Source organism: Eleutherodactylus coqui, chromosome 3 (genome assembly GCF_035609145.1).
Source record: "Eleutherodactylus coqui strain aEleCoq1 chromosome 3, aEleCoq1.hap1, whole genome shotgun sequence".
NCBI lineage: Eukaryota > Metazoa > Chordata > Amphibia > Anura > Eleutherodactylidae > Eleutherodactylus > Eleutherodactylus coqui.
The window spans coordinates 199,738,497-199,853,591 of record NC_089839.1 but is presented as its reverse complement, the minus strand read 5'-3'; the positions used below and the strand labels follow the sequence as shown (position 1 = coordinate 199,853,591).

The following is a 115,095-nucleotide window of genomic DNA, read 5'->3' as shown; positions in this document are numbered from 1 at the left end:
GCGCACCTTTCCGAGCAAGTATGACAAGTGTGGGTAGCTTTTCAGAAAGCGCTGAACCACCAAATTAAAGACATGGGCCAGGCATGGCACGTGCGTGAATCTACCGAGCTGCAGAGCCGCCACCAGGTTACGGCCGTTGTCACACACGACCATGCCCGGTTGGAGGCTCAGCGGCGAAAGCCAGCGGTCGGTCTGATCTGTCAGACCCTGCAGCAGTTCGTGGGCCGTGGGCCTCTTCTCTCCTAAGCTGAGTAGTTTCAGCACGGCCTGCTGACGCTTGGCCACCGCTGTGCTGCCACGCCGCGCGACAGCGACTGCTGGCGACGTGCTGCTGCTGCTGACACATCTTGATTGCGAGACAGAGATTGCATTGGAGGAGGAGGGTGGTTTAGTGGAGGAAGCATACACCGCCGCAGATACCAGCACCGAGCTGGGGCCTGCAATTCTGGGGGTGGGTAGGACGTGAGCGGTCCCAGGCTCTGACTCGGTCCCAGCCTCCACTAAATTAACCCAATGTGCCGTCAGTGAGATATAGTGGCCCTGCCCGCTTGTGCTTGTCCACGTGTCCGTTGTTAAGTGGACCTTGGCAGTAACCGCGTTGGTGAGGGCGCGTACAATGTTGCGGGAGACGTGGTCGTGCAGGGCTGGGATGGCACATCGGGAAAAGTAGTGGCAACTGGGAACCGAGTAGCGCGGGGCCGCCGCCGCCATCATGCTTTTGAAAGCCTCCGTTTCCACAAGCCTATACGGCAGCATCTCCAGGCTGATCATTTTGGCAATGTGCACGTTTAACGCTTGAGCATGCGGGTGCGTGGCGGCGTACTTGCGCTTGCGCTCAAACAGTGGCGCTAGCGACGTCTGGACACTGCGCTGAGAGACATTGCTGGATGGGGCCAAGGACAGCAGAGGTGAGGGTGTGGGTGCAGGCCAGGAGACGGTAGTGCCTGTGTCCTCAGAGGGGGGTTGGATCTCAGTGGCAGGTTGAGGCACAGGGGGAGAGGCAGTGGTGCAAACCGGAGGCGGTGAACGGCCTTCGTCCCACCTTGTGGGGTGCTTGGCCATCATATGCCTGCGCATGCTGGTGGTGGTGGCTCCCCAGCTGATCTTGGCGCGACAAAGGTTGCACACCACTGTTCGTCGGTCGTCAGGCGTCTCTGTGAAAAACTGCCACACCTAGAGCACCTTGGCCTCTGCAGGGTGGCATGGCGCGAGGGGGCGCTTTGGGAAACAGTTGGTGGATTATTCGGTCTGGCCCTGCCTCTACCCCTGCCCACCGCACTGGCTCGGCCTGTGCCCACACCCTGACTTGGGCCTCCGCGTCCTCGCCCGCGTCCACGTCCTCTAGGCCTACCCTTACCCCTCAGCATGCTGTATTACCAGTAGTGCAGAAACAGAATGCTGTAATTAAATGTGCCACGTATTGGCCTGTGGTTGGAGGCTGACTTCGCTTACGGAACGCACAGCAGAGCCAGGAAAGAATTTTGCGCAAGCCTGCTGTAACACTCAGCTGGCTGCGTATGAATTAGGACAACTACCCCCAGCAGAGACCCAGTACACTGAGGACGGTCACAGGCAACCCAAATAGATTTTTTTTCCCAAATGTTTTTGGAAAGGCCCACTGCCTATATACACTGTATATAGCTTCTGTCCCTGCGTCACCACTACTGGCCCTGGACTATGTAAAATTACCGCAGACTGTTGCACTGTGGACAGGAATACAGCGGTGATGTAACAGCCAACACAGAGCCAGGAAATAATTTTGCGCAAGCCTGCTGTAACACTTAGCTGGCTGCGTATGAATTAGGACAACTACCCCCAGCAGAGACGCAGTACACTAAGGACGGTCACAGGCAGCCCAAATAGATTTTTTTCCCCAAATGTTTTTGGAAAGGCCCACTGCCTATATACACTGTATATAGCTTCTGTCCCTGCGTCACCACTACTGGCCCTGGACTATGTAAAATTACTGCAGACTGTTGCACTGTGGACAGGAATACAGCGGTGATGTAACAGCCAACACAGAGCCAGGAAAGAATTTTGCGCAAGCCTGCTGTAACACTTAGCTGGCTGCGTATGAATTAGGACAACTACCCCCAGCAGAGACCCAGTACACTGAGGACGGTCACAGGCAGCCCAAATAGATTTTTTTTCCCAAATGTTTTTGGAAAGGCCCACTGCCTATATACACTAAATATGTCTTCTGTCCCTGCCTCACCACTACTGGCCCTGGACTATGTAAAATTACTGCAGGGCGCAATGCTCTGCACGGCCGATATACAAAAAAAAAAAAAATTTGCAACACTGCAAAAAGCAGCCTCCACACTACTGCACACGGTTAGATGTGGCCCTAAGAATGACCGTTGGGGTTCTTGAAGTCTAAAATACTCCTAACACTCTCCCTATAGCAGCTCCAGCATCAGCAGCACTTTCCCTAAGCTATGTCAGAACGCATCTGTGGCGAGCCGCGGGAGGGGCCGATTTATATACTCGGGTGACACCTGATCTCCCCAGCCACTCACTGCAGGGGGGTGGTATAGGGCTTGAACATCGCAGGGGGAAGTTGTAATGCCTTCCCTGTCTTTCTATTGGCCAGAAAAGCGCCCTAACGTCTCAGAGATGAAAGTGAAAGTAACTCGAACATCGCGTGGTGCTCGTTTCGAATAACAAGCATCTCGAACACGCTAATACTCGAACGAGCATCAAGCTCGGACGAGTACGTTCGCTCATCTCTACTCTTTCTATATCTTCTCAGTATCTAAAGTCCTGAAATGAGAGGAAAGTAGCTTCATGCAAAAACAGAAATACAGGCAGCGTAAGAGTCAGTTCAAAGTACATAAAGATCATTTCATATGCGCTCCTTTTTTACACCTATTAAACCCCCTATGCTGTTTAAAGCCTTATTTAGACACATCGATTATTGCTCAAAAGATGTCTTTTGAGCGATAATCATTGTGTGCATTTACAGCGCAAAGTGATCGCTCAAACGTTGAGCGATCACTTTGCGCTCCGAGCGGGGTATGCAGTGGACAAGCAGGGCCGCTTGTCTTCTGTATCCAGCTGTTCTCTGCTCATAGCGCCCAGCTGGTATACAGCTGAGCGCTCCAAGCTGAGTATGCAGAAGACAAGCGGGGCCGCTCCGAGCGGGGTATGCAGAGCACAGCTGGACTGCTGTGTTCTTCATACCTTACCTGTGTTCAGGGAGCGGGATACAGCTGAAACAATAGTATCATCTGTATCCCGCTGTGAACTCCAGATAAGGCTGATCGATCTCTTTCAGCATGCTGAAAGAGAACAATCAGCGATTCATTAACGAAACTGCACGATGTCAGTGTAGTTAGACTAAACCATTTTTGCTCAAAAGACGGCTTTGAGCGATTTTCGAGCGAGAATTGTTGTCTAAATCAGCCTTAAAAGATCTTAAAATGGGCATTTACATAGTCACTTTGTTAACCATCCAGGGCTGAGCATACCTCTAAAATCAAAGGGTTGGTCTGCCAGAACGTCCATGGAAGCCTGTGTGCCTCACCCAAACACCGTCCTACTCTGTGCTTATGTCAGCATCGCCACAGTCTATGTCTTCTGCATGTGCTGCAAGCAATGAAATCAGCACATGTGCAGCTCATCTGTCTTTTTTCCTGCGCAGATTCATGAAATCAACTGTGCATTCGCCAATCACGTTACACACGTTGATAGCATTAGATGCTGACCGGGGCGACTATTTAGAGGGAACAGTTTAATTACTGAATTAGCATCATAACCTTGTTCACTTTTATTCTTTCGTTTATAAATAAACATTGTATATTTTTGTTACTCCATCTGCTGAATCATATCTTGTATCTGCTTCACAACACCATCTACTGCTACACACACACTGATGGAAGAAAAGTGCTCGGAGCTGCAGGAAGACCGTCCACGGTCCTTTTCAGTGCCAACACTAACCTGGGTTAGGGTTCCTTCACACCTGTGTTGGGGATACTGCTCTCCTGCTCCGTTCAGGAAAGGGACTGAACAGTTCTGTCTCTGGACGGAACCAAACAGCACTGTACAGACCTCCTTGACTATAATGGGGTCCGACCACTTTCCGCCCAGCTGCTCGGATTTTGGATGGAAGGAAGAGAGCTGCATGCAGCACTTTCTCTTCCAGTATTTGCAGTCGGGTCTGTGACAGAACGTCTGGCTGGAGGTTTCGATGCAGATGTGAAACCACCCTTAATATCCTATTTGGAACTGAAAACATTTTTGTTGATACTTTGTTATTACTTTTTTTGTTTGGCTGGAACCATCTGCTTTATCATCTACTCACATAACTTAGTGAATTTACCAACAGAACCAGATTTCCAGAGAAATTTAGCAAATCTTCACTCGTCTCTTTAATTTTAATCAGATATCCAACTTTCAGATGGTTTGAATTTATTTTGTCTCAACTTGATCCAAGCTATAGTGCAGTGAGCGGCATGATGAGCTTGTTTGTATCTGAGTATTAGGCCAAGATGTTTTTGATTATATGAAGCTGTCACTTTCACAGCCTACGGCTTTATTCCCACAAGCGCATATACTGCACATTTTCACGCCCGAGTGTACATACGCTACCCATATGATGCATTGGTTCGCAATGCATTTGCTTACATGGGCGATTATACAGTACGTAAATACACCTGTGGCGTGAAAAATACATTTACGCGGCCAGCGCATATGCGCTCAGCCAAAACATAGTTCTGGAACTATGTTTTGGCCAATATACGCCGGTGGGTCCTATAGACTCCTATGGGAGCAGGAAAAGAGAAGGGAGGGGGAGGCATTTTTGCAACGTTGCAAAAAGCTTACAGATGTCTCTATATAGGCACTGGAAGGCATCACAAGGATTTTGGCAGAGTGATAGTTTCTGGGGTGCGGCATATTTTTTCGCTAAAAACGACGCTCGCAGTCGTGTTTAAAGGACAAGAAAATGCTGGCCGTGATCACGGAAAAACACCCATTCAGGGGCTTATACGGAGCAGGCGTGAAAAAGTAAAAATGCCGTTGCCGTATATCCGCTCGTGGGAAAGAGCTCTTCTTCACATCTGATCACAGCAGGGCTAGTAGAAGGAGTATTTTTTTAGCCCCTTAATGATCACCTATATGTCTTTTGACCACAGTCATTAAGGGACTCTATACTACAGTGCTGTCTTTTGACGTCACCTGCATGAGAAGCCTCACACAGGTCTTCCTTGCCAGGGGGAGCGGGTGCTCAGCTGTCGGATGACAGCCTGGCACTTGCTCTATCACCAGGAACCAAAGAAAGCCCGGATTCCTTGTGTTTAACCTTTTAAACGCCACAGTCAGTGCAACTGTGGCATGCAAAAGGCTGACAGAGGGAAGGGGGCTCCCTCCGTTATCCATCAGACCCCCACAATGTGATCGCGGGATCCCATTGTGTTGCTATGGCACCTGAACGCTTGACTATAGCCTTCAGGTCTGCCAGCTATTTACTATAGCCTTCAGGTCTGCCAGCTATAGTGGCCTTTTAGACTCAGCCTCTGGCTGAGCCTCATGGACTCTCTTATGCTCTGCTATATTGAAGTATAGTAGTGTATTAGAAGAATGACAAAAAATAGGGTGGTAGTCAACTCCCCTGGATGGATAAAAAGTCCAAAAAGGATTGTAAAAGTAGTAAACAATGTTTCAGCCGCTCTGTTCCTTTCACTCATACATCAACAGTATTGAACCCTGAAGGTCGTTTCCTGATACTAACTGGAGTAATCCAAGATGTCCCAGTAACTATTGTTGCGTATTATACCCCAAACTCTACACAAATTCATTTCCTTACAAAATTAATTGAAACTGTGGAGTCTAACAAGAGTGGTACTGTCATTTTATGCAGGGACTCCAATTGTCTCCTAGACCCGAGCCTGGACAGAAACGCCAACTCCTTAATGTCAAAACCCACTAATGCTTTATGGTCCATTAATGACTCCCTTTTAGCACTCCCTGAAATAGTGTCCTTAATAACACCACAACTCGAGGAGTATTTTGCTCTAAATAGCCCTTCCGTTTCTTCCCTTATATCCCTTTGGGAAGCCCATAAGGTTGTACCCCAAGGCATCCTTATCCAAATATTGTCTCAGAGAAAAAAGAACGCCTACAGAGACAATTAGAATTAGAACAAATAGTTTTACAGTCAGAAGAAACTGTCAAAAATCATCCATTCCGTGAGAATTTGAGAGTACTATCTCAAGCCAGGACAGAGCTGGATTTATGCATTACGGACATAGTTAAGAAAAAACTATGATGGTCCCGCCAGCAATATTAGATATTAAACAAACCAACAAGACCTCTAGCTCATAGACTCCGAGCCAACCCAATAGTGAGCCCTTTCTTCAAAATCCACAAAAAACATGGCACAGTAACGGCAAACCCCTTGAAAGTAATATTGGAATTCAGGCAGTTTTTGGACAAACTATACTCCCAGCCACATTACACATCTCCAGAGCTGTGAGCTTTGAGACATCACACTTCCGTTTATACCTGATGCATTTTTGGATCACCTGGCAGCAAAAATCACTCCAGAAGAGGTCAACGCTGCAATAAAAACAATGTAAGTTAACAAGCACTGGTCCGGATGGCCTCTCCACCACCTACTGTAAAAAATTCTCTCCAACTCTGCACACGCATCTGGCAAATTATTTTAATGTGATATGAGATAGTCAACAAGCGGGACAGACATCTTTTATGGCAGCTATCTCAATGGCCCCCAAGCACGAGAGGTACCTACTGGGTATCACGTACCACTCTATATAGACATAGACTACGGAGAAGTTTGTAAGTTCCTATTAAAATATTATCAGGTAGCCCACAGAGCAGGGAAAAAGTAAGTGAACCTCTGTGTTAATGACTTCTCAAAGAGCTAATTGGCAAAAGGAGTTTTAATAAAAAAAATAAGATTGGAAGTATAGGTATAACAGGTGCTTTACCCATTAGATAAAGGCACACAAAGTGTGCTTACTGACAACTCTATTCTTTTAAAGAAACATTGGTTAATATGAACTATGCCTCACTGCAAACAACTTTTAGAAGACCTCAGAAGATATATAGAAACATGTAACAATGGAAGAAGCTAGACACTAAGGAGCTGGATGCACATTAATAAACAGTTAAATTACAAACAGGGAGAATTCAGCATTGTTCTACTCTACCAAAGTGCGAGCATTCAGGCAATCCTGAAAGATGTGAGAAAGAACCCAAGGGGAACAGCAAAATACCTACAGAAGACTATATGGACTGCAAAATTCTTTGTTCATGTGTCTACTATTAGAAGAACACTGAACAGGAATGGTTTTCACGAAATGACACAATGAAGGGAGATGCTGCTGTCCAAAAATAACATTGCGGCCTATCTCAAGTTTGACCAAGACCACCTGGATACTCCACTGTGCTTCAGGGAAAATGTTATATAAACAGATGGAACAAAAATTGAACCTTTTAGGACAAATGCGCAATGCTATGCTTGGAGGAAGAAGAACTCTGCACACCATCACCAAAATCGCATTCAACTGTAAAGTCTGCTGGAGGGGAATTGTGGTTTCGCCTACTTTGCTCCTAAGGGCTTGGATTTCTTCTGATTGTAACACCCCAATGCGCTTACAGTTGGTATGGCCGTAGGCCTTTTGTTGTCACAGTGACGCCACACTCTATTTGGACACTCCGGATTATGATCACGCAGAAATAATAGAGACCAGTCTAGTATAGTTTAGTAAACTGAGAGTGAGCAGTTTTACTAACTTTGGTATCGGTAAACAACAGGTTAACTTTACAACATCTGTGAAGGGCTTTATCTCAGGTGAACAAGGATGCAATACAAGACAGGCAAGATACAGTAAGATTAATTTGATAATTCACTCTCTCTTTAATATTTAACTTAAGATTGATTGATTAGACAATTTTCCCCACTAGTGAAGTAGATGAACAGGTTTGAGTTTGATTTAACTTTAGGTGTTCTTGTGAAGCAGAGAGACTAGTGACAATATGCTGATCCTGGCTTTGATTTCACCAGGTATGATGCACCTCTGAAAGGGTCTTCTGGAACTCTGCTGTAGAATCACAAATGAGTGAGTGCACCACATTCGACCTTGGATGGGAATAACTCGCTAAACACTCCTCCTCGCCAACTACGGAAATTGCACCCTCTCCTCACACGCACCTGGCTGAGTCTGTTAACTGCTCTGCGTCACTTCCTTTTATCACCTCTCTTACTACCAGCCCACTTGCATAGGGACTTGTATGCTTGTTTTCTAGCCCTTGGCGCTCTGCACTAGTGAGATTAAACCTGTCTGTCAGCCAATGAGAGGCCAGCTGACGTCAGTGATGAGCTCCAGTCTAGAGCAGAAGGGGAGACACAGTCTTTCCCACAGAGGGCACCTTCTGTATCCAGGTACGGCATAAAGACAGGTGAGACAGGACAAGTGTGCTGCTAGTGTTCTGTAGTACTTTCTGGGCCACTACATGATCATTGAGGGAACAATGGATTCTATAGGGGAGCAGAACATTTTACAGAAGCATGTAAAGGCAGCCATCCATGGCCTCAATCTGAAGAGAGTTTGGGTGATGGAACAAGACAATAAGCCAAAGCACACAAGCAATCAACTAAAGACTGTTGGAAAAAAGGTGATTTTTACTTCATAATTGCCAAATAAGAGTCCTTACCTCGAGTGGTCTATATCACCAAAATGTTTGTATTAATTAAAACCAGATAGAGAAACATAATACATTTTTCTAATCTGTTTTAATTTTCTGATTGTAGAAATTTTTTCCCACTGTCTGTACATGACTATGTGGGCGGCCACCTTGCCTGAGCTGCATTTTACAGCATGTAGAGCATTTAGAAGATATGCTTTACAGCAGCTTCATGGACCATTTACACAATGGACAGGAGTGGACCCATTGAGTTGTATGGGAGACTGTTCTAGAAAAACTATGTGATCTATGTCATTTTGCAGGCAAGGGAGTTAATAGTTACAGCTGATCACCTATTGTGAATGGTGCATCCTGTATTATCTACACATAGGTGTTACCTCTCAGTGTAATCCTGCCTGTGAGGTTAATTAAGTGACTGCTACAATACTTCGACAGATCAGGAAGTGACAGACTATTATTAGGCTGTCTGGTTGTGTAGTGGCCCAGAGTTAACGGGGCCCCTCCATAAGTATGAATGTGTTTGTCTTGTGTATTTGTATTGTCAGTGTCTTCTATGTGCATGGATTTTTAATGCGTATTGCACCACTGCAGCACTGAGTGGGTTACTGTCTGGGTTATGTCTGGAAAATGTATCTTGTTGTATGTCATGTGACCATGTATATATATATATATATATATATATATATATATATATATATATATATATATATGTATGCATGCATGGTACTGGTGGTAGTCTTTGGTCTTTTAGGTCTTCTTGCAAAGGTTGTTCTGCTGAGAGAGCCTAGAAGTGGAAGCAAGGAACTTTTATCGAGTAGGAGAGGCTGTGCCCTCTATTGTGAGGAGCCCCAGGATGGAAGAGGCTAAGCGATTGCCTTGTGTGTGTGCCCTGGGCCCAATCCACCCAGGCCTTCCTGCTATTGACCTGGAGGACTGAGAGAGTGAGAGGAACCGCCAGCGCTGAGTGCCCTTTTCTAAACGTGAGTGTTGACTGGTAGAGAGCTGGAGAGAGAGAAGAGAGTGAGCGGGGACAGAACCCCACAGATGACTTGGACTGTGGACTCGTCTGTCATTCTGTGATTCCTCCCTGTCATACCACTAATTTGTTTGCACCAGTGTCCTGATGGTTTGTGTAAATTGTTTGGGCTGTTAATCGGCACAAGTAAACTAGCTTAACCAACTGTTCCCGGTTTTGCTCTGAAACGTTATCCCTGTGTGTGTCCTCTTTACTAACAACATCTGGATCAACCACAGAGGATGGAATGGTGGCATCACAAATGACCAAAGGACCTTAAGGCAAACTGCTACTTGGAAGCTGCAGTGGTAGGCGGGTACAGAGAAAAGACTGGGAGGCCCTAAAAACCACCCACCCCTCTGACCCTACCTATTTGCCTTGCCCTGGCTAAACCCAGGGGGACATCTGGGCGGCGGTCCCTATACTGTCTAGGGATAACCTGATACTGTAGGGGAAATAGGAGCACAAAAACTAAGGAAGAAACTACCAAGGAGAAACACAAAAGGCTCAATAAAACTACAGCAAGGGAAGGCAAGGGTTAAAGCACAAGGACTTGGAAGACCAGAGAGACCTAGTTAACCTCACTAGATGCAAACAAACACTGGCAATGGACCTAGCCAGCTGCTGCCTCTTATCCCTAGCAAAAGGGGCAGAGCCAATGACATGCTGGTGGGTGGAGGAAGAAGACCCACCCACTCACATCAGAAAAGGCTCCCAGCGCCACGCGGCTGCCCTAAGGGAACAGGCGCCGGACCCGGAAGGAAGAACGCTGTGCCTGGACCCCCGCAGCTGGACAGGCGTGCTGCCGAGACCCGACCGCACTGCTGGTGAGTTTCCTCCTAACATGCAGTTGGTGTGCAAAAAAGCAGGATTTATATAATACGTCATTTTTTGATGACATATTCCCTTTAATCCTGTAACATGAGCTGAAGAGGGCTGTGCACACAAGACATCCCAGAAATATGGATGGACTGAAACACATTTGCAGGGAGGAATGGTCAAAATTCCTTCTTAACATTGTGCAAATCTTATTCGCTACTACAGAACACCTTTGGTGGAGGAGATTGCTACTGAAGGAGATCTACCGTTATTTAGTTCAAGGGTTTACTTTTTTTTCACCCTGCACTGCGGAAGTTTATTAACTGTGGTCAGTAAAAGACATGAATGATATAGGCCTTCTGCACACGGGCGGATTTTCATTGCAAATTCCGCAGCGGGATTCCGCCTCCGGATTCTGCAGCAAATCCAGCCCATATCATGCTATAAGAAAACTCGATTTCTTGGCCACGAGCAGAAATTGATTTAGATTTTCCGCTTGAGGGGGAGAAATCACAGCATGCTGCAATTTTGTGCAGGCTACGTCCCGCAGCCATTCTGCAATCATCATTGCAGAATGGTCGAGGGAGCCGTGTCATCGCCATAGCGATGACGCAGCGTCCTCTGTACTGCACATGTGCCATCCGGTGCTGCACATTCACAGCAGAGGAAGATGTCGGAGAGGTAAGCTTGGGTCAGTGGCCAGGCACCGTGTCAAACTCTGCTGTGAGAATCCTGAATGCGGGGTCCGACCCGTCCGTGTGCAGACAGCTTTAGCGTTTTGTGTTATGTGTTTGTCTAAAATTCTGACTTAGTTAACAAACAGACTGCATTTTATTAGTAATCAATGCCAAAAAACAGGGTTCATTTACTTTATTTTGGCACTGTATAGCATGGTTGCACAATTGTGATTGATACCAGACATACCGGTAACATGACAAGTTGTCAGCTTTGCTGCCAAACGGTGGACAACTAATAATTTCTGGAGAATTTTGGAGAACATTTTGGTGTGTATCTAAGATATGTATCCTTAAAGGGGTTGTCCCGCGCCGAAACGGGTTTTTTTTTTTTTTTTAACCCCCCCCCCGTTCGGCGTGAGACAACCCCGATGCAGGGGTTAAAAAAACAACCCGCACAGCGCTTACCTGAATCCCGGCGGTCCGGCGTCTTCATACTTACCTGCTGAAGATGGCCGCCGGGATCCTCTGTCTCCGTGGACCGCAGGGCTTCTGTGCGGTCCATTGCCGATTCCAGCCTCCTGATTGGCTGGAATCGGCACGTGACGGGGCGGAGCTACACGGAGCCGGCATTCTACACGAGCGGCCCCATAGAAGACTGCAGAAGACCCGGACTGCGCAAGCGCGGCTAATTTGGCCATCGGAGGGCGAAAATTAGTCGGCTCCATGGGAACGAGGACGCTAGCAACGGAGCAGGTAAGTATAAAACTTTTTATAACTTCTGTATGGCTCATAATTAATGCACAATGTACATTACAAAGTGCATTATTATGGCCATACAGAAGTGTATAGACCCACTTGCTGCCGCGGGACAACCCCTTTAAGACAATCGGATAAGGCCTCATGTCCACGGACAGGTCGGGTTCTGTGGGCGGGAGCCCTGTCGCAGGATCCCACCCTTCCCGCGGCATAAGGACTTTACTTACCAGTCCGGATCCTCTGCTTGGCGTGCGGGTCGTCCGTCTTCTCCTCCGTGGATGTTACTGCCCCTTTGTGCTACCAAAAGAGACAAATAATAGTACAATTAGTGCTGTTACAGTGGATGGCAATAGTTATGGAGGAAAAACAAATATAAAGATATTGGCTTATCAATAAAATGTAATCTAACAGAATGCAATAAGATATAATTCACAGTAAAGGCCCATTTAGACACAAGGTTATCGCTCAAAAATCTTTTCAGCGATTTTTGAGCGATAATCGTTGTGTGCGTACAGCGTAAAGTGATCGCTCAAACGATCATCTTGCTCTCCAAGCGGAGGATGCTGAGGACAAGCAGGGTGGCCCCGCTTGTCTTCTACATCCAGCAGTTTTCTGGATGGCTTCACTTATTCTCTGCATCCAGCTGTTTTCTGCACGGAGGGCCCGGCTGTTATACAGCCTAGTGCTCCAAGCAGGGTAAGGAGAACGCAGCTGGACAGCTGTGTTCTTCATACTCAGCCTGTCTTCAGGGAGCAGGATACAGCTAAAACAATAGTATCAGGTGTTTCGCTCTGTGAATCCCTTATAACTGATCGCTGATCTTTCAGCATGCTTAACGAAAACTGCACAATGTCAGTGCAGTTAGTCACAACGATTATCGCTCAGAAGATGGCTTTGAGCGACTTTTGAGCGATAATCGTTGTGTCTGAATCGGCCTTAAAAGACGATTACATCTGGGGGGTGTAAGAGGGGCGGGAGGCTGAGACATGTAAGGATAGAGGAAGTAGCGGAGAGCTGGTATGTATCCGATAGGCAGGGATGCAGTCCTAAGCTCTTGCTCATGTCCTGAAGGTTGCCGGTTCAATCCCTGCTTGGGTCAAGGCTTACATTCTTCCAAGGTGGGTCAAATGAATACCCAGCTTGCTGGGTGTAAAAGATTACTGGAGAAGTGCAAACCACCCCGCAAAAACACTGCTCAGAAAACGTCACAATGTGACGTCACCCTAGGAGTCACAAAAGAAACTAGGAATCAGCAGCACTCACCACTCACCACCAATTTGGCAGAGTACAAATACAAAGGATGCTCGCCTGAATGGAACCAGATCCTAGGTTCCCAGCATAAGTCCAGCACTGGGGACCTTGATAAAGACCCACCATAGGGTTGAAACATCGTTGTGATGTGCCATGGGGAATAAAGGACTTTTACCTTTCTAAAACTTTGCACCTGTAGATGCTGCCTTTCCTCATTCTGTCACCGTAGGAGTTGGTCATGACTTGGTGCTTGCTTACCGGAACGGGGAGACCCTAAGGCTGCGATAGCATGGAAGAGATGCAGTACTACAATGGTGTTCTGGGACGGGGATTTACATGAGGGCCGATATGCCAATATTTTTTATTTTTACTCCATCACTATTGCCATCTACAGTAACAACGCTAATTTTAATATTGCTTGTCTTTTTTAGTTCATGTCATTATCTATGCAGATCTATGTCAGCTATTGTTCTTATATACCCCCCTCCATCACATTTCCCGGGCTTTACTTCAATTTGCTAGCAAGAAAAGGACCGTGGCAGCAGGCAACGATGCAGTTTAAATAAAAAGCTTTTTTATTCCTCCAAGCACCATACGACGTTTAGATCAGGTAACTGATCTTTATCAACTCGATAAAGATCAGTTACCTGATTGAAACGTCGTATGGTGCTTGGAGGAATAAAAAAGCTTTTTATTTAAACTGCATCATTGCCTGCTGCCACGGTCCTTCTTTTCTTGCTGTGCTGTTTGGGGTCAAGCGATCCGGATCCCTTCTGTGGCTTGCACATGGACATTCCCACCCTGTGGGTTTGATGGAGTAGTGCTGCCTTGCATTCTATCATATTTATTTCAATTTGCTGATGTACCTTGATTTCATTGTATTTATTGGTTATTTGAATTCAAACTGTGGATCTGCCGAATTATATGGCACCACCATTTTGAGACCCAGTCATGTCCCGCTATTTTGCATTGCGTACTGCATTCTATGACCTATATGTCTGAATTATTTGTTGTCTCTATAGATTAAGATTTTTGTTTATTTCTGAATATATGGTGTAACTGAATACTTACTTTTATATTTTTTGTATTTTTTGTTTTACCTCCCCTTACATCTTTTTACCTTTTGATACACACTGTCTATATTGTAACAACTTAACCCACTGTTTTATATGTTAGTACTCCTAGCAGTTGGATATTTTATCCCATTGCCTCACAACTTTCCAGTGAAAAGTTGTTGCTACATACCATTTTTTTCTATCTGTGTAACATAATAAGTTGCCAGCTTTGCTGCAAAATACGTGGGCGGCTAACGACTTCTGGAGAATTTTGGAGAACATTTGGGAATGTATATAAGTTCTTTGAGAAGATCTGGTAATAGTTGTATCTGTGTCTTCGGGATGTATCATCACTCCGAGATGTTTCTTGTCCTTTGTGCTGTCTGCAGTCTACTTCAGGCTTTCTCCGATGCCGGTGAGTACATTTCATCTGACTTCAGGATGACAATTTATAGGAATATGGTTCCATGTGATGGTGTATTATAGCTCTAGTAGAATGTGCATCTACTTGTTGGAGGAGATTGATTTGTACATAGTGCATAGAATGCACCACATTTATTGTGTTTTACATCATTTGTAGCCTCCTTATATGTCTTATGAATTCTGCTAAATTCTCCTAGTACATATACTAAAAGTGTAAAGCCCATATGTACCCAACAGAAGCCCAAAGAGTCCGTTCAGGAATGTATAATTAAACCTCTATATTCATGGTAGAAGAAACTATAGCTTACTGAACTTTCATATACAGACAATCTATCTTCCTATTATACTTCCGTTATTAGAATTCTTCCCTTTAAAAAATAGGAGCAATGCAATAACTAAATAGACCAAATCATACAAGATGATTGTAGATAAATGGTTCAGAGGGTGCGGAGATTTACTAATGCTATTGTACCGTTTTTCTGGTATAATTGTGTTGAACATATGGGCTCATTCACATGGTTATGTGTGTCCTGCATTTTTTAATGCATTTTAAATATGCAGTACACAGCAAATATGCATCCATCCATCTATCCATAGGCGTACATATAGGGGTTGCTGTGGTCGTGATTGCGACCCGGCCCCTAGAGCCCCCGGGGGCCCGGGTAGCCTCCTTTCCACACACTGACCACATTACTTTCACTAATGTCTCTGCGCGGGCCGGCAGCTTCTTCTGAACATCGGCACTTCCTCCTTATGATCTCAGTGCAGAACCAGATAGGGATGGAGTCTGAGCGGAGGTCCGGGAGGAAGCGCCGGTGTGCAGGAGAAGCTGACGGCCAGCGCAGAGACATTAGTGAAAGTAACTGCGGTCAGTGAGCGGGATCTGTGTGATAGGGGGCGGGGGAGGGTGGAGAGAATGAGGGGGGACCCTGTGTGATGGGGGGAAAGGGGGGGAGAGAACAAGGGGGGACCCTGCGTAATGGGGGGGGGGAGAGAACGAGGGGGACCCTGTGTGATGGGGGGAGGGGGGAAAAACGGGTGGGGACCCTGTGTGAGGGAGGGGGGAGAGAACAAGGGGGGACCCTGTGTGATAGAGGAGAGGGGGGAGAGCGAGGGGGGAACCCTGTGTGATGGGGGGGAGAGTTTGAGGGGGACCCTGTGTGATGGGGGAGGGGGGAGAGAATGGGTGGGGACTCTGTGTGATGGAGGGGGAGAGAACGAGGGGGGACCCAGTGTGATGGGGGGAGAACGAGGGGGACCCTGTGTGATGGGGGGAGGGGGGAGAGAATGGGGGGGAGCCCTGTGTGAGGAAGGGGGGGAGAGAACGAGGGGGGACCCTGTGTGATGCGGGGAGAATGAGGGGGACTCTGTGTGATGGGGAGGAGGGAGAGAATGAGAGGGACCCTGTGTGATGGGGGGGAGAGAACGAGGGGGACCCTGTGTGATGGAGGGGAGAGAACGAGGGGACCCTGTGTGATGGGGGGGGGAATGAGGGGGACCCTGTGTGATGGGGGGAGAGAACGAGTGGAACCCTGTGTGATAGGGGGGAGAGAACAAGGGGGACCCTGTGTGATGGTGGGAGAGAACGAGGGGGACCCTGTGTGATGGGGGGAGAACAAGGGGGGCCCTATGTGATGGGGGGCAGAGAACAAGGGGGACCCTATGTGATGGGGGGAGAACAAGGGGGACCCTATGTGATGGGTGGGAGAGAACAAGGGGGACCCTGTGTGATGGGGGAGAGAACGAGGAGGACCCTGTGTGATGGGGGTGGGAGAGAACGAGGGGGACCCTGTGTGATGGGGGGAGAACGAGGGGGACCCTGTGTGATGGGGATGGGAGAGAACAAGGCGGACCCTGTGTTATGGGGGAGAGAACGAGGGGGACCCTGTGTGATGGGGGTGGGAGAGAACGAGGGGGACCCTGTGTGATGGGGGGAGAACGAGGGGGACCCTGTGTGATGGGGATGGGAGAGAACGAGGGGGACCCTGTGTGATAGGGGGGAGGGAACGAGGGGGACCCTGTGTGATGGGGGGGAGAACGAGGGGGATCCTGTGTGATGGGGGAGAATGAGGGGGATCCTGTGTGATGGGGGGGAAAGAACGAGGGGGATCCTGCATGATGGGAGAGAACGAGGGGGATCCTGTGTGATGGGGGAACGGGAGAACGAACGGGACCCTGTGTGATGGGGGGAAAAGAGGGGGACTGTGTGTGATGGGGGAGAACGAGGGGGATCCTGTGTGATGGGGGGAGAATGAGGGGGATCCTGTGTGATGGGGGGAAAGAACGAGGGAGATCCTGCATGATGGGAGAGAACGAGGGGGATCCTGTGTGATGGGGGAACGGGAGAACGAAAGGGACCCTGTGTGATGGGGGGAAAAGAGGGGGACTGTGTGTGATGGGGGGAGAATGAGGGGGACCCTGTGTGATCGGGGAGAACGCAGGGGATCCTGTGTGATGGGGGGGGGAATGAGGGGGATCCTGTGTGATGGGGGAGGGGGGAAAGATGACCCTGTGTGATGGGGAGGAGAACAAGGGGGATCCTGTGTGATGGGGAGTGGGGGGAAGGCGAACGAGGGGCATCCTGTGTGATGGGGAGTGGGGGGGTCAACAGCAATTTTTTTGGCTGGCTGGGAGGGAGAGAGAGAGAGAGAGAGAGAGAGAGAGAGAGGGAGAGAGAGGGAGGGAGAGAGAGAGAGGGGGAGAGAGAGAACACACACAAACCAAAAAAAAAAAAAGCTTGGCACCCAGCGCATCCCATACAAAAAATGCTCGAGTCTCCCATTGTAGTCAATGGGGTCATTACTCGAGTAGAGCTCTCGAATTTTACAAAAAGCTTGACTCGAATAATGAGGACCCGAGCATTTGGGTGCTCGCTCATCTCTACTAATGATCCATTGATGGGTCATTTAAAAAAAGCAGTAATGTAGCTAAAAGTGATGTACAAGGAGTAGCCGTAAAATGGAGTGGGGGTTGGAGGGGTCTGGAAGGGGGCCCCAAGCTAAACTTTTGCACCCGGGCCCATGAGCCTCTAGCTACGCCCCTGCATCTATCTATCTAATTTTTCTCATATCTGTATGCATATAAAATATGCAGTACACAGCAAATATGCATAGCCTATACTGAAGCGTATTACACTTGTAATACCCATCAAAATAGGATATGCTGCGTTTTTATTTATGTACATAATATTCCCACGTGAGCCCTATGGAAAACCTGTACCTGTCAGAGCACAGAATCCTAGATGGCACCCGCTCCCTGTGCTGGCGCCACTCAGTCTACCAAGTGCTGGCTGTGTCCTCCGGGGAAAGCAGAGAGCTGGTCATTCTCCGTCTGGACATTGTGACAGGCTACATAAAATGACATAGAAATAAGATAGATAGATAGATAGATGTAAGATAGATAGACATGAGATAGATAGATGTAAGATAGATAGACATGAGATAGATAGACAGATAGATTAGATAGATAGATAGATAGATAGATAGATAGATAGATAGATAGATAGATAGATAGGTAGATAGATAGATCAGACTTTTATGGACGAGGGGACCACAACGAGCGATGCTTTGCTTGCTTTAATCGGTTCTGCAGTATGATGTAATGCTATAGCATTACATCATACTGCAATCTGACAGGCAGTCTATCAAGCCACCCCATGGAAACGGCTTGATAGGCAGGCTGCTGAGACAACCCTAGGGCCTTTCAGAAGGCCCCCGGCTGCCATTACACTCACACATCTCCCTGCGATCTCATCGTGGAGGGGAGGGGGCGTACGGGACCCCTGAACATCATTAGGGGGATTTAGATGCCGCTGTCAGAACTGACAGCGGCATTTAAAGGGTTAATAGTGTCGATCAGCCACATGGCTGATTGCAGCTATTGCCCATGGTTGTCAACTGTAATAAACAGCTGACGCCCACACTGTATGAAGAGAGGTCGCCCCACAATCTCTCTTCATACATACCCTGACGGTCCATGACGTAAATGTACGTCCTGGAGCGAGAATTGGTTAATAATCAATCATTGGGGGACCGCAGCACCATAGTCCTTTCATACAGCCCTATGGAAAACCCGTGTTTCTGCCTTAAAGCTTCCTGACCTTCAAGTAATACTAAATTCAACTAAGTTATGAAAATTTTCTAACTTCACTGAATTCTCCAATAGTCATGCACCCATTAAGGGTTGTTGCACATGTTATATTGCAAATTACAACTGATGCATCGAAACTGCACCAAACCCCACTGTATGAAATTTGGACCGCACACTGCAGCCCCCAGTGACATTTCCCTGCTCTCGGCTATCTTTGCTAGCTGGTAGTGGACAGCCGGAGCGATCTTGTGCCCGCTCCACCTTCATTCACTGAGTGATAATCACTGGGACTAACTGCATATTTCACAGACTGAAAGTAGGGTGGTTAGGGTGCCTGTGTAGGGCTGGCAGAGCTGTGCCACCACCTGCAAGTTGTTGAACAGAGTGGTGTGGAGGTGCTTGCTGGAGCTCAGAGTCCTAGATGGCACCCACTCCCTGTGCTAGCACAGCTCAGTCTGCCAAGTGCTGGCTGTATCCTCCGGGGAAAGTAGAGAGCTGGTCCTTCTCTGTCTGGACATTGTGACAGGCTACATAAAATGACATAGATAGATAGATAGATAGATAGATAGATAGATAGATAGATAGATAGATAGATAGATAGACAGATATGAGATAGACAGATATGAGATAGATAGATATGAGATAGATAGATAGATAGATAGATAGATAGATAGATATGAGATAGATAGATATGAGATAGATAGATATGAGATAGATAGATATGAGATAGATAGATATGAGATAGAGAGATAGAGAGATAGAGAGATAGATAGATAGATGATAGGGGATAGATAGATATGAGATAGATATGATATAGATAGATATGGATAAATAGATATGGATAGATAGATAGATAGATAACCTGCCTTTTATCATTTATAACTGTATTCATAGATTTTCTTTTCCCTTTTTTTCCACAAGGACAAACACAAAGAACATTTGTAACTGCTTTCTTGACAAACTATATCAAAAGCCCGAATGCAACTTTCCAGCTATATCTTGTGACCTGTGATAAAGCGGCTACAGTCACGGTGACGGTGTCTCAGCCATTCTTCAACAAGACGGTTCATGTTGACAAGGACAGTAGTAGCCTGGTGACCCTGGACTACACATATATGATGGATGAGACGGATGTCACTTCCAAGGTGATATTAGTGACATCAGATGTGGCCATATCTGTATTTGCATTTAGCACTAGGGAACGCACTGCTGATGCCATTTCCTGTCTACCACAAGAAGACCTGGGTAAGGAATACTATATAATTACTCCTGAGGGAACTGGAGTCAGCAGACAATTTGCAGTGGTCAATGGATTTGAAGATGAAGTCCAAGTTCACATAACAGTCTCCGGATCCATCACATATAAGGGGAAACCCTACAAAACTGGAGACTCATTCACATTATTGCTGGGAAAACAACAAGTCATTCAGTTTCAAAGTTCTGATGACCTCACAGGAACCAAAATCTCATCTTCAGCCCCGGTGGCCATACTTGCTGGTCATACATGTTTTGTAGGATATGGCTCAACTTGTGACACGCTTATGGAACAGCTCCATCCTGTGGAGAACTGGGGAGAAGTTTTTGCTGTGTTCCCATTCTTTATTCATACCAAAGATGTCATTAGATTAATTGCAGGAAGTCCTGATACACTTGTGACTATTAACAGCCCAAAAGGTGCCACCCAGCATAGTCTACAGGAAGGCGGCCATGTCCGAATCACTGTAGACAATATCCTGCTCATTAATGCCAACAAACCTGTTATGGTCTCATATTTACTCCAAGAATCTAGCTCAGCTGGTATACAATATAGTTATGATCCCTTCATCACCACCGTTCCACCATCATTACTGGGAAGGAGATATTACAAGTTTGTGACACAGTCTCTCTATGATAACTTTATCCTCATTGTTTCTCAAGCATCTTCAGACTCAAAGTTCTACCTGGATGGAAAACCACTAAGTTCTTATCCAACAACTATGAAAGAATTCAATGGATTTAGAGGTTGGCAAGTCTCATTGGGTAAAACTGAGGGGCAGCATGAGATATACCACGAGACTTCCACATTCACACTTTATGTTTTTGGCACTGAAGCTTCTACCTCCTATGGATATTCAGTGGGGAAGAGTGCACCATGTCCAGGTGAGAGACATTTTATACTATAAGGGTATAAAAACTGTATTATTCAAAGCAGCATATTGTCAACAGGAAAAGGTTACCTGGTCGCGTTAAACTAATATGAGGAGACAGTGATGTACATACTATAGAAAAGTAGGTGATCTAGAGCAAAGATAAAAATGGGCTACCAGAAGAGCTAGTTTCTCCCCAACATGCCCATCCATGATGTCTGGGCCAACTTGCCACCCTCATGTTCCTTGAACATGTAATTCTTTTTTATCATCAGACTCAAATTTTTTAGATTGAACAAATTTTTGAATATAAAATGATATATGAATGTCTGAAGTTATCTTCACTATTTTCCCTCTAGCGACTAGGAGAACACATCAGTATTCATAAATAGGATTCTAGGATTTCAATATTGATGACTTATCATTAGGATTGGTCATAAAAGAGGTTGTCCCACAATAACATTTTTTAAGCAGCTAGCCTTAATCTAACACAAGAAAAGAAGCAATACTTATCTCTCTTTCCCCCAGTAAGCAGCATGACGGCTCCCGCTGCTCTCCCGGGCTTTCCATTCTTCTAACATCAGCATTCACACCCTGGGTGCCATGATGCCAGGAATTCAGCACAGTGATAATTCAGCCTCTTATTAGCTACAATGGTCACCTGACTTCCCCTGCTTACCAAAATGGGGGACGGAAGGTAGGGGAGTGAGTATAATTTCTCCTTTTCTTTTAGATCATAGACAGCTGTTTGTTTAATTTTTTATTTTTTTTATAGTGAGACAACTCCTTTAATCCCCTAATGACGTGGTCTTTTTTCTCCATTTTCATTTTTTCCTCCCCCTAATTAAAATTGGAACTCCTTTATTTATCCATCAACGTTGCTGTATGAGGGCTTGTATTTTGCGGGACGAGTTGTATTTTTCAGTGGTAGTATTTATTGTACCATATATTGTACTGAAAAACTTTAAAAAAACTCTAAGTAGAGTAAAATGGAAAAAAAGGACATTACGCCACCTTTCCGTGTGTCTTGTTTCTACGGCGCACAAACTGTGCAACACTACAATACCAAATTGTATAGTTTTTTTTTGCTGTACTACTTTTATTTTTTTTAAAGACAGTTAATTTTTTAAAATTATTTTCTGCCGCCATCTTCTGCATGCAATAACTTTTTAATTTTTTCGCTGACGTAGTTGTGCGGGGGCTCTTTTTTTGCAAGATATCCTATAGTTTACGTTGGTACAATTTCAGAATACATATGACTTATTGATTGCTTTTTATTGCATTTTTTTCTGGGAGACAGGGTGGCCAAAAAAGTGCATTTCTGGCGGTCTTTTTTTTCCCTTCAAATGACGTTCACCATGCGGGTTAAATAATGCGCTACTTTAATAGATCAGACTTTTATGGACGCGGCAATATCAAATATTTTTGTTTTTTATTATAGATATGGCAAAAGGGGAGTGATTTAAACTTTTATGACTTTTTTTTTTACAATTAGTAACATTTTAGTGATCTTATTTTTACTTTTTTTTAGCCCCCCTAGGGGACCACAACTAGCGATGCTTTGATTGCTTTGATCGGTTCTGCTATATGATGTAATGCCAGAAGGCCCCCTGCTGCCATGACACTCACATGTCTCCCTGTGATCTCATCGTGGGGGGGCCATACGGGACCCCTGAACATCATTAGGGGGATTTAGATGCTGCTGTCAGAACTGACATCAGCATTTAAAGGGTTAATAGTGTCGATTAGCCACGTGGCTGATTGCAGCTATTGCCCTCTATTGTCAGCTGTAATAAACCAGCTGATGCCAACGCTGCCTGATGCCCATGTCACCTGCGATCTCTCTTCATACATACCCTAACGCTCCATGACATAAAAGTACGTACTGGAGCGGGAAGGGGTTAATAATCAATCATGGGGGGACGGCAGCACCATAGTCTTTTCATACAGTTGAACAGCCAGGCTTGCAGGTATATTAATGGTGATCCCGTGGATAAATCATCAATATTGGAGTTTTTTAACCCTCCTTAAAGTGAAAAGGGTTCTGCATGGGCCGGAAGTATATGTTGCTGGCCCTTCCATAAATGTCATAAATGCTTGAGTTTATAAATAGGAGTGTTGGAGTGTTAGCCTGGGTCTTCCATTCTGGGTTCCTGCGAGAGAATGCCAGCCACATGGGGGTACCTTCAATTCCCATGTGGTGAAGAATGGAAGAAGAGAAGCAGTTTTTCTGAAGATCTATATGCCAGTAACCGTGAAGGAGTGAGAGCTAGAGAAAAGAGAGAGAGCTTGAGAGTGAGTGTGGAGAGACAAGGCCGAGATCACCATGCAGACGTACTATAACAAAGAGTGTCTGTGGAGTTCCCCTACCCTTATCCTCCTCTGGAGATGTTTCCCGTCCAGGAGCATTAACTGTCAGTTTACTTGGTCTGCAAGGCCGGTGTCATCTTGTGTTTTCCTCACTGACCTTCAGTGTACTGTTTTGCCTGCATGGCTGTCTTTCATAAATTGTGCCTTGTACTAAGTTTATATTAAGTAAAGTTTTGCCATGCCCTGATTGAGCCGCAGAGTTGTATAATGTACCTCAGGTCCCTGGGAACATTTATTTACCACTAAGGGTCATTCCAATGGGTAACGGAACGGTGGCGTCACCGGTGACAACCTTACTACCTGTTCGCATGTTTATTTGTCATTCCTCTCCTGGAGGTGTCCGGAAGAGGCCCAGCACTGCCCTGGCCGAGGCTACATGTGTACCTCTGGGAGGGAGCCTGGTAAGTGCTGCCGTCACAAACATCCACCTTACCCTCCCAGCTCCTCAACGTATGCCCTGTGTCTGGAGTCAGCCTACAGGATGCTGCAGCAGCCTACTTCTCTTTGGCATCACAAACAGGATAGAATCCTCTGTGCCGCACCAGTTTGCCTGCGATAACGCCGAAGTACAAATAAGAAGAAACTTGAGTGAAATTGTGAAGACGTTTGGTGCTTTACAAGTGTCTGCGCCAAATGTTCCCACCAAAATCATTCAAAATAGCGCCCAACAGCCATCTCTCTTGTCTCTCTCTCCTATTCCTGCCAAGACTTTACCACCAAACGTTTGGCGCCAAAAAGCTTGTGCCCTGGCTAGATGCAAAGTCGGGGGGGGGGGACTACCCCCACCAAAAGTACCTGGCACCAACTACAAGTCAGCCCCCAAGGGGAGGAGTTATCTGCGGCTGCAAACTCCGTTAGCCAGAACACGTGCAACCTTTGCCCTGCCAATATGGATGCAGTATGAAGGCATCTACAGCTACACCCAATTGGAGATGCTTCTGCCGGAGCGTCTCCCAGAAGACAGCCCCACTACTGGGAAGAAAACCCACAGCTTCTGCTTTTGCCCAGCAACTCTCCCACCTCTTCACCACCTGATGCGACCACCGGAGAGGCAGAGGAACCCACTCGCCTCCTGTATACCTTCAGGCGGAAAAACGTCACTGCCCAAGCGGAGTAACCACCTTGGATTCTCATCCACCACCGCATTGCCGTGGTGATAGAGTATCTTAGGGAACTCGTAAGAAGTTTTGTGATTGAGTTTGAGGATCACAATTTTTCCTTTCTCTTTGCCGGAAGCTGCCAAGTTGTACCTTACCCGCCTCTGTGGCAACCTCAACGGGGACCTGCCACATATCCCATTCTAATTCAGGACACTTCTTCAGAGAGAGATTCCATGCAGGCTTCTCCTTCTACTACCAGTTACACTGTGTCCGAGTGTGATGAAGAGGTAGGCCAGCTTCTACAGAGCAGCTCTTCGGGGAGTTCAGTGGTGGAAGTTCCTGTGAGTAACAGACCGTCGTCTGCCATCACAGTCACTGACTCTGAGAGGGATGAGATACAGGACCTGGTGATTGCCACCCAGCTTCGGCCCCACAATCATTTTTTCATTTAAAGATAGACTCTCTTGTTTTTGTCCTGTTAACCCCTTTTACAAGAGAAGCACTCCAAAATGATTCCCCTTTTTCATAGCCCACTTATGTTTTTCATGGATCGCTACCTTGTTGTGGAATCCAATGTTCTAAAGATCAACACACTATAGGAACCTGGAATGTAAGATCAATGAACCAGGGCAATTTGGGCGAGGTTATTGGTGAGATGTCAAGATTAAATATAGACATTCTGGGTGTCAGTAGATTGAAGTTGACTGGAATGGGCCACTTCACAACAGATGACCACCAGATCTACTAATGTGGACAAGAGGACCACAGAAAAATTGGAGTAGCCTTCATAATTAATAATAAAGTGGCTAAAGTTGTGCTTGGATTCAATCCAAAAAATGATAGAATGATCTCAATCTGGGTTCAGGGTAAGCCACTTAGCATTACAGAGATCCAAATATATGCCCCAACCACAGCTGCTGAAGAAGCAGAAGTAGATCAGTTCTATGAGGATCTGCAGCACCTACTGGATAATCGACCAAAAAGAGACATTATTTTCATTATAGGAGATTGAAATGCTAAGGTGGGTAGTCACATGACACCTGAGATTACAGGCAAGCATGGTCTGGGACAACAAAATGAAGCGGGACATAGGCTGATAGAATTTTGCCAGGACAACTCACTGTGCATAACAAACACTCTCTTTCAACAACCTAAAAGATGGCTTTATACATGGACTTCACCAGATGGTCAACATTGAAATCCAATTGACTATATCCTTTGCAGACAAAGGTGGTGGACATCCATTCAGTCAGTGAAAAAAAGACCTGGAACTTACTGTAGCTAGATCACGAACTCCTTGTTGCACAGTTTAGAATCAGACTAAAGAAAATAAGGAAGATACAAAGATCAGTTAGCTGTGATCTCAGTAATATTCCTAATGAATATGTAGTGGAGGTGAGGAATAGATTTAGGGGACTAGATTTAACAGATAGGGTCCCAGAATAATTTTGAACAGAAGTTCGCAACATTGTTCAGGAGGCGACAGCAAAAAATGTCCCAAAGAAAAAGAAAACCAAGAAGGCAAGATGGTTGTCTGCTGAGACACTGGAAGTAGCCCAAAAAAGAAGGAAAGCAAAAGGAAACAGTGATAGGCGGAGATATGCCCAATTAAATGCACAATTCCAGAGGTTAGCCAGAAGGGATAAGGAACTATTTCTAAATAAGCAATCATTGGAAGTGGAAGAAGACAATAGAATAGAAAGGACAAAAGACCTCTTCCAGAAAATTAGAAACATAGGAGGTAAAATTCAGGCAACAAGGGCCATGATCAAAAACAAAGATGGCAGGGAGCGTGGCCTGGATGGCTCTAATGGCAGACGTCTGCTAGTTAGCTCTGCTATCTAACACACCAAAAGCAACCTACAGCAACACCAGAGGGTCGCAAAGCTTACCCTGGAGGTGTCAGAAGGTGTCCTGCACAGAATGCTGACAAGGAGGAGACAGTCAAAGATGGGTACCAAGCGCTTAACAGACTTCTTCCTAGCGCACAGCACTGCAGGAGCGCCAACAGAGGAGGACATGGCCGACAGAGCAGATCATGGTGAGCAGCCGGAGGCGGTGGGAGGGGGGGACCCAGCACTAAAGAGCAGTGAAAAGAGAGCTTCCCCTAGCCCATTGCCTCCTCGGCAAGCCCCGCAGACAAAATCCTCTCACATTGCAGCACAGGATATGTCTCACACGGAGCAAGAGGAACAGATAGGGAGGAAGGCATCCAAGCCCAGGGCAAAGAAGAGAGGGGGGGGGGCCTCGGGCAGCCTGTCACCATCTTCTCCCACACAGTCACAAGCAAGTGCAGAGAGTGGGAATACAGTCTCCCCCAGAGTGAGCCCTGAAAAAAGAAAACCCAGAAGAGAGGAACATCTGCAGTATTCTTCATTGCATTACAATCTAGACGATGGAGAAATTGTAGACCCTATTCTGAATATAGAATGTTCCAGCCAGGCGGCATCCGAGTTCTTCATAAGGGACATGGTGCTAGCATTAAGAGGCTCCCTAAAAAATGACCTATCTGAGCTCAACAACAGAGTCGGCTCTGCTATATCAGACCTAGGAGACAGTGTGGACCATTTGGAGAACAAAACAAGTGAAATTACTAGCTCACAGAATGAGCTTATAGACGCTCATTATAAACTGGAAGAGGATTTTGAAAATCTAAAACACAAAATGGCGGACATGGAGGACTGCAATAGGCGTAATAACGTCAAGTTTAGAGGAATCTCAGAATCAGTTAAACTAGAAGATTTAAACAAATATGTTAGAGATCTCATCAAAACTCTCCTGCCTGATTCCAAACCCGAGGAGCATATTCTGGACAGAATTCATAGGCTCCCTAAACCTAGGAATATCCCTGAAAAAGCTCCCAGGGATGTGATAGCTAGAGTGCATTTCTATTTTATTAAAAACAAGCTCATGAAAATCTATACAAACCTCAAGGAATTACCCCACCCTTTTGAAGATATCAAACTTTTTTTCGACTTCTCACAAATCACAATGCTAGTTCGCAAGAAATTATTTCCCAGTAGCGATAATTCTGAGAGAACACAAAATCCTTTACGGATGGGGATTCCCAACTAAGCTCCTTATCAACAAAGAGGCAACTTTCAACGTCAACTCACCGGAAGAAGGTATAGGGTTGCTGAAAAAATGGAACCTCCCCATTCCAAAGGAGGGAGGCCCCCTTGAAGTCGACAAAGATTAGTCCTACAAACAGGCTTCCAGAGCAAATAAGAAACCTTCTACTCTCTGTTGATGGTTTATGCGGAGAAACCTCCACTTCCACACGCGGTCCTCAGATCAGCTTATTAGATACCATCCATTAGATGGCTGAACTGTGTTCACCCCCGACCAAGACCTTTTAATGGGCTTTTACCGTCTTCATACTCTGAAAAGTTCCCATTCTACCATGTTTACCCAAGTCTCTCCTGCGTTGTGTGAGACTCACTAGTTTTTTCTTCCCACAAGCATTCCTATCTCATCTTTATTTTTTCAAACCAGGATCCTCCTCCTGATTTTGTTTAATAGCACCATGACTTGGTACCAGATTAATCCGGTGGCCGGCAGGGCGGTGGTCGAGAACATCTCACTGGTCTTACAAGCATTTCCCCAACACTTTAAATGGAGCTAAGACTGTTGTCTTTAAATGTGAGAGGGCTTAATTCCCCATTCAAAAGATCGTCACTGTGGAGGGAGGCACTCTCCTCCAAAGTGGACATACTATGCATACAGGAAACTCATTTTGCCCGAGACAAAACTCCCACTTTTTCCCACCCTAGGTTCTCTACAATATTCTCAGCTACCGCTGTTAAGACAAAAGCAGGTGTATCAATTGCTATAAGAGACTCTGTAAATTTTCAGCTTCTGGAGCAGATAGTGGATGATGGGGGTAGATATTTAATTTTGATTTGTAAAATTTTCTCGTGACCCTAGCCAATATCTATGTGCCTAACCTAGGGCAACTTAGGTTAGGGTAACTTAGGTTTATGAACAGAGGCATGAGAAAAATAATAAAGGTACAGCAAGGTAATCTAATTTTGTGCGGGGACTTTAACATAATAATGGACGGAGACATGGACATCAGTTCCTTGGGTAGGGGGAGAGGCCCGACCCTTTCCAACTGGACCCACCAAGCAGAGCTATTCGACACATTTAGATGTTTGAATGTTAACTCTAGAGAATATGCATTCTATTCACCCCATCACAGGTCGTTTTCTAGGATCAACATGTTCTTGGGAGATCTCCCAAAAATAGGCATAACATCCTGGTCTGGTCTTCTGCTGTGTTCAGCTCTCCGGCGCGAGCATGCCGCAGCGGCTCCATTGAACACAGCAGAAGACCGCACAGCGCAAGCACGTCTAAATGGAAGGAGAAGACAGCGTTAGACGTAACCATGGAGACAAGGACGCCAGCACCGGAGGGGGTAAGTGTATAACTTCTGTATGACTCATATTTAATGCACGATGTATATTACAAAGTGCATTAATATGGCCATACAGAAGTGCTTAACCCCACTTGCTGCCGCGAGACAACCCCTTTAATTACAAATCAATATAGGAGACATCTGTTTCAATCCATATCCACGCTAGCCATTAAAGCGTGTGTAGATGGTGGGCGGATAGTCGAATAGTTCCGCTTACGTCATCCTTCGGGTGCTGGGACGCGCCTGCGTTCCACCAGGAGCTCAACTTCACAGTCTACAAGGAGGTCTACGTGCTACGTCATCGCGCTGTGTCCAAAGACGCGCGGTAGAAAGAGGTCATCACGCTCCCAAAGGAACGCACGTTGCGTGTCATTGCACTGTGACCATAGACGCGCGGTAAGCATATGTCATAACGTACCCAGTGGAACGCACACTGCGTGTCAGCTCCCGAGTTCCAGGAGCTTGTTCATAAGATAACACTATACTACATCAAGGTGGACATTTCCCATCCATATCGTATCCTAGCCGGCATCCATAAAGTAAAAACAAATACTGATCTACTAGAGCTGAGAAAGACCCCACTTCCTCCACTAAATGCGTTCTATATATAGGTAATAGATATAATCAATCAGGTTATTAAAACACCAAACATTAAATTCATTATAAAACTAATATTGTCATATAAATGTATACTTATATAAATATAGATACCTACATAATGCATATATATTATAAATAAATAAAATCGATATTTCTATGGACATCTCCAAGATATATACAGCCAATAGATGATTAAAATTCTGCATGTATAAATAGATTTTTATAAATAGACAAAAGCATATGAAACATATAAAATCCCGGTATTGCCTTATGATATTTTCTCTAGGGTTTCGTTTAGACCATCAGGATTTAATGAATCCATACAAAAAATCCAGAACATCTCCCGCTCCCGAAGGCGGGTGAACGATCTGGAAGAGATGGATTCTAGTGGTGTTACAATCAATTTTGTAAAATCTTTATCGTGTGCTTCTTTAAAGTGACGGGACACACTGTGTTTAATCAATCCAGAGGCTATATTATGCCGATGTTGATTTATCCGCGTTCTCAAGGTCCTAGTGGTCCGACCAATATACTGGAGTCCGCAAGGACATTCCAATAGATAGATTACCCATGCTGATTCACAATTCAGAGGTTGCTTTAAGTTCACTAATTTGTGTTAACGTTTCACGAAGACTTCTTTTTTACCATTAGGAATAGATAGACAACATTTACAGCGGCTTTTATTACACCTAAAGGCACCACCACAGTGTTCACTAAATTTGCGTCGTCTCTTTTTTTTATTTAAAAGTTTTTTCAATGGATCCGATGGTGCAATCATATTCTGGAGTGTCTTGTTCCTCCGATAAATAATCCTAGGGGTGTTCGGAAGTTCTTTGAATAAGAATGGGTCCTTTTTAGTAATTCCCAATTCTTTTTGATAATTCTTTCTATAAATTTATGTTGTGTGTTATATTTTGTCAGAAATAAAAGTTTTTTTATTAAAATCTTTGTTCCTATTATCCATAACGTTACCTATCTCATTCGTCTTGCTTATAAGCAATAACTGTAAAAACCCGTTTTATCGAAAAGGGTTACCCTTGCCTTTAATCGAATCTGCTTATAATAAAGTTTTATCGGAGACAAGACCCCCTTATATGTTTTGAAAGACGAATGAGATAGGTAACGTTATGGATAATAGGAACAAAGATTTTAATTAAAAAAACTTTTATTTCTGACAAAATATAACACACAACATAAATTAATAGAAAGAATTATCAAAAAGAATTGGGAATTACTAAAAAGGACCCATTCTTATTCAAAGAACTTCCGAACACCCCTAGGATTATTTATCGGAGGAACAAGACACTCCAGAATATGATTGCACCATCGGATCCATTGAAAAAACTTTTAAATCAAAAAATTTAGTGAACACTGTGGTGGTGCCTTTAGGTGTAATAAAAGTCGCTGTAAATGTTGTCTATCTATTCCTAATGGTAAAAAAGAAGTCTTCGTGAAACGTTAACACAAATTAGTGAACTTAAAGCAACCTCTGAATTGTGAATCAGCATGGGTAATCTATCTATTGGAATGTCCTTGCGGACTCCAGTATATTGGTCGGACCACTAGGACCTTGAGAACGCGGATAAATCAACATCGGCATAATATAGCCTCTGGATTGATTAAACACAGTGTGTCCCGTCACTTTAAAGAAGCACACGATAAAGATTTTACAAAATTGATTGTAACACCACTAGAATCCATCTCTTCCAGATCGTTCACCCGCCTTCGGGAGCGGGAGATGTTCTGAATTTTTTGTATGGATTCATTAAATCCTAATGGTCTAAACGAAACCCTAGAGAAAATATCATAAGGCAATACCGGGATTTTATATGTTTCATATGCTTTTGTCTATTTATAAAAATCTATTTATACATGCAGAATTTTAATCATCTATTGGCTGTATATATCTTGGAGATGTCCATAGAAATATCGATTTTATTTATTTATAGATTTATTTATAATATATATGCATTATGTAGGTATCTATATTTATATAAGTATTAGAGATGAGCGAGCGTACTCGGCCATGCCCCTTTTTTGCCCGAGCACCGCGATTTTCGAGTACTTCCGTACTCGGGCGAAAAGATTCGGGGGTGCCGTGGGTGAGTTGGGGGTTGCAGCGGGGAGTGGGGGGGAGGGGGAGAGAGAGAGGGCTCCCCCCTGTTCCCCGCTGCTACCCCCCCGCGCCGGCACGCCTCCCCACGCCCCCCGAATCTTTTCACCCGAGTACGGAAGTACTCGAAAATCGCGGTGCTCGATCGAGTAATTACTCGAAACGGGTACGTTTGCTCATCTCTAATAAGTATACATTTATATGACAATATTAGTTTTATAATGAATTTAATGTTTGGTGTTTTAATAACCTGATTGATTATATCTATTACCTATATATAGAACGCATTTAGTAGAGGAAGTGGGGTCTTTCTCAGCTCTAGTAGATCAGTATTTGTTTTTACTTTATGGATGCCGGCTAGGATACGATATGGATGGGAAATGTCCACCTTGATGTAGTATAGTGTTATCTTATGAACAAGCTTCTGGAACTCGGGAGCTGACACGCAGCGTGCGTTCCACTGAGTGCGTTATGACATATGCTTACGCGCGTCTATGGACACAGCGCAATGACACGCAATGTGCGTTCCTTTGGGAGCGTGAGGACCTCATTCTACCGCGCGTCTTTGGACACAGCGCGATGACGTAGCACGTAGACCTCCTTGTAGACTGTGAAGTTGAGCTCCTGGTGGAACGCAGGCGCATCCCAGCACCTGAAGGATGCCGTAAGCGGAACTATTCGACTATCCGCCCACCATCTACACACGCTTTAATGGCGGCTAGCGTGGATATGGATTGAAACAGATGTCTCCTATATTGATTTGTAATTAAGGTATGTGTTTAGGTATATATAGTAGAATTGGTATAATGACTGTATGCTTGATAAAGGCGTCAGATGATGCAGAAACGCGTTGCATAACCTATCAGTAGAGGTACTATAACCCTGTTTTTTATTGTTATGTTTAATTTTGTATGGGATTAAAAACTTGGCTAATTAACACCACCTGCTGTGGAAGCTGATTACCTATATGCTTTTGAGGTCCCTCGACGGAGCGCAGCCAGGAAAAGACTTTTTTATTTTTTACTTTGTTCGATCTACTTTATGGAATACACACAAACCGGTGATTAGAGGGGTGCTGATACAGCAAGGCCATATTCACAAAAGGGAAAGAGACAAAAACACTCAAGGCAAACTCAAAGAATTAGAAAATGATCTTACTACTTCACCATCTACTCTCAAACACAATGCCCTCTTAGAAGCAAGACTTAAAGTTCGGGACATTCCTATTACCGAACATGAAAAGAACCTGAAAAACCTAAAATCCGCATATTATACTAGCAACAATAAATTTACCCGCTTGATGGCAAATAGAGTAAAGCAAAAAAGAATTAAAGCTAAAATTCCCTATGTAATAGACCCAAGCTCAGGTTGCAAGACCTCTAACCCAATAGAAATAGCTGAAATTTTTAGAAAATTCTATGACTCCCTATACAACTTTAAAAGGGACCCCTCCCTCATACAGCCCACTGAGAGTGAGGTGAATCAATTTCTCTCAACAATTCAACTACCAAAGTTAAAACCATATCAATTAGATAAATTAAATAGCCCTATTTCACTTCAGGAGATTTTACAGGTTATCAACACTTCCAAGAAAGATAAGGCCCCTGGCCCAGATGGCTTCTCCAATGAATATTTCAAAATCTATAAGTCTCAACTAGCAACTCACATGAGACAGCCTTTTAATGAGGCAATGGCAAAGGGACACCTACTCCCGGAAATGCTCCAAGTTAATATAGTCCCAATACCCAAGGCTGATAAGAACTCCTCCTCCCCGGGCAACTTTAGACCGATCTCGCTATTAAATAGTGACACTAAATTTTATGCAAAAATCCTGGTGTTGCGTCTTCCAGAAATCACTCCGGATCTCATCCATAGTGATGAGACAGGCTTTGTCAAATGGGGACAAACATCGGACGCCACCAGGAGGTTGTTGAATGTGATGGGGAGGTGTAGGCCTCGCGAACGCCTTGTCTGCTCCTCACTTTGGATGCGGAGAAGGCATTCGACAGGATCCCCTGGGGCTATGCCTTCTCAGTACTGAAGAGGCTGGGTTTTGAGGGACCAATTCTGGGAGCAATTCAAGCATTCTATGGAGCCCCCTCTGCCAGAGTCCTGATGGAGTAATCTCTGATTCATTTGAGATAACAAATGGGACCAGACTGGGGTGCCCTCTATCCCCCACCCTGTTTGTACTAACCCCTGGCAGAGGCAATCTACATGGAAAGTGATATTAGAGGGGTTTTGCTGTCATCTAGACAACATAAGATCAGTCTCTTTGCAGATGACATAATTCTAATGTTAACCTCTCCACTAAATTCCCTCAGAAGGGCATCATCTGTCTTGAATAATTTCCGCAAAATCTCTTATTATAAGATTAACCCAACAAAGTCAAAAATATTACCCTTAAATATCCCTGATAAACTCCAAACTCAGATTAAAAAAGCGTTCCCATATGGATGGGACTTACTAGGTACTAAATATTTGGGTATAACTATCACCTCCCCCTTAAAAAACACAATGCAAATTAACTTGAACTCCCTAACGGACGAAATACAAGTAAACCTTAACAATTTCAACAAAATGGAACTCTTTTGGTTGGGAAAAATTGTTGTATATAAAATGATGATACTCCCAAAAATCGTATATAGATTTTGAACACTTGCGATTAAATGTCCCAAAAAATTAATCCAAGGTCTTCAGAATCAATTAATGTCCTTTATATGGGGGAATAAAAGACCCAGAGTAGCCGCGTCTATTTTGTTCAGTCCTAGAAGACAGGGGGGAATGGGAGTTCCCAACTTAGAAGCATATATTTTAAGGCAATTATAATAAAATAACTTAGATCTTGGTGCGTGCCGAATCAGGGGATTAGTTGGCCTAACATAGAACAGAGTGTCTTGGGGAAAAAGACTCTCCGCAATCTTCTACTTGTTTCTATTTTGGACCCCAACATAGCTACACCTAAATTTCCTACAATTGAAACAGCAAATAAAACCTGGCAACAAGTATTCCAAGTGTCCATAGATCATTCTCCTAGAAGAAAAATCTCCCCCCCCCCCCCCCAGTAGATATACTAGAATTTTGGTCAGACAACTCAACAATGCAAAACTGGAAAAGATGAGGGAACAACCTAATCTCAGATTTGGCTGAAGGTACAAAAATGAAACCCTTCGGCTCCTTGCAGAAAGAATTAAAGGGGTTGTCCCGCGACAGCAAGTGGGGTTGTGCACTTCTGTATGGACATATTAATGCACTTTGTAATATACATCGTGCATTAAATATTGGCCATACAGAAGTTATACACTTACCCCCTCTGGCACTGGCGTCCCCGTCCCCATGGCAACGATGAAGCCTCCTCTCTGGTCGCACGAACAGTCGGGCTTGCGCACTGAAGGATTCCTCTTCTGTCTCCCTCTGGGCTCACGAATTGCGTCCTGGCTCCTCCCTCTTCTCAGCGTCATTGTAGCCTCGCTTCCATCACGTGGTGCCGATCAGCCAATGAAGTGGCTGTAATCGGCAGTGGAACGCAAGGCTGGAGAAGAAAATCCACGGTGCACCATGGGAGAAGACCCGCGGTGCACCGTGGGAGAAGACCAGCAGCGCCATCTTTGAAAGAAGAAAAGAAGAAGCTGCAGAACGGGGATCCAGGTAAGCGAATTTAAAAATAAAAAAAAATAACAAAGGGATGCTTTTTAACTCTGCACAATGTGGGGGTACGTTTAAAAAAAAATTTTGATTTTGCCGCAGGACAACCCCTTTAAGACCCCGGATGGAGAGTTTTTCTTGTACTCTCAAATCAATAGTTCATGGGCCAAGGTATTCAGCCTAAAGATTTCTTTACCCTCATCTTACAACCTAAAACTCAAAAACCTGTATGAAATATTTTGGGGTACGGGAGATTACAATTAATTACAAATATCTATAAAAAAAAGCCCATTTACTGAACTGGGAAAAAGATTTGGGCCAATCTTTCACACCTGCTCAATGGAAGATTGCCCATTCATGGGCCAGTAAAGCCTGTTCCTGTGCTACCCTTATGGAAGTCCATAGCAAAGTCATCACCAGGTAGTATAGATCCCTGGTGAGACTACCAGACTTCTTTCCAGATTCCTCTGATAGATGCTGGAGAGGTTGCGGGGGACGCGGCTCATTGCTCCATATCTTTTGAGATTGCCCACTGATTCAAATGGTTTGGCGGGAGTTCTTTTCTCTATCGAAATAGGGGTCACCTTCTTACCTGAATTGGCCATTCTTCTTATCGGAATTCATGGAATTCCCCCTAAATTTAGGAAATTGGTTACACATGGTCTTCTAACCATTAAACTTCTTATAACAAGGAATTGGAAATCAAATGTTGTCCCCTCACTAACAGATATAACTCAGACACTCTCAGACCACTGTATGAAAAATTATTTGCATATAGAAATGACAAAGTCAAACAATTTATGGAAACTTGGGAACCATGGCAGACGCACTTCCGGTTGGATCTCTCCTGACGTCTCTGGTGACCATCTCACCTTACAGGATATTTAGTCATTTGGTGCGCAAACATGGATAGGATCCTTATAGTTTATAGTTTATACTTAAGGTTTTTTTTTTTTCTCTAAGCTCCCCCCCCCCCTTTTCCACCCCTTCCCTAATTCTCCCCCCTCCATTATTATTTGTCAAACTATTTGTTACAAGTATTTGATTTTAAAAATTTCTGATAAAACAATGCTCACAAATGTATGAATGTTTGTATATCGATAACACCAGGATATGAAAAAAAATATATACTGTTAAATCTAATTGAATGTTCAAGGGATGCATTGTTATTACTCTATGATGTTTATGCAAATAAACTCAACAAAATTTTTGAACAATAAAAACAAAGATGGCAAGGAGCTAACAGACGCGGAAGAGATCCATAGAAGGTGGCGAGAATATACGGAAGATCTGTATAAGAAGGATATTAATATCAAGCATAGCTATGATGGTGTGGCGAGTGAATTAGAACCAGACATCCTGAGAAGTGAGGTTGAATGGGCCTTAAGAAGCATTCTAAATAACAAGGCAGCATGTGACGACAGTATCCTAGTTGAATTGTTTAAAATCTTGAAAGATGATACTGTCAAGGTAATGCATGCCATATGCCAGCAAATATGGAAAACACAAGAATGGCCATCAGATTGGAAAAAATCAACTTATATCCCCATACCAAAAAATGGAAACACTAAAGAATGCTCTAACTATCGCACAGTGGCTCTTATCTCACATGTAGGTAAAGTAATCCTCAAGATCCGGTAAGGTAGACTCCAGTAATTCATGGAGCAAGAGTTGCCAGATGTACAAGCTGGGTTCAGAAAAGGCTGAGGAACTAGAGACCAAATTGCCAATATCCGCTGGATAATGGAGGCAGACAGGGAAGTTCAGGAAAGCATCTATTCCTGTTTTATTGATTATTCTAAAGCCTTTGACTGTGTGGATCATAATAAATTATGGTAAGTTCCTGGTGGTATGAGGATACTATGTCACCTTGTATGCCTCCTGAGGAATCCGTATACCGACCAAGTAGCAATGGTAAGAACAGACCATGGAAAAACAGATTAGTTTAAGATTGGGAAAGGAGTACAGCAAGGTTGTATTCTCTCACCACACCCATTCAGCTTGTATGCAGAAAACATCATGCGACGAGTGGGATTGATGAATCCAAGGCTGGAGTTAAAAATCGCTGGAAGAATCATTAACAATCTTAGATATGCAGGTGATACAACTTTGATGTCTGAAAGCGAAAAGGAGCTGAGGAGCCTTATTACCAAGCTGAAAGAAGAAAGTGCAAAAGCTGGGTTGCAGTTAAACATAAAAAAAAACAAGATTATGGCAACCAGATTGATTGACAACTGGCAAGTAGAGGGAGAAAACATGGAGGCAGTGACAAACTTCATATTTCTAGGTGCAAAGATTACTGCAGACGCAGCCAGAAAATCAGAAGACATTTACTTCTTGGGAAGAGAGCAATGACTAATCTCAATAAAATAGTTAAGAGCAGAGACATCACACTGACAACGAAGGTCCATATAGTTGAAGCAATGGTATTCCCCATAGTAACCTATGAATGTGAGAGCTGGACAATGAGGAAGGCTGAGCAAAGGAAAATAGGCGCTTTTGAACTGTGGTGTTGGAGGAAAATTCTGAGTGCCTTGGACCGCAAGAAGATAATAATTCTTTATTTGTATAGCGCCAACTTATTCCGCAGTGCTTAAGATCAAAACAGTCCATATTCCAGGAAATAAAGCCAGACGGCTCACTGGAGGGAATGATATTAAAGGCAAAATTGAAGTACTTTGGCCACATAATGAGAAGACAGGATACCTTGGAGGAGATGCTGATGTAGGGGAAAGTGGAAGGCAAAAAGAAGAGGGGCAGACCAAGGGCAAGATAGATGGATGTTATCCTTCAGGTGACTGAATGGACATTGGTGGAGTTGGGGGTGGCGATAGCCGACAGGAAGCTCTGGCGTGTGCTGGTCCACGAGTCGGAATCGACTGAACCAATAAACAACAGAACAATGTTTTTCACATTGAAAAGTTATTATTATGCAACATTCAAGTCATGTGCAAGAGAGAGTTATTTAAACATGCTTAGATTCTCGCTCTCATGTAATTCATATGCTAAATTTTTATAGTAATATATTCCCCTTTAAAGTAAATATGCTAATTTAAAAAATTCCCTGTTAGTGAAACTGTATGCATAATTAATTTGTATGACCGGAGGTTTTGTGTTCACCCTGTCGTGTGTCAGTGTCAGTCCACCGTTCTAGTCTGTCTCAGTAGGCGGGGCATCCCTTTTACCATTTTTCTTTTTAGTCACAGTCAGGGGATATTGACTTAAGCTATCACCTGTTCCGTAGACTAATACTTTTTAGAGAGAGTGACGGTCATTCCACTCGTCTCTTATTTTTCCTGCCAGTCACCCTTCTCTATTTTGTGGTTTAGCAACAGTGTGTTTCAGTCCTTTTACAGCAGAAGGGATGTTTATTCCACTTGCCTCATTCCTTTTGTTTTTGGGGATAAGAGTTATGTATGTGCCCCATAGCTATACTAGTGAATCCTGAATTCTGTTCAGCCTAGTAGAAACTTTTACAAATGTACTTGCAAGTCATATTTCTTACATGCCTTCATAAATAAAGGCTATAATCAGAAAGTGACATTTTCAGGTAGTCATAGAACACCAAGAATGTATTTATCCTACACAAAGGTAACTGTGGGGTAGGAGCTGTGTTTTTAGGTTTCGCCTTGCACATCATGTGAATGTGCAGAGGCCTAAAAGTGAAATGAGAGTAGAACACTGAAGATAGTCTGAATCCAGATATTACACTCTGCTTTGGAGGTGTCGGGGTCGGCTTATTTTAAGTAGGTGGGAACTGCAGTGGCCAGACGTCTATGCTGCTGACTAGAGATGAGCGAACGTACTCGTCCGAGCTTGATGCTCGGGCGAATATTAGGGTCTTCGGGATGTTCGTTATTCGTAACGAACACCACACGATGTTCGGATGTTCGGGTTACTTTAACTTTCTTCCCTGAGAAATCATTTCTATATGCGCTCAATGGGGCCGGCGGCAGCAGCGCCAACCCCATTGAGAACATATAGAAGACAAATCCTTCTTCTCTGCCACAGCTGTAACAGCTGTGACAGAGAAGAACGATGTTTGCCCATTGAATTCAATGGAACCGGCAATACAGCCGACTCCACTGAATGCAATGGGCTGCCGGCGATCGCGGGATGAATTGTCGGAAAGGGGTTAAATATATAAGCAGGAGAGCTGCCCCTGAGCCAATCAGAGGCAGCCCTCACTCACCCATTCATGAATTCATGAATGGGTGTGAGTGAGGGCTGGCCTCTGATTGGTCAGGCTGTGACCATTCAGAGGCATCTTATTCAGCAGGCGGGGATTTTAAATCCCCGGCTGCTGAATACTACTCACAGCTGTTCAGAGCAGTTCAGGAGAACTGCAGCCTGCCGCGCTGAACTCCGTCTGTCGGCACCAGGTGAGTATATATATATTTTTTATTTTTACACATTTCTGGATGAATTGCAGGAAAGGGCTTATATATTTAACCCCTTTCCGACAATTCATCCCGCGATCGCCGGCAGCCCATTGCATTCAGTGGAGTCGGCTGTATTGACGGCTCCATTGAATTCAATGGGCTAACATCGTTCTTCTCTGCCACAGCTGTTACAGCTGTGGCAGAGGAGAACTTGCTGTGTCGTTCCCATCATTTTCTTGAATTGCCAAGATTTTCACACATGAAAACCTTAGCGAGCATCGGCGAAATACAAAAATGTTCCGGTCGCCCATTGACTTCAATGGGGTTCGTTATTCGAAACGAACACCCGAACATCGCGGGAAGTTCGTTTCGAATAACGCGAACCCGAACATTTTGGTGTTCGCTCATCTTTACTGCTGACCCCTATATAAATGTCATACATGTAATGTCTTTTGTGGGTGAACTGTGCAAATTGTCTAGTCATTCTGTTATATGTATTGCACAGCTGCAGCAAATGAGGAGTTGAATGTTTGCATGAGACTGGGAGATTCTTGCAATGTATCAATATTTGTCTAGTCACGTAATTTGCTTGAGTTTATAAATGGGTGTGTGAGTCTGGGTCTTCCATTCTGGGTTCCTGTGAGAGAGTGCCAGCCACATAGGGGTACCTATAACTCCCATGTGGTGAAGAATGGAAGAAGAGGATATGCCAGTAACCGTGGAGGAGTGAGAGCTGGAGAAAAGTGAGAGAGCTTGAAAGTGAATGTGGAGAGACAAGGCCGAGATCCCCATGCAAAGGTACTATAACCAAGAGTGTCTGTGGAGTTCCCCTACCCTTATCCTCCTCTGGAGATTTTTCCTGTCCAGGAGCGGTACTTGTCAGTTCACTTGGTCTGCAAAGCCGGTGTCATCCTGTGTTTTCCTCACTGACCTTCAGTCTACTGTTTGGCCTGCACTGCCGTCTTTTATAAATTGTGCCTTGTACTAAGTTTATGTCAAGTAAAGTTTTGCCAGACCCTGACCGTTCCCAGGGACCAGATGTGCGTTACACAAGTCTGCAGCTAATTTATTTACCACCGAGTGTCAGACTGGTGGGTAACGGAACGGTGGCATCACCTGTGGCAACCATTACCTGTTCGCATGTTTATTGGCCATCCCTCTACTAGGGGTGTCTGAAAGAGGCCCAGCGCTGCCCTGGCCGAGCCTGTGTGCATCCCTGTGGGAGGGAGCCTGGTAAGTGCCGCCGTGACAAGCATCCACCTTACCCTCCAAGCTCCTCAACGTATGCCCTGTGTCCAGGGTCACCCGACGAGATGCTGCAGTTCCATTTTAGCATAATTCCTTTTTGGAAGAAAGATCCCCTGGTAATGAGTTGATCACAGGTATCCTGCTGCTAGGATCCCAGCTATCAACTATAATATATGAAAGAATCTGGCAACAAGTTTTCAATTTTACTGCAGTGCCGCCACAGGATAAATTAAGAACTGCACAATGTCCATTAAAATCAGTGGGTTGCTTGGAGTTCTTCAGAGTGCAAGACACTCTTTGTAGCTAATTTCTGAATAATAGATGAGGGTGTTGAACTATAGGCTTGTATGTGAAAATACATTTTCCAAACCAAACTCCAGAGACTATGATGGCCGACATAAGAGGGGCCAGTATTATGTATCATGTCACCACCAGAAGTGTGGGTGGTGACAAGATACAGGCTGCTTGACAGCCTGGGGATGACACCAGTTTTTAATTGGCTGCAGGGCTGCCTCCCCCTGCTCAGGCTCAGGTCCTGCGACTCCCTAAGAGCGGCTTTCCCGGCGGCACAGCATCTTCTTCTTATCTGGGGGCGACAGCTGCTTGAGAGAGCGGCGGCTGTGGACACTGAGAGAGCAGTGGCACAACATCAGGGACTGTACAGCACAGTGCTGATTGAGCGTGAGGAAGGAGAACAGGGAGGGTGTGGGGAAGGCTGAAGTGGTGTGGGGACACTGCATTAAGACTGCCCGATGCCACGCTACTGCCTCTCTCTCACTGTCCGCCGCTGCTTTCTGGTCCCACGTGCTGCCAGTGCAGGGAGGCTAGCAGGGAAGCCGCAGTCGCCGCCGGATAAGAAGAAGCTACTGTGTCGCTAGGGAAGCAGCTGATAGTCAGTGCAAGGACCTGAGAGCCTGAGCAGGGGGAGGCAGCCCTGCAACCAATTAAAAACTGGTGGCATGGCCAGGCTGTCCAGCAGCCTGTATCTTGTCACCACTCACACTTCCGGTGGTGACAAGATACAATAATACCAGAGGGAACAGGGATTCAGAGTTGTATATGAGACTAACAAACCTCCACTCCTCATACAACCTATTAGTAACATCATTCTTTATGGTAAGTAATGTTCTTATATATGTTTCATCTTATGCATTTATTTTAGAACCAACACAGGAGCCTGAATGTTCAATCCGTTGCCTTCCGGATGTTGCTGAATATATTTTACCACACAGCTTAGTATCCGATGCTGACTTAGATGCACTCAATATTCACCTGAAAGATCCTCTGTGCCAAGCAAAAAAGGAGAAGGATCATTATCTCATCAGAATACCATATACCAGATGTGGCTCCAACGTCCTGGTGGGTTTTATAATGAAAAGCTGTACCAATCTGCATGGCGCTAGATGCTTCCTATTCGAGTCGTAGAGGTCAAATAACACTTGAGAAGCATTCATACCAAGAGAATACACAATCCTCATCTGTTACATATTTTTCTTTGGCTGATATAATCACAAAATTAAGCATTAATTTCAGCATTGAAGAGGTTAAATGGCTATAATTGGAAGTTATCTCAAAATGTATAGATCTCTTTGTTCACTCTGAGGGTGCGTTCACACGAACGTATATCGGCTCGGTTTTCACGCCGAGCCGATATACGTTGTCCTCGTGTGCAGAGGGGGGAGGATGGAAGAGCCTCAGAGCAGGAACTGAGCTCCCGCCCCCTCTCTGCCTCCTCTCCGCCCCTCTCCTCTATTTGCAATGAGAGGAGGCGGGATGGGGGCAGGGCTCAGGTCTGCAAATTAGCCCCGCCCCCTCCATTGCAAATAGTGCAGAGGGGCGGAGAGGAGGCAGAGAGGGGGCGGGAGCTCAGTTCCTGCCTCTGGCTCTTCCATCCCCCACCCCCTGCACACGAGAACAACGTATATCGGCTCGGCGTGAAAACCGAGCCGATATACGTTCGTGTGAACGCACCCTGAGTCTGTAAGTCCAGTGGGTGGTCCTACTGTATAACTGACAGCTGACAGTGGTTAAGACTCCACCCCCTGGACTTATAGACCCAGAATGAACAGGAATTACATCAGTATATATCAAGTTCTACTGCATGTTCCATAAATAATTATATATATTTAATTGGGTAAAAAATTGGCTCAATGATAGAAAGCAGAGGGTGGTAATAAATGGCTCATACTCTGATTGGGCCACCGTCGCTAGTGGGGTGCCACAGGGTTCAGTATTGGGCCCCATTATGTTCAATATATTTATCAACGACCTGATAGAGGGGCTGCACAGCAAAATTTCAATATTTGCAGATGACACAAAATTATACAATATAATTAATGCAATGGAGGACAATGTGCGCCTACAAACGGACCTAGATAAGCTGGGGGCTTGGGCAGAAAAATGACAAATGAAGTTCAATGTTGATAAATGTAAGGTTATGCACATGGGCAGCAAAAATGGATGTTACCAATATACACTTAAAGGGGTTGTCCCGCGCCGAAACGTTTTTGTTTTTTTTTCATAGACCCCCCGTTCAGCGCGGGACAAACCCAAGGGACGTGATAAAAGAAAAAAAAAATTTACTTACCCGAATCCCGTCTCTGCAGCTTCTTTCTTCTTTGCAGCCAAGATGGCCGCCGGGATCTTCACCCACGATGCACCGCGGGTCTTCTCCCATGGTGCACCGTGGGCTCTGTGCGGTCCATTGCCGATTCCAGCCTTCTGATTGGCTGGAATCGGCACACGTGACGGGGCGGAGCTATGTGATGGCGCGTAGAAGGGGGCGGGGCCAGAACGCCGCTCGTGCCGAGACCGAAGAGAAGGGAGAAGACCCTTCTGCGCAAGCACGTCTAATCGGGAGATTAGATGCTGAAATTAGACGGCACCATGGCGATGGGGACGCCAGCAACGGAGCAGGTAAGTGAATAACTTCTGTATGGCTCATATTTAATGCACGATGTATATTACAAAGTGCATTAATATGGCCATACAGAAGTGTATAACCCCACTAGCTATCGCGGGACAACCCCTTTAATGGGGCACTGCTAGGGAAAAGTGATATGGAAAAAGACCTGGGGGTACTAGTGGATTGTAGACTAAACTGGAGTAACCAATGCCAATCAGCTGCTGCAAAGGCAAATAAAGTTTTGGGATGCATTAAAAGAGGTATAGGGGCGAAGGACGAGAATATTATCCTTCCATTATATAAGGCACTTGTCAGGCCTCACATGGAATACTGTGTACAGTTCTGGTCACCGGTGCTCAGGAAAGATGTTACGGTATTAGAGGGGGTTCAAAGAAGAGCGACTAAGCTAGTACACGGAATGACGGGACTAGAATACCCAGAGAGGCTATCAAAATTGGGACTATTTACTCTAGAAAAAAGAAGGTTAAGAGGCGACCAAATAACCATGTATAAGTACATGAGGGGACAATACAAGGATCTCTCCCAGGATCTGTTTATACCCAGGAATACGACGGTAACAAGAGAGCATCTGCTACGCTTAGAAGAATGCAGGTTTCATCACCAACATAGAAAAGGGTTCTTTACTGTTAGAGCAGTTAGACTGTGGAACTCTCTGCCTGAGGACGTAGCTATGGCAAAATCTATAGAGGAGTTTAAAAGGGAACTTGATGTCTTTCTGGAGAGGAAGGATATTATAGGCTATAAATCTAAGGTTATTCGTTAATCCTGGTATATAGGCAGGTAGGAACTATTAGGGGTTGATCCAGGGAACAGTCTGATTGCCATTAGGGAGTCGGGAAGGAATTTTTTCCCCAAAAGGGCTAATTGGCTTCTGCTCTTGGGGTTTTTTGCCTTCCTCTGGATCAACAACACAGGAGGATAAACAGGCTGGACTAGATGGACATTGTCTTCATTCAGCCTTACGAACTATGTTACTATATCAATCTGCTTAGCTTCTTCTGCTCTATCACATGCTTCTGATGACGATCATGACTAGTGAAACGAGTTTACATTAAGCTCATAAAAAACAGATTACTTAATTGTAGATTACCTAAATATGAAGGACATAAATTCTGACATTTTTACCCTGTTATTCGCTGTTCTCTCATATATTATCCACTATTTGTTCTTTGCAGTACGAGGATGGGAAAACCTTCTATGCTAACACCATCTACGGGACTATCCCTGACACTGATATCCATCGTATTGAGATCCCAGTGAGATGTGAAATAGAGAGTAATAAGACCCTGGAATTGATTATTAACCCTAAAGTGAATGATGTGATCTGTAAAAGTTATTATAATATCTCAATGAAACTCTACCAGAGCGACAGCTTCACAGAGCCGATTACACTGTATCCTCATGAGGTCGATCTACACAGCAATCTACATGTGGAGCTTGAGGTGGAGTCAGATGAGAAGCTACAGATATTCGTAGAAAGCTTCATTGCTTCCCCTTCATTAGAAGACACAAAGAAGAAATACAAAGTCATCAGCCAAGGGTGAGAAACCAGTGATTCTTACATTCTGTCATTTTACAGATACAGTGGAGCTGCATCCCGGTCACGGTGACTTTCTGTAATTGTCTGCTAGCTCACATTGCACTTGTCACTCTTCTGCTTTCTCCTGTAAGTACACTTATGCTGAGGATGGTGGTGATAAGTAGAGAGTTACATTAAACCCTTAGTGACCAGCTCATAGTGTATTTACATTCTGACCTGCTGGGCTTAATACCCAGAGGACATAAAAACATGCTTTCTCTGGGAATGACAGCCGTGCAGGCTCTGAACGTGACAGCTCCATGCCGACAGCCGACAGCATGGAGCTGTTATCCCAGGCCGCAGAACCCCACTCCCAGTCATGCGATCGCCGGTATCCACTGGATACCGGCGGTCGCGTTACAGTCAATGGCCAGTAAAAAATAAATAAATTTTCAGCTTCCCTTACGGATCTAATCCATAAGGGGAGATGAGAATATTCACCCCCGTCCTCCGCAGTGTCGGCCGTCTTCCTAGTCCTCCCTGGACCTGCTGCCAGTGTCTGCGCATGCGAGCCCGACGCATTACGTCATGCGAATATGGCTGGGAGGCCCTGGAAATTTAAAAACTCCCTGCTCCCGGCTAGTATGAGTAGCCGAGATCAGGGAGCTGTCACATGCGTTCCCGGTCACATGATTGCTGCTATCCAATGGATAACAGCGATCATGTAAAAGTTTTAAAAAGTTTTAAAAAGTGTAAAAAAAAAAAAAAGAGGAAAAAAGTTTGTTTCATCTCCCCTCACGGATCATATCCATAAGGGAAGATGAAATTAGGTACCTAAGGCCCCTGGATTTATTAGCAGACTTTACCCCGGCTTCTGTGCACGCGTCCGTCGCCAAAATGGCGGACGCATGCTCAAAAGCCACAGATAGCTGGAGAAATTAAAAATCTCCCCGCACCTGGCTACTAAATGTAACCAAGAGTCTGGAGATTTCATGGGGGGGGCCACAGTACGCGGCTTCCAGTCACGTAATCGCCATTATCCAATGGATAACGGCGATCACGTAAAAATAAAAAAAAAAACTAAAGTTTCACCTCCCGTCGCAGATCCGATCCATGAGGGGAGGTGAATTTGCTTAACCAAGGCCACCGGCGATGTCCCCTGACAGGATCCTTATCCGTGGACCTTTTCCCAGCTTTGGCGCATGCGTCCATCACCAAAATGGCGGACACAAGCGCAGAAGCTGTGGAGGGCAAGAGGAAATTTAAAATCTCCTTGCTCCTGGTTACTAAAGGTAGCCAAAAGCTTGGAGATGTCACGGGGAGCCGTCGTGAGTGTTCCTCGGTCACGTGATCACCATTATCCATGGACAATGGCAATCACATAAAATTTAAAAGACAGTTAAAGTTTGACGCTCCGTTCAGTTTGGGCCCATTGAGCATCCAGACAGAAGATTAGGGTCACAATGGGTATGTTTCTGAACACTGGACAAATAGGGGTATCCATTTTGGGGTTAATGCTTTCATTCCTATGTATACTGTACAAAAAACTATTTTTAAAATGACACAATTGCCAAAAAAACAAAAATCGTAATTTTTTCCTTCTGCTTTGCTTCGATTCATTCAAAAACGGTGGGGTCAAAATACGCAGTACACCGCTAGATGAATTCGTTAAGGGGTCTGGTTTTCAAAATGGGGTCATTTGTGGGGGTTGTCTGTCGTTTTGACCGCTCAAGGATTCTACAAGTGGGCAATGGGGCCTAAAATGCCTTCAAGCAAAATGTCTGATCTGAAAGCCACTGGCTGCTCCTTTCGGTTTGGGCCCTGTTGTTCACTCGGACAGACGATTAGGGCCACAATAGGTATATTTCTGAACACAAGACAAACAGGGGTATCCATTTTGGGCTGCAAATCCCCACTTTCATGTGCACTATAGAAAAAAATCCTGCGTTTAAAATTACATATTTGCAAAAATATGAAATTTTATTTTTTCTTGTCTAAATTCTATTAATTCCTGAAAAGAAACTGGGGGGTCAAAATACTCATGACCCCCCTCAGTAAATACATTAAGGGGTCTAATTTTCAAAATGGGGTCATTTATGGGGGTATCTATCATCTGAGTCCACAATCTTGGCTTGGTGTAGGAAAATAAAGTATTCCTCAAAATGTTAATAATTCAATGTTAAATCTGTACGTCTCCTAAGTGGTTAAAAAGAAAACGAAAGTTTTTCCAATGTGTGCCCAAAATAGAGTAAATAGATGGAAATATAGATCTAATCAAAAATTTCTATATTATGTTTGCACGTATTTGAGATATTGCAGTTGGAAATGACGATTTTTTTCAAAATTTTCCCAATTTTGGTGCTTTTAATAAATATACACAAATTCTATCGGTTTATTTTTTCAGCCTAAATGAAGTACAACATGTGGCGAAAAAACATGTCAAAATCACTTGGATATGCAAAAGCTTTACGATGTTTTTCCATGTTAAAGTGACACATGTCAAATTTCCAAAATTTGGCCTGGTCATTAAGGCGCAAACAGGCTTGGTCACTAAGGGGTTAAAGGGAAGGTCTCATAAATATAACTTTTGTCTGTATTTTTATTGAGGACATACGGATGTCATACAAGCCCCTGAAATGAGACAGAAGGGTTAGAGAGATGATGACTATTCTCACAGCATCTGTATTGTACAAGCCTTTTAGAATGATACTTCAATATGGGAAATATAATAGAAATGCCTTTGTTCTATTCTCAGGTGCCAGGTAGACTCCACCCTACGAGTTCACCCGGTGACAGATCGGCGCCTGCAGCGCTTCAGTTTTCATGCATTTAAGTTTGAGAATTTCCATGATGTTTACCTCTCCTGTAACGTCATCATCTGTCACAACTCAACCTCCCCGAATCGCTGCACTCAAGGATGTATCTCCTCAAGACAGAGACGTGATGTCCGCACCTCGAAGGAACAAGTAGACAGCGCCAGATTATCTCAGGGGCCCCTTGTGTTTGTATCTGGTAAGTAGATGTGATACTTTGGTATTAATATTATGAGAATTTAAATGATGGAGAAGAAGTAATTACAATAAGTCAGAAATATGTGATATGTAGTCAGTTTTGGGATCTAGAATTTTTGTAAAATCACAGAAAGTGATGAACAGATGAAAAAAAATCACAGAAAATGCTCATATACTTACTGACATACTGATAGAGGGGGGCAGGCATATACGCTACTTATCCCCCAAGATGCAGACAGCCAGACTGCTAAACGGAGGAGCAAGTAACACATGTGAAGAAGAATGATGAGCAGCCACACACAAACCCTCCTTATATCGAGGGGGCGGCTACTTAATGTCTTCCTGCACAAAAGAGTAAATACAGGGTGTCGGGCCACATGGTATGTGTAGTGCACCATGCAGGCTTACAAGCTATTAATGTGCAACCCCAGCCTTCCTGTTTGGGGATAAGTGGTGTATGTACTTGCCCTCTTGTATAAGTATATCAGTAAGTAAATGGCGATTTCCCTAAAATGTAGAAATGTACACATTTGTTAGTCTTTGGCCGTGTCACTGAATATTTTACTCACACGTCCAGAACTATCCTTACATGCAATTGATAAAATAAGCTAGACAATACCAAAATAATAGCTATATAGAGTGCCGTTATAATGCTGCTATGGTGCAGTATAATAGTATTGTACAGTGAAAAAATAACAATAATACCACCGTATGGTGCTTAAATAATAGTAACATACAGCTCCTCAATGATAGTGAATGCACTATTTAAATAATACTGAACCTCAAATTTCACTCAAAAGCAATCTTTTCAGTGATAATTGTTATGTATAAATGTGCCAATCTTTCACTTTTCTGCCAAATGATAATTTTCAGTTCGGCATAAAATCCATCGTTCGGCAGGAGAGCTGATAAGAAGGACCGCACGCTGTGCTCTGCCCATGGAGCGCTGATTACATTGTGTCAGCTGTCAGTCCCATGGCAGAACAAAGGGAATGTATTCAGAGAACAGACCACTCGCTGCTCTCTGAATATAGATCCCGGCGGCTCACGTAGAACTTTTTCTGTCCTGGAAAATCCCTTTAATTCCTTTATAAATTGATGTTGGTGTTTTCTGTCTTCCGTAGAGGAGAAGCCCGCACATGGTGGAAGCCCTACCCTGGCATCAGTTTTGTCGGTGGTCCTGTGTGTTACAGTGATTTCGGCAGTGCTGGGTTTGGTGGTTCAGAAAGAATATTACAGAAGACAACAGCGAGTCCTGTTACAGAGCAGCAGCAACTCTTCCTGAAGAAATCATCCAGCTCATATCTGTATATTCTAGTTGTCATTGCCTTCTTTTATTTCTAGTATTATATACAATATATTAGCACTGGGATATTATATGGAGACTTTATAAAACCATAAAAGCTTTTTTGTGTGTTTTTTTTATCCTGTTTATGACTAATCTGGCAGATCACAATGCAATAAAGTCTGTATGATATAAGTAAAAGCAGCTCACCGTGTAAGTGGTTCATATGAGAAATCATAAATTGCTGCAGATTGATTACTTACTATGTCAGTAGTTTGCAATGTTTTAAGTATCTCCACAACGCACTCATGCAGACGTACCTCAAAACACCTCTATTTGTCCCCACAGTCACTCTAACCACCCATTAGTTTGACCCTTTTCGACTACATTATAGAAGTCTCTTGCTATATCTTCTCAGTATCAAAAGTCCTGAAATGAGAGGAAAGTAGCTTCATGCAAAAACAGAAATACAGGCAGCGTAAGAGCCAGTTCAAAGTACATAAAGATCATTTCATATGTGCTCCTTTTTTACACTTATTAAACCCCCTATGCTGTTTAAAGCCTGATTTAGACACAACGATTATTGCTCAAAAGATGTCTTTTGAGCGATAATCATTGTGTGCATTTACAGCTCAAAGTGAACGCTTAAACGTTCAGTGATCACTTTGCACTCCGAGCGGGGTATGCAATAGACAAGCGGGGACGCTTGTCTTCTGCATCCAGCTGTTCTCTTCTCATAGCGCCCAGCTGGTATACAGCTGAGCGCTCCGAGCGGAGTATGCAGAAGACAAGCGGGGCCGCTCCGAGCGGGGTATGCAGAGCACAGCTGGACCACTGTGTTCTTCATACCTCACCTGTGTTCAGGGAGCGGGATACAGCTGAAACAATAGTATCATTTGTATCCGGCTTTGAACTCCAGATAAGGCTGATCGTTCTCTTTCAGCATGCTGAAAGAGAACAATCAGTGATTCGTTAACGAAAACTGCACGATGTCAGTGTAGTTAGACTAAACCATTTTTGCTCAAAAGACGGCTTTGAGCGATTTTTTTTTTTTTTATCATTCAATTTTTTATTGGCATCGTAATGAAAGGTGACATACATTTTCCAATATAATAAAGTTTTCAAAAAAAAAAATCTGATACAATTTTTTACAGAAGTATAAGTAGCTTTTTGCTTGCAATATAGCCTTGTATGTTCACTTTATTAACTTTTTTTTTTTTTTTTTTTTTTAGTAGTGTCTGTGTAGCATAGCAACAGTTTCCAGGCTACATTGAGACTTTAAAGGAGATGTCCCGCACCGAAACGGTTTTTTTTTTTTTTAAACCCCCCCCCCGTTCGGCGCGAGACAACCCCGATGCAGGGGTTAAAAAAACCACCCGCACAGCGCTTACCTGAATCCCGGCGGTCCGGTGACTTCAATACTTACCGCTGAAGATGGCCGCCGGGATCCTCTATCTTCGTGGACCGCAGCTCTTCTGTGCGGTCCACTGCCGATTCCAGCCTCCTGATTGGCTGGAATCGGCACGTGACGGGGCGGAGCTACACGGAGCTACACGGAGCCCCATAGAGAACAGCAGAAGACCCGGACTGCGCAAGCGCGGCTAATTTGGCCATCGGAGGCCAAAAATTAGTCGGCACCATGGAGACCAGGACGCTAGCAACGGAGCAGGTAAGTAAAAAACTTTTTATAACTTCTGTATGGCTCATAATTAATGCACAATGTATATTACAAAGTGCATTATTATGGCCATACAGAAGTGTATAACCCCACTTGCTGCCTCGGGACATCTCCTTTAATATGAGTTAGAACATATGGGGTTTTAACAGAGTGGTGGAACAGAAAACATAACAGAGAGAAGACATCATGTTGGGTGGTTTTGGAGCCATATATTCCATACCGAATCATACTTTACTATGGTATTATTTCTAAGGGCCAGAACTCTTTCAAAGATGCTGTGTTCAGAAACCATATGGATTAGGTCTTTGATTGCTGGAACTTCATTTGATCTCCATCGTCTTGCTATAAGTAGTTTTGCTGCTAGGAGTATGTGGGCCACCAAGTGCCTGGTAGGAGGGTTAAGATGTTTTAATTTTAAAAGCAGGAGAGCCGTACCTGGGAGTTTTGGTATATTAGATTTTGTTGTGTTTTTGAGAAGAATAAAAACATCTCTCCAGAAGGGGGAAATCCGTGGGCATAGCCAGAATATATGGAGAAGGGAGCCCTCCTCACCACATTCTCTCCAGCATAATGCCTCTCTGGACAGACGGAGGGTCTTAAGTTTGAGTGGCGTGAAGTACCATCTTGTTATTAGTTTTATGTGAGTTTCTAGCATATTTGCACCTCTGGTGGCCATATTTGCCCATTTAAATGCATCTGTCCAGTCTTCAATTGGTATTTCGGTTCCCAAATCTTTCTCCCAACTTAGGAGATGGCACTTCTTTCCAGTTTTTAAGTTTCCCGCTTGGTGGTCATAAAAGAATCTGGTTTTTGAAGTATTTGTTTGCCAGACTCCCTCAAGACCTTTATGGATCCCCCAGGGTACGGCTATAATTTGTATTTGGTACGTTTGAAGGAATGATCTAATTTGGAGATGCTTAAGTGCATCTTCTTCAGGTAAGTTGAATTTCTTCACCAAGGATCCAAAGGGTTTTATGGTGCTTCTGAAAATTAGATCCGAAATATGTTTTATTCCTTTTTTAATCCATGGGAACATCTGGAGATCTGTGATAAAGTATCCCAAACAATCAATAGGAATCTTTTTTAAGTTAAAGAGTTTTGCCTTATCTGAGGATTTAGCCATTTCGCTCCATGCTTGTAATGTTGCCAACATGGTTAGCGGTAAGGGAGGAAGGTTTATCCTAGAACGTAATTGAGGGGAGGAGGTGGCCAGGATTTTGGCGTATATCAAGGAGTTTAGTGGTTTGGGGCTAATCTCTTCTGCCTCTAAGCTGGGCCAGCTAATCGTTGTTGGTCTCGCTAGCCATGCTAATGATTGGTTTAAGATAATTGCGTTTCTATAAGCATTGAGGTTTGGGAGACCAGCTCCTCCTTGTAAGCTGTGGAGAGCTAGGGTTGAAAGGGAGACTCTTGGCGGTTTACCATCCCAAACGTATTTGGTCAGTTGTGTTTGAAGTTTTTGGATTATCGTTCTTGGGGTAGGAATAGGGAGAGTTCTAAATTAGTACAAGAGCTTTGGGAGAATCATCATCTTGTACAGTACAATACGTCCTAGCCAAGTCATCTTGTATGGTTTTCAAGATGGATAGGTAATTTGTAAGTGCTAGTTCCTTCACGGGAAAGCATAATTGGATGCCCAGGTAAGGGATGCATTTGGGTTGCCACTGAAATGGGAACTCTCGTTGAAGCTCCGCTTTTAGTTTTTCATTTACATGTAAGCTTAATATCTGTGATTTGCTAGTATTTAGTTTATAGAAGGAGACCTTTGAAAATTGAACTAAAATCGAGTATGCTGCACGTAGGGAAGTTGTGGGTTTTGTTAATGTTAGTAAGACATCATCTGCAAATAAATTTATTTTATGTTGTCGGGTTTTTGTGTGTATGCCGTGGATGTGAGGTTTTATTCTAATATGTTCTGCAAGGGGTTCCATCATTAATGTAAAGATTAGTGGGGATAGTGGACACCCCTGACGGGTGCCATTTGTGATATCAAAGGGGGCAGACAGTGTACCATCAATTAGAATTCTAGCTTTGGGAGTTGAGTATAAGGCTTTAATTGCTTGTATTATATGACCTGTAAATCCAAATGTTTCGAGAACTGAGAAAAGATAGCCCCAGTGGAGTCTATCAAAAGCCTTTTCGGCATCTAAGGCTAGTAGTAGGGATGGGGAGTGGGAGGAGTCTATTTTGTTAAGGAGGTTTAATACTCTACGGGTGCCGTCGGGGGCTTGTCTACCTTTGGTGAACCCGACTTGGTCGGTGTGTATTAATTCGGGGAGAATGTTAAGTAGTCTATGGGCTATGATTTTTGCGTAAATTTTTGTGTCAGAGTTTAGAAGTGAAATTGGTCTAAAATTGGTTGGTGACGTGGGATCCTTGCCCGGCTTAGGTATGGTGACGACTGTGGCTTCTAACATTTCTTCTGGGAGTTTACTTTGTGAAATTGCTAAGTTGAAAGCGGGGACCATATAAGGCACAAGGTGGGTTGAAAATTGTTTGTAGTATTCGTTTGAATACCCGTCTGGGCCTGGAGATTTTTGAGTCTTTAACGTTGTGATTGCTTCAGTTGTTTCTGTTGTTGTTATGGGTTCGTTTAATTGATCTATTTGGTCTTTTGAGAGAGAAGGTAGGTTGAGGTCTCTGAGGAAGGATGCGATTTTTTGTGGAGTCGGTTGTGGGGTGGATGTGTCGTCTTTAAGATTGTAGAGTTTCGCGTAGTATAATCGAAAAGTTTCGACTATCTGTTTCGGATGGGAGATTTTTTCTTTTTTGTCATCTAAGCTATATACAAATGGGATTTTGGACTTTTGGATTTTCTTTTTAACTAAATTTGCCATTATTCTGGATGGTTTGTTTATTGAGGCGTAATAGTTTATGCGTGAAGTTCTTATTGCCTTATCATAGTTTTCCATAAGAAGCTTGCGCAGTTTTTGTCTGAGTGTAAATAGATTTTCATGTGTCTCATATGTGGGGTGGTCGCGTATTTGTTGCTCAGCTAATGAGATTTGTGTGAGAAGTGCGTTGGTCTGGGTTGTTTTTTCTCTTTTTTGTTTGGCGCTCATTTTAATAAGTATTCCTCTAATAAAGGCCTTGTGGGCATTCCAAACTGATAGTGGTGATATTTCAGGGGTTGCGTTAATTTGGAAGAATTCCTCCAAGGCTTTCGCTATGTCTTTGGAGTTTTGGGGGTCTCTCATCAGAAAGAGATTATTTCTCCAGATTCTTGGTCCCTCTCCGCAGCCATTCCATTGGAACGTAGCAGAAATTGAGGCATGGTCTGACCATGTTGCTTGGTTAATTTTTGCCTCCGAGACATATGGTAAAGACCATCTGTCCACGAGGATCAAATCTATTCTTGAAAAGGTTTTGTGGCGGGGGGAGTAAAACGTGTACTCCTTAGATGAGGCGTTTAGGCACCTAAATGTGTCATAAAATGCCTCTTTTTGAATCCAGGGCTGCAAGGAAGGGGCATTCCTGACTGAGTGTGATGATGAGTCTATCAGTCTATCTGGGGTAATATTGAAGTCGCCACATATAATCAGCCTACCCACCCTCTGCCTCCTCAGCCTCTTTATGGTTTTGTTTAAGAAACGAATCTGAGCCTTATTGGGTGCGTAGATATTTAAAATAGTGAAGGGAGTGGAATTTAATTTTCCAGATAAGATTATATATCTCCCTTTAGGGTCGAGTTCTGAATGTGAGACTTCTAGAGATATAGTGTCTCTGAAGGCGATTAGTACACCTGCTTTTTGGTGGGTGCACAGGCCATAAAAATATTAGGATATTTTTTGTGTGAAATTTTTGGAGGGGCCGAGGAAGCAAAATGGGTCTCTTGGACACAAAGTATATCCGCATGGTTAGACAAAGCCTCCCTCCACAAGGACGACCGTTTAAATGGGGAGTTCAGCCCATTAGCATTAATGGAAAGAAGCTCAATCGCCATGCGGAATATTTGTTTTGCAATCATACGGCATGGACTATAGTGTGTGTCTTCTCAAAACATTGGGGACGAAAATAATATGCATCAAGTTATGCAATAGCATTAGAATAAGTGTTACAAGAAAAAGGTAAAGAAACAAGTCCTTACAGATTTTGGTCTTGTTCATCTGTGGGGGGGTGAAAAGTTCACTTAGGTAGAACCTTCTCTCAGATTCTTAACGTTGTCGACGTAGGTTTTCAGCGATTCTGGTTGCGTGGAGGACGGTTCTTCTTCGCTTCTCTGGTTCTCATGGAGGGAGATGTAGTTGTATTTTCAAGAAGTTGAATGTCCCAAGTCTTCAGGAGAGCAGCCGCATCCTCTGGTTTCTGAAGAGTATGGCTTGCACCATCTCTTTGGATTATCAGTTTCGGGGGGAAACCCCACTTATATGGGATTTTTTCCTCTCGAAGAGTGGTAGTAACAGCTGAGAATTTCTTTCTGGCTTGAAGAGTGACTTGTGATAAGTCCATGTAAAGGTGGATATTGGAGTAAGGTGCGGGTAGTTGGTTGAGTTTTCGGGCCGCTTGCATAATCGCTTCTTTGATATGGAAAAAGTGGATACGTGCTAGTATATCTCTTGGTGCTGTATCCGGAATAAATTTAGGCTTAGGCAGCCTATGTGCTCTGTCGATAATCAAATCAATAGGCGCAGCGTCTGGTAGTAGAGCCTGAATTAGTTGTTGTAGATATTTGGTGATTTCTGATGGAGGGACAGACTCTGGTATTCCTCTAAACTTGATATTGTTACGGCGGTTTCTGTCTTCCGCATCAGCCAATTTGGATTTGAGCACCTCTACCTCCTCTGCTAGAGCGTAATGAGAGTCGATAAGGTCATTGTGTGAATGCGTGAGCTCTCCCATTTTGTTTTCTGTGTGAGTGACTCTTTCGTCGATCTCCGTTAGGTTTGTTTTCAATGTAGAGGATAGAAGATCAAAGTTAGACTGTAGGGAATCTCTTAGGGCAACTACCATCTCTTTTATAAAGGCTTCTGTTGCTGGTTGTTCTTTTGTAAGCATTGTAGAAATACAGTCATTTACAGGAGGCATAGTTGTTCTTTCTTCTTGGTCTCCTGAAAATCTTGGGCGTTGCTTAAGAGGGCTAGCAGAAGGGGAGACATGGTGCAGACCTTTATTCTGCGAAGCCGGAGTCGTTTTGCAAGCCCCGTGAGTTTGTCTGATGGGGGGTCTTTCTTTTGATGTTTGTGATGTCTGAGAGGTCTCATCTCTCGGGTGCCTGTTTGTTTTGTTTTTTCCCAGATCTTCCGCTCGATCAGGCGATAGATCCCGAGGTGAGGATGAAGGGGAGGTTGGAAATTCTCCTTCCTCCTGTAGTAAGCTCATCGTCGCCGGGCCTGCAGTCGCTGTGTCCCTTTGGCCGCCACTCCGTGCGGCAAAAAATTCCTCCAATCGTCCTGCCTGGGCTCTGGAAGATTTGCGTCGGGACATTGGCATTTAGCTAGGGCGATAGAGCTAGTGTCACGGTTGGAGATAGGCCGGTTAAGTTGCTTCTTTGACTCTTTAATAGCTTGGGGTCTCAAAGCTCTGTACCCAGCCAAGCCACTCCTTTCGCTTTTCTATAATTGGTGGGGTACTTCTCTGCAAGAAGGATTGTTCTCGGGGGTTTCGCAGATTTAGATGACTCCCTGGTCTGTTCGCAGACGTTGTGGTGAGTGGTAGGGAGTCAAATAGGCTTCTTTTTTAAACTGCTCCGGAGTGAATGGGCAGATCAGTGCCTTACTTTTGTTTGCTTTTGGACAGCAGGGGGTTAATAGATCTTGTTTTCTCCCCTCTGCTTTTCACTGTGCTGGGGAAGCTGAACCAGCTCTGCTAGATGGTGTTGGTCAGCGGAGGGGGGGGGGGGGGGGTTCACCCGACAGGGCAAGCCTCTCCTCCGTCTCTGACAGAAGCGGGGTGCAGGCTAAAAGTCCCTGGTGTAGGCTAGGGTTGCTTGCAAGTAGTGGAGACTTCGCTCCTCTCCAGCGCAGCAAAGGGATACAGTAAGTGTCTGTGGAGTATCGGTAGCCGGCGGAGCGGGATTTATTTGAAGTGTGGGTAACTCACCACCTCTGCTAGTGCAGGACTCCCGGCGGGGCTCTCGGAGCGGTGACAGTCGGCAGTACGAGCTCCGCTGAAGAGACAGGCTTCCCACCACCTCTGCTAGTGCAGGACTCCCGGCGGGGCTCTCGGAGCGGTGACAGTCGGCAGTACAAGCTCCGCTGAAGAGACAGGCTTCTCACCTGTTCCCGGTAGCAGCACGGGATGCGGTCGTGTACTTCGGAGCCGCTTCGGGCAGCAGCGCGGGACACACCACCTACTAGTTCCCCCCTCCGCTCTCGGTGAAGGAGAAGAAATTGCCGGGGATGACAGGTGCGTCTGCGGTCCGCGGCAGGTGGTAAGCAGCTTCTTAGTTCTCACCTCTGTTATTTCTGCTTGTCGGTGCCAGCGGTAGTCGTCCGGAGGGCCCCGGGATGCTTTATATTCTTCCCAGCGGAGCGGGCGGACCGAGGAGGCTCCAGTTGTGGCGGGAAGCCTGGCGACACGTGTGGGACAAAGTCCTCAAACGTCTGTACCTTTGCCGAGCAGACCGTCGTCGGTACCCAGGTAGTAGAGAAGGGTCCGATGATCTTTTTAAAGATGATAAGTTGCTTCTGTAGTAGCTTTGGGTTGCTTAGAAGAGAAGGTTCTCGGAGCGCCAAGATCAAGCGGCCATCTTGGTGCTCAGTTAGGCCACGCCCCCCGCTTTGAGCGATTTTTGAGCGAGAATTGTTGTCTAAATCAGCCTTAAAAGATTTTAAAATTGGCATTTACATAGTCACTTTGTTAACCATCCAGGGCTGGGCATACCTCTAAAATCAAAGGGTGGGTCTGCCAGAACATCCATGGAAGCCTGTGTGCCTCCCCAAACACTGTCCTACTCTGTGCTTATGTCAGCATCACCACAGTCTGTCTCCTGCATGTGCTGCAAGCAATAAAATCAGCGCATGTGCAGCTCAGGTTAATTACTGAATTAGCATCATAACTAGAGATGAGCGAACGTACTCGTCCGAGCTTGATGCTCGTTCGAGTATTAGCGTGTTCGAGATGCTCGTTATTCGAAACGAGCACCACGCGATGTTCGAGTTACTTTCACTTTCATCTCTGAGACGTTAGCGCGATTTTCTGGCCAATAGAAAGGGAAGGCATTACAACTACCCCCTGCGACGTTCAAGCCCTATACCACCCCCCTGCAGTGAGTGGCTGGCGAGATCAGGTGTCACCCGAGTATACAAATCGGCCCCTCCCGTGGCTCGCCACAGATGCATTCTGACAGAGATCAGGGAAAGTGCTGTCTTGCTGGAGCTGCTATAGGGAGAGTGTTAGTAGTTATTGTAGGCTTCAAGAACCCCAACGGTCCTTCTTAGGGCCACATCTAACAGTGTGCAGTAGTGTGGAGGCTGCTTTTTGCAGTGTTGCACTTTTTTTTTTTTTTTGTATATCGGCCGTGCAGAGCATTGCGTCCTGCAGTAATTTTACATAGTCCAGGGCCAGTAGTGGTGAGGCAGGGACAGAAGACATATTTAGTGTATATAGGCAGTGGGTCTTTCCAAAAACATTTGGGGAAAAAAATCTATTTGGGCTGCCTGTGACCGTCCTCAGTGTACTGGGTCTCTGCTGGGGGTAGTTGTCCTAATTCATACGCAGCCAGCTAAGTGTTACAGCAGGCTTGCGCAAAATTCTTTCCTGGCTCTGTGTTGCCTGTTACATCACTGCTGTATTCCTGTCCACAGTGATACTGTCTGACTCTGCAGTAATTTTACATAGTCCAGGGCCAGTAGTGGTAAGGCAGGGACAGAAGACATATTTAGTGTATATAGGCAGTGGGCCTTTCCAAAAACATTTGGGAAAAAAAATCTATTTGGGCTGCCTGTGACCGTCTTCAGTGTACTGGGTCTCTGCTGGGGGTAGTTGTCCTAATTCATACGCAGCCAGCTAAGTGTTACAGCAGGCTTGCGCAAAATTCTTTCCTGGCTCTGTGTTGCCTGTTACATCACCGCTGTATTCCTGTCCACAGTGATACTGTCTGACTCTGCAGTAATTTTACATAGTCCAGGGCCAGTAGTGGTGAGGCAGGGACAGAAGACATATTTAGTGTATATAGGCAGTGGGTCTTTCCAAAAACATTTGGGGAAAAAATCTATTTGGGCTGCCTGTGACCGTCCTCAGTGTACTGGGTCTCTGCTGGGGGTAGTTGTCCTAATTCATACGCAGCCAGCTAAGTGTTACAGCAGGCTTGCGCAAAATTCTTTCCTGGCTCTTTGTTGCCTGTTACATCACCGCTGTATTCCTGTCCACAGTGATACTGTCTGACTCTGCAGTACTTTTACATAGTCCAGGGCCAGTAGTGGTGAGGCAGGGACAGAAGACATATTTAGTGTATATAGGCAGTGGGCCTTTCCAAAAACATTTGGGAAAAAAAATCTATTTGGGCTGCCTCTGACCGTCCTCAGTGTACTGGGTCTCTGCTGGGGGTAGTTGTCCTAATTCATACGCAGCCAGCTAAGTGTTACAGCAGGCTTGCGCAAAATTCTTTCCTGGCTCTGTGTTGCCTGTTACATCACCGCTGTATTCCTGTCCACAGTGATACTGTCTGACTCTGCAGTAATTTTACATAGTCCAGGGCCAGTAGTGGTGAGGCAGGGACAGAAGACATATTTAGTGTATATAGGCAGTGGGCCTTTCCAAAAACATTTGGGGAAAAAATCTATTTGGGCTGCCTGTGACCGTCCTCAGTGTACTGGGTCTCTGCTGGGGGTAGTTGTCCTAATTCATACGCAGCCAGCTACGGGTTACAGCAGGCTTGCGCAAAATTCTTTCCTGGCTCTGTGTTGGCTGTTACATCACCGCTGTATTCCTGTCCACAGTGCAACAGTCTGCAGTAATTTTACATAGTCCAGGGCCAGTAGTGGTGACGCAGGGACAGAAGCTATATACAGTGTATATAGGCAGTGGGCCTTTCCAAAAACATTTGGGAAAAAAAATCTATTTGGGCTGCCTGTGACCGTCCTCAGTGTACTGGGTCTCTGCTGGGGGTAGTTGTCCTAATTCATACGCAGCCAGCTAAGTGTTACAGCAGGGTTGCGCAAAATTCTTTCCTGGCTCTGCTGTGCTTTCCGTAAGCGAAGTCAGCCTCCAACCACAGGCCAATAAGCGGCACATTTAATTACAGCGTTCTGTTTCAGCACTACTGGTAATACACCATGCTGAGGGGTAGGGGTAGGCCTAGAGGACGTGGACGTGAATGCGGACGAGGACGCGGAGGCCCAAGTCAGGGTGTGGGCACAGGCCGAGCTCCTGATCCAGGTGTATCGCAGCCGACTGCTGCAGGATTAGGAGAGAGGCACGTTTCTGGCGTCCCCACATTCATCTCACAATTAATGGGTCCACGCGGTAGACCTTTATTAGAAAATGAGCAGTGTGAGCAGGTCCTGTCGTGGATGGCAGAAAGTGCATCCAGCAATCTATCAAACACCCAGAGTTCTGCGCCGTCCACTGCTGCAACTCTGAATCCTCTGGCTGCTGCTCCTCCTTCCTCCCAGCCTCCTCACTCCATTACAATGACACATTCTGAGGAGCAGGCAGACTCCCAGGAACTGTTCTCGGGCCCCTGCCCAGAATGGGCAGCAATGGTTCCGAATCCTCTCCCACTGGAGGAGTTTGTCGTGACCGATGCCCAACCTTTTGAAAGTTCCCGGGGTCCGGGGGATGAGGCTGGGGACTTCCGGTAACTGTCTCAAGACCTTTCAGTGGGTGAGGAGGATGATGACGATGAGACACAGTTGTCTATCAGTGAGGTACTAGTAAGGGCAGTAAGTCCGAGGGAGGAGCGCACAGAGGATTCGGAGGAAGAGCAGCAGGACGATGAGGTGACTGACCCCACCTGGTTTGCTACGCCTACTGAGGACAGGTCTTCAGAGGGGGAGGCAAGGGCAGCAGCAGGGCAGGTTGGAAGAGGCAGTGCGGTGGCCAGGGGTAGAGGCAGGGCCAGACCAAATAATCCACCAACTGTTTCCCAAAGCGCCCCCTCGCGCCATGCCACCCTGCAGAGGCCGAGGTGCTCAAAGGTCTGGCAGTTTTTCACTGAGAGTGCAGATGACCGACGAACAGTGGTGTGCAACCTGTGTCGCGCCAAGATCAGCCGGGGAGCCACCACCACCAGCATGCGCAGACATATGATGGCCAAGCACCCCACAAGGTGGGACGAAGGCCGTTCACCGCCTCCGGTTTGCACCGCTGCCTCTCCCTGTGCCCCAACCTGCCACTGAGATCCAACCCCCCTCTCAGGACACAGGCACTACCGTCTCCTGGCCTGCACCCACACCCTCACCTCCGCTGTCCTCGGCCCCATCCACCAATGTCTGTCAGCGCACCGTCCAGCCGTCGCTAGCGCAAGTGTTTGAGCGCAAGCGCAAGTACGCCGCCACGCACCCGCACACTCAAGCGTTAAACGTGCACATAGCCAAATTTATCAGCCTGGAGATGCTGCCGTATAGGGTTGTGGAAACAGAGGCTTTCAAAAGTATGATGGCGGCGGCGGCGGCCCCGCGCTACTCGGTTCCCAGTCGCCACTACTTTTCCCGATGTGCCGTCCCAGCCCTGCACGACCACGTCTCCCGCAACATTGTACGTGCCCTCACCAACGCGGTTACTGCCAAGGTCCACTTAACAACAGACACGTGGACAAGCACAGACGGGCAGGGCCACTATATCTCCCTGACGGCACATTGGGTGAATTTAGTGGAGGCTGGGACAGAGTCAGAGCCTGGGACCGCTCACGTCCTACCCACCCCCAGAATTGCAGGCCCCAGCTCGGTGGTGGTATCTGCGGGGGTGCATGCTTCCTCCACTAAACCCTCCTCCTCCTCCGCAACCTCTGTCTCGTAATCAAGATGTGTCAGCAGCAGCACGTCGCCAGCAGTCGGTGTCGCGCGGCGTGGCAGCACAGCGGTGGGCAAGCGTCAGCAGGCTGTGCTGAAACTACTCAGCTTAGGAGATAAGAGGCACACGGCCCACGAACTGCTGCAGGGTCTGACAGAGCAGACCGACCGCTGGCTTGCGCCGCTGAGCCTCCAACCGGGCATGGTCGTGTGTGACAACAGCCGTAACCTGGTGGCGGCTCTGCAGCTCGGCAGCCACACGCACGTGCCATGCCTGGCCCACGTCTTTAATTTGGTGGTTCAGCGCTTTCTGAAAAGCTACCCATGCTTGTCAGACCTGCTCGGAAAGGTGCGCCGGCTCTGCGCACATTTCCGCAAGTGCCACACGGACGCTGCCACCCTGCGCACCCTGCAACATCGGTTTAATCTGCCAGTGCACCGACTGCTGTGCGACGTGCTCACACGGTGGAACTCTACGCTCCACATGTTGGCCAGGCTCTATGAGCAGCGTAGAGCTATAGTGGAATACCAACTCCAACATGGGCGGCGCAGTGGGAGTCAGCCTCCTCAATTCTTTACAGAAGAGTGGGCCTGGTAGGCAGACATCTGCCAGGTCCTTGGAAACTTTGAGGAGTCTACCCAGATGGTGAGCGGTGATGCTGCAATCATTAGCGTCACCATTCCTCTGCTATGCCTATTGAGAAGTTCCCTGCAAAGCATAAAGGCAGACGCTTTGCGCTCGGAAACAGAGGCGGGGGAAGACAGTATGTCGCTGGATAGTCAGAGCACCCTCCTGTCTATATCTCAGCGCGTTGAGGAGGAGGAGCATGAGGAGGATGAGGAGGAGGGGGAAGAGACAGCTTGGCCCACTGCTGAGGGTACCCATGCTGCTTGCCTGTCATCCTTTCAGCGTGTATGGCCTGAGGAGGAGGAGGAGGAGGAGGAGGATCCTGAATGTGATCTTCCTAGTGAGGACAGCCATGTGTTGCGTACAGGTACCCTGGCACACATGGCGGACTTCATGTTAGGATGCCTTTCTCGTGACCCTCGCGTTACACGCATTCTGGCCACTACGGATTACTGGGTGTACACACTGCTCGACCCACGGTATAAGGAGAACCTTTCCACTCTCATACCCGAAGAGGAAAGGGGTTCGAGAGTGATGCTATACCACAGGACCCTGGCGGACAAGTTGATGGTAAAATTCCCATCCGACAGCGCTAGTGGCAGAAGGCGCAGTTCCGAGGGCCAGGTAGCAGGGGAGGCACGGAGATCAGGCAGCATGTACAGCACAGGCAGGGGAACACTCTCTAAGGCCTTTGACAGCTTTCTGGCTCCCCAGCAAGACTGTGTCACCGCTCCTCAGTCAAGGCTGAGTCGGCGGGAGCACTGTAAAAGGATGGTGAGGGAGTACGTAGCCGATCGCACGACCGTCCTCGGTGACGCCTCTGCCCCCTACAACTACTGGGTGTCGAAGCTGGACACGTGGCCTGAACTCACGCTGTATGCCCTGGAGGGGCTTGCTTGTCCTGCGGCTAGCGTCTTGTTAGAGAGGGTGTTTAGTGCGGCTGGGGGAATCATCACAGATAAGCGTACCCGCCTGTCAACCGACAGTGCCGACAGGCTTACACTCATCAAGATGAACAAAGTCTGGATTTCCCCAGACTTCTCTTCTCCACCAGCGGACAGCAGCGATACCTAAGCAATACGTAGGCTGCACCCGCGGATGGAAGCATCGTTCTCTATCACCATCAAAAACGGGGACCTTTTTGCTTCATCAATCTGTGTATAATATTCATCCTCCTCCTCCTGCTCCTCCTCCTGAAACCTCACGTAATCACGCCGAACGGGCAATTTTTCTTAGGCCCACAAGGCTCAGTCATATAATTTTTGTAAACAATTTTTATACGTTGCAATGCTCATTAAAGCGTTGAAACTTGCACCTGAACCAATTTTTATTTTAACTGGGCTGCCTCCAGGCCTAGTTACAAATTAAGCCACATTAACCAAAGCGATTAATGGGTTTCACCTGCCCTCTTGGTTGGGCATGGGCAATTTTTCTGAGGTACATTAGTACTGTTGGTACACCAATTTTTTGGGGCCCTCGCCTACAGTGTAATCCAATTAATTTTTTGCCCACCTGCATTACAGCTGACGTTACATCAGCTGTGCTGGGCACTGCAATGGGATATATTTTTGTACCGCCGGTGGGTTCCAGGGAGCCACCCATGCTGTCGGTCCACAAGGAGTTGTAACTGCATCTGTTTCCACTTCTAAAGAACCCCAATCTGACTGGGGCATGCAGTGTGGGCCGAAGCCCACCTGCATGAAACATGACATTACCTCAGCTGTGATGGGCACTGTAATGGGATATATTTATGTGCCGCCGGTGGCTTCCTGGCACCCACCCATGCTGTCGGTCCACAGGGACTTCACAATAGGGAGTTGTACCTACCTGTGTCTATGAATTAAAAACCCCGGTCAGGTTGGGGCATGCAGTGTGGGCCGAAGCCCACCTGCATTTAATCTGATGTTAGCTCTGCTATCCAGGGCACTGCAATGGGATACATTTATGTACAGCGGGTGGGTTCCAGGGAGCCACCCATGCTGTGGGTGCACACGGAATTCCCATTGCGGAGTTGTACCTGCCTGTGACTATTTATAAAAAACCGCGGTCTGACTGGGGCATGCTGACATCTTGACAGAAGGAATAGTGTGTGGCACATAGGTTCCCCATTGCTATGCCCACGTGTGCAGCTCCTGATGGCGGTGGCACAGGATTATATTTCTCATTGCTTCTGTACAGCATTGTGGGCTATCGTCCTGCCCCTTTTAAAGAGGGTCGCTGCCTAGCCGTGCCAACCCTCTGCAGTGTGTGCCTGCGGTTCCTCCTCATGGCAGACGCACTTATAAATAGACATGAGTGTGGCATGGCATCAGGGCAGCTGAAGGCTGCGCAGGGACACTTTGGTGTGCGCTGTGGACACTGGGTCATGCAGGGGGGGTTGGTCAGCATCTAACCCAGGAGAAGTGGCAGCGGAGTGTCATGCAGGCAGTTATTGTGCTTTGTTGGAAGTAGTGTGGTGCTTAGCTAAGGTATGCATTGCTAATGAGGGCTTTTCAGAAGTAAAAATTGTTGGGAGGGGGGGGGGCCCACTCTTGCCGCTATTGTGGCTTAATAGTGGGACCTGGGAACTTGAGATGCAGCCCAACATGTAGCCCCTCGCCTGCCCTATCCGTTGTTGTGTCGTTCCCATCACTTTCTTGAATTGCCCAGATTTTCACAAATGGAAACCTTAGCGAGCATCGGCGATATACAAAAATGCTCGGGTCGCCCATTGACTTTAATGGGGTTCGTTATTCGAAACGAACCCTCGAGCATCGCGAAATTTTCGTCCCGAGTAACGAACACCCGAGCACTTTGGTGCTCGCTCATCTCTAATCATAACCTTGTTTACTTTTATTCTTTCGTTCATAAATAAACATTGTATATTTTTGTTACTCCATCTGCTGAATCATATCTTGTATCTGCATCACAACACCATCTACTGCTACACACACACTGATGGAAGAAAAGTGCTCGGAGCTGCAGGAAGACCGTCCACGGTCCTTTTCAGTGCCAACACTAACGTGGGTAAGGGTTCATTCACACCTGTGTTGGGGATACCGCTCTCCTGCTCCGTTCAGGAAAGGGGCTGAACAGTTCTGTCTCTGGACGGAACCAAACAGCACTGTACAGACCTCCTTGACTAAAATGGGCTCCGACCACTTTCCGCACAGCTGCCCGGATTTTGGATGGAAGGAAGAGAGCTGCATGCAGCACTTTCTCTTCTAGTATTTTCAGTCGGGTCTGTGACAGAACGTCTGGCTGGAGGTTTCGATGCAGATGTGAAACCACCCTTAATATCCCATTTGGAACTGAAAACATTTTTGTTGATACTTTGTTATTACTTTTTTTTGTTTGGCTGGAACCATCTGCTTTATCATCTACTCACATAACTTAGTGAATTTACCAACAGAACCAGATTTCCAGAGAAATTTAGCAAATCTTCACTCTTCTCTTTATTTTTGATCAGATATCCAACTTTCAGATGTTTTTTATTTATTTTGTCTCAACTTGATCCAAGCTATAGCGAAGTGAGCGGCATGATGTGCTTGTTTGTATCTGAGTATCACAGAAGGGGAGATCAAGAATTAAAAACAATCACAGAAAATGGCAGTTACTTACTGACTGAGGAGTGCATATAGATGCATCCTCCTCTCACCATGCAGGTAGCTGACTACCAAATGGAGGAGCCGTGAAGTGTTTAGTGGGCTCATGTATCTTGGCCAACATCCAACCAATGCCTTGCATTTATTATCTATCATTCACATGCAGTGTGATTTTAAAACTCCAGGGGGAGCCCAGGGTGGCAGTACCAATGTGGTTCACTGATGGAAATGCAGGGCAACCCGCCGAATTATCATGGCGTCATTAATAGGTTGCTGGTCTGCATGGTGAACTACATGTATCAGAATGGTCTGGCACCCTGTATCCACTATGTGTGGGAGTATACGCCAAGCATCCACCCCCCTCATTATCAGGAGGCAGTGTGAGTGGTTGTCTTATCGGCGTATTGCACAGGTGTTATTGGCTCCTCCATTTGGTAGTCAGCTACCTGCATGGTGAGAGGAGGATGCATCTATATGCACTCCTCAGTCAGTAAGTAACGGCCATTTTCTGTGATTGTTTGTATCTGAGTATTAGGCCAAGATGTTTTTGATTGTATGAAGCTTTCACTTTCACAGCCTACGGCTTTATTCTCACAGGCGCATATACTGCACATTTTCATGCCCGAGTGTATATACGCTACCCATCTGAAGCATTGGTTCGCAATGCATTCGCTTACATAGGCGATTTTACAGTACGGCGGCGTGAAAAATACATTTACGGGGCCAGCGCATATACGCTCAGCCAAAACATAGTTCTGGAACTATTTTTTGGCCAATATACGCCGGTGGGTCCCATAGACCCCTATAGGAGCAGGAAAAGAGAAGGGAGGGAGAGGCATTTTTGCAACGCTGCAAAAAGCTTACAGGTGTCTCTATATAGGCACTGGAAGGCATCACAAGGATTTTGGCAGATCAATAGTTTTCCGGGGTGCAGCATAATGTTTCGCTAAAAACGACGCTCGTGGTCGTGTTAAAGGACAAGAAAACGCTGGCCGTGATCACGGAAAAACGCCCATTCAGGGGCTTATGCGGAGCAGGCGTGAAAAAGTAAAAATGCCGTCACCGTATATCAACTCGTTGGAAAGAGCTCTACTTCACATCTGATCACAGCAGGGCTAGCAGAAGGAGTATTTATTTAACCCCTTAATGATCACCCATACGTCTTTTGACCACAGCCTTTAACCCCTTCTCTACCCATGACGTAAGGGTACGTCATGGGACCGGGGTACTTCCCGCTAAATGACGTACCCTTACGTCATAGGGATAGCGCAAGATCACATATGATCTTGCGCTATCCCACAGCGGGAGCCGGCTGTCACTGATAGCCAGCCTCCCGCTGCAACAACGGGGGTGTATCAGAGATGCGCCCATCGCTGTTAACCCCTTCCCTAACGCGTTCTATGTAGATCGCGGCATGTGAAGGGTTCACAGAGGGAGCGCGCTCTCTCTGTGAAGTTGCCGGGCTCTCGTGATATAATTGCAGAGAGCCCGGCCTGTTGCCATGGCAACAGGATGCCAGACACTGGCGTCCTGTGTTGCCAGTGCCTGAGATTGCTGTATAAACTATAAGGCATGGCAGGGCAGGGGGACACAAGTTGTGTAAAAAAAAAAGATTAAAAAAAGGAATTAAAAGAAAATGTAAAAAAAGAGTAAAAAAAACCCTTTTAATCCTTTTTCTCATATTAGCATAAAAAAAGGTTAAACCCCACATATTTGGTATTGTCGCGTCCGTAATAATGCATACAATAAGCTACACATGCTTTTGACTGTGCATGGAAAAAAGCGTAAAACAAAACACAAAAAAACTAAGGCAAAATGCTAATTTTTAGCATTTTGCTTCCCTAAAAACGCAATAAAAGTGATCAAAAAAGCTGTATGTACCCCAAAATGGTACCAACAAAAACTACAGCTTGTCTCGCAAAAAATAAGCCCTCATAGAGCTCCCTACATAAAAAAAAAATTTAAAAGTTACAGGACTTTGAATGCAGCGATTTAGAAAAAAAAAAGATTTCCAAAAAAGGGTTTTTATTGCAGAAAAGTGGAAAACCTAAAAAACATGTAAGAATTTTGGTATCGTTGTAACCGTAGCGGTCCACAGAAAAAATGGATTGTGCCATTTATGCTGCATGATTAACGCTGTAAAAAAAAAAATCTATGGCAGAATTGATGCGTTTTCTCTCCCTAGTCTATGTACCCAAAAGTGGCACCGATAAACTACAGTTCTCCACTCAAAAAACATGCCCTTATGCGGCCGCGTCGACGGAAAAATAAAAACGTATGACTTATAAATGGAGAAGAAAATCCGCCAAAAATCGTTGCGTCCTTAAAGGGGTTCTGTCATTACAATCTGTATTTTTTGTTCTCCAGTAAATCTGCCCCGCTGGCACAACCTGTGGTAAATAACACATATAAAACATTTTTTTCAGAAGTAGTACTTACCTAGGCTCCATTTTTCACCTCCATGCTCCGTTTACATCTTCAGCCCCTCCTGCTAGGAGGTCATCTCCCAGCACCCCTTGCTGTGCTGACTCACAAAGCTACTTCCGCCCATCCAGTGCAGTGAATAGTCCTGCCTGCAGTCTACCAAAATCTGCTAGTGTTTCTCCCTGCCTCTGTCTCTGAACACCCAGAGTTTCCCAAGGGCTTCCAGATCTTCCCTGCAATCTCACAGTAGCCACTCAAAGCAGTCACTCATAAAAATCACTCACAGTAGTCACTCCACATGGTAAAAACAGGAATATTCCCCATGCAATGTATTGTATGAGTCTATGTATATATACATTTATCTATGCGTATATGTATCAAGATGTGTGTGTATAGATATATGTTTGTATGTGTATATATATATATATATATATATATATATATATATATATATACACACACATATAATATGTATAGTAATATATCTACACACTGCATAGGACATGTACGTTCCACGCTTACACCCATGTGCGGCTGCCCTCAGAGAGACAAAAAAGTGCACAAAAGTGTGCGCAACTGCACTTACATCTGTATAAAGCTGGTCTTATTGTATGTATATATGTATGTCCTGTTGTACCGCCTCTAGCTTGGATACAAGATGTGATACAGGGGGCATGCAGGCTCTACTACCCTGTTGTACCACCTGTAGCTTAGATACAATATGTGATACAGGGAGCATGGAGGCTCTAGGACCCTGTTGTACCGCCTCTAGCTTGAATACAAGATGTGATATGGGCAGGCATGGAGTCTCTAGTACCCTGTTGTACCACCTGTAGCTTAGATACAAGATGTGATACAGGGAGCATGGAGGCAATGGTATTGCTTTATGTTTTTGGTGATGTTAAATTCATTCTCTGTGGCTGATTTTACACAAGTGAGCACTATATCAGCCCGAGAAACTCAAACCAATATCTCGCATGGCAAATATGCGAGTGTGTCTGCCAGTGCAGTGCGCCTTGTAAGAACAATGCATTGCGATGTGTGTATGTGTGTAAAATATATACACATACATACATACATACAAACAAACACACACACCGCTGTAGGAGCAACTGTAAGAAACAAAATAAATGATCTTTCACGCACATAGTATTCATAGGGGAGGTCCTATATTTTCTCGGTCAAGTATTAACGAGAGAGAAACCACAGTAATCATAGGCTCAGTTTTGTCCCAATATACGGCCGTGACAATCATGGCCGCATAAGGGAAGACAATTACATTCGCCTGAAACCGCCATATACACACACACAGACAAATAAAGCTAGATAGATATATGTGTGTATATACACATAAACATATAGATGAATAGACACGGATGGATAGACGGGCAGACGCAGACAGATAAATGCAGACGGATAATTACAGACGGATAGATGGATAAATACAGATGCATAGAGAGATAAATGCAGACGGATTAATGCAGACACATAGACGGATAAATACAGACAGATAGATGGATAAATACAGACAGATAGACGGATAAATACAGACAGATAGACACAGACGGATAGACAGATACAGATAGCATATATATGCATATAAATATATATATATATGCATAAATGCACACACATATATGCTTTTTTATATATATACTTTTATTTATATATATATATATATATATATATATATATAAATGTATATATATAAGAGCATATATATATGCATATGCATATATATATATATATATATTTATATATATGCACACACATATATGCTTTTTATATATATATATATATATATATATATATATATATATATATATATATATATAAATAAAATATATATATGCTTATATGCAGAAGCTTGCATTTCCATTGGCTAATAGAAATATATTCTGCCTGACAACAGTGTCAGGGATACATATCTATTGGCCAAGAGGCAGCAGAAGCTTGCATTTTCATTGGCTAATAGAAATGTATTCTGCCTGACAACAGTGTCAGGGATACATTTCTATTGGCAGAGAGTGTGCACGTGTAAAGTGCTCCCAGGCGTGCGCGAGCGCGCCGCAGCCTCGCGCATGCGCAGTCGTGTGCCGTTGTCTCGCGCGTGCGCAGTCATGCCGTTGTCTCGCGCGGCTACCTTCATTCCGCGCTTCCTCACAAGACAATGTACGCACACGTCACTAGTGACGTATGCGTACATTGACCTGAAGGAAGCGGAAGGTAGGCAGTGTACGCTTTTTGATCGGATGGAAGAAAATCGGGTGCTGGAGGTCACGTGACCGAATTGACAAGCGGCTCCAGGAGAAGATTTGGGATAAGAAGAAGAGGTAAGCAGGCTGCCTGGGGAGCAATAGGTAAGTATAATTGTTTTTGTTTTTAATGACAGAACCCCTTTAAGCCCAAAATAGGCCATGTCCTTAAAGAGATTGTCCCGCGGCGAAAGCGAATTTTTTTTTTTTTTTCACTTACCCCCGCATTCTGCCCTGTTAAAAAGAAAGCATAGGTTAGTTTTGAAAAATGGCATTGCGCTTACCTGCATCAGCGTTCTGCAGCTTCTTCTTTTCTTCTTTTAAAGATGGTGCCGCTGGTCTTCTCCCACGGTGCACCGCGGGTCTTCTCCCATGGTGCACCGTGGATTTTCTTCTCCTTCCTTGCGTTCCATTGCCGATTCCAGCCTCCTGATTGGCTGGAATCGGCACACGTGACGGGGCGGAGCTACGATGACGACGCGGTGACCCGCTCTCCGGCACGAGCGGCCCCATTCACCAGCCAGAAGACCGGACTGCGCAAGCGCGTCTAAAAACGCCAGAAGACATCAAAATTAGACGGCACCATGGCGACGGGGACGCTAGCAACGGAGCAGGGAAGTGAATAACTTCTGTATGGCTCATATTTAATGCACGATGTATATTACAAAGTGCATTAATATGGCTATACAGAAGTGTATAACCCCACTTGCTGCCGCGGGACAACCCCTTTAAGGGGTTAAAGGGGTTGTCCCGCGGCAGCAAGTGGGTCTATACACTTCTGTATGGCCATATTAATGCACTTTGTAATGTACATTGTGCATTAATTATGAGCCATACAGAAGTTATAAAAAGTTTTTCACTTACCTGCTCCGTTGCTGGCGTCCTCATCTCCATGGTTGCCGTCTAATTTTCGCCGTCTAATGGCCAAATTAGACGGCTTGCGCAGTCCGGGTCTTCTTATCTTCTCAATGGGGCTCCGTGTAGCTCCGTGTAGCTCTGCCCCGTCACGTGCCGATTCCAGCCAATCAGGAGGCTGGAATCGACAATGGACCGCACAGAAGAGCTGCGGTCCACGGAGGGAGAGGATCCCGGCGGCCATCTTCCGCAGGTAAGTAAGAAGTCACCGGAGCGCGGGGATTCAGGTAAGCGCTCTCCGGTGTTCTTTTTTAACCCCTGCATCGGGTTGTCTCGCGCCAAACGGGGGGGGGGTTTGAAAAAAAAAAAAAACCCGTTTCGGCGCGGGACAACCCCTTTAAGGGACTCTATACTACAGTGCTGTTTTTTGACGTCACCTGCATGAGAAGCCTCACGCAGATCTTCCTTGCCAGGGGGAGCGAGTGCTCAGCTGTCGCATGACAGCCTGGCACTTGCTCTTTCACCAGGAACCATAGAAACCCTGCATCCCTTGTGTTTAACCCCTTACACGCCAGTCAGTGCAACTGTGGCATGCAAAAGGCTGACCGAGGGAAGGGGGCTCCCTCCGTTATCTATCAGACCCCCCACAATGTAATTGCGGTATCCCATTGTGTTGCTATGGCACCTGAACGCTTGACTATAGCCTTCAGGTCTGCCAGCTATTGACTATAGCCTTCAGGTCTGCCAGCTATGGTGGCCTTTGAGACTCAGCCTTTGGCTTCGACTCATGGACTCTCTTATGCTCTACTATACTGAAGTATAGTAGTGTATTAGAAGAATGACAAAAAATAGGGTCAAAATCAACTCCCCTGGATGAATAAAAAGTCCAAAAAGTATTTAAAAAGTAGTAAACAATGTTTCAGCCACTCTGTTCCTTTCACTTATACATCAACAGTATTGAACCCTGAAGGTCGTTTCCTGATACTAACTGGAGTAATCCAAGATGTCCCAGTAACTATTGTCGCGTATTATACCCCAAACTCTACACAAATTCATTTCCTTACAAAATTATTTGAAACTGTGGAGTCTAACAAGAGTGGCACTGTCATTTTATGCAGGGACTCCAATTGTCTCCTAGATCCAAGCCTGGACAGAAACGCCGACTCCTTAATGTCAAAACTTACTAATACTTTATGGTCCATTAACGACTCCCTTTTAGCACTCCCTGAAATAATGTCCTTAATAACACCACAACTCGAGGAGTATTTTGCTATAAGTAGCCCTTCCGTTTCTTCCCTTATATCCCTTTGGGAAGCCATAAGGTTGTTGTCAGGGAAATCCAAGGGTCTCCTTCCAATATGTTACCGATTGCCAAATTAGCAGAGTATCAAGCCGACTTGGAGAAATCAATGCAACACGGCAACAGGCTGTGTGCAAGAAGTTTCTGCTTTTAATTGTGGAACCTCTAGTTTATATACCATTCCAAAGATATGAAGGGTTTATGCCAAAAAGCGTACGTGTATTCTCGACAATCTGGAATTTTCCATATATTTTTAAAGATTACAGTATTTGAGGCAAAACTGCTTATGATTGAGTTTCACCCAAAACCAAACTACAGAAAAGAGGAAGCCAGCGGCACAGCAGTCATGGTCTGCAGGTTTAGTATTTTTATCTTGTACTGAGATCATCATGTGAGTGTTAGTCAAAATCATGTTAGTATTGTCCATTAACTGTGATTATGAAAAGACAAGATGGAGAGACTTCAGCTCTTATTCCTCACAGTTGTACTCCAAGGCATCCTTATCCAAATATTGTCTCAGAGAAAAAAAGAACGCCTACAGAGACAATTAGAATTAGAACAAAAAGTTTTACAGTCAGAAGAAACTGCCAAAAATCATCCATCCCATGAGAATTTGAGAGTACTATCTCTAGCCAGGACAGAGCTGGATTTATGCATTACGGACCTAGTTGACAAAAAACTATGATGGTCCTGCCAGAAATATTAGATATTAAACAACAAACCAACAAGACCTCTAGCTCATAGACTCCGAGCCAACCCAATAGTGAGCCCTTTCTTCAAAATCCACACAAAACATGGCACAGTTATGGCAAACCCCTTGAAAGTAATATCGGAATTCAGGTAGTTTCTGGACAAACTATACTCCCAGACACATCACACATCTCCTGAGCTACTAACCGCATTCCTTCGAGACATCACACTTCCCGTACTACCTGATGCATTTTTGGATCACCTGGCGGCAAAAATCACTCCAGAAGAGGTCAACGCTGCAATAAAAAAAATGTGAGTTAACAAGCACTGGTCCGGATAGCTTCTCCGCCACCTACTGTAAACAAGTCTCCCCAACTCTGCACACGCATCTGGCAAATTATTTTAATGTGACATGAGATGGTCAACAAGTGCGACAGACATCTTTTATGGCAGCTATCTCAATGGCCCCCAGGCATGAGAGGTACCTACTGGGTATCACGTACCACTCTATATAGACAGAGACTACGGAGAAGTTTGGGAGTTCCTATTAAAATATTATCAGATAGCCCAGTTGGCCTCCCTCCATTCTACTACTAATGCCCCTCTTTGGCTTGCTATAGAGGCCATGAAAATTCACCCTCTTACAGTAGACTCACTTTTGTGCCCCCCCAACCCACATGCCTGATATATCTAACCCCATCTCCCCTCAATTACCCCTTTTATCAATTGTGCGTAACCCTTTATTTCCACCAGGCTATGACTCCCCTCAAGCAAAAGGTCTCCTTTCTCAAATCCATTCAAACCTTGTCAATTCCACGTACCGCACACAATTATCATATGTACCATATGTAAAATGGGAGCAGGATTTGGGTAATTCTCTGAATGAGGAGGAGTGGTCTCAGATTTGGAGATCAACCAACTGTGGCGCCCGTAACACGTTAATGTTGGAAACTTCATATAAAATTCTTCTATGTTGGTACTTAGTCCCCACCAGAATTGCACATGTAGTCCCTGGTTACTCTAAAGACTGCTTCCGGGGTATCCTTCCACATATGGTGGTCCTGCCCTAAGGTTAAAAGACTCTGGATTAGGACATATTCCCTAATCTATTCAGTAACCTACCATGGGAGGTTCTGTTGAACCAAAAGATCGCAAATATATCTCCAAATTCTAGAAAACTGACCTCTCTCTTCATTTTTAGCCACAAAACAAACTATTGTTCACTCCTGGCGAAAAGCCTTTTTAGACTTTTCCGAAGTTAAGTGCCGAATGAATTGGTACTTAATCAACAAGAAATTGACATCAATAACAGAAGACAAACAAGAAAAATTTCTTAGAATTCGGACACCATATATATATTACACCCTCCCTACAACGGGCGTGAACTTACTATCCTCCCAATAACTTTATTTTCCTAGAAACAACCTTGTAGCTTCCACGCCCCTCGGGGTGGCAGCCCCTGGAGAATAGAACCCCACCCACCCCAAGAACATTCCTAGCTCCCATCCTTTCCCTTCTTGACCTATGATTCGGTCCTTGACAGGCCTTTGTTTTTTTTCTTTTTTGCAACATGTTACACTAAAAAATAGCAATGTAAGGCAAGAAACATAACAACATTGGAGTGTTACTATCTTAATATGCATAGCCTATCCAGTAAATACAACGCTTTGTAGATATGCCATTATATTACACCTGTACAATCTTGTCTATTGCTATATCTGAAAACTTTTAATAAAAACTATTGTTGAAAAAAAAAGTAGTAAACAAAATGTAAAATCCTATCTTCCTCCTTTACTATGTAAAAAAATCACATATGTGCTATCACTGTGTTCGTAATATCCCAGAGAAAAACGTTTTGTGTAGAAAAATAGGAAGGCATTAAAAAAACTGTATAAACTTGGTATCATTATTTATTTTACACATTGAATAAAAAAAATCCAACTTAAAACATGCTGAAAGAGAACGATCAGCCTTATCAGGAGTTTACAGCGGGATACCACTGATACTATTGTTTGAGCTGTATCCTGCTTCCTGAACACAGGCGGGGAATGAAGAACACAGCAGTCCAACTGTGTTCTGCATATCCCACACGGAGCACACAGCTGTATACCAGCTGACAGCTCCGTGAACAGCCAGGGTGTGAAGAACACAGTGCTCCAGCTGTGTTCTGCATACCCCGCTCACAGCTGGGGTATGCAGCTGGGCACTCCGAGCAGAGAACAGCTGGATGCAGAAGACAAGCGGCCCCGCTTGTCTTCTGCATGCCCCGCTCGGAGCGCTCAGCTGTATACCAGCTGGGCGCTCTGAGCAGAGAACAGCTAGATGCAGAAGACAAGCGTCCCGCTTGACTTCTGCATACCCCGCTTGGAGCGCAAAGTGGCCGCTCAACATTTCAGCGATCACCTTGCGCTGTAAATGCGCACAACGATTATCGCTCAAAAGACATCTTTTGAGCGATAATCGTTGTGTCTAAACCAGGCATAAGGACGGTTTCACAAAGGTAATATAATCATGGGAGATTTGTGCATTGCGTGGCCCACAAATCTCGCACAAATATGAACCCCATTCATTTGAATGGGTTCATACACATGAGCGATGTTTTCTTGCATGGCACCGCGATGCGATGCTGTGCAAGAGACACATCGCACAATGTTCTTTCATCCTGCTACAGTTAGGGCCAGAAATATTTGGACAGTAACACAATTTTCGCGAGTTGGGCTCTGCATGCCACCGCATTGGATTTGAAATGAAGCCTCTACAACAGAATTCAAGTGCAGATTGTAACGTTTAATTTAAAGGGTTGAACAAAAATATCTGATAGAAAATGTAGGAATTGTACACATTTCTTTACAAACACTCCACATTTTAGGAGCTCAAAAGTAATTGGACAAATAAACATAACCCAAACAAAATATTTTTTTTTCAATATTTTGTTGCGAATCCTTTGGAGGCAATCACTGCCTTAAGTCTGGAACCCATGGACATCACCAAACGCTGGGTTTCCTCCTTCTTAATGCTTTGCCAGGCCTTTACAGCCGCAGCCTTCAGGTCTTGCTTGTTTGTGGGTCTTTCCGTCTGAAGTCTGGATTTGAGCAAGTGAAATGCATGCTCAATTGGGTTAAGATCTGGTGATTGACTTGGCCATTGCAGAATGTTCGACTTTTTTGCACTCATGAACTCCTGGGTAGCTTTGGCTGTATGCTTGGGGTCATTGTCCATCTGTACTGTGAAGCGCCGTCCGATCAACTTTGCAGCATTTGGCTGAATCTGGGCTGAAAGTATATCCCGGTACACTTCAGAATTCATCCGGCTACTCTTGTCTGCTGTTATGTCATCAATAAACACAAGTGACCCAGTGCCATTGAAAACCATGCATGCCCATGCCATCACGTTGCCTCCACCATGTTTTACAGAGGATGTGGTGTGCATTGGATCATGTGCCGTTCCCTTTCTTCTCCAAACTTTTTTTCTTCCCATCATTCTGGTACAGGTTGATCTTTGTCTCATCTGTCCATAGAATACTTTTCCAGAACTGGGCTGGCTTCTTGAGGTGTTTTTCGGCAAATTTAACTCTGGCCTGTCTATTTTTGGAATTGATGAATGGTTTGCATCTAGATGTGATCCCTTTGTATTTACTTTCATGGAGTCTTCTCTTTACTGTTGACTTAGAGACAGATACACCTACTTCCCTGAGAGTGTTCTGGACTTCAGTTGATGTTGTGAACGGGTTCTTCTTCACCAAAGAAAGTATGCGGCGATCATCCACCACCGTTGTCTTCCGTGGACGCCCAGGCCTTTTTGAGTTCCCAAGCTCACCAGTGAATTCCTTTTTTCTCAGAATGTACCCGACTGTTGATTTTGCTACTCCAAGCATGTCTGCTATCTCTCTGATGGTTTTTTTCTTTTTTTTCAGCCTCAGGATGTTCTGCTTCACCTCAATTGAGAGTTCCTTTGACCGCATGTTGTCTGGTCACAGCAACAGCTTCCAAATCCAAAACCACACACCTGGAATCAACCCCAGACCTTTTAACTACTTAATTGATTACAGGTTAACGAGGGAGACGCCTTCTGAGTTAATTGCAGCCCTTAGAGTCCATTGTCCAATTACTTTTGGTCCCTTGAAAAAGAGGAGGCTATGCATTACAGAGCTATTGTCAGAACCGGCAACTCTCGGGGCCGCCGTACCCGCACCACCGGTCCGGCCACCCGGGGTACGGGAGCGCGGCGCAGAGGTACCCCGGTTCTTGTGATCTCCCCGGGCCGCTGTAAGACTGGTCGCCGCCGGGTTGCTAGGGAGGCAGCTGGTGCTTCTAGTGTCCTGACTACCAGGCTGGCTTCCTTAGTAACTGTCTGTGCTGATAGACTGGGGGCGTGTCCCCAGCACCGCCCTGATTAGCCCTGCTGCTGTCAGGCTCCCCGCCCCAATCAGCTTCTGGGGCGGGAGCGCTGACAGCATTTAAATAGGTGTGTTTTCCTCTCAGGCCTTGCCAGTGTTAGTTTGGTTCTCCAGCTGCACCCGCGTTTATCCTGACTGCTCTTGTGACCTCGGCTTTTCTGACACCTGCTTTTGGACTTGACTACGTTTTTGCCTGACCCCTCCGTACTGCGTACCCTCTTGTTGCCTACCCGGATTGTCTGACCATTCTACCGTTGTTTGTCTCAGTGTCTGTTTGTCCTCCGTGTCCCGCTTCCCTAGTGAGGGTAGGGACCGTCGCCCAGTTGTCGCCCTGGGGGTTAGCCCAGGGGGGCAAGTAGGCAGGGACAGGGGTTGCGGGATATATCAGGGAACCCCATATCCCGGACACTGTCCTGACAGTAACACTGGCCGAACTAAGGTCAGACCCTTGCATCCGCCCGGCAACTTTGAGCCCCTCGATGGAGGCCGTGGCGGCTGTAGCGAACCAGGTCCAGGTCCTTACGACCCTTGCCCAGGACCTAACAGCCCGCTTGCAGCCACGGGAACAAGTGGCAGCTGCAGGTCCTATGCAGCCCTCGTCCGCTCCAGGAACGATGTCAGAACCTCGAGCCACGCTTCCGGATTGCTTCTCCGGAGAGAGAGATCAGTTTTTTGCATTTAGAGAGAGCTGCAAGCTCTACTTTGATCTCCGCCCCCACTCCTCTGGTACTGAATACCAGAAAGTGGGAATCGTAATTACCCGCCTGAGGGGAGAGCCCCAAAATTGGGCTTTCTCGCTACCAGCTGGCTCGCCAGCCCGACTATCCCTTGACGCCTTTTTTTCCGCCCTGGGTCAAATTTATGACGAACCCGACCGGGCGGGCTACGCCGTCTCCAAACTTCTGGCCCTGCGCCAGGGTTGTAAGATGGCGGAGGACTACTGTTCCCAATTCCGTCAACATTGTACGGAATCCCGGTGGAACGATGCCGCCCTTAAAGACTTATTTTTGACCGGTCTGTCTGAGGGTCTCAAGGACCTATTTGTGGCCCACCCAGAGCCTAGAACCCTGGAGCAAGCCATGTCGCTGGCTATTCGAGCCGACCGACGTTTGAGGGCCAGACACGCCGCTCGGACCACCCCACTCCCCACGTCTACTTCTTCGACTGACCCGACCGTGTACCCTCCCACCACCGAGGCCATGGAGCTGGGAGCCGTGAACCCCAAGCAACGACGGGAACACCGCCTGAAGAAGAACCTCTGCTTCTACTGTGGGGAGCCGGGTCACCGCATTGCTACCTGCGCTAAGAAGCCACGGCAGGAGGAACTCCCGCTCCTAGGCAGTTGTCGGGGGGACTGTCTAGGAGCCAAGGTACTCCCTGTGTTGTCCAAAATGTTAGTGCCTTGCACCCTAGAATTTCATGCTTTCCACCGTACTGGGCAAGCCTTTGTTGATTCTGGGGCTGCAGCTAATTTCGTTAACTTTAATTTCATTGCTCAACTGTCCGGGGTTTTGTTACGTTTAGAGACTCCGATTCTGGTTTCAGGAGTGGACTCCACTCCTTTGCAAGCAGGGGTGGTTAATCTGGTTACCCCTGAAGTAAGGTTTACTATAGGAGCCTTACACATGGAAACCTGCACCTTTCTAGTGATGAGAGATTTGTCTGTGGACGTCGTCCTAGGCCTCCCCTGGCTCCGGGAGCACAACCCGGTAGTAAATTGGGACACGTTGGAACTGGTAAAGTGGGGTCCCCGCTGTGCCAACCACCTTTGTGCGGTGAAGGTGGGAATCTCCACCTGCGAGGGGAGCCCCCTACCAGAATACCTCTCCGAGTTTTCTGACGTGTTCTCCAAACAATTATCTGAAGCTCTGCCCCCTCATAGGGAATGGGACTGTAAAATAGACTTGATTCCTGGGGCCAAACTTCCTAAGGGCCGCATTTATAACGTTACGGTTCCAGAGAGAGAATCCATGAGGGACTACATCCAGGACAGCCTGGCCAAGGGGCACATCCGGCCCTCAGAATCCCCGGTGGGTGCCGGGTTTTTCTTCGTTGAGAAGAAGGATGGGGGTCTCCGGCCCTGTATTGACTATAGAGAGCTAAATAAAATCACAGTCCGAAACCAGTATGCTCTTCCACTCATTCCTGACCTCCTCAACCAGGTCGCTGGTGCCCGATGGTTTTCCAAACTTGATCTCAGGGGAGCATACAACCTCATCCGCATTCGGGAGGGGGATGAGTGGAAAACCGCCTTCAATACGCCCCTCGGGCATTTTGAATACCTAGTTATGCCTTTTGGATTGTGTAACGCCCCCGCCATTTTTCAGGGGTACATGAACTCAGTGTTTCAGGATATCATGGGGGTGTTCGTGGTTGTATATCTAGACGACATTTTGATTTTTTCCTCCGACCTGCCGAGTCACCATACTCACGTTCAGACTGTGCTTGCTCGACTCAGACATAACAAGCTGTTTGCTAAACGCGAGAAATGTGTTTTCGGGGTACAAAAGATATCATTTTTGGGGTATATCATCACGCCATGCGACTTCCAGATGGATCCTGAAAAGGTGAAGGCCATCACGGAGTGGGCCCAGCCAGGGTCGTTGAAAGCCCTTCAACGCTTCCTCGGCTTCGCCAACTACTATCGCAAATTCATTAAAGACTTCTCCGTGGTGGCTAAACCTCTAACGGACCTCACCAGAAAGGGGGCAGATGTGAGGACCTGGTCTTCTGAGGCTCTGAGGGCCTTCAATACCCTAAAGGCGGCGTTCTCTTCTGCACCTGTCCTAGTACAACCGGATCTGTCCAGCCCTTTTGTGGTGGAGGTAGATGCCTCTGAGTTTGGTGTGGGAGCGGTACTGTCCCAAGGTCCCTCCACTCTCACCAACCTTAGACCGTGTGCCTATTTTTCTAGGAAGTTTTCGTCCACCGAACGGAACTATGATATAGGCAACCGGGAATTGCTGGCGATTAAGTGGGCTTTCGAAGAGTGGAGGCATTTTTTGGAAGGAGCCCATCACCAGATCACGGTACTCACTGACCATAAAAACCTCACTTATCTAGATTCCGCTAAGAGGTTAAATGCTCGGCAAGCCCGCTGGGCCTTGTTTTTCTCCCGGTTCAATTTTGTTGTTACCTATAGACCCGGTTCTAAGAATGTCAAGGCTGATGCCCTGTCTAGGAGTTTTGGTTCTCCGGAACCTTCCGAGCCGGAACCTGAGAGCATTCTCTCCCCTGGGGTGGTCCTCGCTGCTGTCTCCTCCGACCTTTCACCTCTCATTCACGCCGCTCAACAATCTGCTCCTGAAGCCCTTCCGGAAGGCAAATTATTTGTCCCGTTGTCACTGAGATTGAAAGTGTTAGAGGAGACACATGCTTCAGTCCTAGCTGGACACCCCGGCATCAGGGGTACTCTGGAGTTAGCGGCCAGACTCTATTGGTGGCCGCACATGGCCAAGGATGTACGGGTATTTGTGTCCGCGTGCCCGGTTTGCGCAAGGGGGAAGAACCTCAGGAGACGTCCTGAGGGGCCTCTTCTGCCCTTGCCCATTCCGTCCAGGCCATGGTCCCATTTGTCCATGGATTTTATTACTGATCTGCCATCCTCACTGGGGAATACGGTCATTTGGGTAATAGTTGACCGTTTCTCCAAAATGTCTCATTTTGTTCCACTTGGCAAGTTGCCTAACGCCAAACTTTTGTCTGAGATGTTCATCAAGGAGATTGTTCGGTTACATGGGATCCCCGAGGATATTGTGTCTGATAGAGGGGTTCAGTTCGTCGCTCGCTTCTGGCGAGCCTTCTGTAAAAATCTAAACGTTAACTTGTCCTTTTCCTCCGCTTTCCATCCCGAGAGTAACGGACAAACGGAACGGATGAACCAAGAACTTATCCAGTATCTGCGACTGTTTGTCTCTGATAACCAGCATCAGTGGGCCAACTACTTACCTCTCGCCGAATTTGCTATTAACAACCATGGTAACTCGTCGACCCAGCTGTCACCTTTTTTTTGTAACTATGGGTTCCATCCCCGATTCTCGCTTTCTACTCCGTTGGTCTCGAACAATCCGGCCGCCGACATATCCGCTGAAGAACTGTGCACAGTTTGGGCCCAGGTTCGTAAGAACCTGCAGGGTTCCCAAGAGAAACTGCGTAAATACGCAAATAAAAGACGTACTATCTCTGCACCTTTTGTGGTCGGGGAGCAGGTTTTATTATCATCCAAGAATCTGAGACTTAAGGTTCCCTCCCTGAAACTTGCTCCTCGGTTCATTGGCCCATTTACGGTTTCTCAGGTTATCAACCCGGTGTCATACAAGTTGGCACTTCCTGACCCCTGGAAGGTCCACAAGGTTTTTCACAAGAACTTGCTTAAGAAGTATGTGACTCCAGTTCTCCCCACCCAGAACCCGCCTCCTCCCTCTCTGGTACAGGGGGAACTGGAGTATGAAGTAGAAAGGCTTGTGGATGCCCGACGGGTTAGAGGTGGGCTGCAGTACCTGGTCCACTGGAGAGGATTTGGCCCTGAGGATAGGACGTGGGTCCCTGCCAGGGACGTTCATGCGCCACGCCTAGTCCAGGCATTCCACAGGGCTTTCCCGCTTAAGCCCGCACCTGGCCATGGGGGTCCGGTGTCCCCCCGTAGAAGGGGGGGTACTGTCAGAACCGGCAACTCTCGGGGCCGCCGTACCCGCACCACCGGTCCGGCCACCCGGGGTACGGGAGCGCGGCGCAGAGGTACCCCGGTTCTTGTGATCTCCCCGGGCCGCTGTAAGACTGGTCGCCGCCGGGTTGCTAGGGAGGCAGCTGGTGCTTCTAGTGTCCTGACTACCAGGCTGGCTTCCTTAGTAACTGTCTGTGCTGATAGACTGGGGGCGTGTCCCCAGCACCGCCCTGATTAGCCCTGCTGCTGTCAGGCTCCCCGCCCCAATCAGCTTCTGGGGCGGGAGCGCTGACAGCATTTAAATAGGTGTGTTTTCCTCTCAGGCCTTGCCAGTGTTAGTTTGGTTCTCCAGCTGCACCCGCGTTTATCCTGACTGCTCTTGTGACCTCGGCTTTTCTGACACCTGCTTTTGGACTTGACTACGTTTTTGCCTGACCCCTCCGTACTGCGTACCCTCTTGTTGCCTACCCGGATTGTCTGACCATTCTACCGTTGTTTGTCTCAGTGTCTGTTTGTCCTCCGTGTCCCGCTTCCCTAGTGAGGGTAGGGACCGTCGCCCAGTTGTCGCCCTGGGGGTTAGCCCAGGGGGGCAAGTAGGCAGGGACAGGGGTTGCGGGATATATCAGGGAACCCCATATCCCGGACACTGTCCTGACAGCTATGATTCCTAAACCCTTTCTCCGATTTGGATGTGGAAACTCTCATATTGCAGCTGGGAGTGTGCACTTTCAGCCCATATTATATATATAATTGTATTTCTGAACATGTTTTTGTAAACAGCTAAAATAACAAAACTTGTGTCACTGTCCAAATATTTCTGGCCCTAACTGTATATCGCCCATTGTCATCAATGGGGCCAGCGGCATTGAAGGCAATGGGTGTACACCGTAATCCTCTGTGACAGCAGTGGCAAGTGGCATGGCTTTCACAAGGATGGCGAAGGCAATATCGGGCTGTGATTATTCATCGCCTGTGTGAAACCGGCATTAACGAAACGTTGGGTCTTTTTTTTCCAGAGATAGAACCACTCTTGTCCAGAGTCTACTATTGCAGCTCAGCCCCTATTCACTTGAGTTAATCTATATATAAAAAGGCGAAAGCCCTCACTGACTAACTCGCCACTAATTCTCTAACTTCTCAGTGTTATACAAACATGAAATTTGGCACGACCATTTCTTAGGTCCTAAATAGGAAAAGTAAAGGGGTCACAGCTCGATTATTCAATGCTAAGTTCAAAAGTTATGACACCTCTAAGTTTATATACTAAGTCTCCCTGCACACGGGCGGAATTTCCGCCCGTGGCCGCTGCCATAGGATTGCATTAGAAAACGCAATCCTAGGCAGATGGCCGCGATTTGTCCTCGTGAAATCACATGCGGAAAACAAATCGCGGCATGTTCTATTTCTGTGCGGGTCTCACAGGGGCCCGCACAGAAATGTCACTGGTGACGGGCCAGCTCCTCTTTTTGCATGGCTGTCCGGCAGTTGGCTCATAGCGCAGAGAGGAGATGCCGGGAGCAGGTAAGCCGCAAGCCTCTGCAGGGGCAGGGGTGGGTCCGCATCCCGCTGCGAGAATTCTCGCAGCGGGATCGACTCGGCCGTTTGCAGGTGGCCTAAGGAGAATCTAACTGACCTCTGTGTGCATATATACTGCGGAGAATCTACCTCACCTCTATGTGTATATACTAAGGAGAATCTACCTCACCTTTATGTGTATATACTGAAGAGAATCTACCTCACCTCTATGTGTATATACTGAAGAGAATCTACCTCACCTCACCAGGACACACTCATCTCCCTGCGGTCTGGACATTGTGACAGGCTACATAAAATGACATAGAAATAAGATAGATAGATAGATAGATAGATAGATAGACATGAGATAGATAGATAGATAGATAGATAGATAGATAGATAGATAGATATGAGATAGATAGATAGATATGAGATAGATAGATAGATAGATAGATAACCTGCCTTTTATCATTTATAACTGTATTCATAGATTTTCTTTTGCCGTTTTTTCCACAAGGACAAACACAAAGAACATTTGCAACTAGAGATGAGCGAGCACCAAAATGCTCGGGTGCTCGTTACTCGAGTAGAACTTTCCGCGATGCTCGAGGGTTCGTTTCGAATAACGAACTCCATTGAAGTCAATGGGCGACCCGAGCATTTTTGTATATCGCCGATGCTCGCTAAGGTTTTCATTTGTGAAAATCTGGGAAATTCAAGAAAGTGATGGGAACGACACAGAAACGGATAGGGCAGGCGAGGGGCTACATGTTGGGCTGCATCTCAAGTTCACAGGTCCCACTATTAAGCCACAATAGTGGCAAGAGTGCCTCTCCCCCCCCCCCCAACAATTTTTACTTCTGAAAAACCCTCATTAGCAATGCATACCTTAGCTAAGCACCACACTACCTCCAACAAAGCACAATCACTGCCTGCATGACACTCCGCTGCCACTTCTCCTGGGTTACATGCTGCCCAACCCCCCCTCCCCCCGGCACGACCCAGTGTCCACAGCGCACACCAAAGTGTCCCTGCGCAGCCTTCAGCTGCCCTCATGCCACACGCTGGCCTCATAGCCACACCACCCTCATGTCTATTTATAAGTGCGCCTGCCATGAGGAGGAATCGGAGGCACACACTGCAGAGGGTTGGCAGGGCCAGGAAGCGACCCTCTTTAAAAGGGGCGGGGCGATAGCCCACAATGCTGTACAGAAGCAATTCACATCCAATTTGTTGCCACCTCCGTCAGGAGCTGCAAACGTGGGCATAGCAATGGGGAATCCATGTGCCACACAGTATTCATTCTGTCAAGGTGTCGCATAGCTCAATCGACACTGCAAGGGGAAAGCCGTCTGCGCTCTGCCCCCTACCCAAGTCAGTCAGTGCCTTTGAGCCAGACAGGTCAAACACCGCAATGGGAACTAAGTTTGCACCAACAGCATAGGTGGGTCCTAGGAAACCAAAGACATGAACAAAAAATTGATCTGAGCGGCCAAACATGGCAGACTTGCAACGCGCCCACGACATAGGCCTCGGCCCACAGCTTCAGCAATCCTAGGCAGGAAGCGGACTTTCACTGCACCCAGGACATAGGCCTCTGCACAAACCCTCAGCAATCGCGGGCCTACAGCGAACTCCAATGCTAGCGTAGCTGTGCACGTCTCATTAGCGCTGTATTGATCCTGTAGTTTGTCCCAATGCAGTGCCCCGGATAGTAGAGCTAACGTCAGATTAAATACAGATGGGCTTCAGCCCACACTGCATGCCCCAGTCAGAGCGGGGTTTTTTATAAATAGTCACAGGCAGGTAATTCCGCAATGGGAATTCCCTGTGCACCCACAGTATGGGTGGGTCCCAGGAACCCATCGGCGTTACATAAATGTATCCCATTGCAGAGCCCTGCTGAGTAGAGCTAACGTCAGATACAATACATGTGGGCTTCGGCCCACAGTGCATGCCCCAATCAGACTGGTAATATGTACCTTAACAGTAACCGCGTTGGTGGGAATGTGGTGGCGACTGCGGACCTAGTAGCGCGGTTTTATTTAGTTGGTTTTCGGAATGTGGCCAGGATTAAGTGGGCCGTGGCGGGGGGGGGGGGCTCTCTTGTTGTGTTGTTAAGGGTGAAATTCTTGGACTGCCACTAGACGGACCAATGCAAAGGTATTTGCCAAGAATGTTTTTATTGTTGGAGGAGGAGGGGGATGTTTTTGAGGCACTACGTGTCCTCTCCACGTGTCCGTGGTTATATGCACCTTAACAGTAACCGCGTTGGTGGGAATGTGGTGGCGACTGCGGACCTAGTAGCGCGGTTTTATTTAGTTGGTTTTCGGAATGTGGCCAGGATTAAGTGGGCAGTGGCGGGGGGGCTCTCTTGTTGTGTCGTTAAAGGTGAAATTCTTGGACTGCCACCAGACAGACCAATGCAAAGGTATTTGCCAAGAATGTTTTCAGTGTTGGAGGAGGAGGGGGATGTTTTTGAGGCACTACATGTCCTATCCACGTGTCCATGGTTATAGGCACCTTAACAGTAACCACTTTGGTGGGAAATGGCCTCGCCGCCATCATGTCTTTGGGAAGCCTCCGTTTCCACACCCCAGTGACATAGCATTAGCAGCGGTATAGGCAGAGCCCAGAATTAGTAACATTTCAGCGGTAGCATTAGGGACAGGCCCCAGTAACATATCACTAGCAGCATTATAGGGGGAGCACAATATTAGTTCCATTTCAGTAGTAGTAGCAGTCCAGACAGGCCCCAGTAACAATTCCGAAGCAGCAGTATAGGGGGAGCACAGTCTTAGTTCCATTTCAGTAATAGTAGCACTCAAGACAGGCCCCAGTAACAATTCCGAAGCAGCAGTATAGGGGGAGCGCAGTCTTAGTTCCATTTCAGTAATAGTAGCACTCAAGACAGGCCCCAGTAACAATTCCGAAGCAGCAGTATAGGGAGAGCGCAGTCTTAGTTCCATTTCAGTAATAGTAGCACTCAAGACAGGCCCCAGTAACAATTCCGAAGCAGCAGTATAGGGGGAGCGCAGTCTTAGTTCCATTTCAGTAATAGTAGCACTCAAGACAGGCCCCAGTAACAATTCCGAAGCAGCAGTATAGGGGGAGCGCAGTCTTAGTTCCATTTCAGTAATAGTAGCACTCAAGACAGGCCCCAGTAACAATTCCGAAGCAGCAGTATAGGGGGAGCACAGTATTAGTTCCATTTCAGTAGTAGTAGCAGTCAAGACAGGCCACAGTAACATTTCCGTTGCAACAGTTTAGGGAGATAACAGTCTCTTTCACATTTCAGTAGTTGCAGTATAGACAAGGCCCCAGTTACATTTATGTAGCAAAAGTGTAGGCCAACCCCACACACCTTTCTGTACCAGGAGTGCAGGCGAAGCCCAGAAAAATTACAAGGCTTACACTGTAGGCGAGGGCCCCCAAAAATTGGTGTACCAACAGTACAAATGTACCTCTGAAAAATTGCCCATGCCCAACCAAGAGGGCAGGTGAAACCCATTAAGCGCTTTTGTTACTGTGGCTTAATTAATAACTAGGCCTGGAGGCAGCCCAGTTAAAATAAAAATTGGTTCAGGTGCAAGTTTCAACGCTTTAATGAGAATTGAAACGTAAAAACATTGTTTACAAAAGTAATATGACTGAGCCTTGTGGGCCTAAGAAAAATTGCCCGTTCGGCGTGATTATGTGAGGTTTCAGGAGGAGGAGCAGGAGGAGGAGGGTGAATATAATACACAGATTGATGAAGCTAAAAGGTCCCCGTTTTTGATGGTGATAGAGAACGATGCTTCCATCCGCGGGTGCAGCCTACGTATTGCTTAGGTATCGCTGCTGTCTGCTGGTGGAGAAGAGAAGTCTGGGGAAATCCAGGCTTTGTTCATCTTGATGAGTGTAAGCCTATTGGCACTGTCAGTTGACAGGCGGGTACGCTTATCCATGATGATTCCCCCAGCCGCACTAAACACCCTCTCTGACAAGACGCTAGCCGCAGGACAAGCAAGCACCTCCAGGGCATACAGCGCGAGTTCAGGCCACGTGTCCAGCTTCGACACCCAGTAGTTGTAGAAAGCAGAGGCATCACGGAGGACTGTCGTGTGATCGGCTACGTACTCCCTCACCATCCTTTTACAGTGCTCCGGCCGACTCAGCCTTGACTGGGGAGCGGTGACACAGTATTGCTGGGGAGCCATAAAGCTGGCAAAGGCCTTGGAGAGTGTTCCCCTGCCTGCGCTGTACATGCTGCCTGATCTCTGCGGCTCCCCTGCTACCTGGCCCTCGGAACTGCAGCTTCTGCCACTAGCGCTGTCGGATGGGAATTTTACCATCAGTTTGTCCGCCAGGGTCCTGTGGTATAGCATCAATCTCGAACCCCTTTCCTCTTCGGGTATGAGAGTGGAAAGGTTTTCCTTATACCGTGGGTCGAGCAGTGTGTACACCCAGTAATCCGTAGTGGCCAGAATGCGTGTAACGCGAGGGTCACGTGAAAGGCATCCTAACATGAAGTCAGCGACGTGTGCCAGGGTACCTGTACGCAACACATGGCTGTCCTCACTAGGAAGATCACTTTCAGGATCCTCCTCCTCCTCAGGCCATATACGCTGAAAGGATGACAGGCAAGCAGCATGGGCACCCTCAGCAGTGGGCCAAGCTGTCTCTTCCCCCTCCTCCTCATGCTCCTCCCCCTCCTCCTCCTCCTCAACGTGCTGAGATATAGACATGAGGGTGCTCTGACTATCCAGTGACATACTGTCTTCCCCCGCCTCCTTTTTCGAGCGCAAAGCGTCTGCCTTTATGCTTTGCAGGGAACTTCTCAAGAGGCATAGCAGAGGAATGGTGACACTAATGATTGCAGCATCCCCGTTCACCATCTGGGTAGACTCCTCAAAGTTTCCAAGGACCTGGCAGATGTCTGCCAACCAGGCCCACTCTTCTGTAAAGAATTGAGGAAGCTGACTCCCACTACGCTGCCCATGTTGGAGTTGGTATTCCACTATAGCTCTACGCTGCTCATAGAGCCTGGCCAACATGTGGAGCGTAGAGTTCCACCGTGTGGGCACGTCGCACAGCACTAAAAGTAGTGGCAACTGGGAACCGAGTAGCGCGGGGCTGCCGCCACCATCATGTTTTTGAAAGCCTCCGTTTCCACAAGCCTATACGGCAGCATCTCCAGGCTGATCAATTTGGCTATGTGCACGTTTAACGCTTGAGCGTGCGGGTGCGTGGCGGCGTACTTGCGCTTGCGCTCAAACAGTTGCGCTAGCGACGGCTGGACGCTGCGCTGAGAGACATTGCTGAATGGGGCCGAGGACAGCGGAGGTGAGGGTGTGGGTGCAGGCCGGGAGACGGTCGTGCCTGTGTCCTGAGAGCGGGGTTGGATCTCAGTGGCAGGTTGGGGCACAGGGGGAGAGGCAGTGGTGCAAACCGGAGGCGGTGAACGGCCTTCGTCCCAACTTGTGGGGTGCTTGGCCATCATATGTCTGCGCATGCTGGTGGTGGTGAGGCTGGTGGTGGTGGCTCCCTGGCTGATCTTGGCGTGACAAACCTTGCACACCACAGTTCGTCGGTCGTCTGCACTCTCAGTAAAAAACTGCCAGACCTTTGAGCACCTCGGCCTCTGCCGGGTGGCATGGCACGAGGGGGCGCTTTGGGAAACAGTTGGTGGATTATTCGGTCTGGCCCTGCCTCTACCCCTGGCCACCCCACTGCCTCTTCCAACCTGCCCTGCTGCTGCACTTGCCTCCCCCTCTGAAGACCTGTCCTCAGTAGGCTTAGCAAACCAGGTGGGGTCAGTCACCTCATCGTCCAGCTGCTCTTCCTCCGAATTCTCTGTGCGCTCCTCCCTCGGCCTTACTGCCCTTACTACTACCTCACTGATAGACAACTGTGTCTCATCGTCATCGTCCTCCTCTCCCACTGAAAGCTCTTGAGACAGTTGCCGGAAGTCCCCAGCCTCATCCCCCGGACCCCGGGAACTTTCCAAAGGTTGGGCATCGGTCACGACAAACTCCTCTGGTGGGAGAGGAATCATTGCTGCCCAATCTCGGCAGGGGCCCGAGAACATTTCCTGGGAGTCTGCCTGCTCCTCATAATGTGTCATTTTCATGGAGTGAGGAGGCTGGGAGGAAGGAGGAGCAGCAGCTAGAGGATTCAGAGTTGCAGCTTTGAACGGCTTAGAAGACTGTGTGGTCGATAGATTGCTGGATGCACTTTCTGCCATCCACGACAGGACCTGCTCACACTGCTCATTTTCTAATAAAGGTCTACCGCGTGGACCCATTAATTGTGAGATGAATCTGGGGACCCCAGAAACTTGCCTCCCCCTAATCCCGCAGCAGTCGGCTGCGATACACCTGGATCAGGAGCTCGGCCTGTGCCCACACCCTGACATGGGCCTCCGCGTCCTCGCCCCTGTCCACGTCCTCTAGGCCTACCCCTACCCCTCAGCATGATGTATTACGAGTAGAGCAGAAACAGAACGCTGTAATTAAATGTGCCGCTTATTGGCCTGTGGTTGGAGGCTGACTTCGCGTACGGAACGCACGGCAGAGGCTGGAAACAATTATGCGCAAGGCTGGGTATTAATCACCAACTGCTACCCCCAGCAGAGACGCAGTAAACTGAAGGCAGTGACAGGCAGGCCAAATATAGTATATTTTTAAACTTTTTGGGAACAACCACACTGCCTCTGATATACACTGTATTTCGATTTCCCTGTTGGAGGCTGACTTCGTGTACGGAACGCACAGCAGAGGCAGGAAACAATTATGCGCAAGGCTGGGTATTAATCACCAACTACTCCCCCCAGCATAGACGCAGTAAACTGAAGGCAGTGACAGGCAGGCCAAATATAGTATATTTTTAAATTTTTGGGAACAACCACACTGCCTCTGATATACACTGTATTTTGATTTCCCTGTTGGAGGCTGACTTCGCGTACGGAACGCACAGCAGAGCCAAGAAACAATTATGCGCAAGGCTGGGTATTAATTCACCAACCCTGCCATTTTCTCCACCTCACATTGGAGCGCTAATCTCATTTTTTTACTTATGATATGATGCCCGCGATTACTATTTAGAGGGAACTGTTTAATTGCTGAATTAGCATCATAACCTTGTTCATTCTTTTGTACATAAATAAATATTGTATATTTTTGTCACTCTGTGTCACTCTATCTGCTGAATCGTATCCTGAATCTGCATCGCAACTCCGTTCAGGGAGCAGAAAAGGGGAATCCTCGCGGCGGAACAGTTCTGTCTCTGGACGGAACCCAACAGCACTGGACAGATCCCATTGGATGGAAGAAAAAGACCTGCATGCTGCACTTTTTCTTCCGGTATTTTCAGTCAGGTCTGATGGAACCTCTGGCTGAAGGTTCCAAATCAGAAGTGAAACCACCCTCAGGGTGGAGGAGTAACTTCTGACAGCCGGAAGTGACGTCAGACGCCAGGAGCAGTGCGCCGAGACAGAGGCACGAGCGGGGGGCTGAAGGGGACATCGGAGCAGCTCAGCAGCCGATACCGGCGCCGAAGCAGGTGCGGGGGCAGTAAGGTGAGACCGGAGCGCAGTAGCCGGCGCCAATAGGCCACCAGGAGTCCAGCGCCAGCAGCAGCGGAGGGGACCAGAACAGAGCAGCAGAGCAGCTGAGACAGGAGGGCAGAGTGAGCAGCCGCCGGGAGAGCGGGTGACGTCACCAGGAGGAGTGGAGGAGTGGAGGACCCGATAAGTATCTTCTGTGTGTGGTTGTGAGCTAAGTGTGTGTCTTCTGTGTATCTGGTGTGCCCTAGTTGTGTCTTCTGTGTGTGTGTGTGTCTGGGGGTCTAAGTGTTTGTGAGGGGAAAAAAAAAAAAAATTGTGACCGGGTGCGCATAAGTGTCAGCGGGTAAGCGGTTGCGCAAGAGTGGCAGCGTGTGAGTGGTTGTACAGAGGCAGCAGCGTGTGAACGGTTGCAGCAGCGTGTGAGCGGAGGCAGCAGCGTGTGAGCGGTTGCAGCAGCGTGTGAGCGGTTGCAGCAGCGTGTGAGCAGTTGCAGCAGCGGGTGAGCGGTTGCAGCAGCGGGTGAGCGGGTGAGCGGTTGCAGCAGCGGGTGAGCGGTTGCAGCAGCGGGTGAGCGGTTGCAGCAGCGGGTGAGCGGTTGAGCGGTTTCAGCAGCGTGTGAGCGGTTGCAGCAGCATGTGAGCGGTTAAGCGGAGGCGGCAGCGTGTGAGCGGAGTGTGAACAAGTCTATCTTCACTACTTCCACAAGTAAATTGTAGATCCCCATTAGGATGAGCTCCATGTCTGGCAATGTCATCCAATGTGCTACTTGTGCAAAGTATGCGGTCCTTGATCAGCCGATCGAGGGTGCATACTGTTGCGCAAGATGCGAGCACGTCGCACATTTAGAAGCCCAAATTCTGGATCTAAATGAGCAACTGGCAACACTGAGAGCCATTGACAACATGGAAAGGAGTTTGCTGCTCACTGAGCAGACACTCGCTGGGGTAGAGGCGGGGGCGGATGGTGGTACAGAAGTGCAGGGGGAGCAGGCAGTCAGCTGGGTGTCAGATAGAAGGAGGCGTAGAGGGAATAGATCCAGGGAGGCTGGTCCTGAACTGGCACAACCCAACATGTCTGCAACGCTGGCAGATGAGGGCGATGCCATTACAGAGCCAGCACCGCTGCAGCACGACATGCCCTCTGAACGCCAGGGGGATGACTGCTCCGGTGAGACGGGGAGTGCAGGGCAGGCTAGACAGGTTCTAGTGGTGGGGGACTCAATTATTAGGGGGACAGAGAGGTCAATCTGCCATAAAGACCGGGATCGTCGAACGGTGTGTTGTCTTCCTGGCGCTCGAGTTCGACACATTGCGGATCGGATTGACAGATTACTGGGAGGGGCTGGTGAGGATCCAGCGGTCATGGTGCACTTTGGCACCAATGAACAAGTTAGAGGTCATTGGAGGGCCTTAGGGTCCAAGCTCAGGGTGAGGACCTCCAGGGTAGTTTTCTCGGAAATACTACCGGTACCTAAAGCCACACTAGAAAGGCAGCAGGATCTTAGGGAGGTAAACAAGTGGCTCCAGAGTTGGTGTAAGAAGGAGGGATTTGGGTTCCTGGAGAACTGGGCTGACTTTGCTGTCGGCTACAGGCTCTACCGTAGGGACGGGCTGCATCTTAATGGGGAGGGTGCAGCTGTGCTGGGGGATAAGATGGCTAGAAGGCTGGAGGAGTGTTTAAACTAGGGACTGGGGGAGGGTAAAATGAGAAATAGTAGGGTAGCCAGTGTAACTAGCGATCCGGGTCCAAGCAAAGGGAATGGGGGTCGAGCAGGGGGTGGGGTTAGTACAGTTAGAACTGATAGATCAGCCATAAGTACGAATAGCAACAAAACAAATTTAAAAAACAAAAAAAATGATATAAATTGTATGACCACGAATGCAAGAAGTCTGATTGGTAAAGTGGGTGAGCTTGAAGCGAGAATGACTGATGAAAATTATGATATAGTCGGAATTACGGAAACATGGCTTGATGATAAGTGCAATTGGGCGGTGAATTTGCAGGGGTACAATCTCTTCAGAAGGGACCGAAGGAACCAGAAAGGGGGAGGGGTATGTCTGTACGTCAAATCGTACTTGAAGCCGAGGCTACGGGAGGATATAGGGGTAGGAGATGAACAGGTGGAATCTCTGTGGGTAGAAATACAGGGAGGAAAAAATAACAAAATCCTGATAGGGGTCTTCTATAGACCACCAAAAGCAACAGAAGAAACTGAAAACTTACTACTAAGGCAGATAGAAGAGGTGTCAAAGCGCAACGAAGTAATTATCATGGGGGACTTTAATTATCCAGATATAACATGGGAGAAGGAAACCTGCAAATCTCACAGGGGTGATAAGTTCTTGAGAGTAATTAAAGACAATTACCTGAACCAACTTGTGCAGGAACCAACAAGAGGGAGGGCCATTCTGGACCTAGTACTAACCAACAAACCGGAACGTATAAAGGGGGTGCAGGTTGAGGGTCACTTGGGGAACAGTGACCACAATATAATCAACTTCCAGCTGTCAATCAATAGGAAGCCTTATCAGGGAGCGACAAAGAAACTAAACTTTAGTAAAGCAAAATTTGATGAGCTTAGAACTACTATCGGTAACATTAATTGGGACAACATCCTCAAAAATATCAGTACGGAGGACAAATGGGAAAAGTTTAAAAGGTTCCTAATCACCTCATGTGAGCAGTTCATTCCCTTTAAAAATAAAAGAAACTCAACTAAAAGGAAACCAATGTGGCTTGACAAGACGGTAAGAGGGGCAATAAACGAAAAAAAGAAAGCGTTCAAACTACTAAAGCAACAAGGCAGCGAAGAAGCGCTAAAATCATACAGGGAAAAAAAACAAAATATGCAAAGATAAGATCAAAACTGCCAAGGAGGAAGCAGAAAGACGGATCGCCAAAGAGAGCAAAAACAACCCGAAGCTATTTTTCAACTATATTAACAGTAAAAGGATTTGCATGGAGAGCGCTGGCCCTTTAAAAAATAATGCAGGAGAAATCATTGATGATGACGAAGGGAAAGCAAATCTACTAAACAGTTTCTTCTCAAGTGTATTCACAAACGAAAAGGAAATGTCAAACGAGATGCAGGGGAATAAAATGAACCCCCCACAAAATATCTCATACCTAACGCAGGAGGAGGTGCGGAAGCGACTAAAGAAAACTAAAATTGATAAATCGCCGGGCCCAGATGGATTACACCCAAGGATACTAAGAGAACTAAGTGACGAGATAGCTAGGCCGCTATACGTAATATTTCTAGATACTATCAAGACCGGTGTAGCACCATTGGATTGGCGCATTGCCAACGTGGTTCCAATTTACAAAAAAGGGAGCAAAAGTGAGCATGGTAACTACAGGCCAGTAAGTCTCACTTCAGTAACGTGAAAAATTTTCGAGGGGATTCTGAGAGACGCCATCGATGAGTACCTCAAGGAGAATAAGGGAATAACTCCTCACCAGCATGGATTCATGAAGGGCCGCTCATGTCAGACAAATCTGATCAGTTTCTACGATGAAGTAAGCTCTAAGCTGGACCAGGGAGAATCTATTGATCTCGTATATCTGGACTTCTCTAAAGCCTTTGACACCGTGCCACATAATAGGCTAATATACAAAATGAGGCAGCTCGGACTGGGCGAAAACGTGTGTAAGTGGGTAAAAAATTGGCTCAATGATAGAAAGCAGAGGGTGGTAATAAATGGTTCGTACTCTGATTGTACCACAGTCGCTAGTGGGGTGCCAAAGGGTTCAGTATTAGGCCCCACTCTGTTCAACATATTTATCAATGACCTGATAGAGGGGCTGCACAGCAAAATATCAATATTTGCAGATGACACAAAATTATACAATATAATTAATGCAACGAAGGACAATGTGCGGCTACAAACGGACCTAGATAAGCTGGGGGCTTGGGCAGGAAAATGGCAAATGAAGTTCAATGTTGAAAAATGTAAGACTATGCACATGGGCAGGAGAAACGGATGTCACCAATATTCACTTAATGGGGTACCACTAGGGAAAAGTGATATGGAAAAGGATCTGGGGGTATTAGTGGATAATAGACTAAACTGGAGTAACCAATGCCAGTCAGCTGCTGCAAAGGCAAATAAAGTCTTGGGGTGCATTAAAAGAGGTATAGGGGCGAAGGATGAGAACATTATCCTTCCATTATATAAGGCACTTGTCAGGCCTCACATGGAATACTGTGTACAATTCTGGTCACCGGTGCTCAGGAAAGATGTCACAGTGCTTGAGGGGATTCAAAGAAGGGCAACTAAACTAATACATGGAATGACGGGACTGAAATACCCAGAGAGGCTATCAAAATTGGGATTATTTACTTTAGAAAAAAGAAGGTTAAGAGGCGACCAAATAACCATGTATAAGTACATGAGGGGACAATACAAGGATCTCTCCCAAGATCTGTTTACACCCAGGACCACGACGGTAACAAGAGGACATCCGCTACGATTAGAGGAAAGTAGGTTTCATCACCAACATAGAAGGGGATTCTTTACTGTAAGAGCAGTTAGACTGTGGAACTCTCTACCGGAGGACGTACTGATGGCAAAATCCATAGAGGAGTTTAAAAGGGGACTTGATGTCTTTCTGGAGAAGAAGGACATTATAGGATATAAATCTTAGGTTAATTGTCAATCCGGGTATATAGGAAGGTAGAAACTATTATGGGTTGATCCAGGGAACAGTCTGATTGCCATTAAGGAGTCGGGAAGGAATTTTTTCCCCAAAAGGGCTAATTGGCTTCTGGCCTTGGAGTTTTTTGCCTTCCTCTGGATCAACACAGGAGGATAGACAGGCTGGACTAGATGGACATTGTCTTTATTCAGCCTTACATACTATGTTACTACCCCCAGCAGAGACGCAGTAAACTGAAGGCAGTGACAGGCAGCCCAAATATAGTATATTTTTCCACTTTTTGTGAAAAAGCCCACTGCCTATATAGCCAGTATACCTCTTTCCCTGCCTCACCAGTACTGCCCCTATACTCTGTAAAATGACTGCAGACTGAGGACGCTATGGTCTGCACGCCAGATATACAAAAAAAAAAATAAATTGTGCAACACTGCTAAAAGCAGCCTCAACGGTACTGCACACGGTCAGATATGGCCCTAAGAAGGACCGTTGGGGTTCTTGAAGACGAATATAACACCTAACACTCTCCCTATAGCAGCTACAGTAAGACAGCACTTTCCCTGATCTCTCTCAGCGTGCATCTGTGGTGAGCCGCGGGCGGGGCAGATTTAAATACTCGGGTGTCATCTGATCTCCCCAGCCACTCACTGCAGGGGGGTGGGATAGGGCTGGAATGTCACAGGAGGAAGTTGTAATGCCTTCCCTGTGTTTCTATTGGCCAGAAAAGAGCGCAAATTTCTCAGGGAACGAAATGTAATGGAGTCGAGCACCGCGTGGTGCTCGTCTCGAGTAACGAGCATCTCGAACACCCTAATACTCGAACGAGTATCAAGCTCGGACGAGTATGCTCGCTCATCTCTATTTGCAACTCCTTTCTTGACAAACTACAACAAAAACCCGGATGCAACTTTCCAGCTATATCTTGTGACCTGTGATAAAGCGGCTACAGTCACCGTGACGGTGTCTCAGCCATTCTTCAACAAGACGGTTCATGTTGACAAGGACAGTAGTAGCCTGGTGACCCTGGACTACACATATATGATGGATGAGACGGATATCACTTCCAAGGTAATATTAGTGACATCAGATGTTGCCATATCTGTATTTGCATTTAGCACTAGAGAAGACAGTGCTGACGCCATGACCTGTCTACCAGAAGAAGACCAGGGTAATGAATACTATATAATTACTCCTGAGGGAAATAGAGTTAGCAGACAATTTGCGGTGGTCAATGGATTTAAAAATGAAGTCCAAGTTCACATAACAGTCTCAGGATCCATCACATATAAGGGGAAATCCTACAAAACTGGAGACTCATTCACATTATTGCTGGAAAACAACAAGTCATTCAGTTTCAAAGTACTGATGACCTCACAGGAACCAAAATCTCATCTTCCGCCCCGGTGGCCATACTTGCAGGTCATACGTGTTTTTTAGACACCCTTATTGAACAGCTCCATCCTGTGGAGAACTGGGGAGACGTTTTTGCTGTGTTCCCATTCTTTACTCATACTACTGATGTCATTAGATTAATTGCAGGAAGTCCTGGTACACTTGTGACTATTAACAGCCCAAAAGGTACCACCCAACATAGTCTACAGGAAGGCGGCCATGTCCGAATCACTGTAGACAATATCTTGCTCATTAATGCCACCAAACCTGTTATGGTCTCATATGTATTCCAAGAATCTAGCTCAGCTGGTATACAATATAGTTATGATCCCTTCATCATCACCGTTCCACCATCATTACTGGGAAGAAGATATTACAAGTTTGTGACACAGTCTTTCTATGACAACTTTATCCTCATTGTTTCTTGAACATCTTCAGACTCAAAGTTCTACCTGGATGGAAAACCACCAAGTTCTTACCCAACAACTATGAAAGAATTCAATGGATTTAGAGGTTGGCAAGTCTCATTGGGTAAAACTGAGGGGCAGCATGAGATATACCACGAGACCTCCACATTCACACTTTATGTTTTTGGCACTGAAGCTTCTATCTCCTATGGATATTCAGTGGGGAAGGGTGCACCATGTCCAGGTGAGAGACATTTTATACTATAAGGGTATAAAAACTGTATTCTTCAAAGCAGCATATTGTGAACAGGAAAAGGTTGCCTGGTCTTGTTAAACTAATATGAGGAGACTGATGTACATACTATAGAAAAGTAGGAGATCTAGAGCACAGATAAAAATGGGCTACCAGAAGAGCTAGTTTCTCCCCAACATGCCCATCCATGATGTTTGGGCCAATTTGCCACCCTCATGTTCCTTGAACATGTAATTCTTTTTTATCATCAGACTCAAATTTTTTAGATTGAACAAATTTTTGAATATAAAATGATATATGAATGTCTGAAGTTATCTTCACTATTTTCCCTCTAGCGACTAGAAGAACACATCAGTATTCATAAATAGGTTTCTAGGATTTCAATATTGATGACTTATCATTAGGATTGGTCATAAAAGGGGTTGTCCCACAATAACATTTTTTAAGCTGCTAGCCTTGATCTAACACAAGTAAAGAAGCAATACTTATCTCTCTTTCCCCCAGTAAGCAGCATGACGGCTCCCACTGCTCTCCCGGGCTGTCCATTCTTTTAACATCAGCATTCACACCCTGGGTGCCATGATGCCAGGAATTCAGCACAGTGATAATTCAGCCTCTTATTAGCTACAATGGTCACCTCACTTCCCCTGCTTACCAGAATGGGGGAAGGATGGTAGGGGAGTGAGTATTATTTTTTCTGTTCTTTTAGATCATAGACAGCGGTTTAATTTTTTCTTTTTTTTATAGTGGGACAACTCCTTTAATCCCCTAATGACGTGGTCTTTTTTTTTCCATTTTCTCCTCCCCCTTATTAAAATTGGAACTCCTTTATTTATCCATCGATGTTGCTGTATGAGGGCTTGTTTTTTGCAGGACGAGTTGTATTTTTCAGTGGTAGCATTTAATGTACCATATATTGTACTGAAAAACTTTTAAAAAACTCTAAGTACAGTAAAATGAAAAGAAAGAACATTCCGCCATCTTTCAGTGTGTCTTATTTCTACGGCGCACAAACTGTGCGACACTACGATACCAAATTGTATAGTTTTTTTGCTGTACTACTTTTATTTTTTTTAAAGACATTTAATTTTTTTTAATTATTTTCTGCCGCCGACTTCTGCGCGCAATAACTTTTTTATTTTTTGCCGACATAGTTGTGCAGGTTCTCAGCTTTGCAAGACATCCTGTAGTTTACGTTGGTACAATTTCAGAATACGTATGACTTTTTGATCGCTTTTTATTGCATTTTTTTCCTGGGAGACAGGGTGGCCAAAAAAGTGCATTTCTGGCGGTCTTTTTTTCCCTTCAAACGACGTTCACTATGCGGGTTAAATAATGCACTACTTTAATAGATCAGACTTTTATGGACGCGGCGATATCAAATATTTTTTTTTGTATGATTTAGATTTTTTTTATTTTAGATATGGCAAAAGGGGAGTGATTTAAACTTTTATTATATCTTTTTTTTTACAAATAGTAAAATTTTAGTGATCTTATTTTTACTTTTTTTTTTTTAGCCCCCCCTAGGGGGCCACAACTAGCGATGCTTTGATTGCTTTGATCGGTTTTGCAGTATGATGTAATGCCATAGCACTACACCAGGATAGGAGAGCATTCAATTTTTTCTTTATTTTAAGCCCTTAGAACTTTTTCTGTCTTGGAAAACCCCTTTAATTCCTTTACAAATTGATGTTGGTGTTCTCTGTCTTCCGTAGAGGAGAAGCCCGCACATGGTGGCAGCTCTACCCTGGCATCAGTTTTGTCGGTGGTCCTGTGTGTTACGGTGATTTTGGCAGTGCTGGGTTTGGTGGTTCAGAAAGAATATTATAGAAGACAACAGCGAGTCCTGTTACAGAGCAGCAGCAACTCTTCCCGAAGAAATCATCCAGCTCATATCTGTATATTCTAGTTGCCATTGCCTTCTTTAAATTCTAGTATTATATACAATATATTAGCACTGGGATATTATATGGAGACTTTATAAAGCCATCTAAGCTTTTTTTTTGTTTTTTTTATTCTGTTTATTACTAATCTGGCAGATCACAATGCAATAAAGTCTGTATGTTATAAGTAAAAGCAGCTCACTGTGTAAGTGGTTCATATGAGAAATCATAAGTTGCTGCAGTTAATTATTATGTCAGTAGTTTGTAATGTTTTATGTATCTCCATAACACACTCATGCAGACGTACCTCAAAACACCTCTATTTGTCTATGCTCTTTTAAAGGTGATAAAATGGGCATTTTCATAGTCAATTACAATCTATTGGGTGTACCAGAACATCCATGGAGGCCTGTGTGCCTCCCCAAACACTGTCCTACTTTGTCCTTATGTCAAAATCACCCCAGTCTACATCTCCTGCATGTGCCGCAAGCAATGAAATCAGCGCATGCACAGCTCATCTGTCTCTTGTTCTGGGCAGATTCATTAAATCAACTGCGCATGTGTCGATTACATTCTGATGTGCAATGCGACATCTGATGCGATACCCAGGGACGTGTGATGTGAACACAGATTTATTTGTGTCGACACAATTTATTCTAAGGGAACTGTGTATTCTAAAATCTTAGAGTGGCTTATTACAGCATAGACATAGCTTTATGTATCAAGTAGGCAGGCTTATTAAAAGCTAACACTTATTGGCTCATCTTATCTTTTAACATCAGACAAAGAAATACGGAAGTATAGTTTACTTTCACTTATGCAAGTTAAGTACATAAAGGTAAAGGAAGACAGAGAGAGTGAAGGGGCCAATGGGGGATGTTGCTGCAATCTCCTTAGTATCCAGTTACATTGTGTTCATCTGTTACTATATAGGAGACTATTACATAGAGGAGGATTAGATAAATAGAAAAGCAGACTGTATCTACTTTTGTTAAAGAGAGAAAAATCTTTTAGTCAACTATGTTTATAAATGGGAAGTTAATAAAAGGTAAAGTTAGTATATAATAGCTACATTTCATTTGTTAGATACATATGTAGTAACAAAACTATATATAATATGCTTCAGCCTCCGGGCTGATAACAGAGAAACATAAATAAATAAATAGCTTATAAGTCCTCATACCACTGTTGCACACGTTGATTGCATGCTATGATGACCGTGTAGACAATAAGTTAGAAAAAAAAACCCGTGCTCCAGTAACCGGATAGGTGGAATGAGAAGGCAGAAGGAACTTACTTAGCAGGGGTGTCAGTACAATTGACACCCCTGAAAATCCAGGTCAGCTCGTAGAAATAAATCTTGTCCAAGTTATGACGAGAAAAGGTTACTGCTAAGTAAGTTCCTTCTGCCTTCTCATTCCACCTATCCGGTTACTGGAGCACGGGGTTTTTTTTCTAACTTATTGTCTACTGCCTTTGCTGCCTCTGGTATACATTCTACCTAGAGTCACCCTGCGATGCTCTCCCCCATTGGGATGTCATTCTGACCAGTGATCAGGATTCCTTGATGACACCACAGCTCCCACCGAGGATATTATTGCCTTCCAGGATCATTAGACGCACCGTGACTAGAGATGAGCGAGCACCAAAATGCTCGGGTGCTCGTTACTCGAGACGAACTTTTCGCGATGCTCGAGGGTTCGTTTCGAATAACGAACCCCATTGAAGTCAATGGGCGACCCGAGCATTTTTGTATATCGCCGATGCTCGCTAAGGTTTTCATTTGTGAAAATCGGGGCAATTCAACAAAGTGATGGGAACGACACAGCAACGGATAGGGCAGGCGAGGGGCTACATGTTGGGCTGCATCTCAAGTTCACAGGTCCCACTATTAAGCCACAATAGCGGCAAGAGTGGGCCCCCCCCCCCAACAACTTTTACTTCTGAAAAGCCCTCATTAGCAATGCATACCTTAGCTAAGCACCACACTACCTCCAACAAAGTACAATCACTGCCTGCATGACACTCCGCTGCCACTTCTCCTGGGTTACATGCTGCCCAACCCCCCCTGCACGACCCAGTGTCCACAGCGCACACCAAACTGTCCCTGCGCAGCCTTCAGCTGCCCTCATGCCACGCCACACTCATGTCTATTTATAAGTGCGTCTGCCAGAGGAACCGCAGGCACACACTGCAGAGGGTTGGCACGGCAAGGCAGCGACCCTCTTTAAAAGGGGCGGGGCGGTAGTCGACAATGCTGTACAGAAGCAATGAGAAATCCAATCCTGTGCCACCTCCATCTGGAGCTGCACACGTGGGCATAGCAATGGGGAACCTATGTGCCACACACTATTCATTCTGTCAAGGTGTCTGCATGCCCCAGTCAGACCGCGGTTTTTTATAAATAGTCACAGGCAGGTACAACTCCGCAATGGGAATTCCGTGTGCACCCACAGCATGGGTGGCTCCCTGGAACCCACCCGCTGTACATAAATGTATCCCATTGCAGTGCCCTGGACAGCAGAGCTAACGTCAGATGAAATGCAGGTGGGCTTCGGCCCACACTGCATGCCCCAGTCAGACTGGGGTTCTTTAAAAGTGGACACAGATGCTTTTACAACTCCCTGTGGACCCACAGCATGGGTGGCTCCCTGGAACCCACCGGCGGTACATACGAATATCCCATTGCATTGCCCATCACAGCTGAGGTAGTATTGTCATGTTTAATGCAGGTGGGCTTCGGCCCACACTGCATGCCCCAGTCAGACTGGGGTTCTTTAGAAGTGGAAACAGATGCATTTACAACTCCCTGTGGACCCACAGCATGGGTGGGTGCCAGGAAGCCACCGGCGGTACATAAAAATATGCCATTGCATTGCCCAACACAGCTGAGGTAGTAATGTCGTGCTTAATGCAGGTGGGCTTCGGCCCACACTGCATGCCCCAGTCAGACTGGGGTTCTTTAGAAGTGGACACAGATGCATTTACAACTCCCTGTGGACCCACAGCATGGGTGGCTCCCTGGAACCCACCGGCGGTACATACAAATATCCCATTGCATTGCCCATCACAGCTGAGGTAGTAATGTCATGTTTAATGCAAGTGGGCTTCGGCCCACACTGCATGCCCCAGTCAGACTGGGGTTCTTTAGAAGTGGAAACAGATGCATTTACAACTCCCTGTGGACCCACAGCATGGGTGGGTGCCAGGAAGCCACCGGCGGTACATAAAAATATCCCATTGCATTGCCCAACAAAGCTGAGGTAGTAATGTCGTGCTTAATGCAGGTGGGCTTCGGCCCACACTGCATGCCCCAGTCAGACTGGGGATCTTTAGAAGTGGACACATGCAGTTACAACTCCGTGTGGACCGACAGCATGGGTGGCTCCCTGGAACCCACTGGCGGTACATAAATATATCCCATTGCAGTGCCCAGCACAGCTGAGGTAATGTCAGCTTTAATGCAGGTGGGCTAAAAATTAATTTGATTACACTGTAGGTGAGGGCCCACAAAAATTGCTGTATCAACAGTACTAATGTACCTCTGAAAAATTGCCCATGCCCAACCAAGAGGGCAGGTGAAACCCATTAATCGCTTTGGTTAATTTGGCTTAATTTGTAACTAGGCCTGGAGGCAGCCCAGTTAAAATAAAAATTGGTTCAGGTGAAAGTTTCAACGCTTTAATGAGCATTGAAACGTATAAAAATTGTTTAGAAAAATTATATGACTGAGCCTTGTGGGCCTAAGAAAAATTGCCCGTTCGGCCTGATTATGTGAGGTTTCAGGAGGAGGAGCAGGAGGAGGGGAGGAGGAGGAGGAATATTATACACAGATTGATGAAGCTAAAAGGTCCACGTTTTGGATGGTGATAGAGAACGATGCTTCCATCCGCGGGTGCAGCCTACGTATTGCTTAGGTATCGCTGCTGTCCGCTGGTGGAGAAGAGAAGTCTGGGGAAATCCAGGCTTTGTTCATCTTGAAGAGTGTAGGCCTGTCAGCACTGTCGGTTGACAGGTGGGTACGCTTATCTGTGATGATTCCCCCAGCCACACTAAACACACTCTCTGACAAGACGCTAGCCGCAGGACAAGCAAGCACCTCCAGGGCATACAGCGCGAGTTCAGGCCACGTGTCCAGCTTCAACACCCAGTAGTTGTAGGGGGCAAAGGCGTCACCGAGGACGGTGCTGCAATCGGCTACGTACTCCCTCACCATCCTTTTACAGTGCTCCCGCCAACTCAGCCTTGACTGGGGACTGGTGACACAGTCTTGCTGGAGAGCCATAAAGCTGTCAAAGGCCTTAGAGAGTGTTCCCCTGCCTGCGCTGTACATGCTGCCTGATCTCTGCGCCTCCCCTGCTACCTGAGCCGCGGAAATGCACCTTCGGCCACTAGCGCTGTCGGATGGGAAGTTTACCATCAGTTTGTCCACCAGCGCCCTGTGGTATAGCATCATTCTCGATCCCCTTTCCTCTTCGGGAATGAGTGTGCAAAGGCTCTCCTTATACCGTGGATTGAGCAGTGTGTACACCCAGTAATCCGTAGTGGCCAGAATGCGTGTAACGCGAGGGTCACGAGAAAGGCATCCTAACTAGAGATGAGCGAACGCGTTCGTCCGAGCTTGATATTCGTGCGAATATTAGGGTGTTCGGGATGTTCGTTATTCGTAACGAACACCATGCGGTGTTCTGGTTACTTTCACTTCCTTCCCTGAGACGTTAGCGCGCTTTTCTGGCCAATTGAAAGACAGGGAAGGCATTACAACTTCCCCCTGTGACGTTCAAGCCCTATACCACCCCCCTGCTGTGAGTGGCTGGGGAGATCAGGTGTCACCCGAACATAAAAGTCGGCCCCTCCCGCGGTTCGCCTCAGATGCGGTGTGAGTTAGATGAGGGACAGTGCTGTTTGTACCGGAGCTGCTGTAGGGAAAGAATTGGTAGTTAGTGTAGGCTTCAAGACCCCCCAAAGGTCCTTATTAGGGCCACTGATAGCAAATTTTTTTTTCTCAAAATCGCCTCTGCAGACCGTTGCACCTGGCATTAGGGACAGAAGTCCTGCATAGGCAGGCAGAGTGTTAGGAGTGAGTGTAGCCTTCAAGAACCTCAACGGTCCTTTCTAGGGCCATATTTATCCGTGTGCAGTACTGTCCAGGCTGCTGTTAGCTGTGCTGCATTTTTTTTTGCTTCTCAAAATCGCCTCTGCAGACCATTGCACCCTCCATTGATACTGCAGGGAAAGAATTGTATAGGCAGGGCCACAACACAGTTATTATTCATAGAATATACGCAGTGCTGCCTTTTGGTGGAAAAAAACTGAAAACAAATCTATTTGTCCAGCCTCTGTCCGTCCTAAGGGCGGTGGACACGTGTGAGCTGCTTGAACAACATTGCTAAATCAGACGCACCCAGCTACGCTTTACTGCTGGCTTCGCCATTTGCTTTCCTTAATTGGGAAAAAAATACCTGCTCTCCAAGAGTTATAATAACTCTGCTACCCTCACGTTCTGTGACACATAAGCAGGGACACAGCACAGTTATTAAACTTCTCATGTTCATTGAATATACGCAGTGCTGCCTTTTGGTGGAAAAAAACTGAAAACAAATCTATTTGTCCAGCCTCTGTCCGTCCTAAGGGCGGTGGACACGTGTGAGCTGCTTGAACAACATTGCTAAATCAGACGCACCCAGCTACGCTTTACTGCTGGCTTCGCCATTTGCTTTCCTTAATTGGGAAAAAAATACCTGCTCTCCAAGAGTTATAATAACTCTGCTACACTCACGTTCTGTGACACATAAGCAGGGACACAGCACAGTTATTAAACTTCTCATGTTCATTGAATATACGCAGTGCTGCCTTTTGGTGGAAAAAAACTGAAAACAAATCTATTTGTCCAGCCTCTGTCCGTCCTAAGGGCGGTGGACACGTGTGAGCTGCTTGAACAACATTGCTAAATCAGACGCACCCAGCTACGCTTTACTGCTGGCTTCGCCATTTGCTTTCCTTAATTGGGAAAAAAATACCTGCTCTCCAAGAGTTATAATAACTCTGCTACCCTCACGTTCTGTGACACATAAGCAGGGACACAGCACAGTTATTAAACTTCTCATGTTCATTGAATATACGCAGTGCTGCCTTTTGGTGGAAAAAAACTGAAAACAAATCTATTTGTCCAGCCTCTGTCCGTCCTAAGGGCGGTGGACACGTGTGAGCTGCTTAAACAACATTGCTAAATCAGACGCACCCAGCTACGCTTTACTGCTGGCTTCGCCATTTGCTTTCCTTAATTGGGAAAAAAATACCTGCTCTCCAAGAGTTATAATAACTCTGCTACCCTCACGTTCTGTGACACATAAGCAGGGACACAGCACAGTTATTAAACTTAGATAATTCATTCACTAGAGGCAGTGGGGCCTTTCGTTTTCCAAAAAGGGCAAAAATTATATTTGGCCTGCAGTCTTGCGCCAATTTATTTCCTGCCTGTGAAATCAAATCACTGGTAATACAGCATGCTGAGGGGTAGGGGTAGGCCTAGAGGACGTGGACGCGGCCGAGGACGCGGAGGGCCAAGTCAGGGTGTGGGCACAGCCCGAGCTCCTGATCCCGGTGTGTCGCAGCCGACTGCTGCGCGATTAGGAGAGAGGCACGTTTCTGGCGTCCCCACATTCATCGCCCAATTAATGGGTCCACGCGGGAGACGGTTATTAGAAAATGAGCAGTGTGAGCAGGTCCTGTCCTGGATGGCAGAAAGTGCTTCGAGCAACCTATCGTCTACCCGCAGTTCTGCGCCGTCCACTGCTGCCAATCCGAATCCTCTGTCTGCTGCTCCTCCTTCCTCCCAGCCTCCTCACTCCACTACAATAACACCTGCTCAGGAGCGGGAACACTCCCAGGAACTGTTCTCGGGCCCCTGCTTAGATTGGGCAGCAGCGGTTCCTCTCCCACCAGAGGAGTTTATCGTCACTGATGCCCAACCATTCGAAAGTTCCCGGGGTCCGGGGGAAGAGGCTGGGGACTTCCGCCAACTGTCTCAACAACTTTCTGTGGGTGAGGAGGACGATGACGATCAGACACAGTTGTCTTGCAGTGAGGTAGTAGTAAGGGCAGTAAGTCCCAGGGAGCAGCGCACAGAGGATTCGGAGGAAGAGCAGCAGGACGATGAGGTGACTGACCCCACCTGGTGTGCAACGCTTACTCAGGAGGACAGGTCTTCAGAGGGGGAGTCAAGGGCATCAGCAGGGCAGGTTGCAAGAGGCAGTGCAGTGGCCAGGGGTAGAGGCAGGGCCAGACCGAATAATCCACCAAGTGTTTCCCAAAGCGCCCCCTCACGCCATGCCACCCTGCGGAGGCCGAGGTGCTCTAAGGTCTGGCAGTTTTTCACAGAGACGCCTGACGACCGACGAACAGTGGTGTGCAACCTTTGTCGCGCAAAGCTCAGCCGGGGAGCCAACACCAACAGCCTCACCACCACCACCATGCGCAGACATATGATGGCCAAGCACCCCGCAAGGTGGGACGAAGGCCGTTCACCGCCTCCGGTTTGCACCCCTGCCTCTCCCCCTGTGCCCCAACCTGCCACTGAGATGCAACCCCCCTCTCAGGACACAGGCACTACCGCCTCATGGCCTGCACCAACACCCTCATCTCCGCTGTCCTCGGCCCCATCCAGCAGTGTAGTTCAGCGCACCGTTCAGCCGTCGCTTGCGCAAGTGTTCGAGCGCAAGCGCAAGTACGCCGCCACGCACCCGCACGCTCAAACGTTAACCGTCCGCATAGCAAAATTCATCAGCCTTGAGATGCTGCCGTATAGGGTTGTGGAAACTGAGTCCTTCAAAAGTATCATGGAGGCGGCGGCCCCGCGCTACTCAGTTCCCAGTCGCCACTACTTTTCCCGATGTGCCGTCCCAGCCCTGCACGACCACGTCTCCCGCAACATTGTGCGCGCCCTCACCAACGCGGTTACTGCCACGGTCCACTTAACTACGGACACGTGGACAAGCACAGGCGGGCAGGGCCACTACATCTCCCTGACGGCACATTGGGTGAATTTAGTGGAGGCTGGGACAGAGTCAGAGCCTGGGACCGCTCACGTCCTACCCACCCCCAGAATTGCGGGCCCCAGCTCGGTGCTGGTATCTGCGGAGGTGTATGCTTCCTCCACTAAAGCACCCTCCTCCTCCTCCTCCTCCTCTGTCTCGCAATCAAGATGTGTTAGCAGCAGCATGTCGCCAGCAGTCGGTGTCGCGCGGTGTGGCAGCACAGCGGTGGGCAAGCGTCAGCAGGCCGTGCTGAAACTACTCAGCTTAGGAGATAAGAGGCACACGGCCCACGAACTGCTGCAGGGTCTGACACAGCAGACCGACCGCTGGCTTGCGCCGCTCAGCCTCCAACCGGGCATGGTCGTGTGTGACAACGGCCGTAACCTGGTGGCGGCTCTGCAGCTCGGCAGCCTCACGCACGTGCCATGCCTGGCCCATGTCTTTAATTTGGTGGTTCAGCGCTTTCTGAAAAGCTACCCACGCTTGTCAGACCTGCTCGTAAAGGCGCGCCGGCTCTGCGCACATTTCCGCAAGTCCCACACGGACGCTGCCACCCTGCGCACCCTGCAACATCACTTTAAGCTGCCAGTGCACCGACTGCTGTGCGACGTGCCCACACGGTGGAACTCTACGCTCCACATGTTGGCCAGGCTCTATGAACAGCGTAGAGCTATAGTCGAATACCAACTCCAACATGGGCGGCGCAGTGGGAGTCAGCCTCCTCAATTCCTTTCAGAAGAGTGGGCCTGGTTGGCAGACATCTGCCATGTCCTTGGTAATTTTGAGGAGTCTACCCAGGTGGTGAGCGGCGATGCTACAATCATTAGCGTCACCATTCCTCTGCTATGCATCTTGAGAAATTCCCTGCAAACCATAAAGGCAGCTGCTTTGCGCTCGGAAACGGGGGCGGGGGAAGACAGTATGCCGCTGGATAGTCAGGGCACCCTCCTGTCTATTTCTCAGCGCATACAGGAGGAGGAGGAGGAGCATGAGGAGGATGAGGAGGAGGGGGAAGAGACAGCTTGGGCCGCTGCTGACGGTACACCGGCTGATTGCCTGTCATCCTTTCAGCGTGTATGGCCTGAGGAGGAGGAGGAGGAGGAGGATCCTGATAGTGATCTTCCTAGTGAAGACAGCCATGTGTTGCGTACAGGTACCCTGGCACACATGGCTGACTTCATGTTAGGATGCCTTTCTCGTGACCCTCGCGTTGCACGCATTCTGGCCACGACGGATTACTGGGTGTACACACTGCTCGATCCACGGTATAAGGAGAACCTGCCCACTCTGATTTCCGAAGAGGAAAGGGGTTCGAGAGTGTTGCTATACCACAGGACCCTTGCGGACAAGCTGATGGTAAAATTCCCAGCCGACAGCGCTAGTGGCAGAAGGCGCAGTACCGAGGGCAAGGTAGCAGGGGATGTGCGTAGATCGAGCAGCATGTACATCCCAGGTAGTGCAACAGTCTTTAAGGGCCTGGCCAGCTTTATGTCTCCCCACCAAGACTGTGTCACCGCTCCCCAGTCACGGCTGAGTCGGCGGGAGCACTGTAAAAGGATGGTGAGGGAGTACGTAGCGGATCGCACGACCATCCTTGGTGACGCCTCTGCCCCCTACAACTACTGGGTGTCGAAGCTGGACATGTGGCCTGAACTAGCGCTGTATGCCCTGGAGGTGCTTGCTTGTCCTGCGGCTAGCGTCTTGTCGGAGAGGGTGTTTAGTGCGGCTGGGGGAATCATCACAGATAAGCGTAGCCGCTTGTCAACCGACAGTGCCGACAGGCTAACACTCATCAAGATGAACAAAGGCTGGATTTCCCCAGACTTCTGTTCTCCACCAGCGGACAGCAGCGATACGTAAGCAATACGTAGGCTGCACCTGCGGATGGAAGCTACGTTCTCTCTCACCATCCAAAACGGGGACATTTCTGCTTCATCAATCTGTGTCTAATATTCCTCCTCCTCCTCCTCCTGCTCCTCCTCCTGAAACCTCACGTAATCACGCTGAACGGGCAATTTTTCTTAGGGCCACAAGGCTCACTCAAATAATTTTTCAGAACAATTTTTATAAGTTTCAATGCGCTTAAAAGCATTGGAACTTTAACTTGAACCAATTTTTCGTTACACTGGGCTGCCTCCAGGCCTAGTTACCACTTAAGCCACATTAACCAAAGCGATTAATGGGTTTCACCTGCCCTCTTGGCTGGCCATGGCCAATTTTTGGGATGTACATTAGTACTGTTGATACAGCAATTTTTGTGGGCCCTCGCCTACAGTGTAATCAAATTAATTTTTAGCCCACCTGCATTACAGCTGACGTTACCTCAGCTGTGTTGGGCAATGCAATGGGATATTTTTATGTACCGCCGGTGGGTTCCAGGGAGCCACCCATGCTGTAGGTGCACACTGAGTTTTTAATACATCTGTACACTTCTAAAGAACCCGTCTGACTGGGCCATGCAGTGTGGGCCGAAGCCCACCTGTATTACGCACGACATTACTACCTCAGCTGTGTTGGGCAATGCAATGGGATATTTCTATGTACCGCCGGTGGCTTCCTGGCACCCACCCAGGCAGTGGGTCCACAGGGAGTTTAACCTACATGTGTCCACTTGTAAAGAACCCCAGTCTGACTGGGGCATGCAGTGTGGGCCGAAACCCACCTGCATTAACCCTTTCCAGTCCACTGTGTGACCTGTGAAGACATTAGGGTTTAAGGCTGTACAGCTCCGTTGTTGGTAGACGTCCATCGGGGTTCTCTTACTGTATATTGCCAGCCTCTCTGCTGTCGGAGCCTATCCTACGTGTCAGCTCATGCAGTACTGGCTTTAGCCAGCATATAGCGCCGCTGTATAACAGCAGAAAAAGAGTAAGCCCCCTAGGAAAACCATATACAAATTGGATTGGAAAGGGTTAAGCACAACATTACTACCTCAGCTGTGTTGGGCAATGCAATGGGATATTTCTATGTACCGCCGGTGGCTTCCTGGCACCCACCCATGCTGTAGGTGCACACGGACTTTTTACTACATCTGTACACTTATAAAGAACCCCAGTCAGACTGGGGCATGCAGTGTGGGCCGAAGCCCACCTGCATTAAGCACGACATTACTACCTCAGCTGTGTTGGGCAATGCAATGGGATATTTCTGTGTACCGCCGGTGGGTTCCAGGGAGCCACCCATGCTGTGGGTCGACAGGGACTTCACAATAGGGAGTTGTACCTGCCTGTGTCTATGAATTAAAAAGCCCGGTCTGACTGGGGCATGCAGACACCTTGACAGAATGAATAGTGTGTGGCACATAGGTTCCCCATTGCTATGCCCACGTGTGCAGCTCCTGATGGCGGTGGCACAGGATTCTATTTCTCATTGCTTCTGTACAGCATTGTGGGCTATCGCTCCGCCACTTTTAAAGAGGGTCGCTGCCTAGCCGTGCCAACCTCTGCAGTGTGTGCCTGCGGTCCCTCGTCATGGCAGACGCAATTCTAAATAGACATGAGCGTGGTGTGGCATGAGGGCAGCTGAAGGCTGCCCAGGGACACTTTGGTGTGCGCTGTGGGGGGGGAGGGGGGGCGGTTGGGCAGCATGTAACCCAGGAGAAGTGTCAGTGGAGTGTCATGCAGGCAGTGATTGTGCTTTGTTGGAGGTAGTGTGGTGCTTAGCAAAGGTATGCCATGCTAATGAGGGCTTTTCAGAAGTAAAAGTTGTTGGGAGGGGGGGGGGGCCCACTCTTGCCGGTATTGTGGCTTAATAGTGGGACCTGTGAACTTGAGATGCAGCCCAACACGTAGCCCCTCGCCTGCCCTATCCGTTTCTGTGTCATTCCCATCACTTTCTTGAATTGCCCAGATTTTCACACATGAAAACCTTAGCGAGCATCGGCGAAATACAAAAATGTTCTGGTCGCCCATTGACTTCAATGGGGTTCGTTGTTCGAAACGAACCCTCGAGCATCACGGGAAGTTCGTTCCGAATAACGAACACCCGAACATTTTGGTGTTCGCTCATCTCTAATCCTAACATGAAGTCAGCCATGTGTGCCAGGGTACCTGTACGCAACACATGGCTGTCCTCACTCAGAACATCACTTTCAGGATCCTCCTCCTCCTCCTCCTCCTCCTCCTCCTCTGGCCATACACGCTGAAAGGATGACAGGCAAGCTGCATCTGTACCCTCAGCAGTGGCCAAGCTGTCTCTTCCCCCTCCTCCTCATGCTCCTCCCCCTCCTGCTCCTACTCCTCCTCCTCCTCTGGCCATACACGCTGAAAGGATGACAGGCAAGCAGCATCTGTCCCCTCAGCAGTGGGCCAAGCTGTCTCTTCCCCCTCCTCCTCATGCTCCTCCCCCTCCTCCACAACGCGCTGAGATATAGACATGAGGTTGCTCTGACTATCCAGCGACATACTGTCTTCCCCCACCTCCGTTTCTGATTCCAAAGCGTCTGCCTTTATGCTTTGCAGGGAACTTCTCAAGAGGCATAGCAGAGGAATGGTGACGCTAATGATTGCAGCATCCCCGCTCACCATCTGGGTAGACTCCTCAAATTTTCCAAGGACCTGGCAGATGGCTGCCAACCAGGCCCACTCTTCTGTAAATAATTGAGGAGGCTGACTCCCACTGCGCCGCGCAAGTTGGAGTTGGTATTCCACTATAGCTCTACGCTGCTCATAGAGTCTGGCCAACATGTGGAGCGTAGAGTTCCACTGTGTGGGCACGTCGCACAGCAGTCGGTGCACTGGCAGATTAAACCGATGTTGCAGGGTCCGCAGGTTGGCAGCGTGCGTGTGGGATTTGCGGAAATGTGCGCAGAGCTGGCGCACCTTTCCGAGCAGGTATGACAAGTGGGGGTAGCTTTTCAGAAAGCGCTGAACCACCAAATTAAAGACATGGGCCAGGCATGGCACGTGCGTGAGGCTGCCGAGCTGCAGAGCCGCCACCAAGTTACGGCCGTTGTCACACACGACCATGCCCGGTTGGAGGCTCAGCGGCGCAAGCCAGCGGTCGGTCTGCTCTGTCAGACCCTGCAGCAGTTCGTGGGCCGTGTGGCTCTTCTCTCCTAAGCTGAGTAGTTTCAGCACGGCCTGCTGACGCTTGCCCACTGCTGTGCTGCCACGCCGCGTGACACCGACTGCTGGCGATGTGCTGCTGCTGCTGACACATCTTGATTGCGAGACAGAGGTTGCGGAGGAGGAGGAGGAGGAGGGTTTAGTGGAGGAAGCATACACCCCCGCAGATACCACCACCGAGCTGGGGCACGCAATTCGGGGGGTGGGTAGGACGTGAGCGGTCCCAGGCTCTGACTCTGTCCCAGCCTCCACTAAATTCACCCAATGTGCCGTCAGGGAGATATAGTGGCCCTGCCCGCCTGTGCTTGTCCACGTGTCTGTTGTTAAGTGGACCTTGGCAGTAACCGCGTTGGTGAGGGCGCGTACAATGTTGCGGGAGACGTGGTCGTGCAGGGCTGGGACGGCACATCAGGAAAAGTAGTGGCGACTGGGAACCGAGTAGCGCGGGGCCGCCGCCGCCATCATGCTTTTGAAAGCCTCCGTTTCCACAAGCCTATACGGCAGCATCTCTAGGCTGATCAATTTTGCAATGTGCAAGTTTAACTCTTGAGCATGCGGGTGCGTGGCGTCGTACTTGCGCTTGCGCTCAAACTGCGGCGCTAGCGACGTCTGGACGCTACGCTGAGAGACATTGCTGGATGGGGCCGAGGACAGCGGAGGTGAGGGTGTGGGTGCAGGCCAGGAGACGGTACTGCCTGTGTCCTCAGAGGGGGGTTGGATCTCAGTGGCAGGTTGGGGCACAGGGGAAGAGGCAGTGGTGCAAACCGGAGGCGGTGAACGGGCATCGTCCCACCTTGTGGGGTGCTTGGCCATCATATGCCTGCGCATGCTGGTGGTGGTGCCTCCCCAGCTGATCTTGGCGCGACAAAGGTTGCACACCACTGTTCGTCGGTCGTCAGGCGTCTCTGTGAAAAACTGCCACACCGTAGAGCACCTTGACCTCTGCAGGGTGGCATGGCGCGAGGGGGCGCTTTGGGAACCAGTTGGTGGATTATTCGGTCTGGCCCTGCCTCTACCCCTGGCCACCGCAGTGGCTCGGCCTGTGCCCACACCCTGACTTGGGCCTCCGCGTCCTCGCCCGCGTCCACGTCTTATAGGCCTACCCCTACCCCTCAGCATGGTGTATTAGCAGTAGTGCAGAAACAGAACGCCGTAATTAAATGTGCTGCTTATTGGTCTGTGGTTGGAGGCTGACTTCGTTTACGGAACCCCAGGAAATAATTTGGCGCAAGCCTGCTGTAACACTTAGCTGGCTGCGTATTTATTTGGAGAACTACTACCCCCAGCACACACGGACCCAGAACACTGAGCACAGTGACAGGCAGGCCAAATAGATTTTGTTTCAAGATTTTTTTCCAAAGGACCACTGCGTATATTCAATCTATAATATATGTCTTCTGGTCCTGGACTGTGTGACGGAACTGCAGTGTTGCACTGTTATTAACTGCAACAGACCGGTGATTTCAGAGCCAGGAAAAA

The 115,095-nt window shown here is 46.8% G+C and overlaps 1 protein-coding gene across 2 annotated transcripts; it reads left to right on the top strand.

Annotated features, from left to right (window-relative positions):
• Nucleotides 1–14,566: 14,566 nt before the first annotated feature.
• LOC136621324 (IgGFc-binding protein-like) lies at nucleotides 14,567–100,603 on the top strand. Of its 2 annotated transcripts, none has more exons than XM_066596757.1 (6): nucleotides 14,567–14,658; nucleotides 19,677–20,894; nucleotides 41,919–42,115; nucleotides 44,858–45,222; nucleotides 47,957–48,213; nucleotides 100,347–100,603. In XM_066596757.1, the coding sequence occupies exons 1-6, from the start codon at nucleotides 14,586–14,588 to the stop codon at nucleotides 100,538–100,540; spliced, it is 2,304 nt and encodes a 767-aa protein (XP_066452854.1). In that variant the 5' UTR covers nucleotides 14,567–14,585; the 3' UTR covers nucleotides 100,541–100,603. The 2 variants fall into 2 exon arrangements, with proteins under 2 accessions (XP_066452854.1, XP_066452855.1); XM_066596758.1 differs by lacking the exon at nucleotides 100,347–100,603 and adding an exon at nucleotides 49,337–49,701.
• The last annotated feature ends 14,492 nt before the right edge of the window (nucleotides 100,604–115,095 follow it).

Bases quoted from the DNA above. Each gene is read 5' to 3' on its own strand.
- LOC136621324 (XM_066596757.1), top strand. From the start codon at position 14,586: ATGTATCATCACTCCGAGATGTTTCTTGTCCTTTGTGCTGTCTGCAGT. The intron at 20,895-41,918 runs GTGAGAGACATT...CATTTATTTTAG, and splicing joins GAAGAGTGCACCATGTCCAG to AACCAACACAGGAGCCTGAA. The intron at 42,116-44,857 runs GTGGGTTTTATA...TGTTCTTTGCAG, and splicing joins GATGTGGCTCCAACGTCCTG to TACGAGGATGGGAAAACCTT.